Source organism: Salminus brasiliensis, chromosome 7 (assembly GCF_030463535.1).
Source record: "Salminus brasiliensis chromosome 7, fSalBra1.hap2, whole genome shotgun sequence".
Lineage (NCBI taxonomy): Eukaryota > Metazoa > Chordata > Actinopteri > Characiformes > Bryconidae > Salminus > Salminus brasiliensis.
Window position 1 is genome coordinate 11250468 of NC_132884.1, and position 121896 is coordinate 11372363.

Below are 121896 nucleotides of genomic sequence, written 5' to 3' on the forward strand. Positions count from 1 at the left end.
TCACACAGAACTAACCTCACAATCAATCTTCCAAACAACAAGCATTAAGTATAAATTAGCATTAAGTAAAATAAAAATAATAAGAGAAAATACTGTCTGGTAAAAAATTATCGCTGCTTTCTTTCTGCTCAGATTCACAATAGAAGATGTGAGGCCATTGTGAAGAGGCTCCGATGCCAGCTGAACAAGGCTCAGTCCAGCCACCGACAGCTAAATAGCGAGATTTCGCTCATGGAGAAGGAGGTGGAACATCTCAAGAGCCAGTTATAGGTATCTTAAGTTATGTAGAATCAAACATTGAATGCCACCAAAACATTAATGCAGAATTCATGCAGAATGTTTGGATTGCAATGTAACATTGTTCTGATTTAAGCTTGAATTGACAGATGTTCATGAATGTGTGTCAGAGATAATGTGTATTTCGCCTAATTTCCTTGACTCAGACTTGACTTGCACTATTTTATGTGAGCAGCTGAGGGTAGCAGTTTCAACCAAATAAAACCTATGATCGTGAGCTTTTTCTGAAAGCTTGTATTTTCCGATTATGCTGTTTAAAGCAGCAATTTTTGGGGCATGTTCTTTGAATTTCACCAAAAAATATTACAAAAATCGCTGTTGCTGCATTTGTAGTTTATTTTTTTTGTCTAAAAAGTAAACTAAGGGGCTAAAGACTTTAAAAAATCAGAGGCACTTTAGGTGCAGCCAGTGAGGTAATGTTTTCTTTCTTTTCATGAGCTTACAGTATTGGACTGGCAGGTTTACTGAACATTAATGAAGGCGTGACTTATTATTTCAGCCTGTTTATCTGGTGTCCATCTTAGTTTTTCATTAGCATGATCTTCTCCTGGTTCGGCCCAGATGTAATGGCCTTTGTTGCCCTTTATGTCTTCCCATTTTTCTGCCATTCTACATGTTGACTATGAGACCTGGTTGTTCTGGTACCACCAAACATATATGCCAGACCTTGACATGTGTCGAGCTGGTGCGAGATTTACATTTATGTTTACAACATTTAGCAGACACATATCCAGAGCAACTTACAAAAGTGATTCGTTGTTTACTCAGAAAAATACCATTAGCTAAGTTAGCTTAGACACTACTAAACACAAGTCAATTCGGAGATCATAATGCTTGAAATGACCATAATACAATTTGGAGACCATAATACTTGAGATAACACAATATTAATTCACTCAGTTTTGAGTGGTCTTAATGTTTTGTGTATTGATGTGTATAAATTACATGATGTTTTTGTTTTTATTAACTTTAACTTATTAACTATTAACTAGTTATTAAATAAGTTGACTTTACGTTTAAGCTGATGACTTTACGGTTAAGCTGATGTTTGGATCAGTTGTGAGAGTCATGTGTGTCATGCCTGCCCCTGTTGTCATGTCTGCCTTTGTTTGGTTTTGCTCTGTTTGTGTCTTGTCTGCCCTACCAAGGTCTGTCCTTTTGTGTTCCACCAGTATCTCCTTTGTAGCCATGCCCCCTTGTTAGTCCCAGGTGTTCCTCGGGAGTCTCTTGTTAGTGTCTGTAAGTACCCCTTTGTTTCAGTCGTCCCTTATCTGGTCTTGTGCATGTATCCTATTGTGTTCATGCCAATGTTAGTTCACGGTTTGTAGATTTGGCCTGTTTATGGGATTTTTGTGTTTATTTAGTAAGCTTTGCTAACAGTTTGTTCTGTTTTTTTGACTGGCATTAAAATATCCTGCAAGTACGTCTGCCTCTGTCTGGTGACAAATCGTGACAGTCTGTAAATTGTGGAAACAAATACAACTTGCTCTTATTTCACCCTGATTCCTTAATATTTTATGTAATGTTGTGGGGCCAAGCAAATCCTATTGTCCAAAGCCTTCATTATGTACCATATGGGCAGTGGTGGCTCAGCGGTTAGAGCGCAGGGATATCAATAACAGGGTTGTGGGTTCGATTCCCGGGCTTGGCAAGCTGCCACTGTTGGCTCCTTGAGCAAGGCCCTTTACCCTCTCTGCTCCCCGGGCGCTGGAGTTGGCTGCTGTAGAAAAATGTCTACATAGTGTTGCCCGTACCCCACCCCTCTTCCGGGGCGCAACACCTTGCGTGTTCGTTTTGTGGAAAGAGTCGCAGACGAGTGGAGTGAAGTTAGAAGCAAACCAAAGTATTTATTTAAGAATGCTGGATCCAGGAGAACAAATGCATTAAAGACAGTGTATCAACCATCCCAAAGCAAAGTTCTGACCCCGTTCTCATCTGACTCCACGTTTATACCCCAAATGACGTGAAACCTGCCGATGAGGCGTTTCTACAGATTAGTCTATGTGAATATGCAAGATGGCACATGTTAGTACTCAGATTCACGTGTCTGACTCCACCATCATGCTTGACCTTGACTATGTTTTGTATTTTCTCAAAGCTGGACAGTGCAGCATTCTCTATGTGTGTGCGAGGCAGCTGCAGGTTAGGGAGTTACCCACACAGAGAGAAGGCCGCTTTGTCCAACCCTATCAGCATCCCCTCTACCCACACAGAGAGAAGGCCGCTCCGTCCGACCCTATCAGCATCCCCTCCATATCACTTCAGTTCAAACAAAGTACACCAGTCCCAATTGGGGCCAACACGATGGTCCATGACAGTGACTTCAGACACATGGAGTGGCCTCACTTGTCATGCTGATGTATAGTTTTAATAACGCAAATGTCTTTAAGCGTGAATCACCCGCCTTTACCATAGAACTCCATATGTTACATGTTAATGTGTCTCAGGAGGCCATGTCATGTGAGTTAGTAGGCCATACAATGTAATAAGGTTATAATACGTCTTATGAGTAAATATCATGTAAGTTAGTAAGTGGGTGAGTAATATGCCATGCAAAGTGACTCTATATGTCGCACACCAATACGTGTTACAAGTGGGTATTATGTGGGTTAGAAACAAGCCATACATTGTTAGCTATGTGTGTAAGCCTACATGATATAAGTATCGGATAATCATTTGTATAGATGCATATAAAATACAAGGTTTCACACAATGATTATGTAGTTGTTAATACTAAGTTGAGTAATCATTATTTAAGGATAATTTGTCAACAAACACAAGGTATAATAAACATTTTACTACAACAGCTGCCCACCGCTCTGGGTGTGTGTGTGTACTCACTGCCCCTAACACATGTGTGTGTGTGAGTGTGTGTTCACTACCAGATGGGTTAAATGCGGAGGACACATTTCGCTGTACAGTGCACACTGTACAGTGACAAATACGTGCACCTTTACCTTTATATGAAATTGTTGTATACTGTTTACACTGGAAAACTGTTTACAATCCGCAATAAATCTATAAAAAAAATCCCAGTCATGATTAAAATAAAATCCATAAATAAAAATACTGTGGTAAACCATAAAATCACAAGATTTAAAAAATATCCTAATACATATTTTTGTTCATACCACTCAGCCATAATTGAAAGGTTTTTCAGAAACCTAATAATGGTTCCTCCATTGTTCAAGCTCCCAACAATAAGATTTTTTCACAAGCCAACTCACTGTCCTGTGTACATTTCAAGGTCACATATGTTGAATGCACAACTAGTGTTAACTCCGGCTGAGCATAAATTAGTTCTAAGTAATTAAATACTGGCAAATAATCTTCATATATGTAGGTTTTAGGATAACTTCATACCTTCATAACCTTCATAACTTGTCTGTTCTTCCACATACTGACAGTGTTAACACATAGAGGTACGTTTTAGATTTATTTAATGCAATTGTTCTGTTGGCAAATCATTGGCAACATATTACTACATTAAAGGCTACCACACCACATACTAGTCAGTTTGGCTGTCCAGTGTGCCCGCCCGCCGCAGGGGTGGTCTCGGGCCGCGGCTCACAGGCAATCTAGAACTCCCCCTACAAAAGTCTTGTCATGTTCATGTCATGTTTTGTTATGTTCTGGACTTTTATGTTGAAAAGGACTCTTGTGTTGACACCCATCGTCGCCATCTTGGTTTTAGGTTGTGTTTGTCATGTGTCTGTTCATTGTTTGGTTTATGTGTTACACCTGTGGGCTGGTGTATTTAAGGAGGGCTAGTGTCAGCTGCCGGTTGCCGAGAATTACTCTTAGTGCACGGTAGAGACTCAGGATTCACTGGTCTAGTCTGTAGAGTCCATCCTCGTACAGAGGACTCTTTCAACCTACCTAGCTTAGCAGGGGAAGCTAACTAGCTAGGCAGCTCTCGTCTCACGGTCCATTAGGGAGCTACTGCAGGTCTGCGGCGATCTCTCGCCATGCTTCATAAGTTCAGCGAGCTTGGTTCCAGGAGCTCCGGGAGTGAGCGACTCTCCAGCTCGTTTCAGCAGTTAGCTATCCTCACCGTCGGACCGGATCAGTCGTCTAGGTTTGGCGGCTGACTCCTCACGCTCTCAAGTCTAGTAAGTTCAATGTGCCTGACTAGCGCTACTCTTTATGTCCTAGTTCTTAGTTTTCCCAAGCTCGGCTTGGAAGTTTATGTTTCTGAGTAGCGGTATTGGCTCAACCCCGGCAGCTAGCACAGCCCTAGTGCCTCACCAGCCCCAGGTGTGTTCTTTTGGTTTGCCCGGTATTGGTTGTCACGGTTGTTGTTTCTGTTCCTCCTTATCCCTGGTAATCATTGCTGCATTTCTGTTTTGTTTACGGTTTATTGTGATCAATAAACTCTCTCGCCTTGGTCCATCCCCTGCGAGTGTTCACCCATTCTTGTCAGACCGTGTGGCTCATGACAGGCTCTACCTTTACCCCATATTTGGCACTGTGGTTGTCAGTTGGTCAGTGGTGCATTGTCTTGTTTTATACAAGAGTGTGTGTGTGGGTTTTTTTTTTTTTTTTTTTTTTTTTTTTTTTAACAGTACAATGTTTAAAACATTCTACTGCTCTAGCAACAAACTTATACATGTGAACCACAAGTTAACATGCTAGTCACACTACAAAATAATATGCAAAGTTTTGAAATTGATTTTGAAAGTATTGCTGCAAATACCTTAATGACAGTCTATAAATAATGCAACCACACAATTTAGGTAAGATCTTCTGCTGATTAATGCTAAAGTTTAAATTACCATTATATAATTGGTATAATATACAATCTGACTGATCTTTTGGCTCCCAGTTATTTTATGGACTGCAATGAAGGCACTTCATGTGTGGAGCTGGATTTGGCTTAAAATAGCCAATATCCAAACTTTTAAAATGTGCCTAGATCTGCCTCAAACCTGGTCCACTGGGTTAGATCAGTTTAGTGTATGTATATTGGTATTTTCTCACTAAACAGCAAAGCACTTTTTAAGTTGCTTTGGATTAGGTAAAACATTACATTAGGTAAAAGCCATAAATGCAAGTGGCAAATGTCTCTAGTGTACAAATATTTGAGAATTTACACTTAACTTTATTATTTTTTTAATTGAGCCTGTATCACATGGACAAGTTTGATAGTAGAATACAATAATCTTAAACTGATTACGTACTACATTACAATATGATTTTTCTTATGTATGTGTTGTATAGTCTTTCATGAAAAGTCAAGATGTACCTAATAAAAGATCCACTTAGTTTACAATTTAGCTTTATTCTGTTTTTATTTGTCTACAAATGTGGTAATGCTATAATTATGCTAATTAAATATTAATTTAAAAATTATTTAAACAAACCTGATAAATTGAGAACTGTGTAAAAGATATTTCAATTACAAAAGTTATTTTTGGTCCAGCAGCTCATAATTAATTCAGATCCATCATTTGAACATGTAGCTAATATTGCTAGGACAGTTATCTTCAGAACATTGTCAAGCTAAGAGATGCCCTCTCTCTGCATAATGCAAAAAATTGGTATGCTTTTATTACTTCAAAGCTAGACCTTTGCAACACTATTGTCAGGTTGTTCTAGCAGGAACCTCAGTGAACTTCAACTAGTTAATAATAATGGTCCTTACTAAACTCAAATTTGACCATATCAGTCAAGTTATGTCAGCAATGCATTGGGTTCCAGTTAAATTCCATATTTATTATAAAATAAATGCTCCGGAGTACCTGGATACATAATACAGCCTGTGGTACACTTTACATTTTAGGACCGTCAAATGAAATACAACTAATGCTTTAGATAATGTTCTGTTTGGTTTAACTTACTGAAAACTATTTGAATTAGTGCGGCACAGGTTTTTTACAAACAGGATTCAGCTCCCAACTTTCACTTATTCTCAAATCTCATTCACATCTTTTTGAAAACATTTTTGGTCTGGCATTTGGTTGGTTTCCCAGATGCCATTTGGTATAAGGCCATTTGGATTGACAGTGTTTGGTCTGAGACCTTTTTGACAGAGCATTTGGTCTAAGGACATTTTGTTTTATCTTTTATTCCTAGGCCATTTGTTTCGATATCTTTTTGAGTGAGGCTATATATAGCTAAGACCCTTTTGTCTTAGAGCTTTTGGTCTGAGACCTTTTTGTCTGAGTTGAAATAACATGTCAGAAGCCAAAATATTGTCTGTATGTCCATCTTGTATAAGATGGGTGTTTACACTCTTCATTCTGACTTATGCATGAATATGCAAATCACACTGCATAGTCAAGTCAAGAAGGAACCAAGACTCACAAAGGGGACCCATCCCCCTATGGTCAGAACTATTTATAAATTATTGACAAAAGTTACCAAACCATCTATACTGTTGAACTGCTCTAATCATAATATAACAATCATGGTATAGTATAACTTTATATAGTCATGGCAGTAAGAGTAATGAGAGTAATGATAGTTAATAGTGGTAATGTTAATAGTGGCAGATAGTTAAAGAGTCCATTTAGGTTTTAACATGATCATTAGGCAGGTAGCAGTGGTAGAAGGGTGTGCCGCTGGTCTTGCATGGGTGGTGGTGGGCCTGCTGGTCAGACTGGTAGGTGGTAGCTGGTCTGACGCAGGTAGAGGGAACCTCAGCAGGCAGTCTTCCAGCAGGTCGGGCTGAGTGACCACTTACTCTGAGAAGGTAAATGGATGAATGGATTTATAGAGAGCAGAGAATGTTGAGCAGTATCAGAGTGTGTCTGACGACTCCAGCAGGTCTGACTATAACAGCCTAATTAAAAGGAGAGAGCCAGAAGGTAACACAGACACGGGAGCACCCTGAAGTGCTAGTGTCCATCTGCTCCACCGTACACAAACCTGGGTGATTGCGTGCAAGCAGCGAGACGACAGCTCCAGCTTCTCAGTATACTACAATTCCCTGTGTCCGTGAACCCCTTGTCCTACAACCTTTTTCTAAAGCGAAACATTACTTACCAAAAGCTAAACTAAACAGATCAGTTTTCAGCCTAGATTGATTGAGGCTTTGAGTCCTGAATATCATCTGAAAGGTTATTCCAGAGTTGGATTCCGAGCCACCGCCCACAGGCTAACATAAGGACCTTTGTTGCGTTGTCATTCTGGTATTGATTTAAGGATTCAGTTTAGTGTCGGTCAGTGTTCAGTTGGTTCATGTTCATAGTTTGGTTCAGTTTGTTAGGTTTCACGTGTGTTCCTAGTTTGCTGAGTTTATCATGTCATGTTTACTTAATGTGTTTCACCTGAGACTGGGGGTACTTAAGGAACTCTGACACTGAGCTCCTTGCAGAGAATTGTTAGTTTAGAACCTCAAGGTAGCCCGAGAGGTTCAGTACACGGATCAGGCCAGCTTTGGTCCTTAGTTCTGGTCCTTGAGTGGACCATCTGGCGATCTTCGGATTTAGCGAGGCGTTTTCGCTGGTTATATCGTCGACTCTCGCTCCAGCTAGGCGACCCACTTCTACGCTGCGTAGTCTGGTTTGGTCGGTCTAGCCATTTATGGTTCAGGGGCTGGTTCTCCAGCTCTCTTCCCCCCCCTTTTGAGTAGTCTCTGCGCAGTTCACGTACATCCTTAGCCTCCCCAGGCGCGGCCTGTAGGTTTTGTTTGTATTCCCCCCCCCTTTGCTTTCCTGTTTATGCCCATTAGTTGCTGCATTACTTGCTTTCGTTTGCACTGTCTTCGTCGTTCCCTTTTTGTGTTATTAAAAGTACTTGTAAGCATTGTACCCATCTCTGCGAGTGTTCATCTCTTGGTGTCTGGCCTAACCAGCCATGACGATATCCTTTACACAATATTTGATTTCGATTTTCTTTAATCTAAATTTATCGTCAGATTTGGCTGATATATAGAACTGTGAGTCATCTGCATATCAATAGCATAATCATGTCTGCTTATAACTGAGCCCAGTGGTAACATGTATAATGTGAGTAATATCGGGTCCTAAAATAGAGCCTTGCGGAACTCCATATTTTACTTGTGTAATTTGAAGCTAAATCTTTTACCTTTACGAACAAGAATTGTGTTCAGTTAGTTAGAACCATGATAGGGCTGTTCCTGTGATTCCAACCATTTTCTCTAATCTTTCTTGTAGAATAATGTATTGTCTCAAAGGCTGCACTGAGGTTGAGTAGGGCTAATAAAGATATGTAGCCTTGATCAGAGGCAAGAAGGAGTTTGTAATTTTCACTAGAGCTGTCTCAGTGCTATGATGGGATCTGAATCCAGATTGGAATTTCTCATACAGGTCATTTTTACTTCGGTATAAGCAGAGTTGTTTGGCCACAGCTTTTTCTAATATCTTGGATATTAATGTTAAGTTCGAGATTGGTCTGTAATTAGACAATACACTGGGATTAAGATTTGGTTTCTTGATTATGATTGCTAATTTAAGGGTGTAGGGTACATGCCCTAAGCTAAGGGATGAGTTTACTATTGTTAATAAAGGTCTGATTATAATTGGGAGTATTTATTTATTTTTAGTATTTTTGAGGGAATTGGGTCAATTTGCTGAGGAAATGTTTTAAAAATTTTTTTTCTAGTTTTGGCTGTGGAAGTGGGAAGAAGGTTTCCAGCCTACAACTAAGTTATGTTCTAAGGCAGCTACACCAGGTGATGGCCATGTTTGATTTAATAAGGAGGGTTGGATTTGTTGTCTAATGTTTTCTATTTTATTATTAAAATAATGAGTGCCTTTCTATAAAGCTGTCCTTCCAGGCAGAGTGGAACACCTCTAGTCTGTCCGCCATTTACGCTTTAGTTTCCACACTGTTTGTTTTAAAGTATGAGTTTGATCACTGTACCACGATGCAAGCCTTTTTGCCTAGTCTAAATCTAGGGTATAAGGAATACAGTTAGCCAAATAATTGTTCTAGCAGTGTATTTGTATTCAGTTGCTGGGTTAGAACACTATGTTCTTGACAAAAGCCTGAGGCTTCTCAACTCTATCATGTCAAGAAGAGGGGCTGGCCATGGTGGCACAGAGGAAGAGAAAGAGTGAGAGTTCTGGGTAACCTAAATCTCATCACATCAGCATCCCTGCTGAGCATAAGGGAATTTTAATTTGCTTTTTAATTTTGTGGCCACAAAATTGTAGACCTGCACCAGGCTGGGAAGACTGAATCTGCAATAGGCAAGCAGCTTGGTGTGAAGAAATCTACTGTGGGAGCAATATTCCCACAGTATGTATGTGTACATTCATACATATACATACATAATCCAATATCAGTTTGAAATACTGTACAAATCTGAACATCTGCCTGATTAAACATCATTAAACTGATACAGATTTGAAACTACTTATGGTGAGCTTATGTCTATACACCAGCACAGTGGATGAAAGTAGGTGTTTCTAATGAAATAGCCAGTGTTATGTACTCCTTTGAACACCTGGTCAACATCTTAGAAATCTGCCCAGGGAGCATGCAGAAGAATTTTAAGAATGTGACCTTTGTATTGCTGTGTAAAAGTTGCAACAGTTTATCTGTCTACAGTTGCATAAAAAGTAAGGCCCCTAGACAGGTCTGACCAATAAGCAGAGAGAACACCATCACTTGGTTTGTTGTGATGGATTTTGGGGTGCTTGGTTAAAAATCAAGTGGAAGATGCTCCCAATTTGCTAATTCTTTAACAGATTTGGACCAGAGCAAAAGTCATTAAAACTTTTTCTAGCTTGCTCTATCAATGTTTATTCAATGTGCTCAGTAAAAACATGAGCCATACAATTTTGTGTGTTATTAGTTCAGTTAGACTTGTCTAAAACTGTGATAATGATATTAGTTACAAATACACAAGATGGGCACAAAAGGGACGGACTGGCCATTGGGAGGACCCGGACAATTCTGTGTGTGTGTGTGTGTGTGTGTGTGTGTGTGTGTGTGTGTGTGTGTGTGTGTGTGTGTGTGTGTGCCTCTCTCTCACTCGCTCAAGTGAGGGAGAGGCCCACACACAGCATGAGTTTACTTTTTAAAATAATTCTGATGAAGCATTGTTCAATATCAATGTCGCATTTTCATTTGTTCATTTTCATAGAATTGGAATAGAAAAAAATGCCATTTTGTCCTGTGAATAGATGTTGCCTGAGGATTGTTTATGGTTTCTGGATATAGACACTACTATTCTACTCCGTATATGAGAGTGTGCCAGAGTGTGAGAAAGTGGCAGGGAGGGAGAGTGTGTACGTACTCAGGCAACATCTATTCACAGGACAAAATGCCATTTTTTTTTTTTTTTCTCTATTCCAATTCTATGAAGATGAACAAATGAAAATGCGACAGATATTGAACAATGCTTCCTCAGAATTATTTTAAAAAGTAAACTCATGAAACAGGCCTGGACAAAAATGATGGTATCCCTGAAAATGTGACCAAAGGGACATGTTAAATCAAGGCGTGTCCACTAATAAGCATCACAGGTGTCTACAATCTTGTAATCAGTCAGGGGGCCTATATATAGGGCTACAGGTAGTCACTGTGCTGTTTGGTGACATGGTGTGTACCACACTCAACATAGACCAGAGAAAGCGAATGAAAAGAGTTGTCTCAAGAGATTAAAAAAGAAACTTGTATACAAGCATGGTAAAGGTTATATGACCAAGCTTGATGTTCCTGTGACTATAGTTGCACATATTATTCAGAAATTTAAGATCCATGGGACTGTAGCCAACCACCCTGGACGTGGCTGCAGGAGGAAAGTTGATGACAAATCAAAGAAATGGATAATACGAATGGTAACAAAAGAGCCCAGAAAAACTTCTAAAGAGATTAAAGGTGAACTTCAAGCTCAAGGAACATCTGTGTCAGATCGCACCATCAGTTGTTGTTGTTTGAGCCAAAGTGGACACCATTATGGAAACAAATCATAAAAAACCCAGACTGGAATTTGCCAAACTACTTGTTCATAAGCCCCAAAGCTTCTGGGAGACTGTCCTATGGACAGATGGAACTTCTTGCCAAGGAACATCAGCTCTATGTTCACAAACAGAAAAATTAAGCAAATCAAGAAAAGAACACTGTCCCTACTGTGAAACATGGAGGAGGCTCTGTTATGTTCTGGGGCTGCTTTGCTGCATCTGGCACAGGATGTCTTGAATCTGTGCAGGGTACAATGAAATCTCAAGACAATCAAGGGATTCTAGAGAGAAATGTGCAGCCCAGGGTCAGAAAGCTTGGTTTCAGTCGCAGGTCATGAGTCTTGCAACAGGATAATAACCCAAATCACAGCTAAAAACACCCAAGAATGGCTAAGAGGAAAACGTTGAACTATTTACATTTATATTTATGGCATTTAGCAGACGCTCTTATCCAGAGCGACTTACAAAGTGCTTTGCTATTTACCCAAGAAAAAAAACCTTAGCTAGTTAGAATAGACTAATAGTTCAAAGATACCTCTAAGCTTAGACATTACTAAACACAATACAATAAGGCGACCATAGTACTCTAAACTAGTATTCTGATGTGGCCTTCTATGAGCCCTGACGTAAATCCTATTGAGCATCTATGGAAGGAGCTGAAACATGCCGTCTGGAAAAGGCACCCTTCAAACCTGAGACAACTGGAGCAGTTTGCTCATGAGGAGTGGGCCAAAATACCTGCTGAGGGGTGCAGAAGTCTCATTGACAGTTACAGGAATCGTTTGATTGCAGTGATTATCTCAAAAGGTTGTGCAACAAAATATTAAGTTAAAGGTCCCATCATTTTTGTCCAGGCCTGTTTAATGAGTTTACTTTTTTAAAATAAATCTGTTGAAGCATGGTTCAAAATCAATGTTGGATTTTCATTTGATTATTTTCATAGAATTTCTATTTATTATGACTTGTCAGATTCAAGGTATTTCTGTGAACATTTGGGTTTTTCTTTCATTAACCGAGGGGTACCAACAATTTTGTCCACGTGTGTACATACAGTTTACTGAGCTGTGAATGTTATCAACACTCTTCTTGTAAACAAGATGGAATGGTCTGCATCTTTGGAAAGCTGTTTATACGTTTTTCTTTATTTGTTTTGAAGTGACCTTCAGTCTTCCTTCACAAAAAAGGATGAAAACAGGGGACTTGTCATTTTGTACTGTGTGTTTATTTATGTGGTAATGTTAACTTCTTCCCAGTCATCTTTAACTGCTCCCATTCCATTTCTTGGTTGCCAGGAAACAGCTACCCATCAGCTGCACCTCCCACATATTTAGGTATTTGAAAGCAGCTATTCGTCCACAACCGTGAGCTTCATGCTGTATTCATAATAAAAGTCATGTCTCAAACCTCTGGGTTCTGCTTTTGTCTCCAATGTAATTACTTCAGTTATTTATTTAATCTTTTACTGGGCTGTTACATACATTTTTGTGTCTTATAATGCAGGTTACTTAACCAAACCATTTGGAGAACGCTGGTTCACAACACACATCCAGTCCTCTCCCTAATCACGTGCACTCCTTAACTGTGTTTTTCACAAGTCAGTTAGTGTGCATATTTGCAATTAGTGTATTATATTTGGCACTAGCATGGCATACTAGCCCCTAAGGATGTCCATCTGATATGTACACTTGTGAAACGCTGAATGAAATCAGAGAACTGTTAGCTATTACTACACCATTTTGTTATACTTCTTCTTTCTACTTCTTTCATGTTAACAGTGTAATACTTACTAGAGTAAATAGGGGCCTCTTTGTTTTCCTCCACAGGACTCTTCTTTCTGCGATATTCTGATTCAGCATGCTAGTACACCTGATCCTAGGAGGAGGGAGCGAATAAGAGCTTCTGGGCTGATCAAAGCTTCACCAATCAGAAAAGGTTTATAGCACAGAGAATTTGCATGTTGACTACACAGACTCTAGTACATGAAACAATGACAATGGCTTCAAAGGCAATAATACTATATGAAACCATTACTTTTAATCAATTTTTATTAAAGTTGAGGTGCAACTGTTTAGTGCAATTGTATTACGTCACCTTTTTTTTTTTTAAGAGGGAACATGCATGAGATTAAAGAAAGGATTCGACACTTATGGGTCTAAGATTTGTGTTGGCCAAACCGCATGTGGTACATCCAGAGTGCATGACTGTAAGGCAAAAACAAGTTTTTCAATGATGCAAAGAATCCCATAAAATAAATGCCATCAGGAATTTTGAGCCGGTGGAAACAATACAGTTTTCAGTGTGTGCTGCTTCTGATTCATAATAACAGAGGCAAATCTGGTGTGCTCAGTCCAAACTTCATTTTCCAATTCAGCTTGTACTTGATCTGTACAATCTGTGAGTTCACAACTCGTATTATTCTTGCTACTTATATTACAGTCAACATTACATTTATTTTACACACACAAACCATCAAAATTCTCTATTAAGTGGACCTCCCTTCCTGGCCTCCAAAACACAGACACCTATGTCACACTATTTAGTCACTTTGTATCCCTGCTTGAGAAAAGACAAACTCAGGTTTAAAGTTTAAAAAGAATGACCAGATCCAAGTCTGAACACTGAGGCATAGCTAATCTCTGTTGAAAAACCAAAACAAAAAAGTAAAAAAAATGACAAGACCTAAAATTATGTAAGACTCCCAAAGCCATTTCAATAGACAGTCTGGGAAAAGATGGTCCACTTTTCTTTACTTCATATAAATCCCCTTCAAAGTGCTTGTTCTTTTTTTATTCAACACAGCTAAGAAAAAAAAGAATGGCAACAAACCAAATATATACATCACAAAATAGGCTAATATGGCAACAGCACATTTCCCTGTCACTGCTTATAATAACAATACCTTTAAAACCTCAGAAAAAAGGCCCTGGAGCATACAGGTGTGATTAGTCAGACCCAGACTTAAGATGAGAGATTTCCCTTATCCTCTCCCATATTTTCGGTCCAGTCCACTTGCAGTCGTTTCTTTTCAGTTTTGATTGTCTGAGGCATGTAAAGCTCTTATAAGTTGGCTCTCAGCAAGCAGTACACAGAGGTCACGTGTGACAGTATAATGTGCAAAGAAAAGGGAATAAATGGCGATGTCCATATTTTGTAGGATATCCTCTTAGAGATCCTTCTGTGATTGTGGTATTTTTAACAATCTTGCTGCTTGAGTGTGTTCACAGTATTGTTTTAGGCTCTGTCGTATTTAGCTGTGACTTTAGGCCAGCAGCCCTCCATTGCACCACATGGAGGTAGTTAGACAGGGGGACCCATGCCCTGACTATGGGGCAGGCTCTGTAAAAGGCCAGTTGAAGCAGCCATGGTCACCGGCTGGGCACTGGAGGTTGGTGAGCTCGTCTGCACCTGTGCTTGGAACTGAGCAAGCTGCTCTGGACTGGCCAGATTTTTTAGTAGGTTGTTCTCCTGCTCCAGCTGTGTGTTCCGCTCAATCAGCTCTTTTATCTGCTCTTTCAGCACCTCCACTTCCTCACGCACTGCATACATGAGGTGGCTCTTTACTAGGTCCTGTGAGAGAGAACAAGTCTGACTGTTTAATGCAATATGAGGGGAGCATTCTTCTAGGCATATATCTGACCACAGTCACTGAAAGAAAAGAAAGAAAGAAAAAAAAAAACTCAAAAGGCAATCATTCCAAAGAAAAACAGATTTCCATGACAAAAAAAAACACTATTTAATTTTATGCATATTTAGCCACACTCTGAAGCACTTCGGGAACGACAAACGTTACAGTTAACTTCCAGGTCCTGGAGAGACACCCTGAGTAAAATAATAGAATTTATATTACAAAATGCCATCTGTCTGGCAACAGGGACATGGCTACACTCAACATGAGTGGTTTTGCTCAAACTAATTCTGAAATTTCCTATTAATCACAACATTCCTGGAACCCTGCACGCTTTAGGGTCAGATGCTCTAATTTCCAGTGATTTCGAAAGCATTACATTTGTTTTTAAGAGGAAAACAAAAATTAATTTAGGTTAGAAATGAAAACAAAAACATTGGGCCCCATTACAAAAACATGTTTTGTTGGATTATAATCATTAAAGACACAGTTGTACACTATAGTTTATTTGGCTAGCTTTATTTATGCTATCTATAGCAACATGAATTAGACAACATTGTAGTCGACTTTCTAGATAGTTTTGCAGTTTGGCAAAGTAACTTTCACGCCAAATAGTCATGTGCAATAATCATTTGAAATGGTAAAATGATATTGCATGCATCAATATATGTAGACATTAATTGTCTCAAATTTTTTGGACAAACTGACGTTAGATCACAAAGGGGCTTCTTACACCCGCTATTAGGATAAGATGCTATTTTTAATATTTCTACTATATTTCCATGACATTGCTACATACTGTGATTGCGATCATTCGCAAAGAAATTTTGCACATTACAGCATTATGCAACACCCAAATAAACAAACAATATATTGTGCAGCTCTACTGTCACTTTCACAGTATTATAACCATTCAATTAAAACTGCACATAAAGTGCAATTCTACACAGAGACAATATTGTGAGTGACAGGCTTTCTTGACTTAAAAACATACACTGGAAAACTTCACACTGAACTGCCTGACACACACAGTTCAACAAAACAGTGAATGTAATGTAAAGAATATAAACAATAAAGAATACAATACAAATACAATAAATATGTAGTGATTAAGAGTTTTGTGAAACTGTATAGCATTCTTGGAATGCACACCACAGTAAAACGGCTATCATTCTACTTTGCAAGCCAGAGAAAGAACAAAATGTCCCTGCTTCCAGCGGGTGGAGCCAATCTACCACCAAGTTATTTATAACGGCCTGTCTATGGCGATCTCTTTGCCTAGCAACAAGCAAGAGGAGGCCTAAACTGCTCATGTTCAACATAAGAACAGACCTGAGAGAAAAGTGCACTTCGCTGCATGGCGTAGGAGATCTCACATTAATATGTAACATTACATGGGACATGGGATGTCATTGGACACAACTTTTCACCAACTTGCATGTCTATGACTTGCACATCAATCAATGTAATGGTGTCAAAGCAGTTTGTTAAATTATGATAAATACAGAGTCAACAATAGTACGCAAACTGTTAACAAAGCTGAGATTTTTAGCGGGATCATATTGTTCAGGTTTGATTTACATGTAGCCTGAAACTTATAGCTAGTAGACCTGGTTCATTTGGCACCTTGTGGAAAAATAAGTTAGATTGACAGGGCGGGGGCAAAAAGAAAATTATGAGTATAAAATCAACTCACCATGGCTTGTTCAATTTTGTTGTCTATGGCCACCACACTGGCACCTGAAGAGCTGTGAAAAAAACAGAAGTACAGGGTAATTAGTGCAAAAGCAGCAGTTATGATAAAGGCATTGATAATGCTTAAAGATTTCTAACGACTGGTTCTGCCGAAGAAACGGAGATATGCTGCGCTGAGTAAAGCTTATCTCTTATTGGACAGACGACCAACATATGAACACGAATGACCAGTAGTAGCTATGGAAATTGAAAATGAAAGAAATTGCGTGCGAGCTCCTCTTCGGGTTTTTCCCCCAAATGGTGGCTTGCAGATTTAGGAGACTTGAACGGGAGACATTTTGGCACCCAATCACTGTCTTTTTTTATTTTAAGCCAGGCGGCTTAAAAACTGTAGTAAGGAAATGTCAGTCACATTTTGTAATGTGAAAATACACTTTGTTTATGAAACTACAATACATTACAATAACGACAATCCAATGTATTCATCCAACCATTCGTTCGACGCAGAGATTTATCGCAATGCTCTTTTCCTCTGCACTGCACCTCTCCATAACGAGCAGCTCGGATCTATTGAGCCTACCTACTGTCAAGCTTGATAGATGAAGAACTCTCCGTGCCCAAAGCAGAAGACAGAAACGAAATAGAAAAATTCCTTAGCTGGCAAACACCAAGGTCCATCGCCACTGTGTAAAATGGAGAATTCATTCTAACCCCCCATAATATAAAATCCCGGTATGTAAAAATTCAACTCAGCATTTCTGTCGACGTTTAATGTCACATTCTCAAAAAGAAAAAGGAAAAAAAGTGATATCTGGTCACTGTTGTGTTTTGGAGACTCGTAATCCCGATCGCCCATCAGTGTAGCACAAAGAGCGGTGAGCCGAGCTATACTGGCTGCGCTTCACTATCTGCAGTCCGACATATTTGCATAATAAAACGGACTAAACATTCTGAAGCATCCTATTGGCCGACGGATGATCTGATTTGACTAATATATGCAGCTCCGCCCTACCGAGCCTACTGAAAGTGTTCCGTAACCTGAGATAAGAGCGTCTTTATATTTATTTAAAAAGTAATGTATGAGTATTGTGTACATTGTTTTATATATTAATATACATAATACTGTACAGATACAAATATTTACTCATTTGACCGGCCAACTCAATGTGTTGTTAAATACAAGAAAGAATTTTAAGAGGTATGCTCCTGACCGTATGGCGGTATTTTTAATCAAAAAGACTAAAATAGTGAGAAGCACACAGCCGCAGGTGCAGAAACTGGCGACGAGGGCGTGCAGGCTGCCACCTGTCGGCTAAGAGGATGAAATACAGCCCAACAGAAACCAGACACAAAGGCATGGAACAGCTTTAGCTTACGTGATCCATTGTATTGTATATTATACCACATTCCAGCGACGGTAATTAAAAAAAGTGACGTATAGGCAAAAAGTTCGAGATGTTTGTAACTCTCCAGCGAAAATATCCAACATGCTAAACATTAAACTAATCTACTTTCCTGAAGGAAACGCGGAACGGTTGCACAACTTAATGGTTCCCACTGCCTGCTGGGTTGTTGCTAGTTTCTGTGATGGTTTTTCTGGTGCTGATGGCTGATTGCATTGGTGTTGCAGTTCCACCTTAATTTCAGTGTCAGTGTAAACTCAGTACTACCTTAAAAGATGTTCCACCTCCAAATTCAGTGCTACTTATGCGCAATTCCACCCCAACAGCAGTTCTGTGCAACAATTTTTAACAACAGGTGTGTTTATTGTGTGTGGCGTGGGGAATGTGTGTCTTGTGGTTGTTTACCTTAAATTCTGTGCCACCTTAACTTTAGTGCCATGTTAACTGAAGTCCTACCTTAAACCTTGAATGCAGTTTCACCTTAAAAAAATCCTGATGCTGCTGAGCATTAGACTGTGAGCATGTGAGACATTGGACTCTGTGCATGAGTTTGTATGTGTGTATGAGTTAAGGGCCAATTGTGACACCATGTGTGGCATGTTGCCAACAATCCTGCTCATTCATTCTCTATGGGACAACAATTCCGCAAAATCCTTTGATACACAGAATCCGGTGCATCCGATCAAACAATCTGGAGTTGGAAATGTCTTGATACACTATATTGCCAAAGGTATTCACTCACCCATCCAAATCATTGACCTCAGGTGTTCCAATTAATTCCATGGCCACATGTGTATACAATCAAGCACCCAGACATGCAGACTGTTTCTCCAAACATTTGTGAAAAAAATTGGTCGCTCTCAGTGAATTCCAGCGTGGTACCGTTATAGGATGCAACCTGTGCAACAAGTCCAGTCGTGAAATTTCCTCATTACTAAATATTCCACAGTCAACTGTCAGTGGTATTATAACAAAGTGTAGATCGGGATCTATAGCATCTCACAAAGTAGTAGGCCACATAAAATGACAAAGTGGGGCCACGGATGCTGAGGCAAAAAGGTCCTTAACGTTCTGCAGATTTAATCGCTACAGACCTCCAAACTTCATGTGTCCTTCAGATTAGCTGTGAGCATGTGAGACATTGGGCTCTGTGTGCGAGTTTGTCTGTGTGCGTGTGAGTTAACAGCCCATTGTGACATCACGTGTGGTCTGTTTCCAACATTCACATTTCCAACATGATACTAGAGGCTACTAGTTACCATTTGGTAAACCATTATTATCCATACTGTAGTCTTGCAGTTATCAGTTATCCTTCCAGTTCTAAGGCAATATCTGTGAGATCACTTACTACTGCCTAGATTTCCAATTTCTCACTTCAGATTAAAAAAAACAAAAAAAAAACAAGCAGAGATTTCACCAGTACAAATAATACCATTTAAGCAATAAATAGCAGTTACTAAAACTTAACCCAATCAGATGCAATGACCTTAAGTGATTTTTAGCTTGTGACTTAGAAAAGAAAAACCGAAGACAAAAATTGTAAAGATTTCTTGGTCTAGTATCAATTTCTTGGTCAGCTAAAGATAAAGCTCAGGGAAATAAATGACTGGTGAAACAATTTACAGCCTTCTTAAAATCCCATCGTTAAACCAATATATGCTATTGACCAACTGTGACCAAAGTTAATGGGCGTTTAAGGGACCTGTTTGTTTTTCAGCTTTTCACCCTCATTGCTACATATTAAATTCATATTAGTAAAATTATCAGCAGTTACAGAATAATAAGTATATATAAGATTATATATCTTATAAGATAATAGCAAAAAAGTGATACTTCAGTATCAGTTGGAAACACTGAATCTAAATTGTGTGGTTGTATTTTCTAGAGAAACATACACACGTGGACAAAATGGTTGGTACCCCTAGGTTAATAAAAGAAAAACCCACAATGGTCACAGAAATAACTTGAACTTGGTGTGGACCAACAGGCTACTAAAAAGGTTTCATGGTACAGTACTACTAAGGACAGAGGATATCAAATCTGGTTAATTTTTTTATTATCCTAGTAAATTATTTTGCAGATAAACCTAACCCCAACCCCCTTAAAAATATACCTAGTGATGAGGAGCTTCTTCCCCAGTGGATTTTAAGGATAAATGTTAAAAAACTAAATGTTTAGTGGGGGAAACTAGCTCTTAAACACTTGCATTTCTATTTATTATATTCAGTGTATATAAGCCTTCAAAAGGACTAAAAAAGGCTGTAATGACAACCGTTTCTAATTGTGTAGTTGTAAGACCTATCAACCTTAGCTTACACTCAGTCAGACCAAATGAAGCTAGATAGATTAACAAACAGTCTATAAAATACCCTTCAAACTACTTTAAACAAAGAGACAGAGCTTAAATGACAAGGCAAAAAAAAGCTTGCACAAATCAAACAGTGATCAAACTCGTATCTTAAAACAGTGTGGAAACTAGAACGGAAATGGTGGACGACCAAACAAGAGGTGTTCCACTCTGCCTAGAAGCCTTAATGAGTATAGAAAGGCACTCATAAAAGCTTGCTTAGTATATTTGGCCTCGTTGATCGAGGATCCAAGAGTACCTTTTAATGAGATCTCTAAACTTACTAAAAGTCACAACCCCAGATCCCAGCTACTTTAAACGGTAATGTTTTTATGGACTATTTTAATAATATAATAGAAAATATTAGACAACACATCCAACCCTCAGACTTAATGTTAGACTTGGCTAATTTTTTCATTATTCCTGGACCAGTAGTTTAAAATCTTGTTATTCAATATATTCGATTCAGATCTATCATTCAACCAACATATAGCTAATATTAATAGGACAGCCTTTCTACATCTTAGGAACATGGCCAAACTAATAAATTCCTTTTCTCTATAGAATGCGGAAAAGCTAATCCACGATTTCCTTTCCTCAAGGCTAGATCATCGTAACGCCCTATTGTCAGGGTGTTCCAGCAGGAATATCAATAAATTTCAACTAGATAATGTTTGAGTCTCAGACACTCATCTGTTTAGTTTAGCTTTTGGTAATTAATGTTTCCCTTAGATAAAGGTTGTAATATGTTGCACATCTGAACAGTTTAGGTGGTTTGGTGACTCTTATCAATAATTTGTATATATTTTTACATGAGTCCCACTTGTATGTCTTGGTTCCTCCCAAGATTTCTCAGGGATTTTTTTTTTATCACACCTTTGGCTTGCTCTGGTGGTCTTAGGTTTTTCATGTCTTCTTATGTTGTTAATTTCTTGTGTACTAATTACTGATTGGGTAAAGCTGCTTTGTGATGACAGTTGTAAATAACACTATACAAATAAATTTGATTTGATTGTTAGTATCTTATTTAACGCTGATAGCAACTAAGCGCTCCGTCATATCTGTCCACTTGGAGCCCCGCTAGCACTCCAAAAAGGTGGCCCAAATTTAACTTGATGTATAGAACCACAGAGCTAGTAAGTGTGTTTATTAGGTCCCCATATACATATACTACCTGGACAGGTAAACCTACCTTTAGGGATGTCCTGGTCAAGGTCTGCTAAGAAACCTAATGTTGACTGTAAGCCAATACTGATCCGGTCTTTTTGTTTATTCATTCATTTCAGTGAACAGTTTGAATATAGAGACATCCTATTTTGATTCTTTGTGTTGGTAGCAACTTTATTAAATTCATGTTTTAAACTTTATAGTGTAGTTTAATACCTTATAATCCAGTCTGACTGACCTACCTGGCAAGTGAACTCCCAGTTTCTTTAAAACACTGCAGTCAAATCACTTTGTGTGTGTGTGTGTGTGTGTGTGTGTAGTGGTACACATTTTGACCTGATTTTATTGATTTATCGATTACTTATGTGTTAAATGACATACATTGTACAGAAGAGTGGTTTACAATTATCCATTAATAATCCTTAACAAGAGCTTTTCTGTTGTTTTGCATACTGTTTGTTGTTGCTGTGTCATGTGTACAACTAGACTCTGAGCCAAAGTAAGCTGGAAAGTCCAAACTTTGTTCCACCTTGCCACCTGCTACTCTTCCAGAAACTACCCTAAACATTTGCATCGGTGACCTTTCTTTAAGGAACAAAACAAAAAAAGCTTTATTTCAACTAATAAGTGCAGTAAGTAGCCTTTTGACTGATTTTATGATCTACAATAATATTCTAAATTCTTATTCATAGCTTTACAACTTTGTAAATCATCCGTTTTTGAAGCGTACTTTGTGATTCCTACTTTTCCCTCTTTAACACTGCGTTTTTCTACTGTAATATATGTGGCCCTAATGATATAAATGAAGACTTACATAGAACACTGGATGTATTTCTGAAAAAATAGGACAGACACAAAAGACATTTATCATACAAACGTATGGTAGTCAAAGAGTTAAGGTAGACAAAAATAGTACTGAAAGATGATATTTTAAGAGCATAAAAAGCATGTGAAGGCCTCCACAGTATCTGCAAGCCTATGCTCACAAGTGTATTTGTGCACATTTCAGTTGGATGATATTGACTAGAAGATGGAATAATTGATCAGCTATGAATTGGTATTGTCCGATTTATAGCCAGAGCAGATTCTATTCACAAGTTAAGGATTACAGCAGGTCTGCGTGATCCTAGTTCAACTGCTAGATGGAACTACAAAGTTTACGCACAGCATCTAAAATGAAGTTTTAGTGATTGACTTTTAGTGCAAGAGAAGCAGCCCCTAAGTTTCCACTTTTAGTTTTGCACAGGAATTCAATGCAGCTGATGCTCAGAGGTCCACAATATTTTTAAATGTGCTTGATTCCAAAAAGTAAAGTACATTTTACTCTTGAGTGTGCACAAAACATTACAGAAACCCTGCACAACAATGCATTACCAAATGCATTATATCCAGTTTGTCTGGAAAGGTTAATGTTAATCCAGGTTAACGTTAATCCAGGTTAATGTTTCTCCACAATCAACTCCCTTTTAGCCAACTACCCTGTACATTACCGGTAGACATGTGGTTATCTGACTATTTAGCTTTTCTAGCAGGATATAGCTTTAAAACAAGTGCTGTTTCTAAATAAACTCTTTGAAAGGTTTCTTAAGGTTTTAAATCTTGATTAGCAAATGATGCCTTAAGCATGCCACTAATTGTAATTCCAAGCTTTATACAATCTTAGACTCTTCAAACCTTGTACTAACACTTAAACAGAGGCGCTATCTAAGCAACGGTTAAGATCTCAAAACAATGGCGACAAGAACATAATGTAGGCTGCAGTTTATACAGTGAGGCATGTTAGTTCAGGGGAACTGCAGAGATCACAATGGGGTCTGGAAGACCAGAAGAACTCTGAGGAAACTTGTATGCTGGTAAGACAAATCAAAACCCACATGACATCTAAATATGTACATCAGGTTTAGCTGAGTTAAAAAGGTGAAGCACCAATCTATGACTTAGTGACAGTCACAAATTCCAACATTTGAAGTATGCTACAAAATATCTAGGGAATGCAGGTGAGTTTTTGAAACATGCTTTGGACTGATGTCCAAGTCAGTACAGACCTTTTTGCTGCAATCAGTAAACTCGAAGTATAAGGGAAGAGGTGTGGCATTGAAATTACTGCATGGATGGATGGAAGAATGGATTCTAAAAAAATACCAGCAAATATCAAACTATTTGTTAAAAAGCTTGAAGCTGAAAGCTGAAGGTGTTCTTAAAGGATAACAATCCAAAATATGCCTCAGAACCACCATGGCTCCTTTAGTCCCCAAATTTAAACATACAAAAAGCGTTTGCCAAAAGAAGTTTTACCGACTTCACATCTGCTCAAGCCACAATTATTTATAATTGATATTATAATATATAAATATAAAACAAATAATAATAAAACAAATAACAACTCAAATAAACAGCTACAATGCAAGCAACCTTGAGATCTGCCAAAATAATAAACTGTCTGAGTTTATACTTTTGTAAGGGTGTCATTTTGATTAGCACGACTACTGAAGTGGTGAAATGTGCTTTTTTCAAGTGTGACAATAAAGTGCCAGACCACTTTTATTAAGTTTACATCACAGCCTAATGGAGTAGATTTTTCCACTGGATACTTAGTTTACCTCGGAGTGTAATGTTTCAACAGTAAAAGTGCAGTTCATATATTTAATTACAATACGATTTATTTTTAAATCAAATTAAATTATAGTACTGGAGCTCAGTTCTCTTTGCTGTGTTTGCCAGTGAGACGAACCAAAGCTACTATTATGCAGTTTAACCGCCAGGCTGCTGCACTGGTAAAGATTGAAAAAAGAAAAAACTAAATGTTTTAAAATGATATTTGTACTTGATTCAGATCAGAAAATAAGTTTGGCAAGTTTTATTTCATTAAAAATGTATTTTAAAAATCAGAAATGATTAAAGAGGTCAAGGTAGTAGCATCAGTATCAATTCTGTACAGACAAGGGTACTCTGCACAGACCCCAGCAGAACTAGTCTGAACTAGCCTGTGAGGCCTCAAAGCTACTGCATAGTATATCATGTTATCAGCAAGATGCTGAAAAAAACAAAAAAACAAAAAAAAAAAAAAAGTCACCTCCAGCTACTTTCATAAGGCTACATGCACATATTAGCAGACGTGGCACAGAGTTTGGCTCCCGACTCTTACAAACTATTCCAATATTTTGGGAGGAAAAGTTCTTCACCTTCATTTCAGGTGGTGAAATGTGCTTTTTTCAAGTGTGACAGTAAAGTGCCAGAACATTCATAGGCCTGTATAAGCCTCTCAATAACAGCATGGTCAGTAAAGTAGAGCTGTACTGGCAGCTAGAGCACAAATGTGGTACTTTCTAATAATTTAGGCAATTAAGCATTTCACCACAAATAAATAAACAAATCCATTTCCAGACCTCAATCCACAAAACAAGAACAGAAATATCTGGTTATCCTCATCATGGAAGTATAATGTTTGACAACTAGGTTCAAAACCAGTTTGTTAAATTTAAAGCACTTGCACTTCTGGTTTCTTGCAATTGTCATTCTAGATTCATTCATGAGACATGATGATGATGATGATGACGACAATGACAACAACGATAACAACAAAAACAACAATAGTAATAATAAAATAACAATAATAATACATGTAAAACAAATGTATACACTGCTTTTCAGGAACCCAAAGAAAAAGCTCTTTCACAGACTCCACTTAGAGCTTGAGCTTCTTTAGCAATACACATGCAGATTGTGTCTGGATCTGGAGTTATAGATCAGCTTTACATAAAATGTAAGATCCACATTAATCCTTCAAGTCATTAACTTTGTATGGACAGCATATTCCTGTGTCTATAAAATGTATGGACAGCAAATTCCTGTGTCTATAAAATGATACTGATAATAAATGATATGAAACAAACTGTATTAATAAGCCTATTAGTCCTGTATCATTGAACCACACTTGTGTATATGTAGACAATAAATATTTTCCTTTTATGGCCTGAATTTAACAGCTTTGTACTGACTAGCAATAGAAGAAAATACATCTGACTTTTTTTACAAAATTCATTCTGTGCTAACATTCAAGGCCATATATTTAAAAAAAAAATCCTAACAGTATTTAAGTCATTACCTGATTCTAAAGTACCATCGTTATAAATATGCAATGAGTAACAGGTGTTTAAAAAAAACAAACAAAACATTTATTTTGGCAAATAATGTACTGACTGGTCAATAACGACAAAGCACACATGAAAAACATGGTAAAACCACACAACATATCAACTAGGCAAATGCAGATATGAGAAGTCTGTAAAAGTCTGGGACAGTTGCCATAGGTTCTTTTAAATCCCCAATAGGACTACAAGCAACGGACAAAATTGCTCCATCTTTTCCTGCTTAATAGAGATGGTGGCCAGTAATTCTTTGGAGATGCTTCTTATTTGTGTCCACCAACATTTATGATTTCTTTGGCTTCTATTTCAGCATCAGAAAGGCCATGGAAAGCAAATACGGCATAAACACAAGATGTGCTGGTATATAAGGAACAACATGTTAGTAGAGTTGGTTTACACCCAGCAGCGCAGCACTATACCACAAAGCACACAGACGCCTTTGGCTGCATGTAAAAAGCCAAGGCATGAACTGGCAGCTTATAATGTACAGCTCACATTTTTCCCCCCACAGACTAATTTTTCCCCATTTTTAACCTTCTGTATGACAAATGATTCTCATTTAAGTTGCCTATTTTCCTCCTTCCCTTGTCTGCCAAAGTGAAGCTGAACAGTAAACTATACCTGTAGGGAGAATTGATCTCTAAATACTGAGTGGTGTTGTCTACCTTATTTAAAAGACCTTTTGGTTTTCTGATGACTGATTGCTGGATAGTGTAAGGTTTAATCACCTCCATTTTTATTTTCTTTATAACACCCACAAAGACACCGTTAACAGCATCTTTCTAATTTTACTTTCTAAGCTTTTTACTTGTATAATGAAAAAATTGCTGCTAGTGTTTTTGTCTTGTAAGCGCTGGCACCATTGCTAGGTTACATGTGCATGAGGTGGAGTAATACTTGAAGAGTTTTGGACAGAGAGCCATTTTGTGTACTACTGGCACTCCTAGACCGCCTCTCAACCATTTACACTACGGGATCAGAACTAACAGTAGTATAATATATTGATGTATCTGGAAGGTCATTCTTTTTAAACAGGGTAACCAAGTTTAACTTTGGCAGTTCTTGTTTCAAGTATACAATGTTAAAAAAAACAAAGCCTTTAGAACAAGCTCCTTCATTAATGTTTTTACAGGGCTTGGATAGGAAGAAAGACCATGATTCAAGTTGGAACTGTGCCAAAGAGCACAGCCACATTGAGTACTTGCCACGTCATTCCCAGCAGCCGTGGGATGTGCCTGACGTGTTTTGACTGTATGCTGTAATATGACAGAGAATTAAGGAGATAAATGTGCAAGGATATGGAGTTTAGAATGATGGTTTTACATAATGGCTAAACATAATTCTATCTGACAAGCATTACACAAACTGCAGCAACTCCAAGACATGCATTTTAATCTGCCCAAAAAATCTCTAAAAATTATTTACCATGAGTTATTTTCAATGGTTGGCCTAGCTTTAGGCAAAGCATGAGAGATCAGTGCAAGCTGACCTCAAGGATGTTTTGCAGTAACATGCAGATTAATGTCCAATAAATAGAGGATGCTTTTATAGTACACATTAAAGTCTACTAAAGGTTGAGATGCTGTAGAAACGCTCATTCACTTCAAAAATATTTTGGTTATCTCTGCTGTTTGAAACTGTGAAATTCACATTTCAGCCTGAACAGTTTGTGTGGAGATACGCTCTATAGGTGATGTATTATCTAAAGCGGTAAAAAAACGTAACTACAGGATGACATACAGTAGAGATGTATGGTATTGGTAGCATAATTTCACTGTTACTAATACAACTCTGGTTCAATGAACCAAATGTGCTCACATGCAGCAGGCTGTCTTAAAGACCATCACACACGCTCACTCTCGCTCACTCTCTTTTACTCTCTCTCTCTCTCACACACTCACACTCACACACACACGTGACTTTACTGGGTTTTTTCCACTCAGTCCTGAGCTGGAACAGAAGGAAACATGACTGATAGTCCATATAGACCATATAGACTATATGACTATAGTCCAGCTAGACCTAGTTATGAGGGGGACAAACACAGGAGAGACTAGCAAATAAATTAAAATAACAAAAACAAATAAATAGGACCTTCTACATATGTGCTACTACAAAGCACTTGCTACATCCAACAACAAACTGCAGTATGAAGTCATCTGCATGAAGGCAGAAGTATTACGTAAAGAATAGTCTATATAGAACGGTCCTGACATCTACAATTAATGTACAGCCACTTAACACAAAAATGCAGAAATAAGAAGTTTTATATAGTCTAAGAAATAAGACTATGTTTCCTTCTTTACTTATTTAACACTGAATGTTTCTTCAGTAAAAAAAAAAAAAAAAGAATAAAACCTGTCCTGTTAATTTATTGTAACCGGCATTCATGTATCTCATTCTAAATAGGGAAAACGCATTAAAGGTTAATCAAATCAATTCCATGGGATCACAAAATGAGATGAGAGAATGACATACATGTAAAAATGTAAGAATGAGAGGGACTGAGGGAACAAAATTTCACCAAAGGAAAGCAAAAACATACAACATTGGCTTATTTAATATCCATAGAAAATCAGGAGAATATTTCCTACACCAACACAGTATAATTCTATACAAGATTAAACATTTAATGTAGCATAAAATGGCCGGCACAGACCACATCGCATTCCCTGACGGCCTCATGTAGGGTGCCAGTATTGTTTGGGTGCTAAGCCTGAAGTGATTCAGCGTTTCCAAGGCGACTAAGTTCTAGATGACGAGGCAAGGGCTGAGAAAGAGAACGAGCAAGTTGAGGCTGAAGGACATTTACTGAGCATTTTTAAAGCTTACTGCACTGCAGTTGATTCACCAGCCTCAGAAGCGCCAGAGTGGAAAAGGCGAAATAGCACCATTAAATGCACAGCGCAGGGGTTAACCAGGGATACAGCACTACAGTGCTCTCACTACCCTAAATGAACCAATATACCCTCTAAATCAGTCAATCAATTCCTCCACAACAGTCTGATCCAGAAAAATGGAGAGAGTAATTATAAGTTTAACAGTCTGTTTTATCTTTTTCTTCCTGATATATCAGTAAAAATAATAATCACCTGACACCCCCGTCTCCACATGCTGTTTTAGGACTCCTTATGACATTACATCAGTGACATGCATTACTGAGACATACAGGCACAGGTAAAGCTATATTACCATGGTGACACAATGCACAGGTTCAGTGCTTTTCAATTTCTCCTACACATACTGCCACAAAACAAATTACACTAGTTACTAGCTCAAGAAGGCATAGCTCAAGAACGTACACTAGGGTGATTTACAAATGCAGTAGTAGTAGCATATTTCTAACAATCAATCAATGCTACACCATGATGCTGTAAATGAGTTATGACATAGTTAACAAGCCATACTAATGTATCTATCTATGGGACTCATACAGTAAACTAAACTTCACTCCCAAAGACATGCAAGGAGAAGTTAACATTACAATTTGACAAAATATGGAGTGCATAGTTAACTGTATGTTGTGTAACATGTTATGGTTTATTGTGGTCTCTGAGCTGAGAAAATGACTTTCTGTAGCAGTCAGGAGATTCTATTTAGGGACTGTAAGTCACAGAAGTAACAAAGAAAATGTTTTTAAAATATTACTCTTAAAAGACGGCAACTTTAAAAGTTGAGAGAAAACAAGACAATGGCTGAAATAGCTGGCAGTATTCTAGACAGTTTAAAAAACAAAAACAAAAGAAACATTAAAACTGGAATGGAGGGAGAGAGAAAATGAATAATTAATATATATGTATATATGTGTATACTAGTGTTTAACATCAAATAGCACCCAGTCAGCACCTTGGGTGCATATAGGTGCAGCAGTAAAGTGAAACATGACATCTTAAATCTTACCTGTCCTCTTCTGTGCCTGCTGATGTAGCTAAGGCACAGGCATCTGCACTGGCAATGCCCTCTTGTCCAAGTGTGACACCTGTCTCTGACGTACTCTGTGCAATGAGTCCAGCCACACCTCCTGTAGCCAGCCGGGGCAGAGACAGCAAAGACTGGTGCTGGAAGAGCAACCGCCCAGCATCTTCAAGCTGGGATGCTGTTAGAGGAGTCATTCCACCATAGTGAGCTCCTACAGCGGGAAGCAAGGTCAGGCCTAGACAACCAGAGTGGCCATGTTGGAGGGAATGAGGAAGGCCTGGTTGAAGATTGCTCTGAAGAGTAGAAGAAGGGATACTGGGAGCAGTCTGGCCTGTAGTCGAAGAAGATGGCGGTGGTGTTTGGCTAACTGCAACTTGCTGTTGCTGCTCTGATGGTACTTGGGGTGGAAGTGACTGGGTTTGACTTGTACTTCCTTGTGCCAAGACCATCTGTGGAACTGGAACTTGGGGCCTTGGAGATATAGCTTGTGGGACAGCGACTGGAGTACCAACTGGCAGACCAGGCATCTGTGTGGTCACAGGGGATGCCCTAGGTGCCACAATGCTCTGTAAAGGTGGCACCTGATGAGGCTGAGCTGTGGCTTGGATGCCCTGTGAAATCTGGGCATAATCTACAGGTTGTAAACCCTGGTTCACAGGTGCAGTAGCCTGCTGATTTAAAGAATATCCACTCTGCAGTTGGCTTGCTTGACCCTCCAAGTTGTAAGGAACCTGCTGTTGGGGTCTAGCAGGTGTGAGTTGACCCTCAGTTCCCAGCAGACCTGGAAATGAAACAACTTGTGGGTTGTTAGATGGGACTACAGCAGGTGGAACAACAGCATGCGTTCCAGGATCCTGGGGAGACGTATGAAGCTGAGGGGTGGTTTGGGGAATACCTTGGTGGGGAACAGGTAAAGCAGCTGGGCCAAAGACCTGCTGGACAGGTTGTGGTCCTTGATCTCCGCCACCACTCATTGTACTGCTTGACGAACCACCACTTGCGCTTTCAGTCTCTGATTGGACAACACTCTCCACAGCTCTGTGTGTGGGTGGTGCATCTGCAGATGTGGCTGCGACAGGGGCATCTTTCTCATAAAACTCTGTGCACATCCACCTTCCCTTTCTGAACGGCTCCGAACTGGAGTCCAACTTCACCACCCTGAAACGGGATGCAGTGACTGTGGAAGTAGCAGTGGTCGTAATTTGAGTAGTGAGGGTGGGTGGTGGAAGCTGTGTAGCTGCAGGTGGAGTTCCTGTCATGAAGTTTCCTGTGGCCCCTGTTGTACTAGGAAAGCTCCCTGTAACAGCTGTAGCTCCTACCCCACTTCCTGGAATCCCTGCTCCACTGGAAAATAAGGGCTGGTTCACAACTCCAGTTGCACCTGCCTCCACCCCAGCAGCACAGACTGAGGGGACTCCCTGGGTTCTACCTGGCATAGCAGCCCCTGTTTGGGCTGAGGTGGCTTTGGCTAGAGCAACACTGGCTGCTGAGGAAGAGGATCCTTGAACTGGTTGCAGAACATTCACAGAGTGGGCCCCCTGGTCCTTGTGGTGTCCATGAGGTTGGTGGCTATGGTGATAGTGACCATGGTGATGAACAGCCCCATTCACCATGTATCCTTGCTGAGAGGACTGAGTGTGTGTGTGATGCATCACAGGTTCATTGGGCGAAACCACTCCTGGAGTCTCTCCTCCATGTAAGCTATTTAGAGTTTCTTCTGAAGAGCTTCTCTCAGGAATCCCCGTATCAGTGGCCCGTGACACAGACACGTCAAGGATGTCAGAGGAAGATAGGTCCTCGGTATGTGACTCATCCATATCATCATAGCTCTCAGTATCATCGGCTATACTGTTGTTAGTGCTTGCACTAACCTGTGCCGGCAGGACGCTTGTAATCTGAAAACCACTCTTCTTTTTCACCTGGGCCCCGGCGCTTTGAAGAGACTGAGACTGAACATGAATATTAAGGCTGTGGGGGCCTGGCGAGGACGATCCAGTCGGGGGTGTATGGTGCATTATCAATGGAGTCTGGTGGTCATCGGTCGTAAGAGCATGACAGTTAATGCTGGCCGCGGTTGACGACGCAGACGTGCCAGCACTTCCAGTGTTGCTACCCTTACGGCCACTGAAAACTGATGCGTGCGCCATATGCCTAGAGCCGGGAGAATCCCCTGTTGAGTCTGAGTGGTGCATTTCGGAAATTTCGACTTGAGTTGACACAGTGTAGCGAGACGCAAACGCAGTTCTCCGCTATGTCGAGACTGAAAAGTCTTAGCAAACATACAAGCTAGCACCTATGCAATGACGTCGTTAGCCTTGCCTAACAAACTGTACATCCTCCTTTTAAAACAAAAGTGCCAAAGACTGTGAAGGGACAGGACAATAAAATCGTGTGGAGACTAATGAGTAGCTAGTTGGTAGCTAGTAAATTATTCTTTTTATATCAAATTGCTAGCCTGGTCACTATAGCTAGCTAGCGCCTGACTGTCAACCCGCTAGCTACAAGCTAAAATAGCCAATACTTGCAAGGCTAGCAACTGCTAGCTTGCTGGCTAAATGACAAGTCTGAAACAGACCAAACTGCGTGCGACTGCAAAGCGCAATTAAACATCTATCGATGACGCATTGTTCTATGCCACTACGACACAAATGTAGTTCAGAGACTAACACTTGATATCATACAACGTCGGTACCTGACTAGCTAGATAATATAATACAAACAGTTGTCATACGACATCACTTCCATCACACTGGGCAGACGCTGTAACTGCAATGCATATTTGTTTAATTATATGATTCAAATAGCGACGCGATAAATCCAGCACATGCGTTAAAATCCTTGTTCCGGGCTCAATACTCTTCGAAAGCTTGTCGAATTATGAAATCCATCTTGCAGTTGTTTCAATTCAATGTTTGCTGTATCATCCTCTTTCCTATGATCTTCAGCCACCCCGCTGCCATAGTTGAATGCAGTTAGCATGCTAACCAACGAGCTAACACTTCCAGCTCTGACGACGGGAGTGGGAGGAGAAGCCACACGGCACGCGGAATTTTGCCCTCCACTATGATTTACCGCTGATCCAGGACCAGCTTGTGTGAACTAATTTAGTGACCATAAAATCTTGCGTATACTTAGTCATCAATATTGATTCTCACGCTCCGTAATGAAAAATGTACATGCACACCGGAGTGCATTTATATTACATATTGTATTATGTACTATACACTTAGTAGCCACTTACTGTTCAAACCAGCCCCATCCCTTTTGAAGCCAAATGAAATTATCCTTACAATAATGGTACCGTCGTTGCACCGGTCGCCTGTTCTGGGAACATAGTGATATCTAGATACTTTGTCTACGTACTGTCACTATATCACTACATATTATATATACACACACATGCATCAGCCATACCATTAAACACATTGTCTGTCTTTTTGTCCATTGTATTTTTGGTCAACTACTGCAAAACACATGCTGCAGCACATGGTCATTACTACCAAACGCTGCAAACGGCTAAAATCCAAGGAAAAAAAAGAAAACGTACAGTGAGTCAACATACCCACTCGAAGAAACAAACATCTTATGTAGGCAGCAGGGGTGCCAATAATTTTTAAATATACACGAGCCATTATTTTAAAAAGTTAAAAAAAATAAATGCATAAAAAAGTATGCATCAAACTGACGCTGCTGGAAACGTATTGTTGAGTTACATGTTTAATTAAGACAGAAGCAAAGACTTCAAAATGATGTTACACAAATCAAACTTGTCTGTGCATGCATATATATATATATATATATATATATATAAAAATAAAAAAACATATCACACTCATGACTATGCTGGTCTTTATTACAGGTCATTTTGATTTGTGAACAAATTTGTTTTAAGGTGATTTACATGGCATTACTGGTGACCCCAGAAATCTCCCAGACATATTAATAATCATCATCACCATCATATGCTGACATGACAGGGTGAACATGAGTTTCTTCATTTGTATGCATTTCTGCTGCTCTGCCAATGAAACATCACTCAAACAACACATTCCTCCGTCCTTGGAGTGACAGCTTTTCTTGAATAGACTGCAGAGTTTTCCTGTGGCTCTCATCTTTATTTGAAATCAAGCTCTGCGCATATTCCTGTAGGATCCACGTAGGAAGTTCTGTGGAACTGTACTGAGCTTCGTCTGTGAGCTTGCTAGGTTGATCTTCATGCTGTGGTACCATGCTACAACAGACATATGCTTGTGAGCAATTCACAAAACACTGGATGATGACTGATCCATTTGTGATGGGCTTTGAATTACACTACTGGAATTTGTCTTACAACACTTAAATTCTTCCAGGTTCTGAGGAGAGCTCTTGATTTTCCATGTAATGTCCAATGACACAAGGTAAAGGTTCTTTTTCATGTGTGTGACTTGCTAGGCAGCCAGTCATCACAAGTTAATGCTGTGTTTCACTGCTACTTTCCTCAGTCGTTATCAGTAGTCAGGCAATTTTTATTTACTGCTGCAGTTTCAGGCAGCATAGCATTACAGTTATTACAAGCTAGTTCAAAAAAGCCCTTACATACAATAAAGCGAATGCACTGAAGCACAATATTCCTTTCATGTCGAATATCTGAAGCCAACAACTGTAAAGGGGGAAGAAAACAAATGCATTACTATATAATAAAAAAACTACTTTGTTTTGTCATCATATTGTAAAGTACATCTTGATGAAACCAATAAATGCTAAACACATTTTCAGGTATGAGCTTTTTGAATGATTTTATTAACAAGTGTGAGGTAAGTATTTTATAAGTACCATCTCTAGCAGGGTGGGATGATGCTTCTGTAGACCGCTGTGGGGGCCAATACCACGTCTATTGCTCCTTCTACCTTGGCCACCTTTGCCTTCACCACGACCGTTGGTACTCAGGCCAGAGAAAGGATATGGTCCTTGATAGTTGGTCTCTGATTCCCTGATTGTTGGTCTCTTTTTAAGCTTTGGAGCACTGTTTTGGGCAGGAATAAAATGATCTGCCAGATAGGCCTTGTTCTCCTCCAAAGCCAGAGCTGTTTTCAAAAGTGGAGTATCTAATTGTAAACAAAAATGTTTAATTACTATGATTATTTAGTTGTTATGGGTCCAGGTTTTGTAACACACACACACACACACACACACACACACACACACACACACACACACAGATGTAGAAATGATTGTAAGCAACGGGTGACATTTGAAGAATGCACAAACATTTTCTCCCTTTCATTCAAATGGGAACAATTTCCCCAAAAAGCTGTTGCTACATGAAAACCATGCATCCCACCAGAAAGCTGTATGCAATCCTAAAACACAAATCAGACCAGACAATCTGGAGTTGTAACGTTGTCGATACATTGGCATATAAGAATATATCAAATCAAATAAGGTTGCGCATATATTCCCAATAAAGGGTACCCATAGATTCAATAATTAGAAACCACATCCATGCCAAAAACTATTTGCACCAGCTAACTATAGTGACCAGGCTAGCAGTTGAACAAAGTAAATATAGAGAGATCTCTCTCTCCTCGCTTTCTTATGTTGAACTATGGCCTTTTCTCAAAAACAACTTTGTTTTATACAAAAATGCAGAAAGTTGTCAGTGTGCATTTAAAAAAAATATTAGTGCACTTGTTTATCTTCACAGAAAGATAGGGGAACACATTTTAGAAAATAAGTAGTCCTCCAACCCCAACAACCCAAACAGGATAAGAATTTTACATCACTGACTGAGACTAAAACTTCAGTCAGATGGCACTGAATATTACAAAACACTTGACAGCACAGTATTAAATGTTCCTGTGAAACTGCATTAGAAATTGAAAAGTTAAAACATTCCAAAAGGTGCTCACTCACCAGCCACTTCTTCCTCACTCTCAGTCATGTCTCCTCCATAGCTGGACATAAGTGAACCCAGAGCAGAGGTCATACTTTTAGGGGCCACAGAAACGGCCACTTTCGTCTCTTTCAAAGGTTCCTCTTGATCAGAATCTAAATAGGATACATAGTGTGGAAAGCATTCAGTTTCAAATGAACAGGTAGTGTGTTATGATTGGGAACCAGTGGCTTGAGTGCTAACCTGGGTCACAGTTGGCCAGAACTCCAAGGGGATCTTCATCCTGGTGAGAACATGGGAAAGCCTGAGGCTGCCGTTCTGAATTTTCTTGGTGGAAACGTTGGTGGCCACTATTTGCACCTCTACTCTGATTCTGGAACTGTCCTCCACAACCTCGGCTTTTAAAATGACTGTTTAAAAGAAATACATCAAACTATGTATCTTTTGTTGCTTATATGCTCGTTTTAAAAATGACAAATGTTGCCATCTGTCAAGAGCTAACAAATTCAATCTAGCCAACTCACCAAAGTAAATACCACACAACAATTTACAACTTACCCAAACTGGGCAGTCTCCAACACATCTCCCCTTTTTACTTTGGCCTCCATGATCTTCATTTTCTTCTCCACATTGCTCAGTGTTGGGTAGTTGCTGTTGGGAAAAGTGTTTTGACCTTTCACCTCAGGTTGGCAGTAGTAGTAGTTTAATTCTTTTAAGACTGACAGTATTAAAGGGTAAAGTTGAAAAAGAGGGGAGACCCCCCCCCCCCCCCCAAAAAAAAAAAGTGGATGATCATACTTTCTCCTTTCTTCTCTCCATTTTGCAATCTCCTCTGGGGTGTCCAATTTTATTTGCTTTGCTCCAGGAGCATGATTCTGAAAGACATTGTTGTATGTCTGTACTATGGACGTCAAGTCAAGTGGGTTTATTGTCATTTCAACTACATACAGAGTACACAGTGAAACGAAACAACGTTCCTCCAGGACCATGGTGCAACATAGACAGTGCATACAAGACACTATATAACTATATAACACTATATACTATATAACGACACCATTTCCTCATTTAAAAAACAGGTGACAAATTAAAAAGGAAAAAAAATGATTCGGGACGGTACTGTTTTTTGGAACTCATTCACTGGTGGAAAATATCATGCACGAGACTCATTGATCTTTTCACACACATCTCTGTAGACTGGTGCCCAATGCATATTTGTCTTTGTCGTAACGGGTGTAAGACCTACAGCCCAACTTTAACTCTATGATTTAACTCTGACTATTTAGCTCTGCCAAGTCCAATCCACCATAATGAACCCTCTTTTATTTAGGTTCATTATGGTAGATTTAGGTTTTTCCTTTTATTTGTCATACTCCATATGCAAGTTCACATATGACTATTAAAAGCACTTACATTTTTCCAGTGGATTTGGACAAGCTTCTCATTTGCAGTAAAGGTGCAGTCATCCACAGAGCACTTAAACATAACAAATACTTTACATTTTGGCCGAAAAACCCAAAAAACTAAATACAATTTGATTTTAAAGCATTTAAAATTGTTATTATTAAGGTAAAAATGCTGCATGTCTTATCCATGTAATTTGCATATCTGACTTTGCACGTGGCAAAATGGATCACCTTCACATGTTGGGCAACATGCTCTTCACACATGGTTTGGTTTTTGAAGCCTCTATCACAAGTGTCACAAAAGAAGCTTAACTGTGATTCTTTGCGCTTTTTCTGCTGAAATAAATGAAACATGGTTGTTATTTGCAGTAACCCCACAAATACACAGATAACACAGATTGAGAGGTTAGGGTTGATAAAAGCAAACCAATATTTGACATTTATTTCATACTTTTTTACCCCACTGGTTTTGGCCATCGCCTTGCTGTCCATTTCGATTTTTATGATGATAGGGACCTATAAATAATCCAACAGAACTGTGAAAGCCTCAAGCTGAGCTTGTATAAATCACTAGAAGGTAACATTACATCTTATAGTCATTGCCATGGTTGAAAACAAAACAAGCACAACTTAGATTAGCATGGTCATCAGAAACTACCATCATAAGTTGTGTTTTTAGCACTGGTGGTCGTCAGCAATCTATTCTAATATACTGATCGCCAGGAAACCCCTTCTTTATAGTGTTTCGAGCGCCGGTGTGAAGACGCATCCTATCCCCTTTGGCGTCATCTAACAGAATGACCATTTAGGACCCAATAAACGAACAATAAGCCACTAATGATCAACGAAAAAAGTAACTGCCTACAATTATATATTTAATGTACTGTATTTTAAACGTTAACTTTTTAGGAGTACAATGAGTATTGTACCAATTCACACATGCTAAAGGCACTAGCTAGCTCGATAGCGGATAGCAAGTGCCCGATAGCTAGCTAGCCTTCCTTATTGGTTTCAGCTTTATTTGCCAGCCAAGCAACAACAATATTATATCGTCGAACTTGCTAATATGCGATTCACTTTTTATACGTAGTTTGTGATCAATTATTTATTTTCATAAATAAATGTATTTTCCATTAATAGCGATAACATACAATATAAAACAAGAAAAAGGAAATGGGGGTGATTGTGTACACCACCCACAACGCCCCCCAATAAAGTTAAATAGCAACGCCTTATAGAGATAAAACTTCAGTAATGATCAGTAAATATCGTTCGATACATTTAAGCCTGCAATAGAAGTAGCTATAAGGCAATTAATTACGTGCACGATAACCAATGGAACAGTCGCGGGATAGCATGTGAATTTACACCGGCTTACTGGCCAACCATTCTAGGTTGCATTTTTTTTCTTCACTTACCGGGATTTCGATGCTGTCCGTCATTCGGGGAGTAACGACTGAAGGTAGCAGTGGAGCAGGGGTTCCAGTGTGCTCGTGGTGCAGCCTGAATCCAGCTCCAGTCTTCAGAAGCCTGAAACTTCTCTGATCGTTGCTGAGAACTCCACTGAAGAGTAGATGGTCTGAGCACTGGTTCTCGAGTTGGACAACTAAAATTGGGGGGCGGATAACGCCCAGGCTTAGACATGATAAACCCCCTATTCGACGAATAACCAACTGCTTGAAAACTACAAGATTTCACTCTGAACAGCTCACACCATGCTGCAACTACATGCTTTCGTGCACACGTGCCAGTCAAATCCAACGTCATTTCCTGTCACAATTATATAGAGGCACTTTGAACAGAAGAGGGCGTTGTAGGTCTAGATGAATTTATACAAACAGCAAGCAGAATGAGACCTCTAAGACGTTACATGGGAGTTCATTTTATGACAAAAGCTTTGTTCAACAAATAATGTCTTGGAGCGCACAGAGAAATGGGTGGGTATTGATCACCAGTCTTTTCCATTTTTGTTTTAGCGTCTTTTAGTCTTATTTTCACCATGTGAAATGTATTCTCCAACAAAATAAATAAATGACTTGGACATTCAAGGACATGATTTCTTTCATAATCTCAATGCACAACATTGAGGTATTTGGGTGAATCTCAGAAGTTGTGAGATTAGACAGTATTAGACCAAGAACCAAGAGAAATGTTTCATAATTAATTTCCATTTGAAGTTCAGTAGGTATCTTCCTTCTCCTGTAAATTAGCCATTCTGAAGATGCTGGAGGTTTCTGCCTGACAGTGAATACAGGTGCAGGTGGATGTTAACACACAGTCATTATGAACATGAATGCCATGCCAATATTAAGCTTTCCACACTTGTTTTCAACATTTTTCCCCCTGGGGGCAAAATTCTACCGATATCTTTATTAGAAAAAATGTTGTTTTTTTCCTGAAATCAACATAGGGTCAAAGTTACACATATAGGTTTACATTTATAAATACACCCACTCAGATGACACTCTCAATCATCTCACTCAGTGGTGCTGAAAGTTTTTAAATGTCTTTAAACAGCAGAGGCCAATGCCTCTTAGACTTTGTTAGTGATCATGATTGACTACAGCTAAAATCTGATGCTATATAATCTTATTGACAGCACTCATTAGATAAACCAATAGCCAGTCGAGTAGGAAAGTTCAATGATGTTTCAGTGATTATAGATTTACACAATTCTGAAATGTTCCTTGAAACAATTTATAAACTACTGCAGATCCGTTTACAAAATTGTACATAAGGAATAAAGGTGAGGCATCCAAAACCAGGAACAAAATGTGCATCAAATTGTTCTGAAAGATGAAATTCTTTCTTTCTTTTAATATCTACATTTCACTTTTGTGGGTTAGCTTGCAAATTCCAGTCTCTTATGGTTGATGGGTGCATCTTGTGGAATGGCCTCTACAGTTTTGCTTTCCAATGTCTTTGGAAGCCTTTTGGAAAGTTTTTACAATGGTTCTGGTTTTCAGTGTTGTTGTTTCCTTTTCTTTTACATAAATGCATTTTAGTGATAATCAGTTTTATTGTCCATCGATCATGGACTCTCACTGGAAAATCTAGTAGGTAATCATTTTGAAATTACTACTTGGATAAAGTACTTTGTGAGAATGTGTCTTTTGCATTTTCATAGTGAAAAAAGTGATGGTCTACAGTCAGTAGAGGTCCTTGATGCTCCTTTTCTGGGATCACTGGCCAGAAGCATGCATTCTCTTCATACCACTTAACTGGGAGAAAAAGAGACATAGTATACATTAGATCATGAAGGCATGGAAGCTTCAAAGTCAAAAACAATCTCTGTAAAAGAACTGATCTCTCTGGTGGGCATATGTTCCACAGCATGTTTACAGTAGGAGTAGGCAACAGGCCTAAAACAATATTTTGAGACAATTTATGATACTACATAAGATTATGTTTTTTCTTAGTTTCTATTTTTACATTATTACAGGAATAAACACTAGTACAGTGGCTTGTTCTATTTAACGTTATACAATGTCCTTACATCTCAGGACATTTTTCATGACGATCACAGGCATCTGCAAAAATTTGGATACTTCCTTTCAAGCTTTTATAATTATAGCTATATAGTAGGCTCATATTGTGAGCAAATGAATGCAATAAGTAACAAATTACAAACAGTTTGACACCACTCACACACACACACACACACACACACACACATACATACATACATACATACATACATATATTTAGACTATTGTACTACGATCTTATGCATTCATAAATATTATATTTAAACATCAACTTATCTGGGCAGTCAATGTTTACTTTCTCAAAACGTAATTGTACTTTTACTCTGAGAACTTGGATCGGTCTTTAAACCTAGATAACCTGAACCTCCCTTCTGTAGTCAGACTCATCATCATCGGCCAAGCGCAAACATCAGAATTTTTACCTTCTGCAGGTGTTTCTATCTGTATCGGACACTGACAGCTTTGGTTTGACCTGCAGGAATTCAGGCACAATGGTGTTAAATGCTAAGCTGAAGTCCACAAACAACTTTATTGTAGGTGCCTAGACTGTAGAGATGCTGTAAAATAAAGTGCAGGGCCAAATTTACTGTGAGAACTGAATGGGGTCGAGCAAAAGATCTATAATAGGACCAGGTGCCCTAATTGATTACAAATGTCAGGGCAATTGGCTTGTAGTCAATTAGTCTCGTAACAGTCCAAAATGATTTGCTGCCAAACATAGTGCTAGTTGATCACTGCAAACCTCTGGTCCCTCCACCTCATCACATGAAGAGTTATCTTTGTCCTGCTCTTTGACATTAAGATGTAGTGCAGAAGAAAAGCTGAAGATTGCCCTTTCCACTGTCAAAAACTCATTCAAGATGGCGTTTTATTCCTCACTTTGTAGCTGGTAATGAAGTTGGATCATTAGAAGCAATGAGGCTATTCTGCTGGAGTATTTTCTTTTTTTTGCTGCTTTAATCCTTTCCTGCAGCATGTACTTGATACAGTGGGGAGAACAAGTATTTGATACACTGCTGATTTTTCAGGTTTTCCCACTTGCAAAGCATGTAGAAGACTGTAATTTTTATCATAGGTACTCTTCAACTGTGAGTGAGGGAATCTAAAACAAAAATCCAGAAAAATACATTGTATGATTTTTAAATAATTAATTTCCATTTTATTGTGGGAAATAAGTATTTGATACACCAGAAAAAGAAACTTAATATTTGGTACAGAAACCTTTGTTTGCAATTACAGAGATGAGACGTTTCCTGTAGTTCTTGACAAGGTTTGCACACACTGCAGCAGGGATTTTGGCCCACTCCACCATACAGATCTCCTCCAGAGCCTTCAGGTTTCGTGGCTGTCGCTGGGCCACACAGACTTTAAGCTCCCTCCAAAGATTTTCTATTGGATTCAGGTCTGGAGACTGGCTAGGCCACTCCAGGACCTTAAGATGTTTCCTACGGAGCCACTCTTTAGTTGCCCTGGCTGTGTGTTTTGGGTCGTTATCATGCTGGAAGACCCAGCCACGACCCATCTTCAGTGCTCTTACTGAGGGAAGGAGGTTGTTGGCCAAAATCTCACGATACATGGCCCCATCCATCCTTCCCACAATACGGTGCAGTCGTCCTGTCCCCTTTGCAGAAAAGCATCCCCAAAGAATGATGTTTCCACCGCCATGCTTCACGGTTGGGATGGTGTTCTTGGGGTTGTACTCATCATTCTTCTTCCTCCAAACATGACGAGTGGAGTTTAAACCAAAAAGTTCTATTTTTGTCTCATCAGACCACATGACCTTCTCCCATTCCTCCTCTGGATCATTCAGATGGTCATTTGCAAACTTCAGATGGGCTTTGACATGCGTTGGCTTGAGGAAGGTCACCTTGCGTGCACTGCAGGATTTTAATCCTTGACGGCGTAGAGTGTTACTGATTATTTTCTTTGAGACTGTGGTCCCAGCTCTATTCAGGTCATTGACCAGGTCCTTCCGTGTAATTCTGGGCTCATTCCTCACCTTCCTCAAGATCATTGATGCTCCACGAGGTGAGATCTTGCATGGCGCCCCAGACCGAGGGAGATTATCCGTTATTTTGCATTTCTTCCATTTTCTAATAATTGCACCAACAGTTGTTGCCTTCTCACCAAGCTGCTTGCCTATTGTCCTGTAGCCCATCCCAGCCTTGTGCAGGTCTACAATTTTATCCCTGATGTCCTTACAAAGCTCTCTGGTCTTGGGCATTGTGGAGATGCTGGAGTCTGACTGATTGAGTGTGTGGACAGGTGTCTTTTATACAGGTAACGAGTTCAAACAGGTGCAGTTAATACAGGTAATGAGTGGAGAACAGGAGGGCTTCTTAAAGAAGAAGTAACATGTCTGTGAGAGCCAAAATTCTTACTGGTTGATAGATGATCAAATACTTATTTCCCACAATAAAATGGAAATTAATTATTTAAAAATCATACAATGTATTTTTCTGGATTTTTGTTTTAGATTCCATCACTCACAGTTGAAGAGTACCTATGATAAAAATTACAGTCTTCTCCATGCTTTGCAAGTGGGAAAACCTGAAAAATCAGCAGTGTATCAAATACTTGTTCTCCCCACTGTATATAAACTGGAATTCACATAAAACAAAAAAATGCTATTTAAATACATGATGTATAACATGTTAAGGGAAACTTGCCAACAATGTTTGAAGTGAATGTGTTTGAGCAGTGTTCTACTCATCTACACTACAAAGAACACAAAGAGGAAAAAACCCACAGGCCCTCCAAAGGGTGGGATGAAAGATGAGCCCAACGGTACAGACCACATAGTAACAACAGCAATGGATACAGACAACGAGATAAGCATTAAAACTTCAGGAAAGTAAGGGAAGATCCTTTAAAAGTGCAGATGCGGATGTGAAAATTACCACGTTTCATGGGTTACGAATTCACCAGGGGAAGCAAAAGTGTGGTCAACCTACGACACGCTCCCCTGTCCACGGAACCTTTACTAGTGGTTTAGGATGGTGAAATGCTGCACACTCTGCAATACCCCTAATGCAAACCTTCTGTACTTCTTGGCAGGCTGCAAGATCATGCTCTCTCAGTAATATTACAAATGGTGCCACAATCAGGTCCTGAGATTTGCTGCAAAGGACAATCAGGTCCTGGGTAGCAAAGGGCTGCCACCACCAGCCAAAAAAAAACCAAAAAAAAAAACCTCAGCTTTGTTTTGGAAGGCAGGGGGAGGAAAAACATCAGGCCAAGAGAAACACCTAGGCCGTTTTCCCATGATCAAGAGCGAAACATGAGTCGACCTCAAAAGGCAGCTTGGTTTCTCAGTCGAGATTACTACTACAGATTTCTCTGTCCTGACACAGTGGTATGGTCCACCAATGCAAAAGCCGTGCTCCTCCTTAAGCTCACAATATCAGCAGAGGAGGGCATGGAGACGCTCTACGAACACAAAAAGGCCAAGTACTCAGAACTGGCAGCTGAGTGCTAGGAGGTTGGCTGGAAGATCACTGTCTATCCAGTAGAGGTTGGATGCTGAGACTATGTAGGGTTGTCAACCATACATCTAAGGAGGGATGCAGGAGTGACCGGAGGGAACCTAAAGAAGGCAACCAAAGAGCTAACGGGGAAGACTGAGAAGGGGAGCTTTTGGCTCTGGCTGAGTAGGAGAGACAAGTGCTGTGGAAAGAACAACTAACCATTAGACGTTCAGGATTAAAGGAGCAAAATGTTTTAAAAAAGTGCTTCCTGGCTGATGACCCTGCAGCCGAAAAACTACACTGGCACCGGAGAAGGTGAGACTGGCAATAATGCCTAGCAGGTGTTACATCTTCCTGTATATACAATACAATATACAATGACAAATATTTGCAAAATAAGTAGAGACCATGTAGTTTCACTATGTTATGAGGTATAAGCCATGATTGCATTGTGTCCATTTATGTAGCGTTCTCTAACCAAATGAGACACTGACATTTCCACTTTTCTATTTACTTCCATGCTTTTTCCATGCTTTTATGACGTAGGAACCGCAATTGCCTTCAAAACACATTTAATGTTTTAGTCATGTTAACAAATTTAATGAGATACAAGCCTTGTTATCCATTCTGAGATGAAAAAGAATTTCCAGGCTCCTTACTTGTCCTTCTGATTCCCGCCTTCCACGGGACATTTGGCTTCCATCCAAGTTTGTGCATCTTGTCTGAAATCATCAGGTATCTTAAGTCACTGACAGGTCTACAATACAAAAAAAGGAATCTCTTAAAGGCATACATTATTGCACTGACTTAATAAAAGTGTGACTAAAATACTACATACAGTCTTATGCAAACATTTGGGTTTCCCCAACATGTAATTCTTGACTTTTTAAGTGTAAAACAAGTGCACATCTATAGAGAACACTGCATATTTTTACAGTTACTGTTTAAATGCTAAATTTAACTTTACATTCGTTAAAACAATTCTAATCTAATTAAACATATAGCACTTAAACTGTTGTTGTCACAAAGCAGCTTTACACAATCAGTAATTAGTAAAAAGATAAGAAATCAACAACATAAGAAGACCAGCAAGCCAAACTCCCTTAGAGCTGAAGGAAGAAACCTTGGGAGGAACCAAGACTCACAAGGGGGACCCCTCCTCCTCAGGTCAGAACTATGTATAAATTATTGATAAAAGTTACCAAACCACCTAAACTGTTATACTGCTCAGATGTGCAACATATTCTTAATCAGAATAAAATAATCATGGTGTAATACAACTTAATATAGTCATGGCAGTGATTGTAATTAGAGTAATGATAGTTAATAGTGGTACCATTAATAAAAAACATTAACATTATAGCACTGTTTAATACATTAATGCCAGCAGATAAATACAATTATTATTTTTTGTTCTAAAATAAGTAATGCAGAAAATTTTATGTTTTTCCTGTAGAGGGTTGGGTCATTATTTACATAATAAACACAACATGTCATTTGACCAGGTTTGCCCAAACCTTTCCATAAATCTGTAGGTTCATAGAGCTAGTTCCTTTACACACCTGTCCTCAACAAACAGTAGCCAGTTATCCAGTTCATCATTAGAAGCATTTTTCACCTAAAGTAAAAGAAAACAATGAAATAGTACAAAGATTTACTTCTGCAAACCAATGAATATTTGCTTTTGTGTTTTTCTAACAGATATTGTGGTGGTGTGGTCCTTGGTTCCTCCGATTCCTGAGCCTAGTGTTTTTTTTTTTTTGTCTCATTTTGTTACCATAGTTACGTTTGTATGTGAGTTTAAATGTCTTCATGCAAACATTCTGACCTACCTATTTTTATCCATTCTTTTAATTACTTTCTCTTTTAGTTTCCTGCAATTTGAAAATACACTTTTCTATGAAAAGCCATATTTTAATTTAAATCACAGTTTGTGGTCTTCGCTTTTCACATTTTAAGGTATATTGCATAATTCATACGTTAAAGATATTAAAGCAGACAATGGAACCAACCATCTTCACCAGCTCTCTAGCTAGCTGAATGATATTAATCTCAAAGTTAGCCCCAATGTTGTAAATCTCTCCCAGGACACCCCGCTCCATGACAATAAGTAGGGCATCTGTTACATCATCAACGTGAAGAAAGTGACGGGACTGGAGGCCTGTTCCCTGAATAGTGCTGTAAAAGAGAGAACAGAACTTTACTGCATTTGCAGATAAGACTACTATTGTTTTTTGTGTGTGTTTGTTTTCTTTTTTTTAAATCGAGGGAAAACAGGCTTGCCATTTTTGGTCCTGTTGTAGGAGCAATAGAAATCTTGGAATAACCTGGAAAACAAGTGGAAAAACTCACCACGTACACTTATGTTACTACTGAAAAAGAAAGGGGTAGGGCAAACTTCATTTATACCTTTTCATGGTACTGTCGAGGTCCATACACATTACTGCTCCTTGTTATAATAACCGGAAACTAAGATGCATAATAGAAAAAAATTATGGGATAACAAGATAAAAAAAAGAAAGTAAGATATAAAGGGGACAATAATCACTAATCGTATTTCTGAATACCTTGTATTTTTCCCAGTATGACATCACAATGTTTTCAGCAACAGCCTTTGATGCAGAATATGGATTGGTTGGGTTTTTTGGACTCAACTCATTGAATTCCTGTCGACAAAAGATGGTCTGGATCAACATAACCTGTTTTTCAACAAAGCAATGATGCAAGCAAGTAACTCAAAAAAAAAAAATAAATAAATAAATAAATAAATTCTAGTGAAATTAACCATTTTACTATTTTCTTAAAATGTCCCTTTGGCAAGAGAAAATGTAATATAACATTTTTAATTATCCAATATAATGTTCAAAACTGCAAAATGACACAGACCTTGTCCAGACTGTCTCCATATACCTCATCAGTGCTCACATATATGAACCTTTCCACTCCAGCTTCAAATGCTGCTTGGAGCACCACACTTGTACCATCAGCATTCACATGCATGAATTGGGATGGACACAGGAAAGAGTTGTCTAACAGAAAGCAGAAAAAAAGTAATCCTTACAACATTATCTTGATTCAATGAGGGCAGATGCATCAGGTAAAACAACTAGGTGGCTCTGCAACTGAATCAAAGTGAATGACGTATTACTCACCAACATGTGACTGTGCAGCACAATGGAAAACAATGTCAATATTTTCAGCAGAAAATAGATGATTAATGAAGTATTGGTCACATATGTCACCCTGTGGAGAGAGTGGCCAGATGAATTAGTAATTGAAGATATGGATGTCAATCACTGCTTGTTGATGCACCTGACCCTCTCAGCATGGGATCACATTCTATGATCACTGGGGGAAAGGCAGTGTGTCATATGTTTGTAGTTGTAGTTTGAATAAGCAATTACACCTTCTAAACGCTCATTACTTAAATTTGACTTGTGCAAGATCTGTCTTGATCATGGTACTCAGAATTAAAAAGCAGTCACTTTACACACAACCTTAATAAAGGGCTACTTCAAATGTTCTAAAAAAGATAATGGTATTATATAGAACCATGACTCATAAAACCATTAATGTAAAATTAGTTCTTGATTCTTTTCCAATATGGATAACCTCCTAGCTATAGTACTTTAAAAGAACATATGAAATGTTTGACGAGCACTAAAAAAAAGGTCCCACTTTTGTCACAAGTCAAAGAACCTTCTTTTTGGTACTATATAAAAGCATTTTTGCTTAGAGAAAGGTTGACCTGACATAATTCCACAAGTATGTGAGGTACTGATAAATACAAACTGTGCTCTAAAATTTGTAGAAAATATATTTTTAATTTGCTTCCTGTAAACACTGTAAAAAACTGATTTGTTTTGAAAATACATGGGTCATTTGTCTTGATGTGAAGAGGGATGGTTATATAACAGTTCCCACATGCAAGCCTTACCTGAATGAATTTGTATGCACTTGTGTTCTTGAGGCATTTTAGGTTCTTCAGGCTTGAGCAGTAGTGCAACTGAAACGGATACAAATACTATAATGTAAAAAACTGTGAATTTAGATCACACTTTATCTCAGCTCCATCTGTTTAAAGTTAACGGTATTTAAAAAGCAATTCATAATTAAAATCACTTACACAGTCAATATTGATTATTCGCCAATGTGGATATCTCAAAGCCAAAAGGATGATAAGGTGCGACCCACTGATCAGAAAGAGCAGTACGATTATTGATTTGACACATCAACATAGCAAAAATAGTGTGATGTAAACATTTTATAAATATACAAATGAAAATAATAGCTCTTACATGAAACCAGCTCCTCCAGTCACAAGAACAGTTTTACAACCAAGAGTTAGTTTACTGGGTTCAGACTGTTTTTCGAAATTGTCTGACATCGCTGCTCACTTTTCGATTGTCAATTGTTTCAAATTCACATTTTCGTCGAAATTAACTCCAACTACACAGGAAGACGTCGAATGCACACGCTAAAGATGTGACCAGCCACGGTCATCTCGTTTTAAACGCTTTTAAAACAATGACGTATTCATATCACAGCATAAATAAACATAGACATGTGGTCACAGCTTCACAAAAGTTAAAGGTTATCGCTTATATGAAATTACTAAAGCACAAACATGGCTAAACACACCGCTAACAACTTCTGACACAAACCTCCCAAACACTTTACGACCTGTTTAACGCTTTACGGCAGTGCTGACACGTATCATACCAGCTGCAATCGTTGCCTGGCTGTTGTCCCGCCTCTGTCCTCTTTTTATTGGCTCCACAGACAATCGCGGTGGAAATCTTTTTTAAATAATTGGTCACCAACCCGTCAATCAAAAGCAGTCAGCGGAAAGGGAGCAGCGGTCTGCAAAGTATAATCCTCATTCATTGCTTTATATGAGGAATATAAGTACTAGTTATAAGACGTTAGTGATGAAATAATGTATTCGTTTTTAGTCATTCTGATCGCTCTCCTGTACAGTGTTTGTCCTGCTGTTGGGAAAACCATATCTGGAGTATTCCGGAGCGACGCAGCGAGGGAAAACAATGGACAATATATTACAAGATTTCTGTATCACGGTGGGTTATCGGATGCATTTAGAACTGTTTTTGACCCAGTAATTACGTTTTGTCATTTACACCACTGTATTTGGTTTCCTTTGAATGTATAATAAAATATTGCACGCTCTAACTAATACGTATTTATTAACCTATACGTCTGGGTGTTTGTACATTGTAGATCTGTATGCTTAGTAGGTATATCTGTTTTTAGCTGAATGACAAAGACTTGGAATATACCAGTATACTGCTTAAAGCTTGAATGGAGGTAGGTTTTTTACACCATGGCGTGTTAGTTAAACACGACTTCATCAGCTTTATGTACTTAGTCTGACCGTGGTTTCTTTAGGGGAAAATGGCTTGATGGCTTGTCGACTGGAGAACGTGCCCTTGGCTGTGCAGAAGAAGGCCAGACTGCTGCTGTTTCAACGCATGGAGGACTTTGACAACCTTAGCTGCCTGGACAGAGTGTCAGGAGCTCAGCTCACCAGTAAGTCAAGTCTGTTATTCAATTTTCCAGTCAAGAACCAGCAGACCTATGCATCATGTCCCAAACCATATATTTTTGTTCATGTTTGAAAACAATTATTCATTAGGTTTCTGAGTAAAAAGCACTGTACTTGTAGTAACAGCATCTCTTTTTCATCTAATGCCAAGTTAGAGGTGGATAAAGCCCCCCAGCATCGATCTGTGAAGCACTGGAATTGTGTTCTCTGAAATGATGGTGCTCCATCCAATACTTTTGGCATGAGAGGTGCAGTTGGGAATGAGGTGGGGTGGTGATAATCCAACATGCTCACCTCACTAACACTCTTGTCGCTAAATGCAATCAAATCCTCACAGCAGTGCTCTAAAATCCAGGAGGAATGCTTATTCCAACCAAAGCAGGATAAACTCTTTTTAAATACCCTTGATTTTGGAAGAAACTATGAATGAACAGGTGTTCTAATACCTTTGTTCATATAGTTTACATTTGCTTCAGTACACCTTTGCATGAAAACATCTGACAATATAGTTGAAAAACCTTTGGACTTGCTGGACTAAATATGGTCATTGCCCTCCCTCTCAGCTATTCTAAAGTGAACAATTACAGAGGGATGTGGCCTACTTGTAGCATCTACGAGTCTGTGAGTGCATATCTTTTCTGTAGCATTTTTTGTTAAAAAATTATTTGTTTGTCAAATGTTTCCAAATTTCATACTGCCAATTAACCCACCTGTGTGTAGCCCCCATAACACGTAGCCCCATAACACTCTTCTGACACGTGAAGTCACCCACTATCGATTTGGCTTTACCAGGCAGCCCCAACTCCACCAGACCAGCTAACAGATGTCTGTGTCGGTGATGAGGGGAGAGAGGGCCATCTACCCACCTGCAGAGAGAACAGACAATTGTGCGCTTTCTTACTCCAGCCGCTGATGGCAAAGCGGAATGGCTCGGGATTCAGACTTGCGACCCTTGGGCAATAGTGGTAGTGCATTAGATTGATGATCCACTCGGAACCCAGTAGCACTTTTGTAAATGCGCTCTCTCATAGATGACATTAAGATAATATGACAAATAAAGGACAGAGATGCTTGATGATCTTGATCTACATTATATGAAAACAGAACTAAACTAAATAATAAATAATAATAAAAATAATATAATTATAATAATAACTAAATAATAAGCTTAGTGTTCATGGTTTTAGTTCAAAACAAATTAATACAAAATTTAATATAGAATATTTTAAATGGCTTTGAATGTGACCCAGCCAGTTGATGGATGGAAGTTGTTGCCACATTTCATACCATAGTAGTATTGTGCTTTCCAAACATCTGTAAACAATTTTTGGACGTTTATGTTTTCTGTTGTATATTAGTTTTTTACACTTTTAGGGCGACACCACATTTCTGCTCATCATTCAGAATACATCTTTAAAGTTTCTCATTTTTACCTAAAGCTTTATTGCAAATCAAATTGGTTTGTATATTGCTGAAAACACAAAATTCCAAATGGTAGGATACATTCTTGTGGATACTATGTGCATTTGATGTGCACTGATGATGCCGCACACAACATTTATAAACCCACTATGTATTAACTTCAAGAATGTACCAGATTGTATAGGTATCACAGTAAAAAAAAAAGAAATAATAATAATATACTTTTTATTATTAACCTCAAGCATATGATCATGAAGAATCAGTATTAAATGATTACATTTTGAATACTTCTGCAGTTACACTGAGCTCAGAGGAACACAATGAGACCATACCTTGGCAGGTCAATCCCAAGACCTGGCATGTGATGTATGCTGATCGTTACACTTGTCAGGAGGAGGAGATGGATGGAGACATGGAGAGTGTAGAGTTCCAGCTTACCATGTTAAACCCAGACTCTGCAGGCAACCCACTGGACCACTTCAGTGCTGAGGAGGCCGGTGAGTCTGACCCTGACACCCCTGACTCTGAGATGTTACTTTCGAAAGGCTAAATCATATTTTATTTTTATTTCCCTTGTTTTTTTTTATAATGAGCATCTTTGATGAAGCTATTGTAAAAAAGCATTGTGACAGCCTGATCATCTTGCTCTCTCCAGGTTTACATAGTTTCTACTTCATGCTGATCCTGGCCTATTTTGTGGCCTCCTGTATCTACGTGCAGCCACTGTGGCAGGCTTTGAATAAAGGAGGTCCCATGCACACTGTACTAAAGGTGCTTTCCACAGCTCTTTTACTTCAAAGTCTATCTGTGCTTTTCAACTACATTCATATGGCCAGGTAAGGTGCATCTACCTCCATACAAAATCTCTCTTTTTTTTTTTTATTAATTTCCTATTAGAAATACTGCACTATCTGTATATGTTTATATGTACACTTTAGGTGTGTGATGTGGAATTCATTATGTCTAGCTCTGTTCTGCAGGTACGCCAGTGATGGAGTGGGAAGTCCTCTAATGGGCAGCCTAGCAGAATGTGAGTCTCCCCCTTCATCTAGTGCTTCAAAGAATGAAATGTAAATAGTTGTTAAAAAAACTAGTCACTAGTACTTTTGTTTGTGTGTGATTATATGTAGTATGTGACATGGTGGCTCAAGTGCAGATGCTATACATGTTGCTGAGCCTGTGTATGGGCTGGACGCTGAGCAGAGGTAGGAAGTCCCAGAGTAAGCTCCTACAGTGGGACTCCTCCCCTGCATCCACTGCTCTCACTCTTTGTGGAGTTGTCACACAGGTCAGTTATCTTGAAAGAAATAGTTTGTTCACTTTGTAAAAAAAAAAAAAATGTTAAAGCCTTTTACCCTAGTGAAGTTCACACTTTAGTTCCTCAAAATGTTACATTGTAGGTACAAAAAAATATATATTTTATTTACAGAAACATTACATATATAATTAATAACTAAATGATAAGCTTAGAGTTTGGTTTTAGTTTACAATTATTACAAAATTAAGTTAAAGTTAAGTTAAAGTTAAATGTAGAATGTTTTAAATGGCATTGAATGTGGCTCAGCCAGTTGATGGGTGGAAGTTATTGCCACATTTCATGCCATAGTAGTGTTGTGTTTTCCAAACATTTATAAACATTTTTTTTAATGTATTTTTTCTGTTGTTTATTAGTTCTTTGTAATATGAGTTTTCGTAATTTTGACACTTGAAAAGACACTGAACATTGATCAACAATATACACCAGTTCATTAACATTTTGATTTTGATTGCTGGTTCTAAAATCCCATGTAAAATATTACAGTGGTACAAAACCACCAGTGTGGTAACACCACCATGACCTTACGCTTCCTATTCTACTGTACTGCACATTTTGCATGGCTTACTGGCCATACTAATATTTTTTTTATTAATCTGGTCCATATTATTTGTAGTGTAGTTTAGACATAGTATTTCACTAGATCATTAATTATAAAATTAGGTATTTGGACTAAGTCGTACAAAAAATGTGTCCTGTGTCCTTCCCAAGTCTAATCGAGAGATATATATAATCATTGTTTGGCAGGTTAATAGCAAGTTTCTACTTTCTGCAGCCTTTTAACTATACATATGATGGCAATGATGTCATGCCCACTAATTTAGAAAAAATAGTTTCTGACCCATGCACAGAGTTTTCATTATACTGCTATAACTTGACCTCAATTTTTTATTAATTTACCCCTATGAACCTTTAGGGGGCGCTGCTGATCTGGGAGCAGTTTGAAGACACTGAGCACCACAGTTATCATGCTCACCGCAGTCTAGCTGGTCTACTGCTGATGGCACTGCGTGTAGCACTTGCACTGTTACTTGCTTCAATATTGTACCAGATTATCTCTGTAGAGAGAAGCACACTGAAGAGGGACTTCTATCTCAGCTTTGCCAAGGTAAAGTAGTTGAGTTCAGTTGCAAATACATTTTAAAAGTATTTTTACAGGTATTATATTATCAGTATTTTTACATCTTTACAGAGGTCTGGGCTGACTTACAAAGTGTGAGAGTTCTGTGTCACTAGATATCTTTGAGGAAGGAACAAATGTTAAAACTTAAGATAAGATAAGATAGTCCTTTATTAGTCCCGCAGTGGGAAAATTCCAGTGTAACAGTTAAACGGAAAGATTAAGCTTTCTAGTGAGGATATCAAACACTGTTACTTTTGCAAAATATAGTGCACAAACACACCTAAATCAAAAGGCAATTACTTGTTAGGTCTATGTCCCTCAAGACATGGACAGTCCTATTTTTAACATTCAAGAATTGATGTAATATTGAATGTGTATATAATATATACAGTTGTGTTAAAAATGATTCAACCCCCACTGCAGTAAAGTGTTTTAGCAAGTTAGACAAGTTTTTTATCTTGTTCACAATCAGATCAAATTAGAACTTGTATAATATACAAATGCAACTTAAAGTATTTTTTTCTAGTATACAAACAAATGTCCTTGTAATTTCCTCACTGACAAAATTATTCAACCCTTGAAAGATTACCACTCTCATAAACAGAGGTTTCAATCAGGTGTTTTCATTCAGGCTTGAAAGAACCTCTTAAAGTGAACAGAACCATAACGAGCAGCAATTAAGCAACTCCTTATTTACTCCTTCTAGACAGTTAATGGTGTCTTTGCAACACGGTGAAGTCCAGGGAATGGTCAAAAAGTCAAGAGAGGAGGTAATTTCTCTTCATAAGCAAGGGTATGGATATAAAAATATAGGAAAGACATTAAACATTTCTAAAGGCACAGTAAAAATGCTACTTGGGCGTGGCAAGCGGATGCTGTCAGCGACTGCTGTCCGGTACCTGAAATGAAAGGTGGAGAAAAATCCCTGGCTGACAGCTGAGGAACTGCGAACAAGGAACATGGAATCTCCACCGTGTGGAAGGTACCATGAATTCAGTTAACTACCAAGAGATCTTGAGTGGAAATGTCATGCAGTCAATGACAAAACTGAAGCTTGGGGGATGTTGGACAGGACAATGATGCCAAGCATATACCGGTTCTACCATGGCTTGGTTGCAGAAGAAGGCCTGGAAGATTCTGGAGTGGCCATTACAATTGCCCGACTTAAATTCCTGGTGGGACTTTAAGAAGGCAGTTGCAGCATGCAAGCCCAAGAATGTCAATGAACTGGAGGCTTTTGGAAATGGTCAAAGAAACATGTTGATCGCTGCAAGAAACGTGTCAAGCTATGTTTCACATCTGAAGAACATCATTACTGCCAAAGGGAGTTGTACTAATGATGTATGTGACTAAGGGGTTGAATAATTTTGTCAATTAGGTAATCACAAAAAGGACATTTGTTAAAATATCAGGAACATATTAGGTAACTTATTTATTTGCCTTTTAATGTTTAACAAAACAAAGAAAACAGAAATCGCTGATAATCATGGCAAATATGATTGTTATTTCCATAGCATAAGAACCATAATATGACCATGAGATCCTGCCTACTGTGACAGCACAGAAAAGGGAATTGAATGCTCAGGAAAGAAAATGAACCAGTGTCCAACCAGTGCTAAAAAGAAACAACTCAGTCAGGATTAGAGATCCAATATGATTAGTATTATTTTCAATATGCTTTTACTTAATAGCAGATGCACGCTCTGTCTAAATCTCACCGAATCTTACTGAAATTTAGCCAATACTCCTTCATATATTCTCAGTACTACCACTAACACAAAGCTAACATTACCAACATCCATGAATGTATATGTATTAATAACTTACCATTCTTAAAATCAGTTAGGTATGTTTCTGTGTTTACCGTTTAATTTCTAAAATATGAAATATTGAAGATTCATTTATTTATTCATTGATGCCTTCATTTTTGTTTCTGTGCAAACAATAAACAATTGGGAGTAAGCTTCACACAAGGAATTTCAGTGCTACATGATTATTTCACCATCATCCACAATTATTACAAAAAGAAAAGTGTTTTATTTTTTATTGTGTTAAATAATGTTTTTATTACAGTAATTGCATTCAGTGACAAGAGTGTTAGTGAGATATGGATGTTTTTGGACATTTATTGTGCATAAATTGCACATTGCGTCTTGCACAGACCTGTTATTTATTTGAAAAATAGCTGCTAGAGTACACACTAACCTGTGCTGTACTCAAGTATTTAATGGAGCACTCCAGTCCAGAAAACACAGTTCCAGTGCTCCACACCTCAATGCTGGGGGCTTTATACCCCTTTAGCCCATCCCTGACATTGTCCCAAAAGTTTCTTCTGAAACCAAGCCTTGGTGAATGTTGAGGTCTGCTTGGGATCATTGTCCTGTTGGAAGTTTCAATGATGCCCAAGCTTGGGTTTTTTCACAGAAGGCACCTAATTTTTACCTGAAACCTGATTGAATCCATCTTGCCCTCCAAACGTTTCTCCAGACATAATGCTGATCCATTTGCCCAAGACGAATCCCAAACCTTCTGTGATGAAAAGCGATGAAACAAAACAAACACTCTGCCATGAAGCATGGCAGTGATTATCTGGTGCTGCTTTGCTGCTTTGCTTGGCATTGAAAACCTGAAGTGCATAAAGGGCAAGATGGATAATGATCATTTTGATTGCAACTGTATAGTGTACCTTTTAATAATTGTTGGACTTAAAGCTTGGATTTGCTTTGTTTTTCATACCTGCTGACTGATGAAACCATGTATTGTTTTAGGGCTGCTTCCTGTGGTTCCTGTGTCATCCAATCCTTGTTTTCCTTTCTGTAATATTCAGTGACCATCAGAAAGAAAAGGTAGGATGACAGCCTAGGTCGTTGTCATTATGTAGATTATGTGAAAAAGTTCAAATTAAAATTTCCCTGCTGTTTTTTGTTTTTTTAAATTAGATCATAACCATTGGCGTGATTCTGTGCCAGTCCATCTCTGTGGTCATCTTGTATAGGCTTTTCCTGTCGCGGAGTCTTTATTGGGAGGTGTCATCGCTGTCTTCTGTCACACTCCCACTCACCATGTCCAGAGGGCCCCGGGGCCATTACTAAAGAACAGGAAGTAACCACTGCACTGTGACTCCTGTTGTAAGGAGTACTTGGGGATTCCAGAAGAGAGAACTGCACAGTGCTTACACTAAAAGGAATAGCAGTGTAGGGTGTTAATGCACATGTATGCACAGGGATATGTACTGAGAAATATATTGTGTATCTCAGAGCTTTTTTTAAAAAAAAAACCCACATTAAATTACATTACACACATTTAATTTGTATTTTACACAAATATGCAGATGATACTGAGGAAATACAAAATAGTCCAGGGGTCAAGTGCTTATTTATTAGATACTCTGCATTGGTAGGCATTTTATTTGTGATTTAAATGTCTGTCTGTTCAAGTCTAAGCATTTTGCATACCCAGAATTCAAGTTTAGTTTTAAGTTTTCATGTACTTTTGGGTCCCATTACTGTCCCTGTACTGGGCTTGTCTTGTGAGCCATAAGGCACTACAATATTATGTTGGGCCTGCTTATTAGGAAAAACCCCAGTATACTAAGGACTTAAGATTCTTTACTGTGTAGAGCAGTTGGGTACAAAAGCATTTGCACAAAACACCAATACAACATAAAGCATGCTTTATGCTATACTTAAATGCCAGTTGTTGTTACAATACATTAAAGATATTAATGAATTACATGTATGGTTTGGTTTGTTTCCACAAGTGCCTAAAATGACAATCACTTTGCCAGTGAAGAAGGACTTGTGTATTTATTTATTTTTTTTTAATTTTTTGCTGGTTTAATGGTGAATAAATATAGAGGATATTTATTGATCTGTTGGACTGAATTGTTTACACTTTGCACAAGCAAAGTAAATTAAAATAACTGTTTGCTTGATAAATAATTGTAAATAATTACTTAAATGTATAAAACACCTTTTGTTAATAAAGATCTTGTGAACAATAGACTGCAGTTTTGTATTGTGTCTAATATGGTAAAACGCTTCTACTTACGTATGAACAAGCGGGGCTAAACTGATGTACACCTATCTACTGTCTAATCAGCACTGATCGGCAGCACTGCAAAGCATAAAACTTACAGATATGGGCCAGCAACGTTGTGTGATGTGATGTCAACAGTCTTTTAAGAGTTCAGTGAGTTCAGTGATCTTCAGTTGCCTTCCCATTCGCTGGATCTAAATCCAACAGAACAGCGCATGTCGTAGAACGGGAGTAGTAAACCTTGCAACAAAAAACACCCAAACTTGAACACTTACCTGCTGTCGGAAGGCCTTAAGGGATGGTATTGACATAGGTCTAACTAAATACGTACATTTACTTGTAATTAGTAGGGTTTTTGTGTGTGTTATTGTACTTTTTAAAGTAGTTTACAGAGCCTAGTAGTGTAGACACTGCTGAAAGTAAACCCTGTGAACTCCTGGCCATATGGCCATACTCCAGGCCACTATGACTTCAAATTCAAGATGTGTTTGCCAAGAGAGGCCGAACTAGCAGCTTATAAGAACGATCTCTCCGCTTGTAACGGAGAAACATGTGAGCTGGTGCGATACACCAATATTATAGGATTTACACAAATGTAATAGGGTTACGCAGCATTACAAGTCAGTTTAGCATTATAATGATTTTGACATTTTGGAAAAATTACGTAAAGGTTAAAATATAACGTGTTGCTTTAAACACAATGCGTTTTTTTTGATAGGGTTGACTTTGGGAAGTATACTGTATTTCAAAACCTACATTATCCCTCTCACAACTACATTTGATGTGTGCTTAAGGGTTATGCTGAATAATTTTGGACAGGAACAGGAAGATAAGTTGGCCTTGGCAGGTTAAAATATAGTTTTGAAACTTTCAGAACCACTACAAAAGATGCACAACTATCTCTCTCCCAGTGGAAACAAGTAAAATGAAGACTTGTAACAGCACACCTTTCTTTACAATTAGAATTGATCCACAGATAACCTCAGAAAACAAGCTAGCCTTCGAAAATTCATCCAGATTACATTTAAGCATTAAATCCTCTGCTATACATTTAAAGAATGCATTTTAGAAACAAACGAAATATAATCATGAGAAATATCACTATAAACTATCATAGCGGATGGTGCTAATGGCGAATAATTTGATTAGTTCATACACAACCCGTTGATGTTGTCATTTATTTAACAATAATACAATGGCTTGTAAATATATTTCCATGACACTGTAGAAAATTCCCTGCCACTGACTTCCAGTCATAACGTACTACACCGGCACCCTCAGTGTACCAGTTTCTATAGTCCACCAGACGGCGCCAAATCGCCATCTGCTGTTTTCGTCATCTGAAAGTGTTTCAATAAAAGATTTCCTCTAAACCGCAGCCGCATATAACATCATTCAGAGCCACATAAGTGAGCCGCGGGGATTTACAACTAAGATGATACCAACAAAAAGTCTGTATGAGTCAAGCACGAGCACGAATCGTTCGATTTGAGGTTTTTGATTTTTAATTTAATCTAAACCAAAAGCAAAATGTTTAGTGACTCAAAATGTGGCGTCGATCGGTATTTTGTTTCATGCATTGACGTGGGCTGTTCGCCAAACGTTATCTTATGCCACATGTCTTACATTGATTACCTTTCACATACATCTGAAACTAACTGTATGACAAAATTAATGTTTATTATTAATTACCTTTATACGAATTGAAGAATCTTTTTCAAACAGTGTGTTATCGTGAGATTTGCGGTTACCAGATCTTGAGTTTATTACTTAATAAATCCACGCGTATTAATTACACGCTTGCTTTCTTTGTTTTTATGCTTTGTTCAAACGATATCATGACAAAACTTTACATTTCATTTATGCTTGATTCCTTTTCCTGTAAAGGTACCATTTTAGAGAAACATGTTTTTGATTGGACAGTGACGGCATGCCAGTTGAGAACATTACAGTTACGATTCAGACGTAAACCACAATGAAACTAGATAAAACAAAAGTTTTTTTTTTTACTTTAAACATGTAAAAATGTTGTCGTCTTTTAAAACGTAAGCTGTCCCATATTTGATCTCAAACAATTTACCTAAACATTGTGATCCACACATCCGAATAACTTTGTGTAGTGCATAAACTATGATCAACCTATGAAATAGAACAACTTCAGTTAATAGTTACATTTACAGCTGCAGACAATATTTTCCACTCTTCTGTATTGACATGAGTGAAAAAGGGAAAATATGCTGAAAGCTTTATGTAGTAAAAAATATTCAATAGACTAGATCTTTGTCACATATATAAACCATGCCTTATTTTCCATTCAGTTTATTAAATCATTATTAAAGTTTATTAATTGCTTCATTAACTCTCCAAAAAAGAGTGTGAACACCACTTACGTTTTAGTGGTACAAATATACAATATTACAGAGTTCTTGGTCCACATGAAAGCTAAGTCAGTGTTTCTCAGAATTCCTCCTCCTCTAATGGCAATCACAAGGCCGCTGCGTAGGCTGGGTAGGCTTCGTGTAAGGCCTTACCTACGCCTGGCAATAACACGTAAGCTATGGGAGTATGAGGAGTCGAGGCCGTCCAGTTTGGGCAGTTGCAGGGCACCATGTATCCAGGGTTTGCGGGACTGTGGTGTGTGTGCGTGGCGCCCCCAAGAACTCCCATTGCGGGGAACGCAGCCATACGGCCAGGATACTCAAGCGAGCCGTGTGCAAAGGTAGACGCGGATAACTCGGAGGACATTTTCGAGTGTATGTCAACGTACTGGTATGGGATGGTCGGCAGAGGTTGGCCACCGAGAAATGCTCTGGTAGCAGCGGCCACGGCTGCAGCCTTTTCGGCGTCTCCGCCCTGCAAGAGCGACCCCTTCAGGGAGTCGGGCTCTCGGAGGCTGTAAGCCACGTTCAGCTGGTACCTGTCCTTCCTTGCTAAGTTCTTGGGCTTCCGCCGCGGTCTGTACTTATAGTCCGGGTGTTCCTTCATGTGCACCGCCCTGAGCCGCTTGGCCTCGTCGATGAACGGCCTCTTTTCAGAGTCCGACAGAAGTTTCCACTCTCCGCCCAGACGCTTGCTAATCTCCGAGTTGTGCATCTTCGGGTTGTCCAGTGCCATCTTTCTCCTCTGAGCCCTCGACCAGACCATAAAGGCGTTCATCGGGCGCTTTACGTGGTCAATGGGTTTCGACATTTTGTTGTTAGACTCGTTTTCTTATACGGGCACCGAGTTCCACTTTGAAGTCCACTTCCAAAACTAAAGTAGTCTTCAACTTGAGCCAAACCGCGTATTCCTGAGACATACGTCAAATAATGTGCGCTAGTGCAGAGACATGCTTTCTGACACAGAACATTTCATCAAGAAAAATACAATCTGCACGGTAGTTTAAGGGAAAGAAAATTGTGTAACTCAGTGTATTTTAAGTTTGTTTTACTGTTCCCTGGAGTTCGTTCGCCTCTTCAATAAGTCCATTCTTTAGGTAAAGATGCGATCCATACACGGAGTAAGAGCGCACAACCCCTCAGGCTTCTCTATGTGAGGCGTTTATTCAACAGGTGCTCAGTGATAAGCTCGCTGGCGCAGGAACTGATTCGTGCAGTAAAATAAGCTTGGGTCCTCCTCGGTGACATCAGCGCGAGAGGAGACAGCCTCTGGGCGGTGCTTTCCAAAGCGCCTTCACGCGCCCTTGTTTACTGAGCTATCAAGTTTTGTTTAGCCATGAAATAGCACTGTTAATGTCTTAATCTAGATCTTTATGTTTATGTTTATGTTTAAAAGCTTTAATTAGCACATGTATGTTTTCACAGATTAAAAGAAGTATAAGTGTAATCCTGTCGCAAATCTAGCACGCACTTACACTGTTTGGTATAATGTTAGCTTTGCACTAATGACATAAGATTTAACTAGAAATTAATATTATTATGATTAGTTTGTTTATTAATATTTAATTAATACAGATACCAGTTAATTACTCAAGATTAAAGTATTGTTAACAGAATGAAAGTGGTATGTAAATATGTATTATTCAAAGGAAATTGCTAAAATGCTAAAAGTCGAATAAGAGAAAACTAACTTTCTTCCAAAACACATACATCCGTTTTTGGCACGCCGAAGAGTATAGTTTACTTCCCATAACAAATTACGTGACCTATAAGGTTCGACTTTGGCAAAAACCGACTGTCTGTACGTGTCTACGTGTTTGCATTTTCTCAGTGACCGCAACGCCCTATTACGAACTGAAAATAAAATTTTAGTCGAACAATTAAAACGGCGCTTCGCTCAGGTTTGTATTACACGTGTTTATTATTGTCCGAACTGAGCTCGTACTTGGAGTAATGTTTCCGGTCTTATCAGCAGCATAGTGCTGAGAGAAGTCATTGTTGGAGTGAAAGAGCAGCAGGAGGATTAAGATGATAATACACCTCAGCCCGTGCCATGAGCCGCTCGAAGAACAGGTGCAGATTGACAAGTTGCTACGTGGGTAACTGGCGTCTCAGCATGGCCTCGTGATTAAACGGATTTTATAGAGTGTAAGTTTCTTTAAAAAGGATAATGAGAAATTGCCCAGCCTCCACTTTAGCTTTATTTACATGACCAGTATAATTTTTTTAAAAGTAATCCTTAACATTTAAAATATAAAGGAGCAGTTCTACAAATTGTCCAAATAATCTCTGTTATCTGTTAACACACTAAAAATAACACTTTAAATTTACATGATAAATGTAATGAAAACGCTGATATCATTTTATTCATTTACTTGTGAATTCAAAGTGCCATCTGTCGAACCTAGAAGAACACGAAGCAGCTTAATTAGAATCAGAATCTCTTTATTTCGCCAAGTATGTTACACATACAAGGAATTTGACTTGGTTAGAGAAACACAGGTATGACATGTAACAAACACACAGACTGTATTACAATGTATTACAACAAGGTTAATGTAGAGGGGGGCTAGGGATGGTGGTTTGCGTCAAAAATCCACCACCATCTCTTCAGTGTTTCTGGTGTTAAGCAGTAGGTGGTTGTTGCTGCATCTGGAGATGGATGCTTGACCTCTTTTCTGTTCCGTTGGGGACAAATTTGAGGCCCACCAGAGTGGAGTCATGCACAAATTTCAGGATCTTTACAGCTGATTCATTGGAGACACAGTCTTTGGTGTAGAGGATGAAGAGAAGAGGTAAGAGAACCCAACCTTGTGGTACTCTAGCACTTAGTGTCTGGAGGTCTGAAGTGTAGTCTGATGGTCTGTGGTCTGATAAATTCCCAAAGAAATTGAGAAGGAATTGTGAATGCTACCACACAGTGCTGCAACTGAATGGGTTTAATGTAAATGTGGTAATAATAATTTATTGTAAATATTTTTATAGATAAACAATAGTACAGCAAAAGACAAAAACAAATCCAAAAACACATACACTTTATGTAGCTCTTAAGCTTTAGCTGGTGGCAACCAGGGAGATGGAGAGCTCTCTATCTAAAAGTATTTTGATTGTAAAATCAAAGCTTTATTTTTAGCATGCAGTTTGTCACATATCATGCACACTAATTAAAGTCTCTATTACCCACAAACACCTTCACAGCCTCCTGTGGCACATTTCACTGAGCCTTTTCTGTGTGTGTTGAGGATTTTCAGCCTTCTTGCTGTGTTAGTGAGTTCTTTGGATACAAACTGGGAAAATGAAAAATGTAGTCAATCAGAAATCCAATATATTTTTATTAGTATGTATAAAATATTAAACAGAAAACCTCTGCCAAGTATGTTAATTTGTATACTTAATATAAAATGTATTTGTATAGCGCTTTTTGCAACTGCCATTGTCACAAAGCAGCTTTAAGAGGACAAGAAATCAACAAAACATAAAAACCTAAGAGCCTTAGTGAGCAAGAAAAGTGGCAAGAAAACAGTGGCAAGAAAAATCTCCCTCAGAGCTGGAGGAAGAAACCTTGGGAGGTACCAAGACTCCGGTGGACCCATTCTCCTCTGGTCAGAACTATTTATACATTATTGATAAAAGTCACTGTACCACCACATAAGACTGTTCTACTGCTCAGGTGTGCTGAAATATTCAGAATATATAATAAGTAATATAATCATGGTAGAAATGGTAAGAATAATGAGAGTAATGATAGTTAATGGTGGTAATAATAATAATAATAATAACAATACTGGCAGATAGTTAGAATCCATGTAAATTTTAATACAGTTGTTAGGCAGATAACAGTGTCAGGAGAGTGGGCAAGTCTGACATTGAACAGAGATATGAACATTATCAGAGTGCTGGAACATCCTGGCTATAGTCTAGTCTTGAGGTAACAATCCAGATTGGAATTTCTAATACATGTGGTTCTTACAGCTTTTTCTAGGATCATATAAATGTTAGGTTAGAAATAGGTCTGTAATTAGACAGTAAGCTAGGATCAAGATTTGGTTTTGTGATCACTAATTTAAGAGCTTTGGGTACATGCCCTAGACTAAGGGACATTTGACTATTAAAAAAGTCTGATTATAACTGGGAGTACTTTTAAAAGTTTGAAAGGAAATCTTTTTTCATAAATTATTTTGATACAGCAGATAAACACTGTCCTCTTTGGACAGAACATTGGAATCACAGGAATAGCTCTGTAGTGGTTCAAATTCTACCTAACGGAATGTTATCAGTTCAAAAACGTACATGGCATTAACGTCCACTGTTACACAGATGATCAGAACAAATACTAGATGTTGTGTAATTTCCTTTTCTAAATATTGACAAAACAGAGGCTCTATTTTTAAAGCCACAGGAAATAAATGATCAGACTTAAAGTTAAATCTGTCTGATTTCTGTCATACCTGGTTCAGCAGCTAAAAGTCTTAGCATTTGATCAACATATAAGTAAAATTACTAAAACAGCTTTTCTACATCTCTGTAATATTGCCAAGCAAAGAAATGCCTTATTCTTATATGCACTATTGTGAAAGTGTTCAGTCAGGTTGTTCCATCAGGATGTTCCAGCACTTCAACTAGATCAAAATGTTGAACTGTTGTAGCCAGTGTCCTTTCTAACATGTCTATCAGCACTGCACTGGCTTCTAGTTATATTCTGTATTGAGTATAACATTTTTGATTGATGTATAAAACTTTACATAGCCTTGTGAGTCTTGGTTCCCTTCCAAAGTTTCTTCCTCCAGCCCTGAGGGAGTTTTCCTTGCAACTGTTGCCTTTGGTTTGCTCCCTTGGGGTTACATGTTGTGAAGTGTCATTGCTCTTTTGAGCTGTTACTGGATTTCTGTAAAGCTGCTTTCTGTCAACATCAGTTGTAAAAAGTGCTTTACAAATGCATTTGATTTGACAATCCACTCAGGGCTGCAGACATCACTGCTAGGGCACCTTTTCCTACCACATTTCCCATTCCAAACAACTTTCCATTAATATGCTTTGATACGCTCAGCCTTTTCAGCAATGGCCTTCTGTGGCTTACCCTCCTTGTGGAGGGTATCAGTGTCTTCTGGATAACTGTCAAGTCAGCAGTTCTCCCCATGATTGGGATTGTGTGTGCTGAAATGTGAGACAAATGCTGTGTATCTCAGTATATAGAGATACACCGTATTTCTACTATTTTAGTAGTTATTTACTCAAACTTGAGATGAAATATTAAAGTTTTCTATCATTTGCGATACTAGATTTTAATGAGCTATAAGTCACACTGAACTGTCACTTTACATGTAATTAAATCTAGAACATATGACACTTTACTGAATTATTTTTTTCCACAATATGAATTTTTTTTGATATGCATTAGTATATCCTTTCTGAAAATATGTTTCTGTAAAATCAGTGAAAAGCAACACATGGTTCGCAAACACTTTATTAAATGAAAGAAATGGCATTTGTCTCACATGTGTATCCAATACAGTAGTTAATGGATCTGGTTTAAGCCTTTGATTCGCAATGTTATTTAAAACCAGTTATACTGCACCCGGCTGGCATTCTTAGTAGGATTATTGTTTTTATTTCTTTATTTATCATTCCACACAGAACTCCTGAAATGGACTGGACAAAATGATTGACACTCTTTCAAAACTGTAATTATTATTAAATAAATGATAATTATTAAATAAATCGTTTCAATAATGTGATGTTTTTTTCATTTGTATTTGTGGAAAGTAACCGGTTCTGGCAATAAAAAAAATCACCCATTCAACCAGTTTAAATGGAGAAATGTTGACTCAATATTTGTGTCCGTATAACACACTGAGCATGGAGAAAAGAAAGAGCAGCAAATAATTGTCTGTAAAAGAAGAAAAGAGCAAAGAAAATGTAAGAACCAAAATTGTGGAAGACTAGAATTCCATCTCCAGAAATCTTAATGTTCCTCTGTCCAGTGGACACAATGTCATCAGAACTTTAAACAGTCTATGACACTGTAACTAAACTCCCTGGATGTGGACAGAAGAGAAACAGTGAGTTGAAGGATTGTTCAGATGGTGGCTAAAGAACCTCAATCAACTTGCAAACAAATTCAAGCTAACCTGACCATCTGAATGAAATAGGATGTTATGGTAAGAGACTCAGGAGGCATTCCTTTTTGGCCAAGCAACCAAAAGTAGCCTTTCGGATAGATCAGAAACAATAAAGACTTTTTACAAGTGCTCATATGTAGATCTAACTTACTAAGAACCAAGGGGGTGAGCCAAGAGCCAAGTGTTGATAACAGCAAGACAATTTGGTAAAATGTAATTAAAGAGATGAATGATTCAAACTCTGGTTTTAATTTCTTGCCCTTTTCTAAAATTTCTCTGGTCATAAAGCTGGGGTTGCATTGTACGGGTGATCTGAATTATCTCTGAAGAAGCTCATTTAGCGGCTCAAGAAAAGAAAGTTCTTTGAGAAAAGGGAAGGAGGGAACAATGTATTCAAAAAAGGCTTTCACTTCTCATCATTGTAGAAGAGGGCCCCTTCTCTTCACACAGCTGTGCCCTATTCTTCTTCACAATGATGTAACCTTGGTGCCATAGCTCTTGTTTCTTTGTGCGCTTGCATTTGGAAGAATAGAGTTGCAGGAGACACAAAAGTATATGTAAGGAACATCAATAATAGAACTGTGTGGTTTAGCCTAACTTTGTTTTGACTGGCCATGCCAGTATGTGCCAGAGGGCCAGAGATGCTACAACACATTCAAATACTGTGAATTCACAGGAATTCTATTCCATTATTTTTGTTCACATTGTTAATAAAGATCTTATGTTAATCACAAAATGCAGTTTTACAATATGCCAAATACTACAGTATAATGATTTTCTTTTGCAGGACAGGAATGTTTTTATACATTTCTTATAAAGTTCTTATAAATGTTGTGTTCTTTGAAGCAATGCTATTAAAAACATTTTTGTTCCATATAGAACCCTTCACTGTATAATGTACACATAATGTAAAGGTTCTACAGCAGGTAAAACATTTTCTAGGTCTGTATGTCCATTTAAAAAAGAATTACAACCAATTAGAACCATACAATACGATAAAAACTGTCAACCCAAGTTGGGTTAAGATTCTTCCCATTCCAATATCCATCTCAGAGTGTTCTCCTTAGTTCTGAGGAGGCCAGAATCCAGCTGACATCACAAGCTGTTTTGTTGGCTGTTCTTTGTGGCCAGTAATGAATCTAATGACTGTGAAAGGAGAGAGGAGGATAACTCCAATGAGGGAGAAAGATGGTCACGCTGTGTGGCTAATGCCCTGAAATTTGTGACTGTGGTGAATGAGGACAATAGAAGTGAATGACAAGACCATGACCAGTGTTTTTGTCCACTCAATTTGTCTTTGGTCTTTCGACCTAATCACATTCACTAGGAATCCATAAAAGCTTTGGCTTGGGGGAAAAAAAACTGCTGAGAGCTTTTTCACTATATAAAGGAAAATAAAGAGTGAGTACCCTCATCTATCAACAAGGCAGCAGGACTAGATAAATCAGTGTCCTAAGGAAGCAGAGAATGAAAGGGTGCAAATGTAAAAAGATTTTGACTTGACAGGTCATCAAAATTAGTTCACCACCACTGGAATGTAAGCTATAGAGCTATAAAAACTATAGAGACTGCAAATCTAAATTTGAAAACGCTTCATATGAATCCTAATTTAGTAATTCTTAAATGCATTATGCCATTCCTGTATATTCCTTTATTGTTTTAAAAAAGAAATTAATAAAAAAAATGGAGATGTATAACATCCTCTTTTAGCATTCTGTGAGATAAGCTCATGCTATGTCTTAAATTAAGTACGATTTCAAATTCTTACAGAAATGAAATCTCTGGTTCTGGACGTTGACTTGACCATTTCAAAATCATACATTTTCTTTTTAAATAGTTTTTTTTTCTTGACTTGTGTGGTTAGAGTTGTTTGCTTTCCATTATTTTAGGGCATGGTCTCCTTAACTAGTGTATTGTGGATCTGCAACTAATATTTCGCCACATTGTTCCCTGGGTAAAAAAAAAAAAAAGTTAATCGCTCTGGTCATTTCTTGCAAAGAAAGTCATATCTAACTGTGCAAATTCCACTTCAGGGAATTTATTTAATAATTCAACCCATGGTAAATTTTCAACAAAGCATACAGTGGTACAGTGGTTCAGTGGCATCACTCAAGAATAATTTTAGCGTAGAGGCACCAACTAACCAGTTTTAAATTAAACGGATTTAAAATGGGTTGAAAGTTCTTTAATTAAAATAACCTGATCACAGCCATAAAATGCACACTTTGAAGTCAAAATTAAAATGTAAAGAGTAAAAAAAAGGATTTGCTATTCGAAATGTAACTAAGTAAAGTACTATTAAAATGTTTTTTGTTTTTTTTTTAAAGAAAAAAGTATTTTAACCACTCAATGAGTACTTATTCTGTGCATTCAAATATAGCACATTTTTACTAAAATAGTCTTAACCAAGTTCACAATTTAAAAGCATCAGCATACAATTACTGCTTCGGAAGGGATTTGGGTATTAATTTCATATTTGCCTCCAACCTTGAGTATTAAAGTCAAGCCGTGCATTCCTTAGCATGGACATCTTTGAAGTGGACACAATATAACCCTCCTCTGCAAACATCTCACACTTTTGTTTGCTCATCGAAGAGGGGAAAAGCCCAAAGTATCACTTACCCATAGGATTGCACACATGCAAACAGAAAGGAAAAGAGAGTGAGATTTGACACCTATTTGGCCCAGCGTTTAAACTCAAAGATTCAAAGATAAACCACAATTTCGCCTTCAGGTAAAAGTTTTTTTTTTTGTTATTTTTTTTTTTGCATAGCCTTGATCCTATTTTAAAACAGTGCAGGACTTCAGTGCAGACGTCAGGCTAAACCCTCCCTTCAGCACAGTCCTCCATTATAAATCCAAATCCATTATAGATGCAAAAAGAATTGAAACAATAGGAAGGTGTAGAGCTTTCCTTCTCCAGTTCATTGTCATCCCCCCCCCCCACTGATATTAATGGAGTTACATGCAAGGATTTCATTCATTACTGTAGACATTTAATGTACACTTTTTAACTATTTTATTTATACTGTCTTTTCAAGACCTTGGCAGTCTTGTCAAATGTCAAATACCAAGTAACATTTTTGTAGCATACATGAGCACAGACTTTGTTTAATTAATTCGCTGGCTCACAAAATGTTTATCACTGCATCGATTTACATGTTTTCATGCACAGGAAAGAAACTAGTAATATCTGTATGTTTATTAACCTAAGCATTTTTTAGTAAAACAAGAATACAGACAGACAGTTATACAATATAGCCTATGATACATGTGGTTTTAAGCAGAATTGCAAAATTGATGCTGATTATTCCAAGCAGCATAAACAAGTGCAACAAGTAATAAAAAGGATTCTTTACCAGCTGTGGTTTAAAGTGAGCTGTTTTAGGATTCAATTACTCACTCATTAATGTTAACACAAGTAAAAGTAATTGTATGTTTTATAACAATTTATAAATAATTGTTATCACATCACTGACAGGGCCCCTTACACACACACACACACACACACACACACACACACACACACACACACACACACAGATAAACACAAACATACAATACAAATAATCAAGACAAGTTCTGGTAGTGCAACAGCTGAGCTAATAAGCCCACAGTGAAGGCAAACTAATGTCCCTTTATCAATTCACAATTCTCTTTACCACCTACTGAAAAGTGTTTCCCCAGAGAACATGGACATGGTAAGAAAACCTATATTAAACAAACAATTGAATCTGCTTTAACAGTAGAGACTTGCATATAAACTAAATTCTTAGTTTTTAACTTGCCACTTCTGTCTCAAAGTAGTTATTGTCATTTAAGAACCACAAATGACAGTGTTTTATATCTGCAAACTTAAGCATGAAATTATTTTCTTCAGCATACAAATACAGCATTGTTTTTGTCAGCAAAAACAATTATAGGTTCACCCTCAGTCTTATTTATGTAAGGATGCAGTGTTTGTACTCCTGACAATCAATTTCAGGTTAGTATTTTAACTATGTCAGTACTTACTCATCATCTTAAAAAAATGCACCATGAGCTACACTGTGTGAAACATAGATAAAGATGCATGCACAGTGTGAGGAATGCTATTTACTAGTGACGTGTGTAATTAATTTAGTTCGAATTGCATGATTTTCTTTAATATTAACAATACTATTGAAGGTAGAGTTGAGTATGCAAGAAAGCAAACAACTTCCAGAACTGCCTGAAATCTCCCAAAGCTCCCCCAAAACATTTTCAGTTGTAAGGCCACAAGAATAGTTACTGTGAACCAATTAAAACATTTAAGGGCTTTATTGATTTACCACAATGCAGTTATTTGGTTGTGGCTAATATAACAGTACCATAAATATTACAATGTGTATAAATAATGCAATTCAAAATATATTTAGCAAATCCTTTAAATTTTACAGTCTACAAATTGAAGGCACCAGCATATATCAAATACATGAGAATCAGACATGACAAAGGCTAATATCTGCCTTTGTAAAAGAGTTCCCTGGGAACATTAGCTATATAAAATCTCAGCATATACCCTGGTTCTTGATAAGGCACATACTACAGTGTTAAACATTCAAAAGTGCACCCCAGCCAAGTTTCAAGGGCAGATCAGTAAAAGTGAATTGAGATTATTACAACCCCTGGTGTGGATAGGGCACAGACTTCTTCCCATTGGACTCCACTAAGACATTTGTGATGGGCTAAATGTAGGTTGCTTCTGCAGCTCAGTCTTTTACAGCGCTGTCTCGAAGATAACCAGGTTATTGTCTTTGCTAGGGCCATTGGCCAGATTGGGCCGACTGCGGTTCATATATGCCTGTGGTCAGAGGAGAGAAAGCATGGGTGAGTGTTACACGGCTAAAGAGATGCGCAAGGTCCTTTTTAGAAAAACTTGGAGGGAGATGAAACATACCGCTCATTTCCTTTGTCAAGCAACAAAGTATTTCCAAACATACAGACCAGCAAATGATAGCAAAACCCCCCCCTTCTTTTATAACATTATTTTGCAGAAATCAAAACCCTGCATTGTATCTGTGAGCTCTGATTGGCGGAGAAAGAAGTTAAACAAAAAGACACCTGGCATTCCATTTCTTTGTTGGATGGAAAAGAAAGTCCCGATGACACAAATCGCAACCGACAAACAGTTGGACATACTATCAGATATACTCCCAATTGAGTTTGCATTCACAAGGCACAAAGGCAGAGTGGTGCGGTATCAGGTGATGTGTGTTTAAAAGCCCACCGGTCAGCTCCAGAGGGCCTACTCTGTGAATGAGCTCAGCGGTGAGGGAAAGGGGAACCTGATCCAGAGTGAAATGGGGGGGGCAAAAGGCTCCTACAATAACCCCCATCAGCCTGCCACTGCGGAGCGAGAAACTGATCTAGACGAAGGGGACAATGGCCAGGGCTTTTTGTTTTGTGCGTTTCTGGCACAGGCACAGGGCAGAGAACAGGGACAGGAAAAAAGGACATGCTGTTTGTTGCTTGTACATGAGGGAGAGCTCCTTGGTTATGCTTTCAGTAGGATCAGAAGGTTCATGTTTGTGTGCTTGTGTTTGTGCAAATATGTTTGTGTAGGTTTGTGTGTGAGCATATTAGTGACTGTGAAATGCACACTGTGTGTGTGTGTGTGTGTGTGTGTGTGTGTGTGTGTGTGTGTGTGTGTGTGTGTGTCAGAGAGAGAGGGAATGTGCATGGAAGAGAAAGAAGCTTAGGGATGGTAACTGACATCAGTAAACATTGTGATTATTTAAATACATGCTGATATATATAAAATGTTTTTTGCTTCACCTTTTCTTTTCAGTTCCATTTGTGCAATGATCCTAATTGACAGTTAACATATGTTCACAATAGAAAAGGTTGCACATGAATCAATTAACTAATAAATTAGTCCACATCAATTAAAAAATACACTTCTTGAATTCTAAATGGTTTGGCTCTGCAGTATCTTGGCCAACTTCTTAAATTCTACAACCCATCATGTACACTGCCTGTTAATATTCAGGAATCAAGACACAGTCTCAATCCTCAAATCCAGATTGATGAACTATCCATTATAGGTTAGTTTCTTTATTGTTGTTGTAGCAAGTTTACATTTTAACCCCGGTCAAGTACTACTACTATATAGACCTTATATACTCTGGTATACTGCAATAAATGTGGTCACATTTAGAGATCCAGGTCAGAGTCGATTTTAAACAAAGAGATCTGCTCTCTGGTTAAAAAAAAATAAAAAATACAAAAACAGCAGAAGTGTGCAGACATGCCAGTTTCTCGGTGTTTGGTTGAACACCAAAATGTTGTCAATCAAATATACTATTAAAGGGTGCAACAAGTGTTACTGGTCGCAATGGCTGCTTACCTCAACGGCTCGTCTTTGTCAGAATTTTTGCCGTTTTTAATCTGTCCTACAAACACCCCCCACCCCCCCAAAAAAAGTGTTTTGTTTCTCATGGTTTCAAGTGACATCAAGGATGGCTTTGAAGCAGGTTTTGCCAGATTCCCACAACAAGCTTAAAGATTATAGCCAGCTATGTGTCACAGCTTATAGCGATTCTGTGGTTAGAACGCTCTACAATGGACAAACAATGTGTTTGAGGATAAGTCCAGGCAGAGCAACATTAGGTTAGGGGGTCTGCCAGAGAGAGCAGGAGGAGGTGATGCAATTTAGTATTTTTAAGCTCATTTCCCAAAATGGATCCCATCTCAAGATCACGGAGATTGAAGAAGCATGCTGCATTTATGTGTCCACGCCTTCAGGTCTTGTATCCTACTCTTTAAGCTGCAACACTACAACGACAGACAAGTAATCCTAAAAGGGACTAGGGCTGTCGATCCTGTGCACATCAATGGAGATGGCTCAGTGTGCTGCAGTTCTTTCCTGATTATAGCAAAGGCACATTACAAAAAAGGAAAGCAATGTCAGAGAGGACATCTCGAAGTCACATTGTTTCACAGTCAAAGACAGGCGTTGGCTTGGCATTGCATGGCCAAGATCATCGGTGTTCAAGACGCCGACGAACCTGGACAATTTTGCTGCTATGCTTGAGGGCAATGTAATAATGGAAGTTGCTTTGACAAGCCAGGTCTCTGGATAGAAACTATTTTTCACTTTTTACTTGTGGTTGAGCTTAGGCTTGTCGGTCTCTACTCTTGATTTCATTGTGGTAGCCAGTAATGGGCTAAACAAGGATGTACTTTTAGTTTAATGTACATTTTAGTGTATATACTTTTTTGTCCCTTGGTTGCGGGGATGTAACTTGACATAAAACCAGAAGATACACGGTATGGGGAAGGACTGAGCAGACTTAATATTGAGCACATGCATTGTTTTGCTTTCCAGGCAGGTAAAAGGCTTTGTATCTCATTGCAGGCCGCCTTAGTTCGAGATTTTATTTGTTTGTTCAGTGTATATTCCACACGATGAATGCTATTTAAAGGCATTCTTCATACATTTGGAGGTTGTTATTATTATTAATATATTACTAGAGCTGCGTTGTGACAATGCCAGTTGAAAAAAGTGCTACACAAATCAATTTGATTTCATTTATATACAGAGCACATGATCAGATTTTAATATGATTTCTTTGAATGTAACTGGTTTAAATTCTTATGTAAAAAAAGGGTTAAATGTCTAGAGTATGTCCCCTGTAGGGCAGATATAATACTTCTACAAGAATGTTATTTAATGGCAAACAAACATTGTATTATTAGAGCGTTTAGATGCTAGAATCATTAATGCTAATTTTAGAACAAAATAAACATTTCATGCTTTGATTTAAGTTAAAGGGATGTGGCATATGATTTGATACCTGTGGGTTTGGTGATGTTTTCTAATATGCGCTCGATCTCTGCAGGCTGTTTTAAAGTTAGTATTGTATGGTTGTTCAATACTTTATTATGAGGGGGAAAGTTTTCACTGAATAATTGTTTGTGTAAATTTACATTATTGTTTAAGATAGTATGAATGAGTATGCAAGTATGTGCAAGTATGTGTGTTAATGAGTGAGAGTTTTACTGTGCCTTGGTGAGAGAGAAATAATCCATAACAACATGCGTGCTTGAGAAAGTATGAATTTCTGTGTGTTGCTGTGTAGGCGTGGACCTGTTTTGCTAGTTGTTTTAGGGAGGCTGCTTCTGCTTTTCCAGTCTGTTGCACCATCTTGTAGAAAACTCCATCCTGGTTCTGGAGCAGGACATGAGGTTCATCGTATTCATGGATCCGGCCTGCATCAAGAACCTGCAAGCAAAAAGGTTTTTAGTGGTTTCAAGAGAGCACCCCTAAACAATGTATGCATTAGTTGGCTAATTGTGTATGCAGGGAGACAATACAAGATGTTAGCAGTCCATGTTCATGTCAGGTGTTAGATTTTAAGATCCTTGTCCCAAAATCTAGGCCTTCAGACCATGACCAACAATAATTACTACTGGGTTACGGTATAGTGTAGTTACTGTTAGGTAAGGCAAGAAGCTGTAATAGTGTCAGCCAGAATAGGTGTGCATGTCTGATGTAAACAGTAATTATGTGATGTGTGAGTGTGCTGTGGTTTAGTTTATTACACAGCCACATTGTGGGTGACACTAAACTGACCATGGATGAAAGAGAAATGATTGAAAGTAGCATGAGCCAGAGTGAGTCAGCATATCTGTGTAATAAAGAACTTTGAGTCAACATGAAAAGTACAGAAGACAGTACTTCAAGTATTGGGTAATGTTTTGGTTTAAACTAATTATGAAAATTGCCAGGATGACATCTAGAAATACTGACAGCATGAAGCTGATTTGGTATTGACATTTACACTTTTTTCTTTTTCTCCACCCACCTTATTCAGCCAACATTTACACGCAAACATACCTATTTAGTGTTTGCATTTCCCACTGTTTGTTACATCAGCTATATCCCACAACATCTACAAAAAATTCAGTAGTAGATATTGCAGCACATTTCCACTGCCAGATTCTATAAATGTGCGATCGTTTGTCTAGGTTGTCAGGGATTTAAGAACCCCTTGATGCATCTTATCTGTATTTAGCTGGCATTAATAATTTGTGATGACTTGACTCTTAACAGTTTTTTCATTCATAGACTCTTTTACTTTTTTTTTTTCGTCTTTCAGATAGGCTTTTCATGATTTATCTGAAGGCTTAAGGCATATGCTGAAGGCCAGAGTCCATGTCACTGCTTTGTGCCACTCACTAGTATGCGGTCACTGTCTATGATTGTGTTCAGTCTGTGGGCGATGGTAAGGACAGTGCACTCCTGGAACTTCTCCCGAATGGTCTTCTGAATTAGCTCATCTGTTCTGTAAAATGCAGGCAGGCACACAACCACAGCTTTTCAAGACATGGCTGAATGAAATATTTGAAAATGTTCACAAGACTTTGTGTAATCCCTTGCACAGTTCACCAAGTATATTAAACCTGACAACAATGAGTGCAATGGGTCAGTGAAATAAGAAACGCTACAGGCTCTTACCTTGGGTCTACATTAGCTGTGGCCTCGTCTATGATGAGAATGCGGTTCTTCCTCAGAATTGCTCTGGCAAGACATACAAGCTGCCGCTGGCCAACACTGAAGTTAGAACCAGATTCTGCCAGAACTGTCTCTAGCTTACTGGGCAACTCCTCTACCACAGACTTTAACTGTACCTGAGAGTGTATACAGCTACAGTTAAGATGTGCACATACACATCTTTAAGTAGATCATTCAACTCTAACATTAAATCTGATTAAGTACATGCTTATTAGTAAAGCTGAATGTGTCCCTTTGTTAATATTTCTTACATGAAAATACTCAGAGGGACAACAAACTTTCACATAAATTTGCAATGACATTATGAAGTTTTTACCTCCTCCAAAGCATTCCACAGGGTCTCGTCTGAATGCTGGTTGAAAGGATCTAGGTTCTTTCTCATGGTGCCAGTGAATAACACAGGATCCTGCGGGATGATGGACATTTTCTGGCGAAGGTCATGTAGACCTATCTCAGAGGTCAACAAGCCGTCCACATAGATCTTACCCTCCGGCTCTGCCAGGCGGAACAGTGCAGAAATCAGAGAACTTTTTCCGGCACCAGTCCTACCAACGATACCAACCTTGCAACAATGCAAAAAACAAAGAACATAAGCTAATGCCTAATCAAGGACATAGGTGGTCAACATCAAGCTTATTGAATGTTCTATGCTAAGAAAGATCTGATGTTTGAATTTGACTGACCTTCTCTTTGGGTCTGAACATGGTTGTCATGTTTTGGAGGACCACAGGGCCATCAGAACTGTAGGCAAAATTGACGCAGTCGAAGGTGATCAAGCCCTGACTTGGCCACTCAGGAGGAGGCCGAATCTGTGTTTCCCATGGTGCTTCATTCTCAAGTTCTGTGTATTCCACAACTCTCTCCACTGAGGTCATCTACATATGCACACAGAGCACCATACAGGTAATGAGAAAGCTTATGCACTTTTTCTTTTGCTTATACTACAAATGTTCATGCAAAGATTTCTAAAGAAAGTGCTTACCATGTTCTCTACTTCAGCGCTCTGTCTCACACCCCACTGGAACATACCCATCAAAGTGACTGCATAGGACAATGCCAAACCCACAGCACCTGCCTCCAAATCTAAAAGACAGGTCAGAATGGCATCAGTATTGGCCTATTTACATAACAAATATGTAAAGGAAGATGGCAACAAATAGCATCCCAGGAATTTAATAGCTAAGCTCTAATCTAATCTTTTCTGTCTGACTCAGGGTGACTGTCTGTCTGTTAAAAGCTTAAAATAGAATAGCATTTTGACTGTCTTATATGAACATTGGTGTATTCATTAAATTCATGATGAACCTTGACATCCTTGGCATACAGTATTTGGACAAAATATTGGGACACCTGCTTTTTCAGTGTTCCTTCTGAAATCAAGATCTCTGGAGCATTGCTGTGAGGATTTGATTGCATTCGGCAACAACAGTGTCTGTGAGGTCACAATGTTGGATGTTCAGAACCCACTTAATCACACTTATACTTAAACTTATTCCAAGTACTGGATGAAGCACCATCATTCAGAGTCCCACTAGTCCACAGCTCAATGCTGGGAAGCTTAATATCTGCTAGCCCACACCTGACAATAGGCATGGTGCTAATAGGTTCATGTTAAGCTGCTCCACAGAACACTTAATGCCATATAAACACATACTTTTGTGGGCCCCTACCCTAATGACTGTTCTGGTATTCCAGCCTGTCTGCCTTTTTTCTAGATTTCATGCAGTATATCTCTTTAAGTTGCTGTGTCTGTAACAGTATTAAGATAACTGGGAAACCATAGAATAAATTCTGAATGCCATACTGAATGCAATGGTATTCTGCCCATTATTACTTACTGTGTCTCAGAAGAAGGCATCCGAAAGCAGTGATTGTAACAAAAATGGAACATATTCCATCTAGACGCACAGCAAACCAGCGTGATGTGGTCAGGAATAGGAACCAAGCTTCTGTATAACACAATCAACATTACATTCCAGCTTGTCTGGAAACTACAGAATAGTCCTGTGTTAATGCCTCAACTGGCACAAGTGTCTATATCAGACCTGAGTGGAGATCCTGATGGGCATCAAATGTTTGCTGGAATCTTTCCTCAGCCTTAAAGGCACGAATTGTCCAAAGGCCTTGCAGAGATGATGACAGGTGGGAAAAAACAGGGCTTCGAGCTAGATGAAAATACATACAGTTTTTTGTTTGTTCTTTTCTTGTTATCTTATATATGTACTTTTATATATATAGTACAGTGTTCCCCCTATCTATACACAGTAGACCAAAACAGACACTGACTAGTAGATTCAAGACGCTTGACATCACGTGAGGTCTGCAGAAAGTAGCGTCGGAGAAACAGGAACACTATAAGAAGAGGCAGCACAGGGATCAGAATCCACGGGATGACTGAAGCAGCCACAGCGATGACACCTATGATCTGCAAAAACACCTAGAGAGAGAGAGAGGTACAATGTATAAGCTCCGTCATAGCTGCCAACTGCTGAGTTGTTCAAAGTACTCTGAAGAGCTCCTCAGTATTAATGCTTTCAACCACAGCTGCCTCAGGGCCACTTACAAACCAATTACAGCATGACTTGACACTTTCTGTTGGTCCCCATTTAATAAGGGTATATCCCTTGGATTAGATGTTTTTTTACCCCCTACTTTTTCACATTTCTATATAATATTAATGAAATATAAATATGATAACCCCAACTTTTGCTGATGGGATGTGAACTCTCCATACCATGGGCACAACAGCAAGTTTTTTTGGAAGAGCTTGCGTTCCAGACCGCTGGCCTTGTTATAACATCTGCAATGCGGTCCATGGGCACAGAAACTGCTGGCCCATCCTTCGTTGTAGAACTCATTTTTTTAACAAACTGGGTGACAAATGAGGGGGAAGGGGAACAGACTGTGTTTAAGCTGGACCCGAGCATTCAAGGGCAGTGGGGTCTACCCACAATCGTAAGAAAAACAAAGAAAAACACTGAAAGCCTTTGCATTTACATCTTTTCTTTAGAGTCTGTCTTTGTCATCATACCACAGCAGCTAATAGCAAGAAGAAGCCCCCAAGAAGGAAGAGTGACAATAGTCAGGACGGTAAAGTCTTTTCAGAGTGCTTGTCACCAAAAGAGAAAAGAAAGAATCCCTTTCCTGACAGAATGAAATGATCTTTAACGGAAGACTATTGTGTTTTTTTTATTTAGTCTGTCAAGTGTCAGACAATGGCACATTGTGGACATGAACTGGCATTTGTCTTACACACTCACATGCCGACCACATTCTGTTGGCAGGGCATAAACTGATATAGTCCAATCGAAATGCTGAACAGAGAGAGTTATTTGTGTGTGTCTGGTCTGTGTCATTACTATGATCAGTAATTTAAACTTTCAATCAGTTAACTGATTGTGCCCCCAGGGCACAAACTCCTACTCCATATAGCTTACTTGGATAAAGTCCACAAATGTCCAAGGAAGTAAGGAGTCTACTTGTCCAATGTCCTTGGAGAAGCGGTTGAGGATTCTTCCTGAAGAACAACAAAAGAAAAATGTCAAAAAAAAGAAAATGTCGAGTCTCTTCTTCTAGTACTACATACTACATTTGCACTTATAATAATAAATCAGTAAATTAAATTATTGCTGTGATTGAGAAGTGAGTAAACTGTGGTAATCACTGTTCTCGTCATATGTGGAATTATTTCGTGTTCAATAAGTCTATAATAAAAAAATAATAATACATTAAAAAGACGATACAAGTGAAAAACAAATAACGGACAAAAAAACGTCAGACCTCAACAATAGCAAATAAAGCATTGAAGAGAGGCACTGCAGCCTGCCCAAATTTACCATATTATTTTACCAAAGAATGAAATTCCACAAGCAACAGTATAGTGTTACTGAAAAAAAACACATCTGTGCACACTGTTCCAATGATTGTTTACAAATACAAATAAAAATAAATGTAAGACTTGTTCATGTGTTCATTCAATCAAATGCTTGCTTTTTTTCTGGCCCTGGGTCAATGCATGAGTACTTCTTGCAATTACATTTTACAAATGCTATTGATAACACGACCATAGTAAAGGGCTCTGACAGGGCTCCTCAACAACCATAGTGGTAAGGCTACTGAGATGTGCTCCTTTGATCATATTACCAGCAGAAACACTCATGGCAAAAACAAGCTGGCCAAAAGAGGAGCACTCATCACCACACTCATGGCCATTTGCTCAAGTTCACTAGGCAGTTTTCTATGGACTCTAGCAAGTTTAATTGATTAGCCTGCAGTGTGCCACGCAATCAGAAACCACCATATCAGCTACCTTTTGTCCTGTAAATAACAGACAGGGTCCTTCATTATCAGCCACATTTGTGTACTGTGTGACTCTTAAATCATTAGCAGAGGCAATCAAACATTGCAGGTGAGACCAAAGTTCTGAACAACTAAACAGTGGGATCTTTGTCAAATATCAGTAATAACAGAAAACTGCTTAACATAACTTTTGCCACTAGTCTGATAGTAAGAGCTCAATCATTAGGAGTTTAAATATCAAGAGTTTGATACCACATTCAAGAAGAATTAACAAGTGTTGTGTTTTTAATGGCACTACTTGACCAGAACAAAACTGTGTCATAAAGCTGTTGGTAATCTTGATGTAAATTACCTATTCTTATACACATCCTTATCTGCAAAATAACCTAATACATGGGTGATGGCGGGAACAGGCATGGGAATATCAATCATCAACTTGCTTATTTATATGTATTGATGTAGCCAGGTTGGGTGCATTAGGTTTCTGTTTACGCTAGTTCGTTTATATTGGTACACCAGGTCAAAAATCACAAGTCAATGCTGCTGCTCATAAATAATATCTTATCTACACAACCTTAAAGAGCAAAGCACATTAATTAAAGTATCATAGCACCATAAAGGCTTTCTCTAGTGATGTGTTCAGATTTTACTAAGATAGCTTATCGATCCATAGCCTCATTTCTAACAGATAAGAAGAGTGAAAGGCTGTCCTGCCAACCAGCTTCTGGATGTGTAGAAGCTGGCCAAGTGTTTGCCCTTTTTAACGACTCCTCACACACCTGCTTTCATTCAAACGCTTCCCATCCACCAGCAAGTTAATACCCTGAACACGTATGTGTAGCCTCAACTCGGCAAAGCAAATACTAAAATCTAGAGTAAACACTATTAAGACCAAATGTCTCTTGCTTCCTCCACACACACAGTCAAAATGTTTACTGTGAATAGTTAATTGTGCAGAGGATAAACTGATGTCCAAAAGGCATAAAGTTAATGATTAAACAACATTGAATTCAATATTGTAGGCAGGGTTACTGCATTATTTTTGTTTTGTACACTATTGTCTAAATGTTTGTGGACACCCATTCTAAAGAATGCATTCAGCTTGTCTAGTCCCGGTGGAAAAATATCAAGAATAGGATTATCTGGAGCAAATAAACATGAACCTACTGAGCTAGGGGGGTATAAAGCCCATAGAATTGAGGTGTGGAGCAGTGGAATTGTGTCCTATAGAATATAGGTGCTCCACCCAATATGTTTGAAATGAGGTGAGGTGGTGATCACCCAACATTCTGACCTCACTAACATTCTTGCCGCTGAATGCAATCAAATCCTCACCGCAATGCTCCATCCAATCTAGTAGAAAGCCTTCAGTGGACAGTAGAGGCAGGATAAGTTCTTTTTAATATCCTTGATTTTAGGAGAAACCAGAAACGAACAGGTATCCCAACACTTTTGTCCATATAGAGTGTGTGTGTGTGTATGTGTACCTGGGGGTGTAATGGTACACAGGAGTTGTGTTTCGTTAACACCACAGTTTGAATCTCAAGGTTCTGCACGAGGTTGTATGAGTAGTGCAAGAGACCGTTTGTTTCACCTAGTGCGTATACCGACCCTTAAGGGTACTGAAACAGCCTGAAGTGAATTAAGAAGTGTCAAACAATGTTTCCATTCTGTCCTCGTCCATGATTCCATGAATTGAAATAAGATGCCATACATGTTTATTCTCAGTCATTTCACTTGCAAACAAAACAGGAACAAGAATAAAAAAAAACACATGGCGAGAGGAAGAGGCGAGAAAAGAAAAAACAAACAAACAAACAAACAAACAAAAAAGCCATCCAAAATGCACTTGCTAATGGATTACAACTTAAGGTTTCTGTGTGGAACCTGCACTTGTGAAATTTAGTTCTGCATTTAGTTCATTTTTGTCCATCATGTGAATGCTTGATGTATAGCTTAACAGATACCACATATTCCATGTGAAAATTTTACAACTTCCACAAAAGGTTTGGAAGGAGTCAATTATAGCTGATGTGGTGCACCTGATTCTAACATTTTAAGTAGTAATAAATTTTGGAGTGTTCTAATGTTTTCCTCCAAAAAAAACATGCATTATAATATTACACAAGACTAAATAGGATATTTTAGCTCTTATACACTATGTATCTGCTGTCCTTTTCTAGACAATCACAGTAACTCTTTATTTTCATCCTAGATAATACATACTAGCCTAAATCTTTTGGGATGCACACTTACCGATAGGGTTAATGTCAAAGAAGCGGACAGGGGTCCTGAGGATGCAGTTAAACATGCGGTTGTGGAGTGTCTGAGCAGAGCAGACCATAGCATTAAACATCAGCAGACTGCGCATAAAGCCAAAGACAAGGGTGGCCACTGTCAAACCTGATGATAAAGAACAGGTTAGAAGTGTTCTATGAGTTGGGTTTGATAGAACTTGAACAGCAATCTGAAACACAATATACAGCAAGTTACCAGTTTTTGTATATACAGTCATGTGGAAAAATTGGGACACCCCATAAAAAAGCCCTTCTCTTTAACATTTAAACATTTAAACATTTGATCTTCATTACTCAACACTATTGAAAGTTAATCTAACCATTTTCCACATATATGTATACGTTTTGTTGTCACACAAATTGTGGGCAATCAGGTATAGGATAACTATATGGAAACACCCCCCAAGGTAAGATAACCTCTGTTCATTTTATTGGCTCCACTTACCATAAGAGCACTGTGTAGTTTTATAATTACACACTGTGGTCCATCTGTTTATCTGTATTTGTGTGTTGCGCTGGTAAGAGTGGAACAAAAACAGTAGTGCCCACTCACTGTCCAATCTATTAGACTAAAACACTGTCCACCCTATTACCTAGTTGGTCCACTTCGTAAAGACAGAGACAGAAGCGCATCTGTTACTGCCCAGTTTGTGTTGATAATCTGCTAGTCTTTCAGGACGCTGCCCAAAGGATATTTCTGGTTGGTGGACTATTATAGGTTCAGCAGGAATTAAAATTGGAACTGCTGTTTTTAAGGCCAAAAGAAGGCACAGAATCTAACAAACTGGCAACTCTTTTTATTGCATTTTGGCTTCATTTCATTCAAAAAATTTAAATAAACATATATTGAGACTAATCTGCAGAGCTGTGTAGAGTAGGTCTTATGTTGTCAGTCAGATGTATGTGAGAGTGTACCTGAATAAACACCAAGGTAGAATTCAAGAGACAGCTCTTGAGTAACATTCTGGTTAACAGTGGTGTTAATGCCGTTTGTGAAGGTATCCAATTTCTTCTGTTCTGAAGCCCTGTTTAAATTACATGATCACAGTCAAAAAACAATTGTGTTTTAGGATAGAAAAGCTGGGACATACAGCACAAAGATATCAAATATGCTGTTGTCATGAAAATAAAAGTACTTTAGTTTAAATTAAAAGAAAATGCCTCACCAGTAAGCAAGCCACCAGTCTTGAAGTATATATGACGTCTGCCAATTGAAAGAGAATCTAAGTTTTCAACAGTCTAGTGAATACATAATAAAGAAAACTAGTAAGATAATCTTGCAGTTTTGCAGTATGTTATACCTGTGCGAGCAGGTTGAGCAGTATGAGACCCAGCAGCACAAGAAAGCTCACTCCAGCAGTGAAGTATTTTAGATACAAATGAAAACCTATAGTACCCTCAGAACGGCTCTCCTCTGCCACAGTTTGAACTGGTTCTGCCTGGTCATGGCACAACATACAAGAGAGAGAAAAGACTGAGATGAGATGCTTTACATATGGTAATACAGTGCATTTTTGTCTTTCTAAGGCCATTTTAACAGCATCAAGTACATATTTACAAAATTTAAATGAGCAAGCATAAATATAAAGCATAAAGAGTTTGGTTATCCTTTCTACGCATTTTGTATTTATAAGTTTACATTGTCTTCCAAAAACAAAGATCATGCATTCAGCAGCAAATGTTATTAGTATGAAATATACCCAACTGAGTTTACAAAATTAAAGAAAAACAAACAACAGAAAAAAAAACACAAACACCGCCACCAGATGGCACCACTGGGCAGTGTGGTAAGACGGAGTACAGCAATTCCTCATTTTGTCATGCCATACTTAAGCAAATGTGCAGATTTCAGTTACCCTTGCATTGGTTTGAGTATTTCTATAAATACTATAATTCTACTTCTACAAGTATGGAGTATGTTACTCATTGATATCAAATGTCCCCTTTTCACATGTCAAGGCCCATCTACAGTCCAAATTTCACAATGCTAAGTTAACTCCAAATGTGATCTGCAGAGGTTGAAAACTACTTGGATGCACTGTACTTCTAATCTATAATTTATAGCCAAGATCTGTGGTCCAACAACTTTATGTATACTTGCATAAGAATCACAGATAAAAAATATGGATTCAGGCCACATCATAGCACTGAGACGGCTCTAGTTTAGATACTAATGATCTTCTGCTTGCTTCTGATCAAGGCTGTGTTTCCCTGTTCATGGTACTTATTTACCCCATTAGTGTTACCCTTTAGTTGGTGACTAGTAAGAATTAAATAAAAGAATGGCTAGATGCAATTAGCAGTTAGTTGAGTAGTTAATGCTAGCCAAAGTCTGACATCCTAGGGATGCTCTAGCAACTGTGCTGTGTTGCACATTAATTCCTAAAACATGACTGGTATTAATGGGTGCTACTGCTACAGACATAGGTTTTCAAATAAAGAGAACAGTGAGTATATGTAGTCACATACAGGTAGCTGCTCTGCCTCATCTTTATCAGACAGTAGTGATGACGTGCGTGAGCGGACAGAGTTCTGTGAAAGGGTACGAGTACGGCAGGTGCCTACGGTCCCTCCTGACAGCTCCTCTTCCTCATCCTTCTTCAGCAAGGAGGTGAAGTCTACACCTGAATGAAGCAGCTCAGAATATGTGCCTTGTGCCACGATGTGCCCCTGAGAAGGAGTGGGAGAGAGAATAATTATTATACAGAGGCCTGTGCAAATGATTTAGGCATCTGTGAAAAGTTCCTTATATGGGCAATGTGATTATTTGCTCACTAAAACAATATCAGAATAAATACAAATAAAATATTTTTTAAATGGTTTACGCAAGTCACTCCTATAAAACATTAAGTCTCATAGTATTATGGACAGTTGTCATCTAATAGTCGATTTGTAAATGTATTATATTAGCTGAGCAGATAATGTGAACCATTCTAATGTTTACATGCAAATAAATGTGCTTAATTGCAAAAACGTTGCACAGTACTGTATATACATATATAACTTTACTGTACTAGCTAAACTATTTCAGAAAGACAGAGTTAAAGATGACATTTCATATTTTAGGCAAAATAACTGCTTTTTGTAGCCTGCCGAGAGTCCTTTAGTTCTTGTTTGGGGGATTTTAGCCTATTAATCCTTACAAAAGGTTTTTAGTTCTGTGGCATTCTGTGGGACTCTTTGGAGTTCTATTCACAGCTACAGCTAGAATGTAAGAACCATGGTAAAACCGTCAGCTTGCATCTTAAGTTAATCCGTTGAGGTGTGTTTAAGATCATTAACATGTTTTAGAAGCCATAATCCATAGTTTTATTTATTTTTTATATGTTTGCTTTACCAATGTTTGCATTAAGAATTAATCAAGAAGCTAAAATTTTAATCTTTTTTCATATACTGACATGACCAATTTACTCCCAGCGTCTGTGAACAGCAATGCTCAATAAGATTTAGGTCAGGACTGTGACAAGGCCATTCTAACACTGGATCTAAACCATCCCACTGTAGCTCTGGCTGTATGTTTACGGTCATTGTCTTGCTGGAAGGTGAATTTCCTTCCTAGTCTCAAGTAATTTGCAGCCTCCAACAGGATTTCTTCCAGGATTGGCCTGTATTTAGCTGCATCCATCTTGGCCTGTATTTAGCTGCATCCCCACAGCACAATGCTGCCACGTTTCACAGTGGAGAAGATGTGTTCATGGTGATGAGAAGTGTTACTTTTTCGCCACATATAGCACTTTGCATTTAGGCCAAAAAGTTAAACTTGGGTCTGACCAGAGCAGCTTCCTCCACCTGTTTACTGTGTCCACTACAAGGCACTTCTTAAGTCTATTTAAGTTCAACAGTGTTTTTCTTTTTGCCACTCTTCCATGAAGGTCAGATTTGTGGAGTGCAAGACTTAGAGTTGTCCTGTGGATAGATTCTCCCATCTGAGCTGTGGATTTCTGCAGCTCCTCCAGAGTGACCATGGGCCTCTTGGCCGCTTCTCTGACCAGTGCTCTCCATGTCTTGGTAGGTTTAAAGTTGCAGAATACTTTTTCCATTTTTCAGTGATGGGTTGAACAGTGCTCCTTGGGATGCTCAAAGCTTGGGATATGTTTTTTTATAAACCTTTTATAACAAATACACTAAATCTGCTTTAAATGTAAAAAAATATTTTTACATAACTTATATTTTGAGGATATATTCACAGTAACACATTTTGAACACAGTACCTAATCTTCATATTCCATGAAGATTATGGAGGCTGCACAATGGAAGCAAGCATGCTTGTTTTGTCTTTTTTATCAGCTTACAAGTGTTTCTTCTTCTTTGTGATATGTTATTAGTTTTTAGTTATTGCTGTTAAAGATTGCATACGTTTAATTCATCAATGTATATCTGCACACAAACATAGAAAACTAGGAAGGGGCCAATAGTTTTTTTCTACAGCACTATGTATGAGAATGCAGAGAATGACAGAGTGCAATATTCTATTCTTTTTACACTTATAGCCATAACTGTTTTGGGAGCACAGCAAACATGATATTTATATATATATATATATATATATATATATATATATATATATATATATATATATATATATATATATATAAAATAAAATAAATATAAATATATTTTTGAATATATTTTCATTCATTTTAAAGCCAGGGTTAGGCCCTTATCACATACCGTTTTAATATAACTATTCAAAATTCCCATCTGGTTTCCATTAGTGCAAATTTTAAAGGGGCCTTATTTTAGTGGATTAAATAAGGCCTGGGGCATGTATTAACTGTGGTACAATATCAGAGGAATGTGGAGTAGAAGCTTCGCAAAACACTCACTTCTTTTAAAACCAAAATGTGGTCAGCTGATTTCAGGTACTGCAGCTGGTGAGTGACCAGGATCCTCAGCCTCTTCTTCAAAACACCACAGATACACCTGCAAAGCAAACATGCCATCACACTGACGAGTAACTATGGGTGGGTGATTTGGTATTTGGACAGTGACAATTTTTGCAATTCTCCTTCTGTACCCCACCTGAATATGAAATGGTTTGAAATGAAGAATGTAAATCAAAATGTAATTGAAGTGTAGTATAAGTGTTTTAGTATGATGCTTCTGCCACCTCTGAGTTTCCTCCTGCAGCTGGTTGTGGTCAGGAGACTCTCCCGCATAAGAAATATTTACTTTTTTGCCTTAAGAAGCTCTCAGGTTGTTTTCCATGATCAATTTGATTATCAACTTATCAATATGTACCGTCAAGCATTTCAAACTGTAAAGCATCACCCTATCAGTTTTGCAGCATTTGATTGATTAAGAGCGTAAAATATCCTGCTACTTCTGTCAACAGTCAGGCCATTAATAAACAGAGTGCATCAACCATATATTCAATAAACAGAGTTCTGTTAGCAGTTTTACATGCCCATGCCATAACAGTGCCTCCATCTTTTTTGACAGATGTGGCACGCTTCATACCTGTAGGGTTTGTGTTTCTGTATACCCATAATTATCCATACCAATAACCTTACCAGGACCAGTGAAGGTTATTGTGTGAATAAATACTGATTTAATCTGACTCCATTAAGATAACTGCTCCCTACAATGAACACTTCATTTTCTTTACTACATTCAAATAAACAGAATGAATTATGCTATTTGTAACAAAACATGTAGTGCAGTTTTCTTTAAGCACACTGTGCTTGTGTATGAATCATGAAAATGAAATCTACTGTGATATAATAATTTGATGTTACAAGCATAAATCCTGATGCTTTAGCAAGAGCACATAATGCACTGGTTTCTAAACTATAAAATGTATATTAAGTCATCTATTGTGATGCATTAATAAAAAAACAATACATGAATACATGTTCTTATGCTTCATATTTAATCTTAATATCTTCTTATTAATTATCAATTTGAAACACAAGCTAAGAGAGATCATGCATTTATAATGTCTCAGTTACAGACATAGAGGAAATACTTACTTTGATTTAGTTAAATAAGTCGATGCAACCAAGGCATATTTTTCTAAAAGCGTAATAACGCTCTCAGACGTTCTGCATTTAAAGAACATACAACTGCATACACAGAACACTGAGATAAGCAGCAAGAGAATAAAAAAAACATACTGCTCAAACAGATGTCTGCCCACTTCTGCGTCCACTGCACTTAGGGGGTCATCCAACAGGTAAATATCCGCATCTTGATACACAGCCCTAGGAAACATACACACCTTTCTCCAGGTTTTCCCATTTATCCCAGTTGTAATTAAATTTATTTGAATTGAATTTAACCCCCATTTGCAAATTAGGTATATTAGCAAAATTGTACTTTACATAGCGCATGCATCATTAACATTAGATTGAAGACCACAGACTTATGTCATACAAATAAGACCTTCAGTGTTTAGTATGCCTTACCTTACTGTACAAGCTTATAAGTTTATATACGCTACTAATAAACACAAATGTCATAGCAATGTTAGCTTTCAATTATTTCTTTAAACCTTTCTGAGGCAGACTCCTTATTTAATATACATTACTCACAAAAAGTTAGGGATATTTGGCTTTCAGGTGAAATTTCAAGATGCACTCTAACCTTTACAGGTGAACTTAATGTGACCTTTTCTAAACTTTTGAATTCACATGTCCATTGCGGTTTTCTAACAAGGAGCTTAACAGTAAAAATTACAACAGGTGTTTGATCCATGAATCGACCAGTGGATTTCATGGTTCAATTAGAACTGGTATTTAAACAGTCCTCCTCATCATGCTGTTAACATTTTGACATCATGAGACCAAGACAACACCTAACAATTGATCAACAGTACCTCGCCATTGCGAGGCTTCAAACAGGATGTTCTCAGACAGAAGTGGCCACTGAGCTCTGAGCACTGAGTGTGTCAGAGTGTCATCAGCAGTTTGCAGCGACTGGAGTCACAGAAAGGCATAGAAGTGGACGTCCTTTGCCCACATCCCACACTGATGACCACTTCATTGTGAACAGTTCCCTGCAGAACCAGATGATGAATGCCACACAACTCCAGGCAAATTTCAGGGAGGTGAGAGGTACCCAAGTGTCACGTCAGACCATTCGAAACTGTTGTGTGGTCTTTGAGCTAGACGACCTGACTACACCACAAAACACAGGGCATGGGGCAGAAATGATGGCCGCCAACGATGTAGCGCTATGCATTAGCCACTGTCGTCACGAGCGTTACAGTGTGGGCAGGGGTGGTTAAAGATGAGTGTATTTAAAAATTCATCCACAATCCATGTATGTGCAAGATGTTGTGTTGCTAGTGTTTGAAGTATTAGCTATGTGACATATAATACATTAGAAAGATTATTTTTAAGTAATGCAATCTTCTGTCAAGGAGAGCTCTATGCATCAGCCACTGCTTTCACCAGACGAGCCTTTGTGGGCAGGTGTATAGTCAATACAGAACTGCCCTACACTTTGTGAATGGTACAATGATAAGCCTATACTACCTGAATTACATCATTGTGCCTCTGCATGAACAATACAGGACTAATTTCATCCTTACTGAACGACAACACTCCAGCTTATCGAAGTCGCATCATTAGGGAATGGCTGCTGAAGACTAGGGTACCTCAAATGGAGTTGCCTGCACATTCTCCAGACCTGAATCCCATAGGAAACCTATATGATGACTTCAATGACCTGAGGCCCTCTCAGACCATAACCTTCTTACTCTATGGAGATTAAAAAACTTGCTTGACTGCATACAGAGACAAGCCATGTCTGTGCCATGGTAGAAGTTCAGTGTTCAAGACAATTGAAAACAATGTCCTCTAAGCTGAAAGTGTCCATTTGGGTCTTCTTCGAGACCTTGGTAAAATGGCTACAGCTCCCACTAGTAAAGTACAGCTGACTGATGGTCTTTAAATCTGCAGTTGTTCATAAATGGCTCTAAAAGACATTCCAGATTTGTCTAAATCTAAGACCATCCTTTCTAGATTTGTACTAAGCTCCTTGTACTTTCCCCATTGTACCATTTGTTGGCAAATCAAATGAGAGCTATTAAATAAACCCTTTTAATGTGGGAACAGAGAAGCTATCAGATCAGTCAATCATGATCGCGAACAGGAAGTTAATATTACATCTTAGAACTTTCAGCACCACTCAATAAATAAGTAATCTAAGTGGATTTACATTTTGTTTTGAATCACGACCCCCCCTAAAAAGTTTTGTAAACAAGATGTATGTTGTACACCGATTCTGCCTCAGAAAAAAAAAGCTGTTTAAGGAAATTACTGAAAGTCCAATATTGCCAGGACACTTAAGTTAATTATGAGTGCATTTAAAAATCCACCCACAATCCATGTATGTGCAAGATGTTGTGTTGCTGGCGTTCAAAGTGTTAACTATGTGACTTCTAATACATTGGAAGGATTATTTTTAAGTAATGCAAACTTAATTTGTTATTCCTAAATTGTAGATGTAAATACTAGTCTTCCATGTAGTTTAGGAGTGCATCCACAAGATGACAAGATCACACAACATGATCATAAATATTGGGTGTAAGATGTAACAGTAATAAATAGAACAGCCTCTTCTGACAATTGTTTCTGCCATCTACTCATAGTATATAGCAAACTAGCTTCCTCAAGTATTACCATGTCGTGCCTAATACGAAACGGTCAGAAAAAGGTATTTCTGTGCCAACTAGAGATTATTTGCCCAAAACCTACCTCCTAGTGGACACAGCTTTTAATTTTCCGGATTTCACAACAATGTAAACAGATGAATATGAAAACACTGCTGTTTACATATCAGCTCCATGTACACAAATACAAATAGTCAAAATTAAGTATTATACTAGCCTGATCAAACATTCCTAGGTGAAGGTTGCCCCTTCAGATATTTTCATACAGTGTGCTTGTCTCACAATTCAATAAGCCTGCATTCAAACCTGGCCAGGTTAATTCGAGCTTTCTGTCCTCCACTTAGAGTTGCCCCTCGGTCCCCAATTATAGTCAAATCTCCCTCAGGTAGCAGCTCCATGTCCTAAGGCACAAAACAAGAAGTAGACCACAAACCTGAAGTAGACCATAAACCAAAAACACTGAACCTTCCAGCTTTGTGTGCTACACAGTTGCAATTTGAATTTCAAACAATTATCAAACAAGAACAATTTACATAACTCAACAACTAATATAACAAGTGTTTTCTCTAAACTCAACATAAAATACTACTTTTAATGACCACTGTAGTTTCAGGAGTATTCAACTCCCTGAATAGAATCCTTCATAAGAGCATGCATTTCAGGTGTTGTCTTAGTTGTGCATTAAAAGTGCAAAAAGGAGTCCGACACTACCTAAACATGGCAGAGGAAGCTATCACCGGCTCCTACAAGATTTCTGAAGAAGCAGATAGTCAAAAACCTTCAAGTGACTGCAAAAGACCTGCAGCAAGATTTGGCGGCAGCAGGCACTGATGTTTCAGTTTGAATAGTAAGGTGCATAGTAAATAATTGTAGGTCTCCATGACCAAATGCCAAGACATACACCTCTACTGACCCAAAATTCAGCTCAAATATGCTCAAAACCATATAAATAAGCCACATTCTTATTCTGTTCTGAGGAGCAAAGAAACAGAAGAAACAAAAGAATTGAACCTATGGATCAGCAGTTTGTCTGGAGAAGGAAGAATGAAGGACACACTGTCTACAGTAAAGCTTGACAGTGGCTCAGTGATGCAATTCTCAAGACCACAGAACATGGAGGAGCAGAGTATTAACTAACACTGGCTCCAGTTGCACTGATGCTACACATTATTTGCAAATGTTATTTTAAATAAAGGACTAGTAGGTATGTGTGTTTCTGTATGACACTTTCATTGAACAGTCTGTATGTCATTCTAGGTGATTGAAGGAGCTAATTTTTACATACCTTTGATGAACAAAGGTCAAAGTGAAAACCAACAACCACCTTTACTGTCAGGCAAGCGTCATACCCTTTTCAAAGCACAGGCCCTCAGAACTTTCTCATATCTTTGTGGCTGCAACTCTCTTCCAAACAGGATGTTGCTGCGGATTGTGCCTGGAAACACCCAGGGCTGCTGGGATGCATAAGTCAGTTCCCCTCTGACCTTAATCACCCCTTTGTCCTGGGGCAGCTCCCCCAGAATTGTGCTGAGCAGAGAGGACTATGGTACAGAAAACAAAAGCAGAGAATACAACAACAGTTGGCCACAGCAATAGTAAAAAAGGATCCCTTGATGAATGAGATCAAGAAAAAGAAATATAATCCAGTAACCAACCTTTCCTGCCCCAACTGGTCCAATCACAGCAAGTAGCATCCCTGACTTCAGAGTGAAGGACACATTTTGCAATGTTGGTGCATCTAGGCTCTGGGGAAAAGCATGACATGTTTCTGTATAGAGCATTTAAGTGAGGCTTTATACAGTTGTGGTTGGAAGTTATATTATTATTTTCATTATATACACGAATGTCATCACAACATTATGCCTTCAATTGCTTCATACTGCTTTGGATCCTGAACCCTTCCCTTTTCTGTTCATGCTTAATCTTCTTTTAACCTTTTTGTAGCCAGAAAGCTGGCTTTTCATTCTTGTTACTGGGGGTTGGTTATTTTGCAGAAGGCTCGTAGTTTTGTAGTTCTGTGAGATTATTATACCTCCCTTGAGGTAGTTCATTGCAGATTTTGAGGGGTGTTTAGAATCATTATTCTGCCAAAGAAGTGATGCTCTTCTCATCCCCAGCTTTTTCACAGGTGGTGTGAAGTTTGCTTCCATGGTTGAATTGTATTTAATTGAATCCATTCTTATAGACTTACAATAGAAATTAAAATATAGCCCATGACTATACTTAATCCTTGTCCAAGATACTGACTTTGAGTAAAGTTTTTGACCATACTGGCATTTTTTTTTTAGATTTTTTCCCTTTTCATATCTGTTCAGCCCTAGTATATGTCTGATTCAGAGAGAAACCATGGTACATTAACCTTGTCCCAGTAGCAGAAGAGATCCTCGATCTTAACAGACGTTTCCTTTTTCTCCTCTTGAGGTAACAACATACTGTGTTTAACCAACTCATCCAGCAAAAGGAATTTCTAGAATCCAGAAGACACAGTTACACTTACAATAATTGACATTTGATAATTTTTTCAAGATTATCAGATTTTACTGATCTCCACTGAGAGAAAATAAACACAGTTCTGCATTATACATCTACTCTTATTTACCACAAGCTAAGGAAACAAGGGTCTTTGTTTCCTATAGATCAATGGATTTTTCTAGGCACGAAAATGGACGAATAGAGTAAAACCCATGTTTGGTTAATTATCTATGAAAAGTAATCCAATCAAACTAACCAAGAATGTAAAGTCAGAAAAATTGCCATGGTAGTAAAACAGAATAAGCACAAAAACAGCATGACTTATCTATACTGCTATCATCTCTCATAAAGGTTTATTGTGTACAAAGTGTACTACCTTGATCCTGTGAATGCTGACTCCAGCCTCAGACACTTTTTCGATAGCCGCTGGAAAGAACAGTGTGACTGTGAGGCGGACAGCACTGTACAGGGACACTGCTACAAACACACGACTGGCTGAGATCTTGTTCCCCACCAACACATACACAGTGAATGTCACAAACACGATAATCTTGCTTGCAGAAAAGAAAGAGGCCATATTCAAGCCACGTAGGTAGGAACTGCTCATGATCTTGGAAATCTCTTTCCTGGAAGAACCAAGGTGGTGTCAAAAAGATTGGAAAAGGCATGACCACAACATACAATAAGAAATATTATCGCATTTTTCACAGGTATAACTCCCATTACATGTACTTACTAAAATGTCTGATTTTAAGTGAAAATAAGTCAGATCCTCTACAGAGAACAAACCTCTGCACAACGCACAGTAATATTATAAAATGTCTCTAGTGCAAGATAGGAATAAAACAAAATCTTTACCTTGCTACAAAACAAAATAAGTGTTACATGAAAAAAGTAGCAGCTGTTTACCAAAAGCTTGTTTAATAATTTTAACATAAAAAAATGGTGTAAAACTCAAATTTACCTAATTACCCCAAAGCAATCAACTACCCAAGGATGAATGGCCTGACATGTTCCTCTTCAGTTTACTATAGGAGATGCTAGACTATCAAACACTGGAATTGGACTGTCCCCAAAGTGATTTCAGTTGATACATGCCCAAATAATAATTAATTAGCTCTGCCAAGTTAGGGTGTGTTTATACTTTTAGTTTCCAAGGTTCCCTTGGTCCGGACCGAGCAAGAAAATGATGCATTGTTACATTTTAGTCCTGGTTTGCTTTGTGTTCATACCAACATATTTGCAATCAAACCAGGGAACCAGGTTTCATTTTAATAGAACCTAAGCTGACAAGTATAAACACACCCTTAAAAACATAAAAAAACAAACAAATAAACAAAACAAAAAACACCCACTTAGACATCAAACACGGCTTGGATAATTGACTGAATCATGTTATGATTTTCCCTAAACTACTCCTTAAATTATCTAAACAATTCTTCTAATTATCACATTCCTCACACAGACCTAAAGTAAAGGTTGCTCCATAAACTTTGCAGTCAAAGGTCTCTGGTACGAACTATGAAATATCACACATGCACAGTGGACCAAGTGCAGGTTATTTGGGGCAGATAAACTAAGATAAGAAAATTGCACCTCATTTTAGCTTACTTTCTGACATCATCAACCAAGGCAGCAAAGGGCTTTTCCCAGGCATACATCTTAATGATGCGAATCCCAGACACCACTTCATTCATTGTACGTATTCTGCTGTCTGTAAGGGCTGCCGTTTTACTCCTGGTAAAAAAACAAATCAAAACAAAAAAAGAAATTGCTATGGAACACTTTGATAAGAGGATGTACATCATAACCATGTGAATTATATGACTACTATATGATTACGTCAACAAACATTTTATTTGCTGCACCACTGCAAGGATGTTTATTCTAGTGGTCCTTTGAGACAACTAACCGGAACCTCATATCTCAGAATCTCAGTGAAGCGTTCTTGCCACTGCCTTAGATGATCCACTCTGAAATGGACTGTTCTACCAAACATGTAGTATGAATGGATAAACCCTAAATAAAAATTGCAAGGGCACAGAATGTTTTCCGCGCGCGCGCGCACACACACACACACATACACATACACATACAGTGAATGATGTGGGTTTTTAAATCACTTTTTGCTGTCTTAAGACAACTGAGCACTTACACACTCTTAAATCTCTCTTCCAATTTTATGTACCTGAATTTGGAGAAAAGCCGTCCAAACAGCGTTTGTAGGGGCATCAAAAAGATGAGCACTGCCATACCCGCCAGGCACGATGGTCCAATCTCTTGCCACAGAAGTCCAATAACAGCTGCAGCTTGCAATGGTCCCACCCACAGAAAGTGCAAGAAAATGGTCACCTGGGGGGGGGGGAGGAGACCATTCTAATGAAAAGTTGGTGTACTGGTGTGCCTCAAACGTTTGGTTTGGTTTGCTCTGCTGTTAGGTAAAAATTGTTACTTTAAAAGTCCAAAGTTCTTGGTTGAATAAAGTGTAGTGACATTTGCGTCTCTAACACAATGTCCTCAATGTCCTCACACAATGTTTTCCCTACAACACCCACCCCAATTTTCCTTTCATTCTCTTATTTGATATGTGCAACGAGACAAGGTTAGGTGTGGCAGTAAGGTGTGCTCTGTGTCAGAGGTGCAAAATGTGTTTAGCTTATGGCCTCTCTAGGTACTCCATTCTGAACATTGTGGCATGTTTAGGGTCATTTTCTTTCTGTAGAGGTCATCCCTTTTTCAGATTTTGTGAGGTTTGCTTCCAGAATTCTAAATCTAGGTCTTCCCTCTGCCAGTAAAATGTTACTTAAGACATATCTTCAGGTTGCCTTTCCAAAATACATCAGGTTTCTTTAGACGTTTCTTTGAAAACTTCAGATGCTGAATTTTGTGGTAAGGACACAGGAAAGGCTTTCCTCTGATGACTCTTCCACATAGGACATATTTATGCAGGTGCACGCAGAATAGTGCACCATCGCTCTTTAGCAGTCATTTGCAACCTCCACAGTCCCTGTAAACTGCTATTTGTTAATTACTTTACAAAGACTCAGCTACCTTAAAACCCTTGTCTATTTTGATAAAGCCTTCCCCTGCTTTTTGGCCATATTTTTTTTTGAGTGCCAGATAGCTGCTTAAACAATCCCAAGACTACTGACTGCTGAGACAATATTTGAGGAGGCAGTATTTATAAAGCTTTAAAAGTTCAAAAGACCTAAGAAAAAGCAAGTGTTGAAACAAACTAATTAGGGTCTGCCACTTAAACGTAAAATTTATCTGAGAACTTGCATTATTTTTTATTGTTTTTTTAAACATTTTGTTTAAAATTCCGTTCATTTTCTACATAACTACTTACAATACTGTTTTACCAGGGTTGGATCAGTGATCCGTCACATTTTGAATGCCACTGTAGAATACACATTAAATAAAGAAAGTCTGTTAACAGCATCCAGCAGACAATTTAATTAATCAACTGGTTCATGCTGACAAATCCTGTTTTACTTCAAACACCCTGATATACCTGACAGCTGTTGATTATTGTAAATGCTTCTCACCTGATGTATTCATTACACAAAGGTATCATAAACTGCATGTGTTTGCCTTTAGTCTTTGTAATTTTAGATGTGTGTGAAGGCCCCCAATTGCCTATACACACAATTCTCAGAAGTCTTTTAACAAAGGCCAACATGCTACTCAGAAACAAAAGCCCTCTAAATTATCTCACTCATCCGGCCAAATATGTAGCCTTTGGCTCACAGCCTCAGACATTCAGATTAAAGTGAACAGTGGGTGGGGTGAAAGCAAAAAAAAAACAACAACTAAAAAAACAATTAAAACAAGCAACAGGCCAAGCAGCTATGCCTGACCCTGTTTTGTCAAAAACAGCACTTTCAAACTTTTTGCTTGGTCCTACAATTATGTACCTCATCGAACTTGTTGACATCATTGGACAATAGATTGACAATCTGTCCTGTAGTTGTCTGTCCCATAGCGGCACTGCTAAGGCACAAAGCCTTAAAAGAGGGAAAGAAAACATTTTGAAAGATCCTTTGAAGCCAAGGAAATTAAGTAGTAGACAAGGCGGTCTGCAATAACCACTGCTAAAAGTAAAAGTAATTTCTCAGCTAAACCCCCAGGTTTCATATTGTTATGAAACTGTCCATTAATACATTATTGATATAGAGATTAACACGGTCACATGAGGGCATTTTGGCAATCAATACCTTCTTGTAGATCATATGGCACATAGCAATGCGGATCTTCATGCCAGCTCTTTGGACGTGGTAGAAGTAGAGATGATGTAACAGCGCTAAGCCAAGTGTAGAGAGAGACACCCCAGCAGCATAACCATATGCCTCAAATAGTGCACCCATATCATCAGGGTCATAGTTTTCAAAGTACTGAATCAATTTGCCTAGAAACACTGGCTGCACCAACTTAATGACTTCCTGTAAAAAAGAAGAGAGAGAATGTCATAGAACAATTGTGATCATTTTGGCAAATTACTGAAATGATCTGTTTCACAAAACAAAACAAAATATTTTATATATAAAAAAAACTTTATATACCTCAATAAGAGTAAATACGCCCAGAACGGCATAAGACTTCCAGTAGCACCTGATAATGGCTTTGGTGAGTTTAGGAGCTCGGAGTTCTTTGGTTGCTGTCTGCACTTCATGGTCCCAATGGCTGCGCGTTAGAGAGGGAGAGAGAGAGATACACATATACCAAACATTTTTTTTATGTGTGTTTACCCCTTTTTTTTTCCAATTTGGTACCAGCCTGTTCGTAGCCCCACCTAGCACTAGCAATGCTTCAGACACTAGGAGGATAAGGACATAACATTACATGCCACCTGTATATATATTTTTTAACGAACAGTATAATAATTATCCTTAGTAGTTAGATATTTTAGACATAACCATTGAGTTCTAGTATGAACACATTAATACAGTTCAGAAATATTTAAATGTTATGATTAAACTTGTAATTAATTAATTGTAATTAAAAAGGACCGTGTTTTCATCTCAGCAAAATAAATAAATAAATTACCACAAAATGGAGTGAGCATCACTTGAAATACTCTCTTTATCAAGCTGTAGAGAAATGCTTCTTTGTATCTAACCACTCTTACTGTAAGGATTAGATTGACTGATGTGTTACTGGGTAATAACCAGTTACTGCTCTGTTTTCTGCATTGATTCAGGCGCGATAAAATCAGGCTGACCAATCAGACTTCCATTGTCATGGTTGCAGAGCAAACAAATGAGCATCAAGACAGCAGCAGCAGCACACAAAAGGCTATATGATAAGCAACATGCTGACTACAACAATCCCGTTTGTGTGGTGCATCCTTGTTCATTCCAGTCCATAAAAAAATACAAACTATTGCTTTTCTCACCAACAACCACTCTTGTGGAGGAGGGTAGTTAAAGAGAGCTAATACTGGAAAATTATGACAGCTATGGAGTTTTTAGCCCTGTTTACAGAGCAAAGATGGCAAAAAAAAAGCATCAGACACAGTTGGAGGGTTCCACTACGTTAAAAAAAAAAAACACTTCTGATTGTTTCGCCCAACAATTGTACTGTGTGAAATGGCCTAAATTTGTGATCAAGGAGCTCCAAACAAGTACAGAGTGTACAAACAAACATACTTGTCAAAGGTTGAGCATTTCTGTATTGTTTTTTCTTTTTAGGTTCAATCTCATGAAATATAATAATAATAATTTGAGATACTGGATTTTTGCTTTTCAATTAGCAAATCTAAAACGAAAAAAGGCTTGAAATGACAAGATGCATGAAATGAATATAAATAGATATGAAATTTACACTGATACAATTTAGTACAATAGTACAATTTCCTTTTAGGGGTTCTTCAATTTGAAACTATGGAGGAACCTTTTAAGGTGCTTTAAGGAACCTTCAAGAAATGTTTAGAAGAAAAAGTTTCCTTGAAGGTTCTTCGAAACCACAGAATTCTTGTAAGTGTTTTGCTACTTGCTTCATTAAAGTTACATAGTGCAGTTTATCCAAGCCAGGAGTGGCTAAAATAGAGAAGTTATTCTCCCCATTACAAGTCAGTGGAGCATCAACATGATTTTGAAGCTGTTATTTTACAATGCTACATAATGTTGCTTTAAGCCATATGCCATGCATAGCCAAATTGTTGGTACCCTTTCGTTCAAGAAAGAAAAACCCACAATGGTCACTAAAATCACTTCAAAACATAATTTACTTAAAATCAACTAATGAAAATCAGAGATGTTTGAATTCAGAATAATAATTAAAAAAAAAAAACTAATGAAACTGGCCTGAACAAAAATGATGGTGTCTATAACTTAATATTTTGTTGCACAACATTTTGTTGCACAACCAGACTGCGTGTTTCTCCTTCAACAGATGTTTAAGAGTATTTAGATCAGGGCTCATGTTTTGCGACTCATGATCTGCGACTGAGACCAAGCTTTCTGACACTGGGCACTGTTTTTTCACAAACAGTTAAATGTTATTTTGCTAATAAATCCTATGTGTAATTTAGCTATATAAATTCTGATTGCAACTGTTTACAGACATACATACATACATACATACACACACCATGGTCAAAAGTGTTTAAAACAAACAAACAAACAAAAAAAATGTTGTTGTTTTTTTTATATATTTTTTTTAAGTAACTGCTTCTACTGTTCAGGGAAGGATTTCTATTAGATTTTGGAATGTTGTTGCATGTATTTGATTGCATTCAGCAACAAGAGCATTAGTGAGATCAGGATGTTGGATTATTACCACCCCACATCATCCCAAAAGTACTGAATAGTGTGCTATCACACAAGAAAAAAAAACAAAAACAAAAAACAGTTAAATGGTTATAGGCTTTATTCTTTTATTCTCCTCTAGCCCATGTCTGGCATTAGGCATGGTGCCAAAAGGTTATTGTTTATCTGCTCCAGAGAGCCCTATTCCATCCTCAATAAAATACAGGGACTATAGAAGCCATACACATTTTTGTTAGCAATGAAGTAGCTGAATGCATGGAACAGGTGTCCAAGTACATTTGTACATTACAGTGTCTGTGTATATACACTATATAATGCGATGACTTGTCTTTACAAAGGGCTTTAAGAACAAAAGACAAAAAATCTAAACAAACAAACAAAAACAATGTAACAAATGAAACAATGAGCTCTGGTTTTATTGGCTTGTTTATGGAACCGGTAAAAGCAGTTTTAACACAAAAACGTTTATTTCCAGTCCTAGCAAATACTATTTCTGTCCTCACGGTGTATGCTGTTGGCAAGCTGTAGCCGGTTAGCATTTAGCCTTACCCTACTTAGCATTTGTCTATTCACTTCCCCGGGTTAGCCTTTTACAAGTCTTAGTAGTTAGATGGGTGTTTAGCTCCAGTCTGGTAACAAGCTGAGGAAGTCCAGTTTGGTTTCATGGTAATGGACATTGAAAAGAAGAGATGGTAAAAGCTGGCTGAAAGAGTCGGCTAGCAATTACTTTTTAAACAAGCAGAGTGTGGAGGGTGGTATAATTGTAAAGGTAATGTACAAAGTAATCCAGCAAATTCTGAACAGTGTGCTAAATGCTGTTTTTTTGACAGGGGTTATTACAGGTCTTATTTCACAGTGTATGGGTTAACTGGAACTGAAAATGTGAGTTTTAAGATTTGTGTTTAAGCTTATATAAGCCAACATAAAAGAACTTGAACCTGAATGACACTTACTGTTGTGTTGGCTATTCCTAGCTATTCATGCTTAGAAAAACACTCCTTTCATATCCAATACAATAAGATTTCCGATGATAGGGTAATTTCTTATAAACAACCGGTTGGACTGTGGGAGATGACCTTCAACTCATTACACCATTTCACTTCAAGATGAAAACTATGCATTAAACAAATGTTCTGTGAAATACCTAAATTAGGCACAGTATTTAACAGAAAAACTCCATGAAATATCAGTTATTCAAGAGTTAAATGCTATTTACTGTAGCCTTAAGAGCTTTGAAAACAATATGACTTAAGGGTAGAACATGTATTTATATACTTCTGCTTTTCACACTGGCTAACCTTACAAAGATTGGTTTCCCTCTAGTTCCCTCCAGTTCTGTCACATCTGACTGAACCACTGATACTATGATTGGAAATTTGAGTGTTTCTATGACTAATTCTGAATTAGAGGCCTGTTTTCTATACTCACATGGTTGTTAAGAGAAATATTTACACAAATGTAGCACTTTGAATTCAGATAACTCTAAATACCCAAGAAATAGAACAGCATGTGTTTAAGTTCAAGGCCAGTAACTACAACACCACTTCCAATTTAAGTATTCTTACTTTTTCCACCATTTCATGTCTCACACACACACACATGCTAAATATAAAGAAGTGCTTCCATCCTCTGACACTTTTTTAAAAAGCCATGCAGCTCTCTTTCCATTACCCTTGTAAAAAATTGCCCTGAGGGCTCTGCATTCAGAAATCCCTTGGCATTCATGAAACCACTGCAGTCTTACTGTATTTGACTATTCACACATTAACACCTCAGAGTTTGAACTTTAAGTAGGACTGACAATTCCAGACCATTTTTTTTAATTAAACATTTTCCTAAATGACAGGGAATATAATCTTTGTACCTCCCCATATACTAAACACAATAAGTTCCAGCCTCCGTACTAGGCAGAGAACACATGGAAGTCAGTATTTAAAACCTGGGTCACATAATCTGTATCTGGTTTTCAAGTAGATATGTGTATATTGATGCTTATGTACCTCTGAAGTTCCTCTCCCAGTCTCTTTGACTCATCCTCAGGAAGCACTTTAAACATGTCATCTTCCTCAAGTCTTCGTTTGTATCCGATGCGGAAGAGGGGGTTCAACCAGCTGAAAGATCGGATAAAAAAAAGGAAGAACTAAATTAGTGAAAAAAAAATCCAATGAAATTAGATATGCTAATGTAATGCTACATAACATCTGCAAAGCTAATAAGCTAATATCTGACACTGTCTAATTAGAACAGGCTCTGTTCTTATTACAAAAACGTGAGACGAAAAATCATTTTAAGTAAACACATGTGATAAGATACGAACTTTTCTGCTGACAGAATATATGGAAGTCCTTATAAGAGACAAGACTGCGTACTGGAAAGCAACGGGAAAGCGCAAAATTTCGTGTTTAAATATGAATGTACTTAATGATGCTATCTGTCTGCCTTTCCTTAGGGTAGACATATTCTCTAGCTAGCTAGCGTTTTTATGACTTTAACGTAGCTAGTTAGCTCAGGTGAGAAACGAGGAAAAGCAGTCATGCTAAGACATGTGAGTTCTTGCGGAGACAATATGTAGAGTTGCTCATTCTGAAGCATATGTGGACCAGTTTAAGAAGCAAATTTATTCCATATCGATGTGTCAGTCGTTGAATTATTAACGTTTTCTACAAAAGATGATGTGACGTATGGTCATCATCTCCCCGAAGAAAAGGGATCCGCCTACTACGTCTGTTGCCCTAAGCTAATCTCGCTAGCCCATACATACTAGCTTGCTAGCTTATTACTTTTCCAAATTGATCTTTCCGAGATACTGTCGATGGGCACAGGCATACACAATTTACCAGTAACTTATTATTTATTTTCCCGTGGCCAGCAAAGCCATATAGACCTAAAACGTATATAAAAGACCGGTTGTAATAACTTAGCTAGCTAGCTTACTTACCAGAAGAGTATCTGCGAGAAAATATTAGCTGAAGCGGCCGGATTAATCTTGACATCTTTGCTTACAGGCTCCATAACGATTAGTAATTAGCCCTGGGGTTTTAGCTAGACACCCACGTGCCGCTCTACAGAGTTCTCTTCTCACTTCTAAACAGATTCCTCATAAACTGTTGTGTAACTTTGTAGTGTGCACATGGCAACGACCAGGTGACGACGGCTCTCTCGCGCTACTGCATCGTAAAGACGCAACTAGTGCGATCAAGGACGCCGCCCAGTTGGCCCGCGAGTGTACTGCTTGCTATTGGCCCTGGCCATTTTCGCAAAAAGCTTATTGGTTTACTTTCCCGTAGGTATGCATTTAGGTTTGAACTGCCACTGGTGGACATGTTAAAAAGCCTAATCGGAAGTGCTTAAATTGCGAAACACTTTTTACCATCGCATTTTTTATCGCGGCTATTAGTCAGTTATATAAATGAAAACTAAGAAAAGTAGAATCTGACATGCACCCTGTATGTAAATCTGCATGTAGTAAATTCTAGACATAACAAAAGGCCTTTTTTGTCGAGTGGACATTTAGATAAATCAACATATGGTGCATTTCACAGAGCAGAATTTAGCTTATCATTTATCTAGGCTTAAACCTAAAGTCTGCATGCCCCAATAGGAGGCGGGCTGGTGATTTTCAGGTCCAGAATTGTAGACCCTAAACATTGTGTAAGTTTTTGAGTTGTCCGTCATCCCACATGTCATTTAGCTTATTAATAATGAACAAATCTGGTATGTAATGGGTCTGGTGTGTTATAGTAGTGGTCTCCAAACCTGGTCCTGGAGGCCAACTATCTATCACATTTAAATGCATTCCTTGCACCAGCACCTGACCCAACTTACTGAAGTAAGTGTGTCCAAGCAGGGAACATAGGGAAATGGTGTGGGCAGTGGACCCCTAAAAAGACCACTGTGTCAGAGGAGGGAAATAAAATACATGAGCATAGTAGTGCTAAGCTAAGAAGCATTCCATTTACAGTTCTCATTTTAACTTTAAGTTGTTCAGCTTTCTGAGGTATTCTGCTTTGTGGAATTCTGCTTCTGCTGTTCACAAGAAGGGCATTGTAAGAAGGACTCACTAACGTCTTGAAACAAAGTCTTGCAAAGTCTTAGTATGCTGCTGTCCATTACAACAGCAAATGGTGGTCTCTCTTCTGGATTTTCAACAACATTGATCAGCTTATCCAGCATATTATCTCAACATGTGTCTGTTAGACACTGTGGGTGAAGAAACAATCTCTCAACAGCAGTGCAAAATGAACAGAGCATTTCAGTCCCTATTTAACATTAGAATAACATTAAACTGTCTACCAGTTAAGGTGATTAAAGAAGCTTTGGAGAACTAGGCACATTAACACATAATTTCTCTTAGCATGTAGTCTACACATTAGACTTGTTGCAAACAATAGTAGTAGGATTAATACAGATTAGACATGAGGCATAATCTGATACCAGGAGGTAGGTATCAGATTATGTCTAATCTGTATCAATTCTACAATTACAGTAAATAAGAATAGGAGCAGGGAAAAATGTGCCATTTTTCTGCCATATGCCAGTGCAGTTATAGTTGATGCTGCCATCACTAGGCTTGTCCTTAATACATGGAAAGTACATGGAAAGAGTCAGGTTGGTGACACAAGGAGCTAAATGAAATCATTTAATATGTGAATTAGGTATTTTTCTTTTCTCTTTCTCTCTCCGATGTTCTATATTTTTCTCTGTCCTATGTTATTCAGAGGATTTCCGTTGGATAAGCCTCTGAAAGGGCAGTGCATTAAAAACACACATTGAGAGACAGAACAGGTGGCCACTACATAGATAAAGGTATTGCTAAAACACACACACACACACAACAGAAAGAGAGTGCTGTTCCAACATCAAAACCTTATCCTAGCTGTGAAGCATGGCTGAGAGAATGTAGTGTTGTGTGGCAGCAGCCTTGGGGCCTGAATAGCTTGGGATTATTAAAGGGCCAATGAATGTTAAATTATATCTGCAAATTCTGTGGCATAATGTCAAATTGTACCTTTGTGATGTAAAACATGGTCTCAGTTAAAGCTTATTAGCCACCATGCAGTCAGGTCTGCTCTCACTATGTTGGTTTTTTAAACAAGACAAAAATGGTATTGTGTAACATTTCAGATATGTTTTGGCGCTATGAAAAGATATTACCCTGTGCCCAGGAACTCTAACCATTCTGCCAAAATACTCACTTATATACATTTTTAGGGCCCCTGTCAGTCACAGGCCCTTTCAATCCTAATATTCCTTCCCATATGGTGCCCTGATTGCAGAATCCACAATGCCCCCTGTTACTAATAAAAAAATTAATTCAGAATTTCAGCAAAAGCTGGAAAAAAGTTTTCCTTAATAAAACACTGATCACTATTCACTGGAATCCAACTTTAAGCTCTTAAAGCTCTTCCATTTTAACTACCCAAACTGGTTGAACTCAAGTAATGCTTTCAATAAATCTTGAGCTCTTCAAAACACAACTCAATAAGTGAGAGAGTTATTGCGTGAGTCATGTCATGTTCCTGAAAAAAAGCAAAAATGATGAGTCATAACACAGTAGTAAAGTCTGAACCTTGGCCAATGCAATTCAAGCTCACTGAAAATCCATACAACTTATATCGGCCATTTCAGGTCCGTAAAAATCTTATAACAAGCTTAATATGGGGGATTATTATGTGAGTAGTATAATGTTCACTACAGTATTCAGTGCTACGAGCATTCAAAGCTGTCAGTTACATTTTATTCTCATTAATGAAGCCTATAATATCTTATTTGCCACAAAGATTTTACAGTCAATCACTGCTGGATGTCTGGAGTCACTTTTAAGGGGCTAAATATTTATGAAGTAATTTATTTTGCATTCTGTATTTATATTTAATTGACATTACTTTGTAAAAAAAAACTTTTTGTCAAAAAAGCCAAATTATATTAACCATGATTCCATTGTAAACCAATAAAAGTGGACAACATCCAGGGAGGTGAACACTTTTTACAGGCACTGTATATTTCTCAATTAGACATGTAAACCGTGGGGACGGGTTGTGGTAAGCCTATTGGGGCTGCTATCTTTGCTCTAAAAAGGTAAAGGTGCACGTATTTGTCACTGTACACTGTACAGCAAAATGTGTCCTCCGCATTTAACCCATCTGGTAGTGAACACACACTCACACACATGTGTTAGGGGCAGTGAGTACACACACACACACACACACACACACACCCCCAGAGCGGTGGGCAGCCAACTCCAGCGCCCGGGGAGCAGAGAGGGTAAAGGGCCTTGCTCAAGGACCCAACAGTGGCAACTTGCCGAGCCCGGGAATCGAACCCACAACCCTGTTATCGATATCGATATATAATTTCAGCAATGATGATTATAGAACTGAAAACATTTGGTCTCCAAAATGACCCAGAAAGGATGCCAACTATATATATTTTCTTTGTCACACACCCTCATCATCCTGAACCCCACTCCCCAACCGCTATGGCGCCCATGAGTACTGCTATTGCCACTTAGCTCTGCCTTACCAGGGTTGGGTAGTAACGAAATACATGTAACAGCGTTACATGATCAGGATACAAAAACAAACAAACTGTGAATTAGTAGGTAATTAGATTACAGTTTAAAAGTAGAAAGATTGCAATCAGTATTACATTGCAGTCTAAATAGGATCACTACTTTTGCCAGCATAAGTCTATAAATGTATAAGTTTATATATAACTTATATATAACATGCTGTGACATTATATGCAGACAGCTTATAAAGCACATGAAACATGAAACACAGCAGGTACTTTGGTAGTTAAGTATAGAATATATAAATAAGATAAATAGGATGCAGACAGATTAAAATACTATGGGTAGTGGGGGTAGGAGGTTTAGTTTAGTCTCAGTAAATCTCACTGCTTGTGGGACAAAGCTATTGCAGAACCGTGCAGTGACAGCACGGATGCTCCTGTACCTTCTGTCAGATGGCAGCAGGGAAAAAAGTCCACGTGAGGGATGAGTGGGGTCCTTCACAATGCTGATGGCCTTACGGGTGCAGCTTGTTGGTGTGAATATCTGTGACAGAGGTGGCAGAGGGGAGAGAGACCCCTATGATCTTCTCAGCTGTCCTCACTATTCTCTGTAGTGTCTTGCGTTCTGAGGCGTTGCAATTCCCAAACCAGGTGATGATGCAGCTGCTCAGGACTGCTCCACAGTCCCACCATAGAAAATGGTGAGGATTGGAAAAGGAATATGAGCTTTTCTCAGTCTCCACAGGAAAAAAAGCGCTGCTGTGCTTTTTTTGGCAATGGAGCTGGTGTTGAAGGACCATGTGAGATTCTCTGTGATGTGGACACCAAAGGTTTTGTCCACATTAAGAGACAAGTTGTTGGTTCTGCACCAGTCTGGTAGCTGCTGCAACTTCTCTCTCATGTATCATCTGCCAATTTTACAATGTGATTTGTGTTGTGTGTTTGTGCAGCACAGTCATGAGTCACAGTTGAGGCAGGACACTAAGGACTTCTTTGGCACAGGGATGATGGTGGTGGTCTTGCACGTTTGGACGACTGCAGTGCTCAGGCAGATGTTGAAGATATCCGCAAAAACATCTGCCAGCTGTTCAGCACATTCTCCACTCTGAGCAGAGTTTTCCTTACGTCAGCAGTGGACAGGCATAGTGTTACAGTGTGGTGTGGGGTTTGGACTCAAGTGCAGTTTATTTATTTATACTACCTCTTTTTTGGAGGTATTATTTTATGGTGCGTGTAATGGATGGTGAATGCCTTGAAACACCACAAATGGTGTGTACTCAAACAAAGGACAGTCTAAACCCTTTTTCATCTCAAACTATTTTCTTTTTCTAGTTTTCATTTTCGCCACTGATTTCAACAAACTCTTTCTTTTCAGCTGTTCACAACTTAAACTTGGAGTTCTTTGCTCCAGCTCCACCAGCTTTCCTACTGTGCTGGCCAGGCCCCCTGCTGGTGGCTGACGGTACAAGCTGCCTGCTTACACATAGTACCTGTTCACCTGTAAGACATTTGGTCTTCCTTGCTGTTGTGCAGTTCTGTGCTTCAAACTAAGCATAAAAGTTGTTTAACTTGGTGTCCCAAAGTTCATACCCCTGTGGCCCAAGCTCACTTCTTCAGTTCAATTTCTAACCAACATCTTGACAACAACCTTCACTAGAACATGTTAACGAAATTAATTCTGTTTAAAATTCTACTCAGAAATCCTATTTGATCAAACAGCTACTTGGAAGCCAGCAACAGACTGAACAATCTGGAGTTGAAACAGTAGCAATATTTCCCATAAAACTGGGGGAGTATTTTGTTCTTTCTAAAATTTACATCTAATATTACATTTGGTGTAAAGATCCAATAGTGTTCACTTTGTGAGACACTCAAGTACCAGCAAAACAAAACTACAAATGGACACATAAAAGTGACTACTGGAAAGTATCTTTTGTTGATGGTATATCAGTTCATGTATCAAACTTTTATAATTCAACTGTGCAAAGCAAAATACAGAAATTCTGGGAGTTAGAGGAGGCTGTGATTTTTAAATGGCTAACATGAACTTGTAACATGTCAATTAAAGATTATTCTACGAACAACCCAATGACCTGTTTTATTGATGAGCCCATATGTGCATATGTCTGTATATTGAGTATTTTGCAATGGTTTGGAGAGTTAATTATAAATATCAAAACTGCAGGTATCTATTTTATTATGCAATTATTGGAATTGCCATGAGACAAAGAAGGACATAATAATCCAAGAAACAATATTTGCATATGGACGTTACCATTGTTTTGTCATTCTTTGTGTTTCCAAATTCTAACCAACAGTTGGGGACATAACTTTTAATTGCTCTCAAAAGAAGGCCCACAAATGGTAAGTTTATATTGTATCCGAATCACCACTGCAATGTCTTTTATCAATCTGACCTAACTATTTGTTTCTCTTATCTGGACATATATGTGCTATGGCAGACATTTCAGGCCCTTACAATAACATTCACTACTAAGGTACTCAGTTACTGACCCCTTACGCCTTAGCCATCTGCCTGAAATCATTCTTGTGGAGTGATGTGTGTGTATGTGCGTCACTGTGTTGTGGTGACATGGATGGCTAATGTGGATACAAAAGGCTATTGGTCAGTTGTTGAAAAGGTTTGAGTACAGGGCCCTCCCTGTTGTATATAAAGCAACCAGAAGGAGATACAGCTCCCAGACACAACTCCACTGCAAACACCCCCTTCAGAACCACACACATTTAGAGATCTTATCCAATCCTCACGTGACTTTTCAACTCAACATTCTTGAAGGACAATGGCAAACATGGCCACAGAGATTGTTGCCTTTCTGCTGTCCATATCAGGCTGGGTTCTAATCTCTTCTACACTGCCCACTGACTACTGGAAAGTTTCTTCTGTTGATGGAACTGTCATCACTACAGCAACCTTTTGGTCCAATCTCTGGAAAACGTGTGTTACAGATTCTACTGGAGTCTCCAACTGCAAGGACTTTCCCTCTATGCTGGCTTTAGATGGTTGGTTATCTTGTGCACATGCTGCCATAGTGAATGCATAATTTGTAGTGCATGCCTTAGAGTATCACAGGCAAAATAAAATGTAATTGTGTGTGCATATCTGTGTTTATGTAGCCTTGTGTGTAACTAGTGAGTTGTGAGTGTCTTACTGCATTTATAATTAGAGTCAGAGTCCTAGTTCCTCCTCTTTGAAAGGGCAGGTGACTGTGATTGTTAATGCAAAAGAGCAGCAAGGTATCAAATAGCTCTAATGTGCTTTTGGCTCAATCCATGTATGGCTATGGTACAAATTAGCCAGGGCCAAGTAGCTTTCTGTATCATTTAAACAGGTTTTCACCGTGCCATGGCTGTTTAATTTTTGCCAACTGCACTTAAGGTAACACTAACACTAGTTTTGAGAGCATGAAAGGATTTTCAACAGGCAGGAATAATAAGGGTAAGAGGAATTCAATGCATTCAACTTCTAAGGTCTGTTAATGACCTTGTAGGACATAGGAAATAAGGAAATATAGGGAAAGTAGCACCACTGCATGCAATGCTCTGCTTTCTGTGGGGGGATTAGTATGCTAATGCATGTTAAAAAATGCTGCCCAGATACCTCATTTTCATGCTCTCAAAGCAAAAGTTAGTAAATCAAACTCTTGTTCTACATGTCATAAAAAGCCTGGAAATAGCGTTAACTGTTTACATTTACACGTGACCTGAATCTATAATAGTTACTAATTAGAGATAGCATGTCGCATTGATGATCATTGTATTGGGCCAATATTAGTAGAAAATGCTGGATCGAATACTGGATAGGAAAAAATAAAAGAAAATTATTATATTATGTGACAAATCTAGCCCGACATTTTACACATTAAACGTACAATGGGATGTTGGCTATGTATTTCCTTTTAGGGGAGGTGTTTAAGTAGTTTGAGCCTACTTTAAGTGCTTCAATTGAGAAAAACGATCAAAGATTAGTAGTGTTTAAAGAAAAATATCACATTACACCTGTTACTCAGGCTTATTTAACAGGTGCCACACTGTGCCCTTTAATTTGCAACACCAACAGATTTCTTTCAACAGATTGTTATTAACACACTTTAAAATATGACACAAAGCGATAAAACCGCTAGCCTTGTTCTGAATCTTAATGGCAAATCACTATTTTAAGTTGTGCCACAGCAGCTCAATGGCTTTCAAATCAGGACATCTACTAGGCCACTACAAAACTTTATATTGTTTTTATATAAGTCGTACAGAGGTAGACTTTGTCTGGAACTTTGTAGGATTGTGTTTTGCTTGTTTAGACCTTTTAACCCACTTTAAATTTCTAATGTTGTCTAGTCAGGTTTGAATCCCTGACTGGACACAAGCAACACCAGTAAGAGTCCTTGGGCAAGCATCCTAAAACTATGGTTGCTTATGAGTTTTGCATGCATTGTAACTTGTGTAGCAAGGTGTGAGAAGTGCTAATCAAGCCTAGGTGCATCTAGTTTAATTGATTCGAAGTAACTACTAAATTCAGTAGTGAATTGTGACTAAGATTTTTGCTGTCCATCTGTGTCCGTCTCAAATGGTAAATATGATTGTTTCATCTTGTCTTGTCTTGTGTTAGTAAAGTGTCCTTGCTAAGAGTTGCTACTACTGTTTTTCAACAACTGAATCTTGATTTGGCTACTGCTTACATTCACAGTCAGTGATTGATGTAATATTACCAGACGATCTAGAGCAGTGGACTTCAACACTCCTCCTGAAGAGCTACCTTCCTACTGGCTTCATCTCCAACCCAAATCTAACACACCCAATTCAGCCAGTCAGTGACTTCTAAAAGCAGAAATTAGTTGGATCTGGTGGTAGCAATTAGGGTTGGATATAAAGCCTGCAGGAGCAAGGTTGGAGACGACTGATCTAGAGTGATCTAGAGTGAAGGGCATAAACAGGGGTAACCACCGTTCACTGCACACACTGAAAATAATAAACAGCAGTATAATATCATAATTACTGATTGTTTTCTTGAAGTTAATTCCTCTCATTGTTTTTTTTTTTTTTATCCTGTAGCTTATATCCAGGCTTGCCGTGGGCTGATTATATCAGCAGTATGTCTGGGCTTCTTTGGGACAGTTCTGGCCTTGGTGGGGATGAAATGTACAAAAATAGGTGGCTCTGATATCACAAAGGCCAGGATAACCTGTTTGTCTGGACTGCATTTTATACTCAGTGGTGAATGTCAAGAGTTTCTACTACATTTTTACTGCTCTACTGTTTTCTGTGTTGTTTTTATAAAGAACACAACGCTATGAGAAATGTGTAACCTTAAGGGTAAATAAGGGCGGATTTATATGTGTTGTTTGGTGTAGCGTTGTGGGCAACAACATTGCCTCCATCATCGCTGACTAAGATTTGATTTCCTGACCGGACAAAAACCCCACGCTACACCAATAACACAGAGTCCTTGGACAAGACTCCTAACACTGCATTTGCTTGCATCTATTGTAGCATTATATCTAAAGTGTAAGAAGTTTGTTTTTTTTCCTTTATCTCTTTTTTCTTTCTCTTTTGTCCCTCTCTGCAGGTATATGCTCTCTGACAACATGTTCATTATATGCACACAGAATAACCTCTGAATTTTTTGACCCGTTATTCATGGCACAAAAGTAAGTGATTCTACAACTATTGCCAAACACTTGTCCTGTGATGAACCTTATGACATTCAATCAGATCTAATGTCTGTAATCTGTTCATATCCATCCAGGTTTGAATTGGGGGCCGCACTCTTTATCGGTTGGGCAGGATCTGTGCTCTGCATCCTGGGGGGCTTCATTTTCTTCTTCTCTATGACAGAGGGCTTCAGCATGAGGTAGTGTGGGGTACATTTTGCACAACATGGAGTAGATTACAGTTGGATCACTAATATGACACTTTAAAGATGGTGTCATGGATTTTGGCAAAAATGTAGATAGAATTATTTCACACACAGCTCTAAAACACATGCACATGTGTTGGCTGGACTAGAACACCTGAATGCTAAAGCTTAAGTTAATTGTAATCAGTTGTCTAAAATGATGAAACAGCTCAATAACAAGCTAATTTTAATGAAGGGCCCTTTAATTAAAAAATATAACTGTGTATTTATGTGTTCATGCAGACTAGTGTTCTGATCTGGTTCAAGAAATATCCTAGTCTGGTTCTAAAGGAAAGCGTGTTGCGTTGCTTTCTGCTCATGCTCCTTGGCGATCCCAGCTCACGAAGCAGTCACAGCATACTCAGGTGCCCAACTAAAATATAATAATAATTAAAAATAATAATAGTCAAGTCAAGTCAAGTCAGATTTATTTGTATAGCGCTTTTTACAACTGTTGTCGTCACAAAGCAGCTTTACATAATTAGTAATTAATAAAAGACAGAGACAAAGAAGAAAGAAGAAATAACGTAAGACATGAAGGATCAAAGACCCCCAGTGAGCAAGCCAACGGCGACAGTGGCAAGGAAAAACTTAATCAGAGCTGGAGGAAGAAACCTTGGGAGGAACCAAGGCTCACAAGAGGGACCCATCCTCCTCTGGGCAGAACTATTTAAACATTATTGATAAAAATTGCCAAACCAGATACAACAGATAGTTAATAGTGGTGATATTAACAGTGGCAGATAGTTACGAGTCCATTTAGGTTTTAACATGGTCATTAAACAGGTAGCAGTGGTAGGCGGGTAAGCCGCTGGTCTGCTATGGGTGGTGGTGGGTGGGGGGCCTGCTGGTTGGACTGGTAGGTGGCAGCTGGTTTGACGCAGGTAGAGGGGACCTCAGCGGGCAATCTTCCAGCAGGTCGGGCTGGGTGGCCATTTACTCAGAGAAGGTAAAAAGAGAAAGTTAGTTCTGAGAGGAATTTTATCGAGGGCAGAGAATGTTGAGCAGTATCAGAATGTGTCTGACGACTCCGGCAAGTCTGACTATAACAGCCTAATTAAAAGGAGAGAGACAGAAGGTAACACAGACACAGGAGCACCCTGAAAACGCCAGCATCTATCTGCTCCACTGTCAACAAACCTGAGTGATCGATGTAAGCAACGAGACAACAGCTCCAGCATCTCAGTGTACTACAATTCTCTGGGTCCGCAAACCCCTGGACCTGCAGCCTTTATCTAAGAAACATTCATTACCAAAAAGCTAAACTAAACATATGAGTTTTCAGCTTAGATTTAAAGATTGAGACTGTGTCTGAGTCCCGAACATTATCTGGAAGGTTATTCCAGAGTTGGGGGGCTTTATAAGAAAAGACTGTTCCCCCTGCTGAGGTTTTCTGAATTTTGGGAACAAGTAAGAGGCCAGCACCCTGAGATCCCGCAGGTACTCAGGAGCGAGGCCATGTAGGGCTTTATATGTTAATAGAAGAATTTTGTATTCAATACGGAATTTAACTGGGAGCCAATGAAGTGCTGATAGAACTGGACTGATATGGTAAAATGTTCTAGTTTTAGTAAGGACCCTGGCTGCAGCATTTTGAACCAGCTGAAGTTTATTGAGGTTCCTGCTGGAACAACCTGACAAAAGTGCATTACAGTAATCTAGACTTGAGGTAATAAAAGTGTGTACTAGCTTTTCTGCATCTTGTAGAGATAAGTTTTTTAGTTTGGCAATGTTCCTAAGCTGCATAAATGCTGTCCTACTAATATTGGCTATATGTTGCTAAAATGATAAATCTGAGTCGAATGTGACGCCAAATTTTTTAGCTGCTAAACCAGGAATAATGGAAGCATCAGCCAAATCTAACATTAAGTCGGATAATTTATTTCCAGTGTCTTTTGGACCTAAAAGGAGAACTTTGGTTTTGTCACTGTTGAGGAGAAGGAAGTTATGTGACATCCAGAGTTATATATCCTTTACACAGTCCTCCATTTTCTGTAATCTAAATTTATCATCAGGTTTGGCTGATATATAGAGCTGTGTGTCATCTGCATAAAAATGGAATTTAACGCCATATCTGCTTATAACTGAGCCCAGTGGTAACATGTATAATGTAAATAATAGCGGTCCTAATAATTGAGCCTTGCGGAACTCCATATGTTACTTCTGTGTAATTTGAAGATAAATCTTTTATCTTTCCAACCTTATAGCGTCCCATTAGATATGATTTGAACCATGATAGGGCTGTTCCTGTGATTCCAACCATTTTCTCTAATCTTTCTAGTAATATAGTATGCTCTATTGTATCAAAGGCTGCACTAAAGTCTAGTAGGGCTAATAAAGATACATGGCCTTGATCAGAGGCAAGAAGGAGATCATTTGTAATCTTCACTAGGGCTGTCTCTGTGCTGTGATTGGGTCTAAATCCAGATTGGAATTTCTCATACATGTCATTCTTACTCAGGTATAAGCAGAGTTGTTTCTAATATCTTAGATATGAATGTTAAGTTGCAGATGGGTCTATAATTAGACAATACACTGGGATCAAGACAATACACTGGGATTTGGTTTCTTGATTAAAGGTTTTATGACTGCTAATTTAAGGGTTTAGGGGAAAATGCCCAAGGCTAAGGGATGAATTTACAATTGTTAAAAGAGGTCTGATTATAATTGGGAGTATTTCTTTTAGCAATTTATAGGGAATTGGGTTGAGTGGACAGGTTGTACAAGGTTGTGAAATATTTTTTTCTAGTTCTGGCTGTGGAAGTGGGTTGAAGGCTTCCAGCCTTTGTTCTACAACTAAGTTATGTTCTAAAGCAGCTACACCAGGTGATGGCCATGTTTGATTTAATAAGGAGGGTTGGATTTGTTGTCTAATATTTTATTATTAAAATAGTTCATAAAAACATGACTGGTTAAAGATGCTGGAATCTGAGGTTGAGTATCTGCCTGGCTTTTAGTAAGTTTAGAGATCTCACTAAAAAGGATTGTTTTTGTTTTTCTCGATCAGCGAAGCCAAATACACTGAGCGAGCTTTAATGAGTGCCTTTCTATATTCACTAAGGCTGTCCTTCCATGCAGAGTTGAACACCTCTGGTTTGGTTGTCCCCCATTTATGCTCTAGTTTCCGCATTGTTTGTTTTAAGGTACGAGTATGATCACTGTACCATGGTGCAAGCCTTTTTTGTCTTGTCATTTTACTTTTAAACGGTGCTACTTTGTCTAAGGTTGATCGGAGGGTATTTTCTAGATCGTTTGTTGATTTAAATAGCTCCGTTTGGTCTGATGGAGTGTAAGCTAAGGTCGATAGGGGTGGGAGGTTTTTAGTAAACTGTACAGCTGTCATTGAGACTATTGTACGCTTCAGACAGTGTTGGGGGACGAATTAACATTTTGCCTAAGATGTAGCTCAAAGGAGATTAGATAATGGTCTGATTTTACTGAGCTTTGAGGTACAGGCTCAGCATGATCAATGCTAACACCCAGGGTCAGGACTAAATCTAGGGTATGGTTACAGTGATGTGTGGGTCCAGTTACGTTTTGTGTGATGCCGACAGAATCTAAAATTGATACAAACGTGTTTTTTCAAAATGAGTATTAAGTCTCCTACTATTATAACTTTGTCGCTGCACACTGCCAAGTCTGCAGCAAAATCACCAAATTCTTTTAAAAAATTCAGAATAGGGCCCTGGAGGCCTATAAATATTAATTAGTGTGAATGCATTTTTATTTGTGGCTGGATTTGATATATTAATGTAGAGAATATCAAAAGAAGTGAAGGTGATGCAGTGTTTTTGAATAATATCTATCTAATGTATTCTGGTAAATTATGCATACTCCACCTCCTCTGTCTGATAATCTAGGGCTATGTACATATTTATAACCTGCGGGGTGGCTTCATTTAGTGCTATATATTGATCAGGTCTAATCCAGGTTTTAGTGAGGCAGAAAACATCTAGTTTCTGATCACATATAATTTCATTTACGATGACTGCTTTCGAGATTGATTGATTGCGAGAATTTAACACTGATTAAATTATTAAAACGAGCTGATCTAGATGTTCTATGTTTGGGTTTAATTCGGGGCACAGACACAGTCTCAATATTGTTTAACCTGGGTAACACCTCAAAGCAGCTCGCAGACGGTCGGTTTAGCCTGTCTGTCTGCGGCCTGGTCCCGGCTCTGGATTGTCTGCAACCTTTAACACTACTCTGCCGACTAATTAGCAGACTATGGGCTATGCTGCACGAAAGTAGGGCAGCACCCCCCCACGTAGGGTGGACGCCATCCCTACCTAAAAAAACAGGCTTGCCCTCAAACTTTAACCAATTATCTATGAAGCCCACATGATTTTCTGAACACCACTTGGACATCCAGCGGTTCAGCACTGTGAGTCGGCTGTAAGACTCAGCGCCGCGCAATAAAAAAATAAAATAAAATAAATAAAAAGATAATAATGCCTTATTATCTAGTCAGGCAGCTGGCTCTCCAGCTGCCCCTTTGTTTACTCAGTTCTAGTTTCCCCTGTGTCCCAAGCTAGGCTTGTGGTTTCATTTATCCCCTTCTTTTGGGTAGATCCTTAGTTTTGTTCAGCTCATTCCCTTCCACTCCCTGTTCCTCCCAGTCCCAGGTTTGTTGTGTTCGCCACTTTGTCACCTTATGTTTGTGTTCTAGTTTTGACCTAGTAGATTGCTGCACCCTGTTTGTCCTGCACCTTGTTTTGTACACCCTTTAATGTTCAAATAAACACCTTGCTTAATTCCATCTCTGCGAGTGTTCATCCCGTCTTGTCTGGCCGTACACGCCATGACACAGTGCACCTTCAAAACAGGTGGGGGTTGTAATTGCAGTGACTTCAAGGGTGAAACATCATGTTGCATTTAAAATAAAAAATGATGGAAACTGATGGAAATTAACCTGTTAACTTAGTCCAGGGGTGCACATTGCCAGTCCTGGAAGGCCAGTCACCATCAAGGTTTTGTAGTTTTCCTACCCAAACACACCCACTTTGGCTGGTAATTAACTAACAAATTCCATAAGGTGTTTTAAATAGGGCAAATATTAAACTTTGCTGGAGATTAGTCGTGAAATACACATTAGTTATTTGTTTTCATTTAATTTATACTTCACAAAAACATTGAGTGTTTTAGTCTTTTAGCTAACATTTAATCAATACAGGCAAAGTGCTATTCATACTAAACCAGAACAGGCAGAAGCAGCTTCAGGTTTAGCAGCCCTGCCTCCCCATGTCACAGCCCTACCTCCAATTGAAGAAGGAGGTGAGCAGCACTGTGATGAACAACTCGTCAGCTGGCATAATTGCAGGTCTCAGTGGGAATTTCTTTTAGTATTATTGCTGAAAATCTTTACAATTAAATTCTTTACAATATATTTACATTTTAATTACATTTCTAGACCCTGTTGCAAAACAAAAGAACAGGCTGGCATGCTTTTTATGCTGGTCTATGTAAATCTGGTGCTGACTTAGCTGGTGACCAGTCATGCTGGTCTATGCTGTTTTTTTTCCATCTGGGCAATTCATTTTCAAAGTATTTTACAAACTTCTGTTGGGTTTGTTCTTGTTAGTTTTTGGGGCTTTACATTAGCAGATTAGCATGCAAACTTTAACTAATTGTGTAGTTTGTCTGGCTATTGTTTAAAATAACCAACTGGTTGTCAACTAGGTAGCTTTTATGACATCCCATTTTAAATCCCTATGCATTAATATGGAGTTTGTTCCCCCTATGGAATTTGGAATTGTTGCACCTTATTGCTGTACCTTAGTCATACAGTTCACACCTCTTTACAATGACCCATTCTTTCACAAATGTTTGTAAAAGCAGACTACATGACAAGGTGCTTAATTAATACACACGTGGCAATGGGAAACACTTAAATTCAGTGAAATTGTCTATAGCCTATAGACAACATTATCACATGCTGTGAGATTAAAATGCAGGCAAGATTTACATGGTGTGTGGTTTTAAAGACAAAGGTTGTATTTGTCATGCCTGCCCCTGTTCTGTCATGTGTGCCTATTTTCTGCCTGTTTTCTGTTGCCATGTGCTCCCAAGCACATTGCTTTGTTTGTCTTGTCAGTTCTAGCCCCTCCTGTTCATTAGTGTCGCCACCTCTGTAGCCACGCCTCTTTGTTAGTCCCAGGTATTCCTTGTGAGTCCCTTGTTATCCTCTGTATAAGTACCCCTGTGTTTCAGCCTTCCTTTGTCTGGGCTTGTGCATGTCCAGGTTGGTGTGTGGTCATGGTGGTGTTGTGGTTTGTTGATTTGGCCTGTTTATGTGATTTGTGTTGTTTTTTGGTAAGCTGGTGGTTGTGCTTGTTTGGTTTCTGTTTGTTGTGTTTTATTTTCTTGTATTAAAAGTTTCCAGTGAGTATGTCAAGTGTGACAAACAGTGACAGTATTATTTTATTATACACTGTTATTAAAATGTTCAGATGCTCCACACACTCAGATTGGGCCTATCACCTGGAGTCTATCACCTAGATCAAATGTATGCCCCTGTTTGTCAACATATCATGGCAGTATGCAGTGTTCTATTAGGTTAAAAATGAATTAGCCCATCTTTAAAATGAGTGTCAGACCATAGTCCTAAAATGTTAAATACGCCGTTTCAGTTGTTCAAGTTATATGCATGAAATGATGTAAATAGTCAATATACAGTTATTACACATGTTGCAAGTGTCATAGCCAAACATACTATTTGAAAAGATTGATCATGTTGCAAAAATTTAATAAAAACTCTCTCTGTTTTTATTAAAGGGGATACTCTTACAGTGGAGCCAGTTCTTTCATATCAACTCAAAACAAAAACATCAAGAATCCTGAAAGTCCTCATAGAGATGGAGCTCATCAAAGCTACTTGGCCAGACAATTTGGAAGGAATGCCTATGTGTGATGTACTCCCACAAGAAGTATTACAATAAAATCAAAGACACTGACTTTGATACACCAGTTACCAGTTAGAGACCTTTGCCTATCCAAGACGTAGACCATATTCAGGCCATTATCAAAATGGTGCAAAGCAATCTAAAAGACAGCTAGGAGAATTTTTTTGTTTGTTTGTTTTAAGTGCACCTTAAATGTTGGTGATCTTTAATGGTGCATTAGACAAGATTTAGAAAACACCTCTTCTAGCAGTAAAGTTGATAAACACTTTTGTTTTTACTCTTTGGATCTGCCTTTCATTTCCGCTCGTGAACTCAAAGCATGTGTCTAAAATCTTTTCAATTAGACAGAGAGTTTATTCACTTTCCAAAAATGTTTGTAATGAGCTCCCATGAGTTTATCTGTCACTACTAGTGTTATCAAGTAAGCATTGTTAGCTGCAGTTAATCAGTATTACATATACACTGGCATGTTTCTGCAGATTAGTTGTTACTATGAATATCTAAGCAAATAAAAGAGGAGCTGATTCCCAAAAAGCATAAAGGAATAAAGAGGATTTTTTTTCTATGCTTTACAGTTTCAAAATAACAAAAAAAGATGGTACGTACTTAGTAACACTCACTTTGCCAAGTATCACAGCTTTTGTAGCCAGCTAATAGTATTCCCATTGCTGTTTGGGGGATTTTTTGCCCATTCCTTTTTGGAAAAAAAGCATCTAGTTCTGTGAGATTCTTAGGTCATCTTCCATTCACTGTTCTGTTGAGGTCTCGCCACCGATTTTTTATGCCTTTAAGTCAGGGGACTGTACGGGCCATAGCACCCATTGTGCCCCTTGAGGAAGTCCACTGTGTATTTTTAAAGCAGAATAAGTGATTGTGAAGAAAGTCTTTAAAATTAAAAGCGTTTCTCGAGAACCACGATGCAATGTAGAGCAACAATACAATAAATTCTTACAATAAAAAAGGAGAGTAGCAAATAAAAAGGCATTCAGATTTTATTTGATGGGGGTGGGGGGGCTTTACAGAGCTTTGAAATTTGTATCACCTGGCCTTTCCTTATGATGACTGTGAATAAGTCATAGCCCTAACAAGCTATGCATTGCAAACTTTCATGCATTTTGGAGTTTAGCTATGTCACTGTATTTCTCTTACCTTACTTAACTCTTAAGCTTTAACGACTTAATTTGTTACATACATTCTGTCATTTAAACAGTTTAGTGGATCCAGACATCTTTGTTCAAGAAGAATGTTGCTAATTCTATGTACAGCTTTATTCTTTTGTGTGTAATAATTCTATCCATTAAAAAAATCTTGTTCAGTTTTAACTGCCATTTAGCATGTTTCATATTGTTCATAAGTCTTCATAAGTTTTTTTTGGCAGCACAGCATGTTTTATGGCCACAGTATGAGTCAAGTCAAGTCAAGTCAAATTTATTTGTATAGTTCTTTTTACAACTGTTGTTTCACAAAGCAGCTTTACATAATTCGTAATTAGTAAAAGACAGAAAAAAAGAAATAACATAAGAAGACATGAAGGATCCAAGACCCCAAGTGAGCAAGCCAGCGGTGACAGTGGCAAGGAAAAACTCCCTCAGAGCTGGAGCTGGGAGGAACCAAGACTCACAAGGGAGACCTATCCTCCTCTGGTCAGAACTATTTATAAATTATTGATAAAAGTTACCAAACCATCTATACTGTTGAACTGCTCTGATCATAATCATAATATAATAATCATGGTGTAGTAGAACTTAATATAGTCATGGCAGTGATGGTCAGAGTAATGATAGTTAATAGTGGTAATATTAATAGTGGCAGATTCCAGTTAAGAGTCCAGTTGAGTATCTGTTAATGTAGGACACCTTTTTTCAGACAAGATGGGGTGGGGTAATCAGACGTTAAGAAATGTCTCACAAAGTGACTGACGGGAGGTCAGTGTAACCACAGATAAGGCTTTCATGTTCTATATTTCACTGTTTATTTAAAAGGTGTCATTTCCTTTTACCAAGTCAACTGTCAATAATTAAGTTTAGTCAAGTTCAGAAGTATTTGGACAGTGACACAATTTTTGCACATTTGTTTCTGTTCACTATCAAAATTGAATCTGAAATCTGACTTACTTCCTTGAGATGCTTTGCTAGACCCAATTTTTATATAGAGTAAAGTACATTCTTATGGAAAGCTTTGGGCACCCCTGTTCAAATATATTTAAAGTGAAGGAAGGAAACAAATCCTCTACAGGAAACAATATTTTTATCTATTAGTTTGTCATGTATTTTATGTGGCACTTTGCACAGACTGCAGGTATCTTTCATGGATATCCCCTTGCTGAACTGGGTCCTGTTAACCACCTGAACTGATAACAGACATATTAGATCCTGCTGCACTGCACCAGCTGTGGAACATGCTGTCTAGATTGAAATTGGAACGGAAGTCACTTATTCCTCTCTGGCATCTGTCTCCACCTTATGATCAATGGAAACCCTAGACTTCGACCTTTGTACCTAAAACATTTCCAGAGCTCCTCTGGGCTGGCAACCTGGCCAGACAATGTGTTCATGCCAGGTACTTTTGTAAACAAGTATTGGGTAAACCAATAATTATATAAAATGTGTTGTGGTGTTCACATACATAATATTTTTAAGAAAAAAACTAAATTGTATAAAGTAATAGGCTGAACAGTCCAAACAGAGTGGTTATGTTTTAAACAGACACCAGGGAAAGACTTAGCAACAATGAAGTATAATTAAAATATTATTAATTAATGAATACTTTTTTAGTCATTTTTGAACTCTTTTGTTGTTGTACTTTGCATTAGATTGACTCGAAATGAGATTTCTCATTAGGTTGTTTAGTATGCACTAAACAAAACCACACACAAACCAACTAATAATATAAATGTTACAGGCTTA

General features: G+C 38.3%; 8 protein-coding genes across 20 annotated transcripts in view; 3 read left to right on the top strand and 5 right to left on the bottom strand.

Moving 5' to 3' along the window:
• LOC140559470 (coiled-coil domain-containing protein 122) overlaps positions 1–270 on the top strand; it is a 2085-nt gene extending 1815 nt beyond the window's left edge. The window contains exon 5 of the mRNA XM_072682984.1: positions 133–270. Within this exon, the coding sequence (XP_072539085.1) occupies positions 133–270 (138 nt within the window). The remainder of the gene's footprint in view (positions 1–132) is intronic.
• Positions 271–13201: 12931 nt separating this feature from the next.
• On the bottom strand, positions 13202–32515 carry LOC140559978 (TSC22 domain family protein 1). 3 transcript variants are annotated; one of them, XM_072683860.1, is made up of 3 exons: positions 29460–32497; positions 16496–16547; positions 13202–14741 (listed from the first exon to the last, which is right to left on the bottom strand). In XM_072683860.1, the coding sequence occupies exons 1-3, from the start codon at positions 31667–31669 to the stop codon at positions 14472–14474; spliced, it is 2532 nt and encodes an 843-aa protein (XP_072539961.1). In that variant the 5' UTR covers positions 31670–32497; the 3' UTR covers positions 13202–14471. The 3 variants fall into 3 exon arrangements, with proteins under 3 accessions (XP_072539961.1, XP_072539963.1, XP_072539962.1); XM_072683862.1 differs by lacking the exon at positions 29460–32497 and adding an exon at positions 17075–17461; XM_072683861.1 differs by having other exon boundaries at positions 14740–14819; positions 29460–32515.
• Positions 32516–33312: 797 nt separating this feature from the next.
• nufip1 (nuclear FMR1 interacting protein 1) lies at positions 33313–38520 on the bottom strand. Of its 5 annotated transcripts, none has more exons than XM_072683865.1 (10): positions 38174–38520; positions 37207–37271; positions 36987–37088; positions 36763–36825; positions 36148–36224; positions 35908–36000; positions 35593–35759; positions 35370–35504; positions 34290–34561; positions 33313–34116 (listed from the first exon to the last, which is right to left on the bottom strand). In XM_072683865.1, exons 1-10 carry the CDS (start codon positions 38397–38399, stop codon positions 33955–33957), a joined length of 1362 nt encoding a protein of 453 aa, XP_072539966.1. In that variant the 5' UTR covers positions 38400–38520; the 3' UTR covers positions 33313–33954. The 5 variants fall into 5 exon arrangements, with proteins under 5 accessions (XP_072539966.1, XP_072539964.1, XP_072539968.1 ...); XM_072683863.1 differs by having other exon boundaries at positions 36987–37091; XM_072683867.1 differs by having other exon boundaries at positions 37215–37271; positions 38174–38293.
• Positions 38521–39077: 557 nt separating this feature from the next.
• On the bottom strand, positions 39078–48403 carry LOC140559980 (dTDP-D-glucose 4,6-dehydratase-like). 5 transcript variants are annotated; one of them, XM_072683869.1, is made up of 12 exons: positions 48009–48403; positions 47837–47903; positions 47648–47716; positions 46863–46953; positions 46597–46739; positions 46278–46376; positions 46120–46179; positions 45994–46037; positions 45723–45888; positions 45273–45328; positions 44370–44467; positions 39078–39976 (listed from the first exon to the last, which is right to left on the bottom strand). In XM_072683869.1, the coding sequence occupies exons 1-12, from the start codon at positions 48095–48097 to the stop codon at positions 39834–39836; spliced, it is 1125 nt and encodes a 374-aa protein (XP_072539970.1). In that variant the 5' UTR covers positions 48098–48403; the 3' UTR covers positions 39078–39833. The 5 variants fall into 5 exon arrangements, with proteins under 5 accessions (XP_072539970.1, XP_072539973.1, XP_072539974.1 ...); XM_072683872.1 differs by having other exon boundaries at positions 39888–39976; positions 44370–44432; XM_072683873.1 differs by having other exon boundaries at positions 39895–39976; positions 44325–44432.
• Positions 48404–48551: 148 nt separating this feature from the next.
• Positions 48552–57135, top strand: gpr180 (G protein-coupled receptor 180). Its single transcript, XM_072683875.1, has 9 exons — positions 48552–48788; positions 49117–49257; positions 50992–51192; positions 51351–51531; positions 51676–51725; positions 51826–51983; positions 52927–53118; positions 55902–55979; positions 56073–57135. Exons 1-9 carry the CDS (start codon positions 48650–48652, stop codon positions 56223–56225), a joined length of 1293 nt encoding a protein of 430 aa, XP_072539976.1. The 5' UTR covers positions 48552–48649; the 3' UTR covers positions 56226–57135.
• A 2471-nt stretch (positions 57136–59606) lies between these two features.
• On the bottom strand, positions 59607–60673 carry sox21a (SRY-box transcription factor 21a). Its single transcript, XM_072683876.1, has one exon. The coding sequence runs from the start codon at positions 60358–60360 to the stop codon at positions 59656–59658; it is 705 nt and encodes a 234-aa protein (XP_072539977.1). The 5' UTR covers positions 60361–60673; the 3' UTR covers positions 59607–59655.
• An 8179-nt stretch (positions 60674–68852) lies between these two features.
• On the bottom strand, positions 68853–102817 carry abcc4 (ATP binding cassette subfamily C member 4 (PEL blood group)). Of its 3 annotated transcripts, none has more exons than XM_072683878.1 (30): positions 102600–102817; positions 101662–101772; positions 97454–97574; positions 97109–97333; positions 96809–96898; positions 95080–95243; positions 94503–94628; positions 93268–93517; positions 92779–92886; positions 92075–92164; positions 91769–91960; positions 90726–90820; positions 87919–88005; positions 86629–86725; positions 84368–84472; positions 83104–83241; positions 82969–83006; positions 82718–82827; positions 81762–81908; positions 78644–78723; positions 77493–77643; positions 77252–77371; positions 77045–77155; positions 76189–76289; positions 75890–76081; positions 75523–75768; positions 75150–75322; positions 74871–74976; positions 73779–73913; positions 68853–70490 (listed from the first exon to the last, which is right to left on the bottom strand). In XM_072683878.1, the coding sequence occupies exons 1-30, from the start codon at positions 102671–102673 to the stop codon at positions 70407–70409; spliced, it is 3867 nt and encodes a 1288-aa protein (XP_072539979.1). In that variant the 5' UTR covers positions 102674–102817; the 3' UTR covers positions 68853–70406. The 3 variants fall into 3 exon arrangements, with proteins under 3 accessions (XP_072539979.1, XP_072539978.1, XP_072539980.1); XM_072683877.1 differs by having other exon boundaries at positions 84272–84472; XM_072683879.1 differs by lacking the exons at positions 68853–70490; positions 73779–73913; positions 74871–74976; positions 75150–75322 and having other exon boundaries at positions 75580–75701; positions 84272–84472.
• Positions 102818–108975: 6158 nt separating this feature from the next.
• On the top strand, positions 108976–118998 carry cldn10a (claudin 10a). The gene is made up of 5 exons (XM_072682943.1): positions 108976–109195; positions 111242–111403; positions 111756–111837; positions 111936–112040; positions 118863–118998. The coding sequence occupies exons 1-5, from the start codon at positions 108976–108978 to the stop codon at positions 118996–118998; spliced, it is 705 nt and encodes a 234-aa protein (XP_072539044.1).
• The last annotated feature ends 2898 nt before the right edge of the window (positions 118999–121896 follow it).

Bases quoted from the DNA above. Each gene is read 5' to 3' on its own strand.
- sox21a (XM_072683876.1), bottom strand. From the start codon at position 60,360: ATGTCGAAACCCATTGACCACGTAAAGCGCCCGATGAACGCCTTTATG.
- abcc4 (XM_072683877.1), bottom strand. From the start codon at position 102,673: ATGGAGCCTGTAAGCAAAGATGTCAAGATTAATCCGGCCGCTTCAGCT. The intron at 81,909-82,717 runs GTACACTCTCAC...CTTTATCATCAG, and splicing joins CTACCTTGGTGTTTATTCAG to GTTTGACAGTGGCCACCCTT. The intron at 75,769-75,889 runs GTCAGTCAAATT...CATTGTTGCAAG, and splicing joins TGTTCAGACCCAAAGAGAAG to GTTGGTATCGTTGGTAGGAC.
- LOC140559978 (XM_072683860.1), bottom strand. From the start codon at position 31,669: ATGCACCACTCAGACTCAACAGGGGATTCTCCCGGCTCTAGGCATATG. The intron at 16,548-29,459 runs GTAAGATTTAAG...TTTTTTTCACAG, and splicing joins GCAGGCACAGAAGAGGACAG to CTCTTCAGGTGCCAGTGTGG. The intron at 14,742-16,495 runs GTGAGTTGATTT...TCTCTCTCACAG, and splicing joins ACAAAATTGAACAAGCCATG to GACCTAGTAAAGAGCCACCT.
- cldn10a (XM_072682943.1), top strand. From the start codon at position 108,976: ATGGCAAACATGGCCACAGAGATTGTTGCCTTTCTGCTGTCCATATCA. The intron at 109,196-111,241 runs GTTGGTTATCTT...TTTATCCTGTAG, and splicing joins CTCTATGCTGGCTTTAGATG to CTTATATCCAGGCTTGCCGT. The intron at 111,404-111,755 runs GTGAATGTCAAG...CCCTCTCTGCAG, and splicing joins ACTGCATTTTATACTCAGTG to GTATATGCTCTCTGACAACA.
- gpr180 (XM_072683875.1), top strand. From the start codon at position 48,650: ATGTATTCGTTTTTAGTCATTCTGATCGCTCTCCTGTACAGTGTTTGT. The intron at 53,119-55,901 runs GTAAAGTAGTTG...GTATTGTTTTAG, and splicing joins TCTATCTCAGCTTTGCCAAG to GGCTGCTTCCTGTGGTTCCT. The intron at 55,980-56,072 runs GTAGGATGACAG...TTTTTAAATTAG, and splicing joins GTGACCATCAGAAAGAAAAG to ATCATAACCATTGGCGTGAT.
- LOC140559980 (XM_072683869.1), bottom strand. From the start codon at position 48,097: ATGTCAGACAATTTCGAAAAACAGTCTGAACCCAGTAAACTAACTCTT. The intron at 46,740-46,862 runs GTGAGTAATACG...GCTTTCTGTTAG, and splicing joins TGCTGCACAGTCACATGTTG to ACAACTCTTTCCTGTGTCCA. The intron at 46,180-46,277 runs GTATTCAGAAAT...TATGCATCTTAG, and splicing joins CATACTGGGAAAAATACAAG to TTTCCGGTTATTATAACAAG.
- nufip1 (XM_072683863.1), bottom strand. From the start codon at position 38,399: ATGTCTAAGCCTGGGCGTTATCCGCCCCCCAATTTTAGTTGTCCAACT. The intron at 37,272-38,173 runs GTAAGTGAAGAA...GATTATTTATAG, and splicing joins CGGACAGCATCGAAATCCCG to GTCCCTATCATCATAAAAAT. The intron at 34,117-34,289 runs GTACTTATAAAA...CCCCCTTTACAG, and splicing joins ATCCCACCCTGCTAGAGATG to TTGTTGGCTTCAGATATTCG.